The 139,929-nt window shown below is 56.8% G+C and overlaps 1 protein-coding gene across 5 annotated transcripts; it reads left to right on the forward strand.

Annotated features, from left to right (window-relative positions):
• Positions 1-20,950: 20,950 nt before the first annotated feature.
• Positions 20,951-95,825, forward strand: FBLN2 (fibulin 2). 5 transcript variants are annotated; one of them, XM_060161050.1, is made up of 18 exons: positions 20,951-21,062; positions 45,810-47,128; positions 72,843-72,954; positions 74,444-74,573; positions 76,798-76,978; positions 77,830-78,039; positions 78,630-78,743; positions 79,237-79,338; positions 81,196-81,336; positions 85,360-85,494; positions 87,318-87,455; positions 87,914-88,102; positions 88,213-88,341; positions 88,723-88,848; positions 90,962-91,078; positions 91,735-91,863; positions 92,934-93,057; positions 94,980-95,825. In XM_060161050.1, exons 2-18 carry the CDS (start codon positions 45,865-45,867, stop codon positions 95,335-95,337), a joined length of 3,699 nt encoding a protein of 1,232 aa, XP_060017033.1. In that variant the 5' UTR covers positions 20,951-21,062; positions 45,810-45,864; the 3' UTR covers positions 95,338-95,825. The 5 variants fall into 5 exon arrangements, with proteins under 5 accessions (XP_060017033.1, XP_060017034.1, XP_060017035.1 ...); XM_060161051.1 differs by having other exon boundaries at positions 87,959-88,102; XM_060161052.1 differs by lacking the exon at positions 81,196-81,336.
• Positions 95,826-139,929: the final 44,104 nt, after the last annotated feature.

Here is a 139,929-nt window from a genome sequence, read left to right on the forward strand (position 1 = left end):
TGAGACAGAGCGGCCCTCCCTCTGCGGCACCCCAGGGAGGAGCTCTCTGAGGAGTGTGCCCCCAGAGATGTGGGGAGATTTCCCTGACCCTTCTGGGCCTCTGTTTCCCCAACTCCAGCTCCAGCCAGGCTGTCCTTGGATGGATGGAGGGGATTACGAGGTCAGGGGCAGGGAAAGATGAGGCAGGGGACGGTGGCCAGCTGCCCAGGTGGGGACAGTGCTGGGGCCCCCTCAGGGAGGCCCCGCCCTCTGAGCATTCCATCCTGCCCAGACGGCTCCACAGGGAAGGTATCCACCCAGAGATAACGCTGCCTGAGCCCAGGCCAAAATCTTCAATTGGGGGAAGCTGGCAGTGTGACCAGGGACACCTGGGTGGCCACCAGTTGGACGATCCCCTAGCAGGCCCAGTGCCAGCACCCCTTCCTGACAGCCCCGCAGGACCCTGGGCTGTGGTGGTCTCGGGGTGAGGGCAGACTCGTCCTGGGGTCGGAAACTCAGGGAGCCTCGCGGTGGGCACCTGCCGTGGTCGTTATACCGTGCTGTGTACTTCTGCTGGAAATTTGAGGTAGTAAAAAGTCATGAAGCAAATCCTAAAGAATAGCAAAGTGCTTTGTCTATTGTGGTGTGAAATTTCTCACTTTGAATCCTCAGCCCCGGACTGTTTTATTTATGACCATGTGGGGAAGTGTTCTGCCTTCACGTGGGTGTAGATGGGCACTATGGTTTACAGTTTCGTGCAGATAAATGTGTGCCCCAAAGTGGAAGCAGCTCAAATGTCCATCCGTGGATGAACGTGTACAGTAAATGTGGTCTATCCACACAGCGGAATGTTATTGGGCCGTAACAAGGCCCAAAGGGCTGGCCCCTGTTACACTGTGGCCGGACCTGGAATGGCATATAGGAATACGTCAGTATTAAATAATGAAGTGTTTTGTATTGAAAATTGTAAAAAAAAAAAAAAATCATGGTTTTAGAGTCAGTGTGCCCGTAGCCCCAAGTGTGAGATGTCTTCTCTGAGCCTCGTTTCCTTGCCTATAAAATGTGGGTAATAATTGCGCTTTCTCACTGGGTGCTCGTGAAGTGATTGGGGCAGTGTGAGCCTGTTAGTGAGAGCTGCCCAGCCCCCCTGCAGCCCCACCCTGAGCTCTGGGCCCCGCTGGCTTGAGGCAGCAAGAGGGGGCTCTGCTCTGGGACCCCTGGGTCCCCTCCTGCCTCCTTCTTGTACAGCTGCGTGCCCTTGGGTGGTTGTGCCTCTGGAAGGTCAGTTTCCCTGTCTGTGAAATGGGAATGAAGCCAGCAAGGCTCTCCTCTTCTTCCTCATGTCACGTCCTCGGGGAGGCCGTCCCTAGCTTCTGTTTTAAAAACAGCAACCAGTCTGTCCTTGATGTATTTGTCCTTTGATGTATATGTCCCTGATGTATTTTTTTTTTACCTACCGCTTTCGGACATGTTACCTATTTATTTGTTCATTTATTCTTTTTTACTGTCTCTCTCCTCTCTCTGTGTCTGGCTCCATGAGGGTCTAGAACAGTGCCTGGCAGTCTACTTTGTAAATATCTCAGGGGTGTTGAATGAACCCGTGTACTGTTGGCTAATACAGGAAGCTGGCATATTCCCGCCTCAGGGCCTTTGCACGTGCATTCTTTCCCTGAATATGCACGCAGCTTACTCCATCATTTTATTTGGTTTTTTGCTTACATGTTACCTTCTCAGAGGAGCCTGACTGCCTGCTAAATATTCACCCTCCAGCAGGTGCCAGCTCTTCCTGCATTTCTCCTGCTGCCTGAGTCACCGTCGGACACACTGTCTTGTCCAGTGGTCTCTTCCACTAAGCCGTTAGGTCCATGAGAGCGGAGAATCTGACTTGTCGATTGCTGCGTCCCCAGTGCCTGGAGCAGTGACGGGCACAGAGTCAGTGCTCAGGAAGTATGTGTTGAATTAATATTACTTATTTCCTAGGGGTGTGTGTTATACATGTATGGAAACCCATAGAAAAATGTCTGAATGTCTATGCAGCAGAGTCGTGGCCATGGGTCCCTCTGGGCAGTGAGGAGAAGCCGTGATGGTCAATCCTGCGTCTTAAGGAGACATCAGCCTCCTCTGTGGTATGTTAGGGAGCACTGCCTAAGTGCCAGGCACCGGTGGAGGGGCTAAGAGTCCATGCTAACGCAGAGGTTCTCAAAGTGTGGTCCGCACAGCCCTGGCCATCCCCACGACTCTCTTAGAAGATCCGCAAGGTCAAAACTACCTTCCTAATAATCCTAAGATATTATTTGCCCTTTTCTCTTGCTGATACTTGCACTGATGATGCAAAAAATGGCGGGTCCAGCATGGATCAGGGCCACAGCACAGCTGCAGTAGTGGTCTTTGGACGCTTCACCACCATGCCCTTGCGCTATGTCCTTGCTAAAGCGAGGACGTAACTAACTGTATTGCTCTTGAGCACGCGTCTTTTTCCTCTTCTGTGTGAAGACATGGGAAGCACACAGAAAGCATCCCCAAGTATGATGGTTGTCTCAGGAAGAAGCACGTGTATGACTATTTGAGTTGCTAGCTCAACCCCTTGCCTTTTTACGGAAAGGAAAACTGAAAGAAAAGCACGGGTTATTCAGACTTGGGCATCTGACAGACATATTCTTGAAAGTGAAGAGAGCTGTCACTTCAAGGGGAGCAGCTGACAGTAATTGTTGCCAGTGATAAAATTTGAGCTAGAAACTTAGAATATGGGAAAACTTCCATGTGCACTAGAAGCCAAAACTTTAAGGCTTTTCTGATGAGATAGGCAGTGTTATCAACAAATGTGAAGTTTAGTAGCTAGTTAATGAAATATGTAAACATTAGGAAGACCAGGAAACCTGTATTTCTCAAATGACTAATGCAGGTTGTTATTAATACAAAATCTTGTGTAAATAAAAGATCCATTCAAAGTGCAAGGTAGACAAACGGATTTTTGTGTAACCAAGTATGAAAAGTTCATTCATATGTTTTCAGATTCCATGTAGCAACTGAAGTTTAAGAAATTACCATTTGTTGAGTTTTGGTGTGAAAGCAAAGACAATTATTCACAGCAATCTGAAAAGGCTATTAGAATACTCCTTCCTTTGCTTACTACATTATCTGTGTGAGGTCAGGTATTCCTCACGACGTCCAACCAGAATCACATGTCACAGTAAACTGAATGCAGAATCCAGCTATCTTCAATTAAGCCAAACATTAAAGAGATTTGCAAAAGTGCAAAACAATGCCACTTTTCTTATTAATTTCTTTTGTTTTGCAAAATGGAGCTCTTTTTTTTTTTGTGGTAGCACAGGCTCGGGAAGCGCAGGCTCAGCGGCCATGGCTCACAGGCCCAGCCACTCCTCGGCATGTGGGATCTTCCCGGACCGGGGCACGAACCCGTGTCCCCTGCGTCGGCAGGCGGACGCCCAACCACTGCACCACCAGGGAAGCCCGAAATGGAGCTCTTTTTCATAAAAATATGTTATTTCTTGTTTTTTAAAAATAAATATTTTAGCAATTTTTCCATTTTAGTTTCTAATACAGTAAATATCAATGTTTATAATCCCATAAACATAAGCTCTTTGAGGTTTTCAATAATTGTTAAGAGTGTAAAGGAGAGGGTTGCCAGATAAAATGCAAGTATGTCCAATATTTGAGACACACTTATACTAAAAAAATTGCTTGTCATTTATCTGAAATTCAAATTGAACTGGGCATTCTGTATTTTTATTTATGTACTAAACCTGGCAACCCTAGTAAAGGATCCAGAGAGGAAACTATTTGCGGCCCACTGGGTTATACACCTGTAGGTGTTACACCGGGTAAGAATGCAGAGAGAGAGGGAGAGCTTGCTTGCTCAGCGTGACCAGGGCCACGGTGACACCAGGGCCCAGACACAGGGCTCCACAGACGCCAGGGCCCGGGGTCCAGGCAGGCTGGGGGGTGGGGGACACAGCAAGGAGCAGGGGACACATGGGGACAACGGGGACTCCCACTGCCCTAAGATCTGCTTCGGGAGTTAGAACATCTCTTTGTCCAGGAAGTGGGGCTCAGACTTGTGTAGCTGGTGTTTGGCCATCAGGAGTGGCCCCCTTGGGTGTGACACCAAAGCCCACGTTTGACCTTTCTAGCATTTTTCGCAGCTGCAACACAAGGGCTGGCCTGCACAGGGTCTGGCGGTGGTAGATGCTAGGCAGGAAACCTCCTTCCTCCCTGGCCTCAGGGAAGGCTGAGATGGGGGGCCAGGGGCAAGGGCAGCAGAACAAAGGCCTTTTGTGCGTAGGAGGGATTCTGGCCGGCCCCTGTCTGCACGTGGGATGAGGGTCATCAGTCTGGCTGAGCAGGCATGGGTTGATCCAGGCTGCCTGCTGGGCACGGCATCCCTGCTGGTACGGGGCTTGGCTGCTGGGTCACGTCTCTGCAGCGGTGGGCTTGCGGCCATCTGGACTGGGAAAACGAGAGCCAGAGAGAGCCTGACAAGTATCTTTCTGGGGTAACAGGGCAGAGCCGGAAATGTCCGCATCCTCAGAGATTCCCCCCCGGGCCAGCCCTGCCACTACTCAGATCAGAGGCCTGCTGGTCACTCCAGGTGGGACACAGTCAGGGTGAAGACCCTGTTGATCTGATGCCCACCGGGTGGGCTCAGAAAACAAGACAAAGGCTCCAGCCGCAGGGCCCACGTGGTGGCCCCAGGGCAAGGCCTGGGGAGCAGGACCGTTTCTCACAGCTGGCGACTTCCCGGGGCTGTGTGGACCAGGGGGAACAGCCCCCCATGCCCCTGATAACGAACATGGGGGCCTTGCCTGTACATGACTTGAATCAATAATAAAGGCAGTCTGCTTTGTATCATCACCACGCGCCAAAACGTCTAAAAAGAGGTCAAGGATAAAATACTTCACTGTGCCCAACCATTGCTGTGGATACGGTTGTTTTAGTAACATAGATGCGTGCTTCAGATGTGCGAATTTTGATGACATATCTTTTCATGAGCATTATGTTGCATGTGGAATTTCATTGAAGTCCCCGTGATCCAGTCGCCCTGGCACCTGTGGATTCAGCTCTAGGCATGTGTTTGGGGGGTAAGTTGGTGACGGTTCAGAGTACTGAGGCCACTTACGGTGCATTTGGTGGCCCTACTGCCTGTGGTGCCAACTACTCGTGTTTAGGCAGTGATTGGAAATAATCGGTGACTGCGCAGTGATTATAAAGATGGAAAAGCAGAACTTGACTTACCTTTGTTCTTTCTATGTGACCACATAGAGCTTTTACTTGGGTTTAAAATCTAAAAACAATGGGGGAAAAAATGCAAACTCTGAGAGAAATGCTTTCACTTGGTGGGTGCATGTTTTTGTCCAGGCATAAAATATTTCCATTTCATGATTAAAAGTGGGGTCTTGGGCTTCCCTGGTGGCGCAGTGGTTGAGAGTCCGCCTGCCGATACAGGGGACACGGGTTCGTGCCCCGGTCCGGAAAGATCCCACGTGCCGCGGAGCGGCTGCGCCCGTGAGCCATGGCCGCTGAGCCTGCACGTCTGGAGCCTGTGCTCCGCAACGGGAGAGGCCACAGCAGTGAGAGGCCCACGTAGCGCTAAAAAAAAAAAAAAAAAGTGGGGTCTTGAACAGATATCTGCACATCCATGTTCACAGCAGTAGTCTTCACAATAGCCAAAGGTGGACTGGCTTGGACACCCCAGGGTTGATTCATTTATTCATATGAATGGATAAACAAAATGTGGTCTGTACATATAATGGAATATTATTTGGGCATAAAAGGAAGAAATTCTGACACCTGCTGCAACATGGATGAACCTTGAGGACATTGCTCAGTGAAATAAGCCAGACACAAAACGACAAATAGTGTGTGATTCCACTTACATGAGGCCCCTAGAGCAGTCAAATCCATAGAGACAGAAAGGAGGATGGGCGGGTGTATGTGTGTGGGGGCCAGGGATGGGGGAGGGGGAGTTAGTGTTTAATGGGGACAGGGTTTCAGTTTGGGAAGATGAGAAAGTTCTGGAGATGATGGTGGCGATGGCTGCACAACAATGTGAATGCATTTAAGGCCACTGAACTGTGCTCTTAACAACAGTTTAGACGGTAAATTCTACATTATGTGTATTTTACTACAATTATGCGCTATGTATAAATGACTACAATTTAAAGACGGTGGCCGTGATGTTCCCGTGGGGAGGGGAAAGGCAGGCCAGGGAGGCTGGCATGGTGGCGCCAGGGCCAGTGCTGCCTGCTCCCAAAGCCCCAGGGCAGCTAGCTCTGCCCCAAGGCAAGGGCTCTGCACGGCCCACGGGGTATTTAGTCCACCAGGTGGGGACCCAGTGCTGTTGTACGACGTCAGCAGAGCAATGGGTCCGGCCCGGGAGGTGCTGAGGGACGCTGTTGTCTGGAAGAGCCATCGGTGTTGAGATGAGACTGGACACTCGGCATGGGCTCGTCCAGCCCTGCCTTCAATCTTCTGCAGAAGTGGAACTGATATATTTACACACTTTATCAGGTTACTCGCCACCCCAGTCTGTGCGAAGACGTTGACTTCATTAAGCACTTTTCCCCGTGCCCATTGAGACGATGGAATGGCCTTTTGCGTCTCCAGTGACCCGGCCCACCCGCCCTGCAGGTGAGGCCAGGCTCCCGAAGGGGCCGTGCCTGCGCGTGATGCCTTCCCTCTGCAGAGGCGGTTGGATTTCGTCTGTTCATTTTTGTTCAGGATTTTTGCATCTGTGTCTCTGGATGAGACTGGCCTGTGCTTGTCCTTCCTTGTACTTGGGGGAGTCTTCTATTTCTCAGCTCCCCCTGCCCCGCTATGCTCTCACCAGCTCAGCCATCTAAGCTGGACGGGGCTCCAAGACCGAGGGCCAGGTCGTCATTGCGGGTGCAGCTTCCTGGGTCTGCGTAGACCTGAGCCCATCTGTACAGCCTGGGGGGCTCTGGGGAGGGGGTAGCTCCTGATGTGTGAGGCTGCTGGCCGCTGGCAAAGTCATCAAGCGGGCGGAGACCCCTTTAGTCTGCGTGGCAGGTGGGGGCCTGACTTGGTGGGTGGGGGGCTCCTGCAGCTGGGCCGCAGCCTGGTGCCCCGTGAAGCCCCCGTCTCTTCCTTCACAAGGCCCAGCTTCCTAATTCACTGCCACCGGTTCACTGAGCAGCCTGCATTCCTGGGGGGACAAAGCAGAAGGTTCTTTTCCTTCCGTCCGTGCTGCCCCCAGCTCTGCTGGCCGGCTGTTCCATGATCTCTACCTCCGGCAGATCTCAGAGGGCTCAGCTAGGGAAAGTCAGGTTCCGGCCACTGCAAATCTCCTCCCCTTTTTCCCCTCCCGGGTTGGATGTGGTCTGTGGCCCGGGACATGGTGGGAGGGTGCGGCCGGCCTTCGCCTGCTCCCCGCCCTCCTCTGCATGCAGCCTGCGGAGGTGGGGGATCGCAGGGAGGAGGCCGGCGTCCAAGTCTGCTGTCCTCTCTCTGCTGGTCTCTGCAGCCTCCTGGGCTGCACTGAGCGGCTGTCAGTGTCCCCAGTGTGGCCTCCATCGCAACCATCACATTCACGGCACATGTGATTCTTCCAAAAGCGGTTAGGGAGAGGCCCCCCTCTGCGGAGAGCCCTGACCTGGGGCACCTGGGCCCAGCTGGACTCTTTCCCATCTGCTCGGTTCCTGCCCCAGCAGGGCCCCCTGCTGCTGTAGTCCTCCCATTACCAGGCGTCCCTCTAGGGTGGGAAACAGACAAGACAGCCCACGCCAGGCCCCTTTATTGTGCTGACCATTGAGCACCAGCGGACAGTCCCTGCAGCCGCCCTCTGCCCCGCCCGCTCTCTCCTGCCCACACGGAGGCGCAGGATACAGAGCCACCGGGCCTCTGCAGGACGTGACATCCAAACTGAGAGTGAGGGGCCTGTGTCCTTGCAGACCCACCTGATCTCCCAGAGATTTGGCTTCTGGGGGAGGGGAAGTTCGGCTTATGTCCTGTAAGAACAGTGCACAGCCCTGACGGTTGTTGAATGCCCTCCCAGCGCCCCACATCCTCCGGTCGGCTACAGATTCAGATGCGTGTGTGGGGCGTGAGGGGTTCCTGGGGGGATGGCCGGAGCTGCAGGCTTCTGACTCTCTTTAGAACGTGGGCTTTGGGACTTCCCTGGGGGTCCAGTGGTTAGGACTCAGCGCTCTCGCTGCCGAGGGCCTGGGTGCAATCCCTGGTCAGGGAACGAAGATCCCACAAGCCGTGTGGTGCAGCGCCCTCCCAAAAAAGAAAATATGTAAGAAAACCATAATCTGAAACTCTCATAGAGTGTGGGCTTCGGGGGGCATCTTTGTCCTTAGGTTTGGGTCCTGGCCACTAGTTCCTGGAAAAGCAAAAGTCTCTCGCAACACCCTGGGCTACTGACAGACTCAGATAAGGCGGTGACTCAGCCCTGACCCCACAGGGTGTCCTGGTTAGATCTGAGGCTGCCTTCCCTCCTCTAGATCCCCAGATAGGGATAATCCCCCCATCACTCCCTGTTGCTCTGACATCTAAGGACACAAGGAACAAGGATTCGGGTACAAGTAGTGACCCCAGAAAGCACAGTGAGGGTGGAGGCAAGAGAAGGAGGAAAGTCACCAGCAGGGGGCGTGTTCATTAGTGAGTCACCACCGGGGCAACTGGAGCCCAAGCCAGTTGGGGACCCTGAAGGGCCTGTGCAGTACACCCCTCAGAACTGCCCTGGCGGGGGCCGAGAAAACCAGGTGTTTGCCCAGCCATCCTGGCCCTCACTGGCCGAGGTTAACTCCGTGTCACTCGGGTGGCCCTGCACACGTGGGCCAGGTGCACCCCTGCGACCAGAAGTCATGTGGGAGCAGGGCTGACCACGGGGGCTGCGGTGACCTCCCACATGGGCTGAAGGGCGGCGGGCAGGGCACGGACGTTGTCTGCCACTGGACCACTCTGATACCCTCTGGAGTCCTAATCAAAACACACATAAACAGACCTGGGGGGACATCGCAGCTCACCGCAGTCCTGTCTTTGGGTAACTTCTTACGCCCCTGGCATAAGTGTGTGCGTACTGGATTTTCACAAATCACACAGACTCATGCAACTGGCCCCCAGATCAAGAATCAGAACCTGAGCAGACCCCCGAAAGTCCCCCCTGTGCTCCCTCCCAGTCCAAGCACCCCGAGGGTACCCGCTCCCAAGTGACTTCTTGGGCTGAGCTAGTGAGCAATGTCCGTGTTGTCGCGCGTGACCGGGAATTGTTTGTTTTCACTGCGATACCATCTGCAGGTGTGTGGGCACACCCTGACTCGCTTGTCCGTCCCCTCTGTGGGGGGCACTCGAGTGACTTCCAGTTTGGGGAACCACGGGCAGTGCTGCTGGGGATCTTCTTGTCGGGCCGCTGGAGGACGCCCGCTCACCTCCTCTGGAGGAGAGTTTCCGGGTTATCCAAGTTCAAGTGTTCAGCTTTAGCCAATTCTACCAAACAGTTTTCTGAGATGATCGTACTGTGTGAAGCTCCCACCAGCGGCGGACAAGAAGCTGCTGTTCTTCCCTGCCCACACTGGAGACTTCCGTCCTCTTCCTTCTGCAAACCCAGTGGGCGTGGGGCTCGTTCGCACGCACCATGTCCTTCTGCTCCCCCACGAGCCTCTACCACACTTCACAGACGACAGAACAGAGGCCCGGAGAGGGAGCCCCTTGCCCCATGTCACACAGTGTGCGGGAGGCGGGATGGGACTTGAGCCAGGCTCTCTGCGGGAGGCGTTCTGCTGGCAGGCGGCGGGTGGAGGGGACGTGGGCGGATGCTCCACAGATTTCCTGACACCAAGTGGTGAGTGGGACTGAGATGCGCTCCTCCCTTGAAGCCGTGCAGCAGGCCGGGTGATGACAGCCGCCCCTGCCTGTCCTCTGATCTGCCGAGGGGAGGCTGTGCTGCACCCCATCTTCTCAGGGCAGGGTCAGGGGAGGTTGGGGGGAGGACACCCCTGCCCTGGCTGCTGAGAGCACTGGACGGCACCGTGCTGTGACCCCGGGCAGGGAGCCTCTGGGCAGTGCAGCGACTCTCGGTCCAGCCTCTGCCACTCCTGGCAGAGTCTGAGGGCCCGTGTCCATGACCTCCAAGCCTCTCAGGTTCCTCATCTGTTAAACGGGACTGGCGGCGACGCCTGCCTGGAGGGCTGGTGTGAGCCTTGCACGAGCCAGGGGAGGAACATGCTTTGACTGGTACTCGGGGGCGCGCGAGACTCAGATGGCAGGGCATGGAGGCTGAGGGATGCTGGGATGCTGCCTGCCCGCCGCCCCTTTCTCCCACATGGTGGCATGTGGCTTTGTTCAGCGGCAGCCAAGCTGTTGAAAGAGTCCAGAACACGCCCCTTGGTTCGGTCCCACATCTGCCCACTCCCTTGGCCTGAAATGGTGGGTCAGACCTCAGGCCAGCCACCCAGGGCATGATCTCTGATGGGAACAAGGCCAGGGCTCCCCTCTGTGAGACGGGCAAACAGAGAGGGCTTAGTCCGGCCGGACTAGAACCCACCAGCTCCCGGACTCCCAGTCCACTGCTCCCCCCCCTCCACCCTAATGTCGGTTCCTAGTGGTCCCTGGGTCCCTCCCAGGGTCTGTGTCGGGGCTGCCACTTTTCTTAAACAAGCCCATGCTGCCCCGTCCATCCCTGTCTTCCGCAGAGAGTTTTGTTGACCTGGCTCTGTGCAGCCACATTCCCACTTATGAGGAACATAAGTGTGAGCAAAACAGTCATGCTCTTGACCGTCAGGGAGTTTGCTGTCCAGTGGCAAAGGCTGATGAGGCTGCTGACAATTATGGCACGGGAGCAGTGCCCGGAGACACAGCACACAGGCACTGTGGCCCCACAGTCTGGGTTGGGGGGGCGAAGCCAGGAGGGCTCCCTGGAGGAAGTGATGTTTCAGCTGAGACCTGAAGGCTGAGAAAGAAGCAGGCAGGCAAGGATGTGGGGCCAGTGGGGAGAGGGAGGGTGTTTCTGGCAGGTGCCACAGCACGAGCAGGAGCTGGGAGGTCGCAGAGAGCAGGGTGTGGGCAAGCAAGTGGAAGAAGCCCCGTAGGCGTGGAGGGGAAGGGACACTGTGAGAGGAGAGTCAGAAACACTCTGCTCCTATGGAGGGTAGACGCAGATCAGAGCCCAACCACTGTAGGGCCTTGCCGGCCTGGCCTCCGGGCATGGGCTTTGCTCCACGGCCCCTGGGAAGCCACAGAAGGGCTTAAAGGCAGGGAGTCACATGGCCAGACTGTGCTTTAGAAATCAGTGATTGCCAAGAAGAAAACAATATCTTCGGGGGCAAAAGACACGAGCAGAAATTTCACTGAAGAGGAAATGCAGATGGCTGGCAAGGTGCTCATCCCCATTAGTAACAAGGGACATGTAAATTAAAACCACACTGAGATACCATTTCACACCTACTGCATGGGCTAACATTAACAGGGTTGGAGTGGAGGTACAGCGTCGGCAGCAGCTGGCGGGAGTGCAGGTTGGTTCAAACACTCGGAAACAGCAGTTTGGCTTGAGCTGGTGAACTTGAAAATGCATGCACCCGTGACCCAGCGCTGCCTCTCCTGGACCCTGGCCCTAGAGGACTAGTACAAATGTCACGGGAAGACTGGTGTGAGAGCCATCAGATTAGCATCACTTGTAATAGGGAAAATCAGACAGCAGCCTAAATGTCGATAGACAGGAGATTCACCCAGTGTGTTAGGGGCAGTGGAATATTACACAGCACTGAAAGGAAACGCAGACCAGCTGCAGACTGACATGGGTGCGCTCATCGATGCAAATAGGAACATTTACACGGTGGGTGTTTGTTTAGGTCAAGTTCAAATACAGCCCAAACGACAGAACAGTTTAGGGATGTACCCAGAGGTAGTCACCCTTTTCAGGAAAACTGGGGAGATGCTGCAACTGGGGAGGAGCCTGGGAGGGGATTTCTGGATCTGGAAGGCCCTGTCTTTCACAATCTCCCCTTCTGGCATTTTCACAAAATGGGAATCAGCCACTGGGCTCATGTCACATTCTCTCCAGCTGGCTTAACATTTCTGCAGTGGGTGTAACCTGCTTGTTTTATTATTAGTCACCAGCCACAGGCGACAGAATTCCTATCAGGCCCACGTTGCTTCCACGGTGGTGCCTGGCCTCTGGTACCCAGCCCAGCAGGAGTCAATGACTGTGTGAGATCCGGGAATCTCTGGGTTCTCATTGGCTGGACTGGCTCAGGGCTTCCTCGGCTGAGAGCCAATCACTGATGAGCTTGATGAAGTCCCCTTGTGTCTATTGGGGCTTTTACAGAGAACATACTTTAAGAATGTGTGCTATTAGCTGACAGTATCTGAGCTGAATGTAGAAAAAAATCAACTTCAAATCCAAGAATGCAAATTTATCCGCCCTGTCGGGGTCATTCATGGATTCCTCTCCAGCATCTGGCAACGGACCCCAGTTTCCAATTAGAGGTTCACCCCCCAGCCAGGCTTTTGGGAGAGCATATGACTTGGGCTGAGCCAATCAGCACAGCCCATTCCTCTGGCTGCAGTGATTGGTCCAGGCCTGAGCATCTGACTTAAACCCCCCCAACTGGAGAGAACCTTACTACCAGTGGAGTATTGCTTCATTTTGCCTGGACTTGAAGGCTTGTGGGCCAGAGCTGCTGGGAATTTTGGTCCCCAGGAGAGGTGCTTCTGGTGGAAAATGGAGGAGAGGGGAGGAGAGCTCAGCGACAAGCGGGGAGAAACTTGCTCCTGGAGACATTTGAGTACCTGGATCCAGCTATGCTTGAAGTCCTCCCTTTTTTGGCTTAAGCCTCTTTGAGTCAAGTGTTCTGTGACTTGCAGCAGGAAGTCCAGACCGGCACCCCTCCCCAGCTCATCAGTGACACCTCCTGAGCCAGAAACCCAGGAGTCACCCCTGCCCCTCTCCCTCCCCGGCTCCCAGCATCACACCAGCCTGTGTGGTCTCTCTCCTCAGTATCTCTCCAATCCTACCACGTCCTCATGTCACCACCCTCAATCTGAACTCCATCATCTCCCACCTGGACTCTAGTACCAGCCTCCTCAGCAGTTCCCACTAATCCTCCAGCAGCTCCCACAGCCCTCAGAATAAACACCGAATGCTTCCGAGAGCCCACCGGGCCTCGTCAAATCCTGTCCTTCCACAGCCCTTCCTTCAAAGGAGTCCTCAGGGCTTCCCTGGTGGCGCAGTGGTTGGGAGTCCGCCTGCCGATGCAGGGGACACGGGTTCGTTCCCCGGTCCGGGAAGATCCCACATGCCGCGGAGCGGCTGGGCCCGTGAGCCATGGCCGCTGAGCCTGCGCGTCCGGAGACTGTGCTCTGCAACGGGAGAGGCCACGGCGGTGAGAGGCCCGCGTACCGCAAAAAACGAAACAAACAAACAAAAAAACCCAAAGGAGTCCTCAGCTTTGTGTGCTCAGCCGGCAGCCGAGGGGCACTGCAGTCCGTGTGTATGGGCAGTTCAATAGTCACCGCAAATAACTACTTCCAGCCTGGGTCACATCGCCTGAGGTCTAAAGGTTGGAACGTGGAAGGTGAAACTTCTCTCTAGGCTGCACAGAGAGCCCTGGGGTCCTGAGCTCAGCCTCTGGCCCAACCTTGGGAGAGGGACAGGCTGCGCTGACCACAGGGTGCTGGGCTTTGTCGGTGTGGAGAACAGTCGCCCTGGGCCCTGACTGAGGAGGAGCAGGGAGCTCTGTGGTTACCGGAGGGCAGGGCCGGAGCCCAGGAAGGAGTCGCCTCTCTGTGCGAGGAAGACTTTTCTCTCCACACCTAATAGCCCAGTTTCTGGCTCCTTCTTCCAGGTTCACCTGGGGCAGAAGGTTCCAGGCTCCTCCACTCAGGGAAGGGTGTTCTGGGCCCTGTCCCCCGGCAACCCTATGGCCAAGTGGGGCCCAGGGGTCTCAGAGTTGGATCAGGAAACACAGAGCCTGCTGGGCCATGGCTCTGGACTGGGAGGCCTAGACTGAAGGGCTTGGGACTCTGGGGTGGGAGTGGGCACGGGGCTCACACAAGCTGCCTGGTGGGACAGAGAGAGCCTGGATTTGGACCCAAGCCCAGCTCTGAGTCTCAGCGGTGTGGTGGAGAGGGATGCAAGAGACATGGTCGTACCAGAGCTTCCTAAAGTGTATGACACCATGACTATTTTAGTTACTGTCTTTACTATTATTCCAAAAAGCTTCATCCAGGACGCGGGGGCCCTCAGCCACTTTTCTGCTGGGGGGATACTGGGTCTTGCTGGAGTGATCCTGCATTTGTAGCCACTGTGCTCCGTTGCTGGCTGGGGGGCAGCTCAGATGGAGGGGGTGGGCGGTTATCCGCTCTGCTTGGAGCAGGAGATCTGAGTGATGCGTTCCCATGGCCGCCACGAGCATCATTACCCTAAGCTCGTTGGCACCCAAGGACTGGTTGGGTGGAGCCCTGTCAGGTAACTGGAGGTCATTTGGAGCCTTGGAGGCCAAGGTTCATTATTTAGAGATGTGTTTCCCCTCCCCACATTCCTAGAAGGGGAGGCTTCCAGGAATTACCGGAAATTCCTGTCCCTCAACAAGGCATTGTGCTAAGGGTCCAGCCACCAGCTCTGTGGACCCGGGTAACCAGAGGACTTGGAGTTAGATTAAAGGGTAACAATGAATGAAGGATGGATGAATGAATGAACAAAAATAGTGCTGGAAGAAAACATAGGTAGCTTACTACGTCCCTCTTAGAATGGAGAAAGCCTTTCTAAGCACAAAGGAAAATACTGGAAAGTTTTTCTACATCAAACTTTACAAGTTCTACATGTAAAAAAATATATATATATACAGAAACAAAGTTAAAACAGAGGTGTCTGCTGTATGTACTTGGCGGACAAAGGGCCAGTACTACTACTATACAGAGAAGTCTTAAAAATTATTAAGATGAATGCCTCAAGAATGAAAGTGAATGAAGGACATGTACATGGAATTCTCAGAAGACACACAAATGGCTGGTAAACATTTACAAAGGCAATCGGCTTCAAACAACGGGACAACATCTTCCCCTGGCAGACATATCACAAGCATTTACAAATGTATATGCCCTTCGCCCTTGCAACTTCTGTGAGGTGGACAAATGTCCCAAAATACAGATTCAAGAATATTCTTCAAATCATTTTTCATGATAAAAAAATTGGAAATGATCAGTGGAGGATCAGATCAACTGTGGTTATAGCGGATAGTGGAATACTGGGCAGCTCTTGACAGTGATTGTGTAGATACATGTTTTGTTGTAGAAAATGGCCACAATAGATCACATAAAAATGTAGCAGAAAAAGTGTTCATTAGAATTTGATCGCGGGTATGCATACATACATTCATTCATGCAACAACTTATATGTATAAAACAAAAGGGCTTGGAAGAGGTTCTCTTGTGAAGGTGGATTTTTTGGTGTTGAATGTTTTTTTATGTGTGTTTCCTAACTTGTTTATTAAAAATCAGAGTCAGCCTCTCCCATTTCACAGATGGGAAAACCGAGGCTTGGAGTGAGCAAGAAACCTGCTGGGACCAGGCCTCCCGTCTCTGGGCTGCTCCAGTAGCGAAACGGCTCTGAGACCCTTCAGCCTAGTTCTCCAGCCCGCTAGGGAGGTCCCAGCCCCTGAACGGAGTGCCCCTGGCCTCCTTGCTCTCCCCCCTGCCAGGCGAGCTGGCCTGATTGCAAGGCTGGGCCATGTCTTGTCTAGGGTGGCCAGAACTTTTCAGAAGTGCCAGAAATTTCATCACACCAGGCGGAGGGATGGGCGGGGGTGAGTCACGAACGAGCTAGGCCACAGGAGGTAGGGGCTGACCATTCCCAGATGGGAGGCGTTAGGCTGGGCAGCTTTCCTGGAATAAGCAGACAGCTTGGGAAAGTGTGAGTGAGAGAAAAATTGTAACAGCTTCCCCCACCTCCTCTCCCTGCATACCCCACTCCACGTGCATCAGCCCCTCCAGCCACTCTGCCAAGGGGGCGCCTGGTCCCTGTGCATACCCTGGGGATGGGGAACCCACTGCCTGACTGCAGGGTGCTTCCCTCCTGCCTCGGGAAGGGCAGGGAGAGCGTATGAACTCGAGTCAGACTGCTCTGGGCTGGGGCCCTAGCTATGCCACCGAGCCTCAGTTTCTTTGTCTGTGAGATGGGGGTGATAATATCTAGTCCCACTAGGACTGTTTTGAGGATCGAATGAATTAATCAGTGTAGGGTGCCTATTAAAGTGTATGATGAACAGATACGAGTTTACTTTTCATTTATTTAAGGTAAAGCATCCTTGGGGATCATGAAAAACGGATCCCTGATGGCTCAGGGATCCAAAGGGATCCTGATGGCCAACGAACCCGGTGTCCAAAACGGGCCTGGGAAATGCCGGTAGGTAATGTCGCCACGGTGAAACTCGGGCTATTAGCCAAGGCTCTTGGGTGCAAGTGATAAAAGCCAAATTGAGATTGGCTGAAGCCCCAAAGGGAATTTAGTGGCCCCTGGAACTGAAAGGGGTGGGCTGGCTTCAGGCCTTACAGACTCACAGCTTACTGCATTTGAGAGCTCATTTCTCTCTTAGGTGAAGGTCTGGGCCAGGTACGGTGGCTCCATGATGCTCAGGTCTGCCTTCCACCCAAGTGTGACTTCCACCTGGTAGTCGAGGCGGTGCTGCAGCTCCGTGCCCACCCCAGGCCGCCGCCTCCAGCAGGAAGGAGAAAGGGAGGGAGGGGCCACACCACTTTTGCTCCCGTTCAGTGGCCTCAAATTTTCACTTTCCTACCTGGATGCTGGAGAGGCTGGGAATGTAGTCTTTAGTCAGGCAACCGTGGGTCTGTGTCAGGTTTCTATAGTTTTGTTTCTTACGTGGAGAGTGGGGGACGGCTGGTCACGTCTGCCCCGGGTGGCCCAGCTTCCACAGGGGATGGGAAGGCCAGGAGGTGGGGAGGTTTTCAGTGCACGATCAGCTTTCCATGGGGTTGAAGAGTAGGAGGCCGGGGCTACGGACAGGAGCACGCGTGGGGTGGGCGAAGGGGCTTGAGAGGTGGGTGGAGTCCAGACCAGAGAGGACCTGAATTGCGTTCCCGGGACTGCCTGTGTGCCCACAGATCTGAGCTCCATTCACGCCACCTGCCAGCCGCTGCCCTCGGCCACCCCTTGGGCCTGGGGGGTGTCTACCGCGGCCCACACCTGGGGGCAGGGCCAGCACAGACCCTGGGACTCAGGGCCGTCTGAGCAGGGGATGCCAGGGCCTGGCATGAGGCATCGTGGGCTCCAGGTGGGAGGGACACAGTTGGAAGAAGGGCAGGGGGAGGCTGTGCTTTCTACACTTGGCAGCATCTCCGGGCACCTGGGGCTTAAAAACTACAGATGCCCAGCTGCATCCTCCGGAGACTCAGCTCCACCCGTTCTGGGTGTAGACGCCCCCGGGTGATTCTAGAGGACGGATTTGTCCTACAACTGAGGTCTGGGTGGTGCTGCCCTGGGGCTTGTTGGGCAGAAGTCTGACAGGCAGTGCCACCCCTGGGTGAGGAGCACCTCTGTGCGAAAATCAGTGCCCATCCGCTCTGAATATGTATCCTGTAGTTACGGAATATTCTCGAGTCTGGCTGGGCCCAGACACTCACTTTCCGTGCTGCCCAGTCATGGTGGCTACATCGGATGCTGAATGTGAGGCCAGAGCGATGACGGAGCCGGCCCAGTGCAGAGCTCACCCCTGGACAAAGGGGGGTCCCTTGGCCCCCAGAAGCAGCAGCAGGCCAGGTCCTGGCAGGGGTGTCAGGCCCAGCATCCAAGGAGCCAGCTGCCCCCATGCTGCCGGCTCCCAGGTGTGCAGGGAGACGGGGGCGCCATGCTGGCTCAAGCTGGTCTAGGTCGTGTGCCGTTAGGAGCAGCAAGCATGTAACTGAGGGCTCATCACCTGCCAGACCTGCTCTAAGCATCTCCAAAGCAATCACAGGAGACAGGAAATATTTTGTAGACGAGGCCATTGAGGGCAGAGGGCTAAAGCCACCATGAACGTCACACAGGGGCAAGTGGCTTTAAACCAACCACGTGGCTACAGGGCCCACGCGTGTAAACCCTACGCTACTGTTGTGTGGGTTATTGTCACTCTCATTTCTCAGATGCCAGAAGAGGCACAGTAACCTCCTCCTGGCTACCCAGCGAGGATGCAGACCCAGGAAGCCCGGCGGGCCTCCTCCGCTCCACCCGGGCTGGCCGGGGGTGCAGGTGGGCCCCGCACCCGCCAGCCCTGGCGCCTCGATGCCCGGGAGGCTGCCGAGATGTCACCGATGTAACTCGGCTGCCCACTCTGAGCATTCTGTCTTGGCCTTATCGGCCTGGAACTCCCTCCAACCGTGTCTCGCCTGAGCCCCGGGCCCCAAATTCCTGGTGGGTGATGTGCACTCCGTCTGCGATAACAGCCCTGGCAGGGCTCCGAGGGGGCGGCTGCCTTAGTGCATCTCCAGCTCAGATAACAGGGAAGTATCTCACTTTCTCTCCTGGAAAGCCGGCCAGGCCTTGGGGGTGGGCTGAGGGGAGGCCAAACCTCCGCTCGGACACCTGGGGCAGGAAGGGAGCGCATCGGAGGGCAGAGAGTCGCCCAGGCTCACGCGAGGCAAGGCCTGGTGCCTTCCGCAAGTAATGACAGAAGGAAGGATTCAATCTACCACTCACTCAATCATCAGATGCTACTGAGCTCGCCCCTGGGGCCAAGCCCTGTTCAAAGTACTCTTGGATTTCAGTTCAGTTAATCTTCTCAACAATCCCACCAGATTGGCCCTGATATCATTCAGCTCATTTTACAGTTGAGGCAATCAAGACCCAGGGACGTCAAGCAACTTGCCCAAGGTCACACAGCTGGTGGGTGGTGGTGGAGTTTTTACCAGGCTATCTTACCTACAGTCACTTATAAATGAATTTTAAAAAGGCCGCTAGTGACAAGGACTCTGAGGTGTAGAGAGGGGAAAGAGTGACCGAGGGAGGGGCAGTTGCTATCTCTGCTGGGGTCTTAGGGAGGGCTCTCTGGGGTGGTGACATTGCACCTGTACCTAATCAAGGGTGAGCCAGCCATGGGGACCTGGGGGAAGGGCATTCCAGGCAGAGGGAACAGCAAGTGCAGAGGCCCCAAGGGAGAACAAGCTCCAGTGGGGAAAATGGCCCAGAGAGGAAGGGCCTGGCATGGTTACACAGAAAGCCGGGGTAGCCTGGCCCCAGGCTGTCAGTGCAGGCTTTGCCCCTCCGTCTCATTTGTGGCTCCTCCGCGGCCAGCCCTGTCTGAGCCCCTGGGCACTTTCTGGCTTTACCGCCTCCCAGCTGTGTGACCCCAGGCAGGTGGCTTCCCCTCTCGTTGCTTTTGCTCTTTGCTGCCTCACCCCAGTCCTGGGCTCCGGAGGCCCCCGGCATGGGGGTGGGGGCACACTCTGGGTCCACGGCTGCTGCTCTGATGTGAGGTGGCAGCCGCTGGGCCATCTGTCTCCTGGCAGGGATGGAAGGAGCTCCCAGAGGTCCTGGGCTAGGCCTCAGGTCCTGGAGAATGTGGCCCCAGGACTGCGAGAGACACAGAGACTAAGGACAGAGTCGGAGGGAAATGCAGAGACCAAGGACAGAGTAAGACAGAGAGACAGACTGCTGTCAAAACTGAGATGGAGACCCAGAGGGAGACCCAGAGCAGGAGAGACAGGGTGGGTGAAGAGTGAGACGATCCAGAGAGACACGGAGACATGGGCCATCTGAAGGGGACACGGAGAGCTGCAGAGAGACGTCGATTCACAGCAGCAAAGAGAGATCGAGACGGAGTGGCTAAGAGATAACAAGAGAAAAAGTTGTGAATGCTCTAAACGCCGCTGAATTGTACGCTTTCAAAGGTGAATTTTACACTATGTGAATTTTACTACATTAAGAAGAGAGAGACAGAAGGTGGTAGAGAGAGGCAGAGATGGAAGGACAGACTTCCGGGACCCCGACTCTCTCTGGGAAGGGACCAGGGTGTGGGTCCCAGTGCCAGAGTCCAGGCCTGCAGGGCCCAGTGGGTTTGGGGCCAGTCCCCCTTTCACCGGGTCTGCTCTGGTGCCAAATGTTTGCCCTGATCTGCCCGTGCCTGATTTTGCTTGCGTGGGTTTTGGGATGGAGTTGTGAGCCCTTGGCCTGCAGAAAGCATCTGGGAGGTAGCCTGTTCCCTGTAGGTCCTCTTACCAGGCACAGGCTCCAAGGCTGCCAAACCTGGTGAGTGGGGACCCGACGATGACCCATCCTGCCTCTGCTCTGTGGGGGAGAGTTACGGTACTTAACGTTTTGAGCTGAGAGCCTGGACTGTTCACTGCCTGTTGGGCCCTGTGCTGAGGGCACGACATGGGGTTCTCCATGGCTCCCCACCGGCAGCCCAGGGTTAATCTGCCCAAGAGATGAGGAGGCTGGGCTCAGAGAGGTCAAGGGCCTTGGTTGAGGTCACACAGTGGCCACAGGCAGATGTGGAGGTTAGGGAAAGGACAAACCTAGGCTGGAGGCTGGGACCCGGTGCCAGCAGGCCGGGGTGTGGGGGCGCCCAGGGCAGGCAGCAGGGGATGGGAGGCGGCCAAGCTGGGCCTCCCTCCAGCCAGTGTTACTTCTAAGCCTCGCAGGCCCTCCCAACTTGCCCGAGGTGGCCGGGCCCATCTTCCCGGCGGGGACACTGAGGCCCAGGCTGGCTGAGGTTCCGGGCCAAAGAACGCTGCGGGCAGCAGGGCGGGGGCTGGGACTCCGCGTTCAGACGCGGCGACGAGGGGGTGCGGCGAGGGAGGCGCGCCACGGGGGAACGGGGCTCGGGGCGCAAGCGCGGCGCGGCCAAGTCCGGCCCCGGGTGCGCGGCTGGGCGAGGAGCGTCGGCGCCGGCTCGGCCCCCTCCCCGGCCGCGGCGGAGACCCCGCCCCGGAGGTGGAGGGGGCAGGGCGGGCAGGGGGCCCGGCGCCGGCTCAGCCCGCCCCTCGACCCGCCCCGCCCCGCCTCGCGCCGCCCCGCGCCGCCGCCGGACTCCCGAGCTCTAGACGCGCCGACGGCGGGGCAGACGGACTACTGGACAGACGCGCCCGCCGCGGGACGAGCGGAGCGCAGCGCGGTGAGTGCACGCGGACCTCGGCACGCGCTGCGGGCTCCACGCCCCCGGGCCGGCCGTGGGGACGGCGCCCCGGCGGGCGGATGCGACACCCTGGCCGGCGCCCGGCGGCTCGCGAGGTGGCGGAGGGCCCCCACCCGCCCGGGTCCCGCCACCCCCTCCCTCTTCCGCGCTCCGCCACCCCGCCCCGCAAGTCCTGAACCCGGGTCATCGTCCCGGGAGGGAACTGGGCCCTCGGTCGGGCACCGCCGCCGCCGCGCGCTCTCCTCCCCCTCGCGTCCGCCCATCGCAGGCGGCAGAAGTTCCTCAGGCTCCGCGGGGCGGCCCCGCGTCTCCGTCCCGCATCCCCCCTCCAGACCCTTTCGCTCTCACGCACGCCCGGCCCCTCACACTCATCTGTCACACGTCGCTCTTGCGCACGCAGGCTTCACACACACGTGCCTGGCACACGGGCGTCTCCCAGACACGCACGCCTCTGTCAGCCCGCCGTCTGTGAAACGCGTGTGCCTCGTTAACACACGCGCGTGTCTGTCACACACACATATGTCTCACATGTGTCACACACGTGTCTCTCACATCCCTGGGGCGGCAGACAGACCCCCTCCCCCCCCACCGTGACTCTTGCACACACAGTCGTACACGCCAACAACTTAAGAGTCCAGCGGACCCCGGCCCTCTCCCCTGGGCGAGCACAGCCCTCCGTGCCGTCCTGAGCCGGATGGGCCCCGAGTCGGGCTGGGGGAAGCTCTGGGCTGAGGCTCCCTTAGGGTGTGGGGAGCACAGGCAGGGGGCTCAGTAGGCAGGGGTGGCCCCGACTCCGGGGACCTCCCCATTCCTCATCACCCCCTGCCCCCCTGCATCCTCTCCCCCTTCCCACTCTCCCTGCAGGGGTGCCCTCCCTCCCTTTGCGGTCACAAGGTCTCACCCCACCTCGGTTTGTGACCACCACTTGGGCGGGTCCAAGCCAGCAGGTGTCGCCGTGACGGGCCAGAAATGGAAGGAAAATTGGGGTGGTGTTCGTCATCCAGAGCCCCTTGAGTAAGGGTGCCGGTCCAGGGCGCTGCCTGAGCAAGCCCTGATGCCTGGTCCTGGCACGCGTTTGTGGCCAAATCACTGGGGCTCTGAGCCTCACCTTCCCCACGCGCAAATGGGGGCGACGATCCCCGCCAGGAGGAAGGGAGGGCCCGGGAACTACCGCCCCCACCCTCGCCTCTCGGCGTCCAGCGCCCGCCCGCCCGTGTTAAGAGGGTTGGGCCGGGGAGGGATGAAGTGAAAGGCTGTTACCTCCTGCAGGCGCAAACTTGCCAGCCCCTACCGCAGCTGGCTGTGCATGTTTTGTTTGGCTCTTACCCTGTTGTTATTATTTTTAAAAAGTTAATTAGCTGCCAGCATTTACAGATTGGCAGCTTTCACATAAAAGTCCGGATTTCCGTCTTCTGAAAAATCACAAGGTCTGCAGCTCAGGACCCACATCCCTGCGAGGTGCCCTTCGCTAGTGCTGCTTTTCTGCTGCCCCTGGGCTGGGGCAGGAGACCATCTGGCCACAGTTCCCACCCGGCCTGCGTAGACCTCTGTGTCGGCTGTGCCTGCTGTGTAAACTGGGCCGTTTTTGCAGCAGTGCCCACCCCGGAGTGGACCTAGGGTAGTCCCCTCGCCCATGGCTGGTGAGCCTCCGCGTATGGCCTTAGTGGTGGGAGCCATGAGGGGACCTGGAGCGCGGGGCCTCTTTGTGATGGTGGCCGGCACTGTCTGCGGGGCTCTGGGGGTGGGCGCTGGGGTCCCTGTGGGAGGGAGGGAGGGATCTCAGAGCCAGGCCCTGTCCTTCGCTTTTCTCCCCAGATCCCAGCCATGATCCTGCAAGGTCGCAGTCTTGCCCCTTTTGAAAGTTGGGGAGACTGAGGCCCAGGAAGGGTCTCTCAGCAAACAAAGGGCACAGCTGGGATTTCAGCCTAGGTTTTTCTGACTCTAAAACCAAGCTCTTTGCCAGCCTTTCAGTGAATCCACGAGGGGAGGGACTTGGTCTCATTGACCCTGGGCAAATTCCCCAAACCACGTTCACACCTGACAGGCAGTAGGTGCTTAATGAACGCTTGTGGAAGGACTGAGGGCAGTGAAGCTGCCTTCTCAGCAGGGTTCAGGGTGGAGCTCAATTCAGGGCCTAAGGTGACAGTCTCACATGACCTAGAGGACCACCACGGTTCCATTTGATTGGCCTGAAAGCCCAGCACACTTTCCTGCTCTGCTCTCGGGTGACTGTGACCCCAAGACCAGTGTGGTGAAGACCCCAAGTCCCTGCAGGGCCTCAGGGGGACCATGGTGTGTCCTGTTGGGCGTCAGAATTCTGTGTCTGCCTTGCACGTGGGGCTGTGGGTGGGAGCATTTTTTCCTTCACTCCCTGGCTGGCCTTGGTGGAGGAGGCGCTCTGCAGGGAGGGACGCGGGCCGAGGGACAGGCCCAGCTCCCGCGCGCGCGCTCCTTGGTGGCCTCTTGCTGGGTGGCGTGGGGTGGGGCAGCTGCTGAATTATTTTACGTCCTGGTTCCTGTGACTCTCTGCTGTCTCTGTTTACCACGTTATGCGGCTGAATTCATGGGATCTGAATGTCCCTGTGATGTGTGTCCTCCTGGAAGTTTGTTGACTGAGTGAACGAGGACCAGCCCTGTCGGCGGCACACGGGACTTGGGGATGGTGGGCAGCCCCTGGCCTCGTCCGTGTACCTCCTGGAGGTTTTCGTTCCTGCTGGGGAGGAAGGTGCTGGGCCTGGCCACACAGGTGGTGCAGGGGGTCTCTCCCTCCCGTCAGTGAGCCTCAGTCTTCCCTTCTGTAAAGTGGGTGCTGTCTGACCACTTTCTGGGGCTCACAGTACTGAAGTGGGTGTTGGGGATGGGAGCTGGGGGTCTGTTGCCTAGGAGGTAGGTGGTGTATCCCCTCTCTGGCTTCTTGAGCTCTGAGCACCCGCCTCCCCACCAGCTGAAGGCCCTGCCCTGGGATGGAGTTCTAGCTCGCAGTGGGCAACCCAGTCCGGGCGGGAGAGCGGGGCCCTCTGAGAAGGGGATCTCTGAGCTGAGATGGGAGGGTGTGGGCAGAGGGTACAGCTGGTGCAAAGAAAGGACTTTCGGTGGGGCCTGGCTTGGTGTGTGCGAGGGACAGGAAGGGAGGAGGCAGGAGCGGGTGGGCGAGGGGAGGGGGGAGGAGGAGAGCGGTGGGGCAGGACATTTGAAAGCTTCGGAGAAGTTTCTCTCCAGGGAGCAATGAGATGTGATTCCCATTTTAAGACACCCTCCCCAGCTGCAGGATCTAGAGGTTGTAGGCCTCCGTAGTGAGGATGTTGGCAGGAGTGCGGAGGCCCTGTCCCGGGCCCTGTGCCTGAGGGCAGGTCTCAGCCTTGAGAAGCCACAGGTAGGTGGGGAAGCAGGGCTGTGGACAGACACTTGAGATCCAGGGTGATATGTGCTGGTCAAATAGATGTTGGTGCAGCCATACAATGGGATATTATGCAGCTGTAAAAAATGAGGCGGCTCTGATCTTCAAGATCTGTTGAGAGGAAAACGAGGTGCTGAATGGTGTGTAAGATACGCTGCCTCTTGTGTCAAATAAGACGTAAATCCACGTTTGCTTATAGGCTCATAGGCAAACACTGAGAGGAAGCCCTGGGGGGTTGCAGTGGTTACCTGTGGTTACCTGCAGGGCGTGTGCAGGTGGGGGACAAGGGTGCCAGGTGAGGGGACACTCCCGTTGTGTGCCTTCTTATATTTTCTGGATTTTGAGCCGTACCACTGTATTGCCTGTTCCAATATTACATTAAATTCAAAAGCAGTTGGGCAGTTGGTGGGTGACTGTTCATTTGTGAGTTTTAAGTGCAGTGTTTAAGGATGGGTTTTAAGTTCCCTTTACTGACCTTGTTGTCGAACACACTGACTTCTTTCTGGCGTGGTATACAAAGGTTTCCACTGTGATTAAAATTAGATGGGAACAAAGTCACTCTTTTGCACAGTTTGGCAATCGGACAAAAGAAAAAATGCCCCCTTTTTGTCTTCCCCCTTTTCCTGTGGGTGTTTCCTTCTGCCGACTTGACTGCTGGCTTTTCCTGGGGTGGGCACCACAGCGGTTAGCGTCCCATCCTCAGCCTGTTTCCACAGCCCGCCTCCCAGCCGGACCGGAGCCTAGCGACAGGTCCAGTCCCCCGGGGGTCTGTGCAGGTGGCAGCTGGGCACAGGGAAGTCCCCGCTTTGGACACCTGCCAGGCTCAGATCCCACCTCTGCCACTCACAGGCCATGCTTCCTTCGGGCCAGTGACCTTCTCTGAGCCTCAGTTTCCTCATCTGTCAAATGGGTGTCATAACCCCTCTCTTAGGGTTGTTGGAAGGAGGAAGTAAGTGATACCTACCAGGGTGCTGGTCACTGTTCTTGGGATAAAGCAGTACCAATACGACCTCCACTGCCCCCACAGAGCTTGCTTTCTGTCAGAGCTGGCCGTGTGCGCCTGGGCTAAAAAGCAGACGGAGCTGGCTGAGACCAGGGTGGGGGTGGGGCTGCTTTAGGTAGGGCGTAGGAGGAGGCCCGTGGAGTACGGACACTCAGGCAGAGGGCACAGCACGTGCAAATGACCTGGAGCAGCTGGAGGACAGGACCCCTGTGAGCAAGGAGGGTGGTCAGGTCTGGGGGTGCAGGAGGGCTTTCAGTTTTATCTTGGGTGTGGTGAGGTTTCAGTTCGGGGAGGGGTGAGGTCTTCCTGGGATTTTCAGGCTCCCTCCACTCCCCGCCCCAGCTGCTGGGAGGGTAGCAGCCTGGAGGGTAGCAGCAGCCTGGGGCCTCCATCCGGGCCTTGTGGGGCAGTGGGAGTGGAGTTGCAGCCTCCCTCCTCAAGGGTGGGCAACCCTGGGCAGGGGTTGTGTGGGAGCAGCTGGGAGAGGCTGGCTGGACTCGGGGTTCCTTCCACATCAGGGGCCTTGGTCCCTCTCCTTGCACACAGCACTCACAATAGCCTCTGGTGTGGGCCGGCCCATGGTCCCTCCCTGGCCCTCCCGAGGGCCCCAGAGACCCATGTAGGCAATTCTGAAATGCTTCAGTCACGGCTGTCCTGGAGGAGAGCACAGAGGCTCTGGGAGCCTAGGCATGGTGAGGGAGGGCTCCCTGGAGGGGGTGATACTGGCGCTGTGATGTGAAGGTTGAGGGGTGGACAGTGGAAGGTGGGTTGGAGGAGGGGGGAAGGAAGGCTGGCCCCGTGCACTGGACCAGACATGGAGGACCTCATGTCCTGCCCTGAGGGTGGCAGGTGGGCAGCCTCGGGGTGTTTCTGAGCAGGGGAGGGGCATGGCCAGAGTGCTGGAGGGGCCCTCTGGCAGCTCAGGTGTGTGGGGGGGAGTGGAGGGGCAAGCTGGCAGGCAGGAGGCTTGAGCGGTGACGGCAGGGAAACAGGCTCGGAGGGGGTGGGCCTGACTGCAGCCGCACAGCAAGTGAGGAGGAGGGGCTGGGCGGGAGCTAGGTCTGTCCACCTCGAGGTCCTGCCCCGGGCTGGCCGCCCTGGCTTATGGGGTACTGTGGCACGTACGCACCACTAATTCCTCTCCTTTGGGCCGGTCCCTTCCTGGGGCCCCTCTGGGGTCAAGCCATGCGTCATTTTGCCCCATTGTCCTCAGTGTTGTTGGAATTTGGAAACGTTGCAAAAACACCTCTGTCTTCTCATATACGGAGATGATTGCAGAGAAAGTGCTGGTTTGGGGAAAGGTTATTTCCTTCCTCGAGGGTGGGGAGCCTGGCTTTTCGGTGTGTGGGGGCTATAATGTGGGCGGCCACGGCGACCCCGCCCGGGTCAGTGTTGGTGAAGAAGTGGTGCGCCTGCCTGCCTGTCTGCTGGGGGCGCGGGTGCGGCCGGGGGGTGGGGGGAGCGTCGAGAGCCTCCGCGAGGCCAAGAGGGTGGGGGCCGCGGGAACCCATGTGCCTGGGAGTGGATGGCCGCCTGCGGCCACTGGAGGCTTTTGTCTTCAAGCAGACCCTGCTGGCCTCAGGCCATCTCACCTCCCAGGGCCTCAGTTTCCTCATCTGCGCACTGGGGACAGCCCTCCTGGTTCTGCTGTCATTTGGTGCCCGGGAATGGCCTGAAGCGTGGGAAAAGGGTTCTGAGGGGCTGGGTGATGGTGGGGTGAGGACCTCGCCAGGCCAGGGAAGCGCCTGCCTGGGCCCAGATGACGGGGGCCTTGGCTTCTCCATCTGTAGCATGGGCCTGGTGGCGGTGCCCGCCTGGGAGGGTCCTGTGGAAAGCCCCCAGCGCGGGTCTTGGCACATATGCAGTGCTTAGGTAACACGTGTTAGCTCGGTTCTGTCGAGGGTCACGCCCCCCTTCTCCGTGATCACTGATATGCCATCGTCTGCATCAGGGCTGGCCCTGGGCCTTGTGCTCCGGGCTCACCCATTGTTGAGCCTCCCAGAGTTCATCCTGCCTCAGCCTGGGTCTCTCATCCAGCTGTGTCTGCGATCACCAAGTGAGCTTTCGGCGCTCCAGAAAATTCTGTTCTTAGAGTCTCCCCACAGTGGTCTTGACACACGTGCACAACCACACGGTACCCTCCTTGACCTGAAACACACACAGGCGCCTGTAAACACACACACGCACACACATGTTCTCTTTCAAGACCACCATGCTTCATCCTGGTTTCCACGTCAACTTTCCGAGGCCTCGGGAGCTGAGAGATTAGCCATCCTCCCGGGGGTTCAGTGCTGGCCGAGCGCCCTCATCTGACCCCCTGCATATCCTCAGAGCAGATGAATTCAAGTGTTGTCCGAACACGGGCACTGCATAGGGGGTCTTGTGCCCTTTCTTGGCAAAAAAAAAAAAAAAAAAAAAAAGAAGCCAGGGCATGTTGGCTTCTGCTTGTGCTCAAGCAACCATTAGCACAATGCCGTCACGTTTTGTGCTGGATCGCCCCCACCTCCTGTGCCTTTACATTATAGTTAATAGATTTTAAATAGTTCCTCCCCTGTTTTACTTACACTTATACTGAAAGGAGGCCGTTTTCCACAACTGTAGATAGAATCAGGATCACTCGCTCTAAATCAGCAATACCCGTGAGAACAAAGATGACAGCCCCAGTGCAGGACTGAATCCCAGCCCCTGCTGTTCCCAGCCTCTGCCGGCCTTACGCCCGGTGCGCCTACCTCCTCTGTGCCACGAAGGAAGGTTGGCAAGGGTCAGGGAGGTGTTCGCTCCACACAGAGTTCTCTGCTGTCCTGACTGCGTAAGAGGATAAAGGGGGATGATTACACATCGCGGGGCCGCTGGTACTGCTGCCTTCTCCCTGAGGTCTCACCTCACCCCGAGAGGTCATCTCTAGCCCGACTGGGAGAGGACCCTCTAGCTGGTCATTACACACCTTGCATCTTCTGGGGATCCCTTCCTGCTTTCTGGGCCCCCCCTTGGCACGTTTCCTCCTGGGCGGGGCCGTGAGAGGAGGCTGCTGTCCCTCCAACGGAGATGTCTTCTCTGAGACCAAGTTCCTGGTTCTCAGGTAGCGGCTGGTCCCCATTCCCACGTGGGGGCTATGGTGTCCCCTACACCCCAGCTCTGTGCCCTTCTGGCTGCCTGGGCAGAGCCCTGGAGGGTGAAGGCAGCTTAGCCTGGGCCGTCCTGTGGCCTGGGGTCCATGCTAGTGGGGGACAGGCTGGAGCTCAGGGCCAGGGCTCCAGTGCCGGGAAAAGGGGGCGATGGCGCCTGGCAAGGTGAGGCTGGGCCCGGTCCAGGGAGGAGGTGGGGAACTAGGCCTGGCCAGATGGGAGGGTGCCTTGTAAACTGTAAAGTTCTGCACCCAGCTGAGCAGTCATTAATGTTACTTCTTTTGGGTCACACCACTGACACCACAGTAACGGCCGGTCAGGCCCTACTTAGCCACGGGACCTGGCGTGGAGGAAAGTTTGCCCCAGTCCTTGTACCACCCCCCCACCTAACGTGTTTTCTTTTTTAAAATTCTATTTATTTATTTATTTATTTTTGGCTGTGTTGCGTGTTCGTTGCTGCACGCGAGCTTTCTCTAGCTGCGGCGAGCGGGGGCTGCTCTTCGTTGCGGTGCACAGGCTTCTCATTGCGGTGGCTTCTCTTGTTGTGGAGCACCGGCTCTAGGCGCACGGGCTCAGTAGTTGTGGCACACGGGCTCAGTAGTTGTGGCTCACGGTCTCTAGAGCGCAGGCTCAGTAGCTGTGGCACATGGGCTCAGTTGCTCTGCGGCAGGTGGGGACTTCCCGGACCAGGGCTCGAACGCGTGTCCCCTGCATTGGCAGGCGGACTCCCAACCACTGCACCACGAGTCCCCTAATGTGTTTTCTGAGTGCCTGACCTTACACTCTCAAAAGTGAGCGAGAATCGTTTAAGGGATTGCTGGGGATGGAAAGGTTGTGGTGACATCACGTGCCTGTCCCCAAGGAAGGACATGCCTGACCCAGATACACCCCCTCGATGTGGCTGTGGCTTCCCATGCGTGGGGTGGGAGGAGTGACCCTTCCTTGGCCTCAGACCCCGGGGGGTCCCACAGGGATGGTGGAGCCTGAGCACATGGCCAGGTAGCCCACCACGACCTGGGCTCAGACCCCCATAGTGCTCTCCCTGCTCCTGGCGTCAGGAGAGGCCTTCCCGTCGCTGTGGGAGAGGGTCTCCCTCATGTAGGCTTATCTGTGTCTGAGGGGGTCCCTGCATGGTCGGTGCAGGGCTGGGGACTCCATGCCACCAAGGCTGCCTCACGCCCCATCTTTTTTGTCTCTGCTTTTCTCTGTGAGTCTGGATGATTCTCTCAAAATGACTTAAATGTGCCCACCCTCAACTCACAGTTTCTTGCCACCAGAGTTGGTCTGTGTTTTCTTCTAGTTCCAGTTCAAAATCCTGGGGAAGAGCTCTGATTGGCCCAGTTTGGGGTGGGGGAGCTCTGATTGGCTGAGCTGAGGGTGAAGAACTCTGATGGGCCCAGTTTGTTGGGGGAGAGCTCTGATTGGCCCAGCTTGGGCAAACCTCCACTCTGGGCCAGTCAGTCGGCTGTGGCTAGGGGTGGGGTCACTTAGTCCTGACAGTGACTGCAGCTCCAGCTGGTCCCTAAGGATGAGCATTGAATGAAACCGGCTGCCACCCCAGGAGGTGTCCACTGCAGGAACAAAGTTCAGTAACTCCAGAGACTCAGATGTTCTAGGAATCTGGTCAGTGACACATACAGCACAGTTGCTACTCTTGCTTCCTCATCACAGCTGTCAGGAGTGATAGAAAGTACGACTTTAGCAAAAATGTCATGGGACTAAAATGTACAATGGCTGCCTTCAGGCTTGGCTGTATCTGTGGGCTCTAGAGATGCTGTGAGGGCTCTGTCTCCATCCTCCATGTTGGTTATTCTCAGGCGGGCTCTGCCATGTGGCAGTCGGGTGGCCCAGCAGCTCCAGGCTCCCTCCCTTCGGCCCAGGGGCTTCACCGTGGGCCCGCGCAACTGGGTTACAGGACCATCCCTCACCAGTCATTGTGAAGGAGGAAGGAGCCTCTGATTGGCCATTCTGTGGGCCACGTAGCCTGAAGAGTGGGAAAGTTGGGGTTCTCTTACCAGGAGGAGGGGGCAGAGAGCCGCACAGCATCGCCAGCCTGCTTTCCATAAACGGCCCCCACATTTCCTTCCCCGTCCCCATTTCACGTGGTGGACCCATCCCAAGGGAACGTGAGGATGTCCCAGTGTGAGTAGAGGCAGCTCTTCACCACCTGGGGTAGTTCCTGTTAGAATGGGGAATTGGAGGTTGGGGTTGGCACTGCGGGGTGTCCTGGTCTCCAGCCCAGCCATACTTAAGTCCAAGTGGTCGGGAACTCCATGTACAGAACGCAGGGAGGTCAAAAGAGGCAGCCATGAACTCTGAGGAAAGGTTTCCCCGAAGAGGGAGTACTGAGCTGGGTTTTTAGGGATGAACAGGAGTTTGCTCAGGGACAGAAGGGTGTGCCTGGCAGAGGGAACAAAGGAATGGGCAGACTTGAGGAGCTGTGAAAGATTTAGAGGACCTAGGGCAGGTCATTTATCTTTTATACTGACTGTGTATTGAATGCCTGTTGTTTGTCCGGTGAGGTGCTGGGGTCTTTACGTCCCCTCCTTGAGTCCTCCCCGTGTTGCTGGGAGGCCATTGTGATTGGGCCCATGAGCAGATGGGAGTGTGTCTGTTCCGGGGTCATGTGCTCTGAGCCGCCCGGCAGTCTGGGGGGAGCTGGGTTCACATTCGAACCCTGACCTCTGGGGCCCAGGGCTTGATCCCACTTGCTGCCCATCTCTGCTCCGGCTGGGGCGACTGATGGCGTTGGGGGCCCTACGGTCATGCCACAGCCTGGGCTAGACCCCGCGGTTGGCTGCGCACCAGCTGCCCTGCTGGCAGCCTTGAGAAATTCCTAAATTTCAGGGCCATGCGAACGAATAGGGGCGCTGGCCTGGCAAAGGCGCGAGAGAGTTGCAGAGCTTCCCTGGCTGAGCACTCTGTGAGGCTCAGAGGACACGTGAGATGGGGCTTCTGTCTGAAGGGTGGACAGCGGTGGTCACGCTGTGAGGCTCCCAGCTCAGCCCCTGACTTGCCAGGGGGCCTTAGGCAAGTTTTTCTCCGTCTTTGAAGGCCCTGTGGGGTTGAGTGTTGGTGACACTCACATTTATAACTCATCTCGTGTCCTGTGTCAGCCCTGTGCTGGGGCCGAACAAATTAATCAATCCACCCAGCCCCACCCTGCCACCCACCAAAAGCATCTGAGTGCCCATGTGGGCCAGACCCCGGGTCAGGGCTGAGCAGGAGAGCAGGGTCCCTGCCTCAGTCTCATCCATGTGAGATATCAGCTCCTAGCGGGGGAGGGAACCTGCCAGCCTCAGCCCCAGTGAGCATCCCGTCTGGTTAGAGAGGAGGTGGTGGCAGAGCGCGCCTCGCAGGGCACTGCGTGAGCCTCGCTGAGGGGGTGTTGGCAGGGCTGCCTGCTCTGAGGCTGGACAGGACCCGTGATGCCTTAGGCGCTGACGGGCTCCAGTGCAGCTGTGAACCCGGCGGCAGCAGGAAGCAAGTCCTGGGTTCTAGGAAGCAGCGTGATCTGGGCAGAAGGTCAAGGTCAGGGGCTTCGGGGACTAGGGACCCCCTGCCCCTGCTGGGGCTGGAGAAGGGACAGGACCCACCAGGTAAGGGCGGCCGAGCATGCACGTGCATGCACACGCAGGCTCACTCTCACACACACTCACACACACATACATGCCTAAACACACCTCACGTGCACACACCTGCCCACACTCACACAGACTTAGATTTCACATACACACAGATGCACTTACGCACCCAAACTCCCCCCCCGCCCCCGACCCCCGGTCCCCCGGTGCTCACACGGACCCGCATGTACACGCACCTCTCACGCAGGGACCCTTGGTCTTTCAGCTTCCCTTGAAAACACATCTTGCATCCAAAGGAGAAGGAAAAGAGAACGCAGGAGACGGTCTGCGTGAGCTCAGAGGTAGGGTGAGGACGGGGTCCGGGCCCCGCTCTGGGGACTCCCTCACCTCCTGGAGTGGTTTCTTAGTGTAGACGGAGCCCTGGACTCAAATCCAGGATCTGGAGAAGGAGTGAGAAGGGGCCGTGCCAGGGTTTGGGAGGCTCTGGAGGAGGGTTGGACCCCAAAGTTTATCTCCCACCTTTGTCTTCCTTTCAGGGGAAGAATTAAATCCCCCAAAGACCAGTTTATTCTGTGAGGGGGGTGATGGGTGAACCCATTCTCGGTGCCTGGTGCGGAGGAGGGGCCCCTCCCGTAGGGACCTGGTAGATGATCCCCTTCACCAGGAGAAGCTTGCTCTTCCCCGAGCTCTTAGTCACAGAACGTTGACGCTTGTTGACTAGCATCTGCTGAACTGACCACGTAGATTGGTCTTCTAGTGAATGGCATTGACTTGCTGGTATTGCACTACGTTTGCGTTCCTGAGGTAAACCCTGTTTGGACACAATGTGTTATATCCCTGTAATATGCTGCTGGGGTCGATTTCCTGCTATGTGACTTAGGGCTTGGCAGCTAGATTCCTAAGTGAGACTGGCCACTACCTTCCTCTTGGAGTACCACGTCTGCTTTTGGTATCAGGACTTTCCTAGTCGCATAAAATGGCAGGAGGACCCACCTTCCTTTTTCTAGATGTTGGAACAAGTTTTTTATAGGGTGGGAATTATCGTCTGCTCTGACTGTACCCTGTCTTGGGTTGGCCTCTGTAGATGCTTTTAAAGTTCATCCCACAGCACCCTGCGAGGGGAACGTGATGCTTCTCATTGAACAGATGGGCAAGGTGAGGCTCAGAGAGCCGGAGCCTCTGCTCCGTGGTCAGACAGCACGTGGCGGCTCCGCTGGGCTGTGAGCGCAGGCCAGTCTGACTCTCCCTGGGCCTGTGCTTTTCCCGCTGCTCACCGCGGTGCAAGGATCGTCTGAGATGCTGGCCTGCAGGAGAGCCGTTGCCCTTGCTCTGGGTTTTCCAGGGAGGCTGGGAAGAGCACTGATGGCGCATCAGGAGAGCTGGCCTCGCTCCGCTCACCATCCGCTGGCCCACCCGCCATCCGTGCATCCGCTTGTCCATTACCCGCCCAGTCGGCCAGCCGTCCTTCAGCCCTTTGTCCCCGTGCTGATGCACCCACCATTAACCCACCTTCCCATCCACGCCTCCTCCATCTCGTCACCCATCGTTCCACCCACCCACCTGCCCATCTATTAGACATTTATCCACAGGCTGGTTACTCATCCAGCCACTTTTCCACCTTCCCATCCATCTGTCCTCCATCTGCCATCCATTCACTCACCATTTATCCATGATGGGACCACCATCCATCTGACACCCAACCATCTCTTCATCAACGATCCATCCACCTACCAGTTCACTTCATCAACGATCAACGACCCATCCGCCTACCAGTTCACTTAACCATCCACTGGCACTTTCTCCTCCATCTGTCTTCCACGCGATATACCCACCCACTCATCTGTCCACGCATCCATGTACCCATCCATCCATCCATCCATCCATCCACCTGCCCTTGGGGCTTGGCCTTAAGGTAGGGGGTAGGGTTTGGGTGTGGAGAGATTCAGGAGGGAGGGCACCCTGGTTTGGGATAATGATACAAACCAAGATCAGGAGTTGGGAACCAGAGTCTTCGAGGTTAGCGGGAATTGGGTGTATGGAGGGCGACAGAGGGAAATGGAAAGAAAAGGTGGGAGGGAAAGATAGGTGGGAGCTAGATGGTGAAGGACTTAGAATGCCACCCTTAGGAGTTTTCACTTTATCCTTGGTCCAAGGGTATTCAACCCGGGGTCCATGAGTGAGTTCCAGGGCGTCTGTAAGACCCCTAAAATGATAGGCAACGATTTTTTTTTATATATAAGCCCATATATCTGTTAAGACTCTTGGTTGCAAGTTGCAAGTGACAGAAAACCTGTTCCAAGTTTGCTTGAGCAAAATGGTTGCTTGAGCAAAAAGTTGCTTGAGCAACTTTGTCATTGCAAAGTTCAGCTTTTCAGTTCGCTTCAGGTATGGCTGGATCTAGGTACTCAGCAGCTGTCACTGTGACTCTGTTATCTTGGCTTTTCCTTTTCCCTTTTTATTTTTTGAGTAGACTCCAGCCTCAGACGGTCTCTGGCTGACAACAGGATGGCTTCAGGGACCCTCAAGGTTAAATCATCTCTTGTCTGATACAGTGGGAACAAGAGGCCATTTGCCTGATGTCTCACTTGAATTGGGTCTCACGGGCTCAGGTCGGCCTCGTGTCCATCCCTGAGTTAGGCATTGTTGCGAGAGGAATGAGAAACACCGATTGGCCTGACAGTTGAGTGGTGTGGACCCCAGAATGAAATCCAGGGGCCCTTCTTGGAAGGAGGGTGAATGTGCGATGGGTGATGAGAAACCACCCCATGTCCACTACTAAGCTTTGTTCACACTTTCCTCTTTTGGTGGACGTGGGTGGATTACCCAAGGGCCAGAGGTGGTAGGGAACCATCAGGATTTCGAGCAGGGTGGGAGGACATCAGACGAGAAGTCGTCGGCAGGCAGGACCACGGGCAAGCTGGATGCCTTTCTGGGGCCGGCTGGAGGGTATTGGGGACGCAGGAGGGGAGAGCAGTGAGCTCAGCCTTGGCCACGGGCAGGGTGGTTTCTCATCACTCTGCCCAAAGAGTGTTTCTTCTCTCCAGAGTCATGACTTGTGGGGAAGGAAAATATCGCTCCCTCCTGTGCCAAAAGCAACATTTTCTTTTCTCAGAGGTTGATTATAAGTCACGGACATTCATCTGTGTAATTTTTCACCTGTTTATGTTGATAATGAGATTAGTGATTACATATGCAGGGTCACTTCTCACCCAGGGTTTAAGGAGCTTTTTATTCATTTTACTTATTTTTTCTTTATTAGCTAAGAGGGGGAAGGGAAGGGAACAAAACCTCGCTGTTGTACTGGAAGGACGATTTTCCCAGTGTTTTTATGCTCACCCATGGAGGGTCCCCAGGGGCCCATGAGCGTGAGGACACGGGCCGCCAGCACCCTCTGTGCATTCCACCTGGGCCTGACTGCTGTCAGCGCTTTGCACCCAGGGTTGGCCTGAGACCCGGTGTCCCTGTGCTCTGGACCCAGCCCCCCAGCCCTCCCTTGGGGGTCTCAGGCCAGCCCCCTGTGCCCTCAGCCTTGCCCGCTCTCCCCAGGCCAGACTTGTCGTTTTGCAAACAATCGCATCGATTATTGAGATTTTTGCCCATGAGGAAATGAAGGAAAGTAAGTATTTAACGGTGGAAGCCAGGCTCGATCACGTTTCTTGCGGTGATTTGTGATTGTTTTTCATATCCCTCCCCTCCTATCCATTTCTTCTGCCAAGAAGTCTCTGGCCTCTGCTCTGTTTCCTTTTTCTGGACTATTATAGTAGGCTCTTTTCTTTTAAAAGTCTCTGCTCTTGTGAAAAAATACATATAAAAACATACAAAAAGTACATGGAAGTCAGCGTACACCCGCCCCCCATTGCCCTAACCCCAGCACCCTCCCCCCTCCGCGGTCTTTTCCCCATCTCCCCCACCACCACCACCACCACCACCACCGCAGGTGCCGTACTCCCTCCGTGATGTTAAGGTGTTACCCAGCTCTGCGCTTCCTGGGGCTGGAATCTTCCTCCGCCTTCCTGAGGACTTCCCAGCGTGCTGTGGCCCATTGGTGCACTGCCCCCGCCCCGTTGGAACAGTGTCCACGCTGTCAAGACACTTTGCTACATTCTCTGGGGCCCTGGGCGTGGGTGACTGACTGACCGGTGTCCTCTTCTGACCTTGTCTCCTTCCTTAATTTTCATGCCCCGCGCCTCTTTCCCTCTTGCTGCCCACCTCACCTCCTCCCGCTCCCTTCTTTGTTCCTTGCAATGCCGGCCGCAGTGGGTCCGGCTGGTTCCTGCCTCAGGGCCTTTGCCCATGCTATTACCTCTGCCTGGGATGCCTTTCCCAGTTCCTTGCACGGCCACCGCATCTGCGCCAGGCAAGTCTCAGCCGAAGTGTCACCTCCTCAGTGAGGGCTTCTCTGCCCGCTCTTGCCAGGGGCGGGCCCCAGGCCCTGTCCCTCACAGCCTCCTTACTATCTTCTTACTTACTTGTTCTTTGTCTCTTCTCTTCACCAGGATGTTGGCCACACGGGGGGAGGGCCTCTATGGGTCTTGTTCACCGCCACATCGCAGTACCTGCTGTGGGGACTGGCAGGTAGCAGGTGTGTAATGAATATCGACAAACTGAAGGCCTCTGGCTGTGCTCCCCTGGCCGGGCAGACCTGGCTTCATGTCTGCGCACCACCTTTTACTGATGGTGTGACCGGGGGCAGGTCGTGTATCCTGTCTGGGCCTGAGTTTCCTTATCTGCAGAGCATGGTTAAATGAAATCAACATCCCTAGAAGCTCTCAGGCCAGCGCTTGGCATCATGTCGGTGCCGAGGAAGTGATAGTTAATATGAACCTGATCAACAGCTAAAATCCCTCCTAAGGTTCTGTGCCAAGAACACGTTTATTATTTTCCCCAGTGAATTAGATGACTTCCTCTTATCATACAAGGAGCACCAGGTCATCCTCTAATTTCCCTTTTGGCCTTGGGTGCCAGGAAGCTGACCACGATGGGGAGGTCTCAGGGGCAGCTCTTGTTTCCTGTTGGGTCTTCAGTGCAGCACTGTTTTTCCTTTCCGCTCTCTGCTCTTTGATTACTCACTCTTGGCTCCACAGTGCACGTTTTATTACTTTTTACTGTAGTAAAATACATACAAAACTGACCCTCTTAGCCATTTTTTAGAAATTTTAATTTATTTTTGACTGCGTTGGGTCTTTGTTGCTGTGCGCAGGCTTTCTCTAGTTGCGGCGAGCGGGGGCTACTCTTTGTTGCGGTGCGCGGGCTTCTCATTGCGGTGGCTTCTCTTGTTGCGGAGCACGGGCTCTAGGCGTGCGCGCTTCAGTAGTTGTGGCATACGGCCTCAGCAGTTGTGGCTCGCGGGCTCTGGAGCACAGGCTCAGTAGTTGTGGCGCACGGGCTTTGTTGCTCCACGGCATGTGGGATCTTCCTGGACCAGGGCTCGAACCCATGTCCCCTGCATTGGCAGGCGGATTCTTAACCACTGCACCACCAGGGAAGTCCCAGAACGTCCTTTTTAAGGCTGAGTAATATTCCATTGTGTAGAGAGACCACATTTTGTTTATCCACTCATCTGTTGATGGACACTTGGGTTACCTCTGCCTTTGGGCCACTGTGAATAATGCTGCTATGAACATCGGTGTGCAGATACTATTTTTAGTACATTACTTTCTTACCTTTCTGAGCCTGGGGTGATCTCAGCCCAGATTAGAAATTAAAGCTAGGTTTGGGGATCGTTTCTAGGAGCAGACTCTCTGACCTGCTGTTGCAGGGGTGTGTGTATGTGTGTGTGGCAGAGCCTGTGCCCCCGCTGGTGCCCGGGCTGGTTCCTCCTCCTGGTGCACTCGTCCCCCAGCTGCTGCTAGTGGCTTACACCTGCGCGCTTCTTCAGACGCCCTTGGCCAACAGGTGTTGGTTCCCCGCATGGGCCCAGGAGGTGATCCCCCCCGCTTCGTCCCACTGCCAGCCTTGGCCAATGACCCACTGATGTCCCTGAGTGGGATGAGCCCTGGGGTGCCAGTCACATTGCAGAACCCCCCCTCCCCAACCACGTTGCAGGCTGGTGTCGGACTTCAGCTGAGATGACATCTTTGCCATCCTGTTTCCCGTTCCCTTCTCCCAGGGGTTCTCCCAATAAACCACATGCTCAGAACCCCATCTCAGGCTCTGCTTCTGGGAGGTCCCGGCTTCAGACAGTGTGTAATTAACTCGAGCGTCCCTCCCGTGGTTGTGCGGCTGTGGGGATGCCGCTGGATTCTGATACGATTGACCTTTGAGCCCACCTGGGTAGGAGCGGGCTCCTTGGAGGGGGCACAATTCCCAGTGTCTGCCACTTACAGGAGAGACAGGTCCTAACCCAGGAAACCAGGCCGTTCAGGCAGTGGCTTTGGGCCAGGGGGAGCAGGAACTCCTACCTCCCCTGGGCCTCCCTCCTTTGTGTGTAGACAGGAGAGGCCCAGGAGGGTTCCAGAGGATAGAGGGGAACGGGGGAGCCCAGCGATGCCGATGGAGAGTGAGCGTGGACCAGTGATACCCCGCCATCAGGCCCAGCTTCTGATTTTCCTAGAGGAGTTGGGAATCCAACTTAGGTGTAAAATGTTCTGATTTTAAGTGTTATGACATTAAATCAATTATAAATTAATAACATCGCAATGTTTTAATAACAGCAACTAATTTCAAAAGTGCCGTGTGGGCCCCCAAACACACTCCATAGACAGACGGCCAGGCGGCTGGTTGGTGACCACCCTCTGGCTGGACTTGGGGGCAGCGGGCAGCTGTCTGGGCAGGCTTCTGGGAGAAGCTGGGAGCGGCACCGCCCTCAGAGGTGGTGGCCGGCGGGCCAGGTGGTCCTGATGACTCGCGTGCTTGTAACTGGTGTGTCTACAGGGTCCTGAGTGTCTGTATCCCTTCTGTCATCCCCAGCTGCTTGAGAATCTGTGTTTGGCTGTAGCTGCCCCTTGTTTAAAAGATAGATCCCCTGCAAACATTTTTAATGTTTTGAAACCACACCAGCACCGGCCTGAGACTTTGTTCTTTTCTGGGGCTGCCCAGTAAAGATGTAGGATGCCCAGTTAAATTGGAATTTCAGAGAAGTGGTGAATAAGTAGATATTGCACAGGACATACTTAATGCTGAATCATGATGCACTGTTTATCTGGAATTCCTCTGGAACTGCATGTCTTGTATTTTTATTTGCTAGCTCTGGCAAGCCTGTTCTTGTCAGAATCAGAAGGCTCAGAGAACCAGAGACAGGAAGAATTTCCTTCACCTTGTGATTCGGTGTCCTATGAGGCCAGACCCCGCTTTCGGTAGTGGTGGCAGTGGTGATCAGTCAGTGCCCCAGGGCCATGGGGGGGCACCAGGGTGGCCTTGCTTCTGGGGCCTTCTCTGGGTGGCCACTGAGGTTCATCATCAGGACGGGGTCACTTACTGTAGGGACGTGTATCTGTGTTTGCGGGTGGGAGCAGTGAGGGCGGCAGAGGTGCGGTCAGCTCTGATCGCCAGCTCCCCTTGCGCGGGCGCCCTGGGGTGGGGGAGGGAGGGAGGATACGGGACGGTGGGCGTGTCTCGCACAGAGCCCTCAGCCTCCTGTCTCCCTGGACACTCCCGGGAAGAGACCCTTGCTGAGTGTGCCCCTGCCCCGTCCCCCCACATCCTGGTTGTGAGACGCTGACCCCGGCCTACGTGAGAGGCCCGCTGCCCCCGCCCTAGCAGGGGTCTGGCCAGCCAGGGCCTCTGCACCTGCCCGCTCCTGCCTTGAGCCTGCTTCAGCTCCGCACAGCTGGCTGCACCTCGGTGTGGTGTTGGGGGCTCCCATCTTCCTTCCCGTCTAAGGCTTGCTGTCTCCGTCTCTTGGTTGTGGAGCGTGAAGCCCGGAGAGGATGCCCAGACGCCCGTCACCGGCTTTCACTGCTGGGCACAGTTGGCTGCGTGGCCTTTGTTTCGTGCTGAGTGTGTGAGGGCACATCGCAGGCTTGGTGGTACTCAGAGTGTCAGTCTTTCAGAAACACCACCGTCTGCAGCTGTCAGAGCTCACGGAATGATGCTGTCCCTTCACGTCCCCTGGCCCGTGGCCCACCTCGGAGCCCGGGGAGCCCGGTGTCTCTCAGCTGTCTGTTTGCTCCAGGTCCGAGCGGGAATCCCGCACGCGGTGGCTGTCACGTCTCAGGCCAGTGTGAACCCAGCACAGCATCTCCCCTGCCCACGTTTGCTGTGTGCCGAGGACTCGGGCCTTTGTCCTTTAGAAGGTCCCCCCTGGACTCTCTGCTGGGGCTGCTTACTTGGGTCCCAGTGCTTGCGGGTCCAGCTGCCACGTGACCAGCGGCCCGACACCTGGTGGTAGCGGTGTATTTGCTCAGGGGTTTAGGCAGGTGTGTCGTTGGGGACCCTGGTGGCATTTATACTAGTCTCCGGTCTGATGGGGGTGTCTGAAATGGCCTCATTCACTGCCAGTGTGTGACCAGCGGGAGTGCACACTGGGCTTGCAGGGTCTCCCGGGCAGGGTCCTCACCCATTTTCCTGGTGGCTCAGGACTCCAGAGACCAAGGTGGAAGCTTGCCAGCTCCTGTGGGGGGGGTGTCGGCGTCCCTCTGCGTCCCCTGTGGGAGTGGTCACCATTCTGAGTCTCACTGGTTCATGGTTACAGCCCCCTGCCACCAGTCGCAGCAAAGGGGGGATGGGCTTGTGGGTTGGCTGGATGTGTTCGTGCCCTCACCTGAGCCCTCCTGCAGGCTAGTGGGGCTCCACCGGGAGCTGGGGCCATGGGGGAGGGGGAGGAGGCATCACCAAACCCCTGCTCTGGAGGGAAGGAGCAAGGGAGGTGGGGAACCAATACCCCAACCCCTCTCCTGCCCTCTGATCCCCTGTCAGTGGTGGCCCCTGGGCACTGCGGGAGCCCGGGAACGCAGTCTGAGGAGGGCAGCGCCCTTGTCCCTGCCGGTGCAGAGCCAGGTGGAGAAGGGCAGGGCAGGGAGTGGGTCTGGGGGCCGGTCACCGGCCTAGTGGCCTGTACCCGTGTCCTGTGTCCCCTCCACCACTGGACAAATACCCAGTGGCCACATGGTGCAGAGTTCTCAGGGAAATGCACGGGGCAGGAGAGCTCGGCACTCACCCTGCACGCACGTGTGGCCTGCTCTGTACGTGCCCCTCTCCTGGTGTCCGCTCCAGGGCTCACGGGGGCCAGCTGGCTCTGTAACAATCGTAGTCTTGTTAACGTGTGTGCATTACCCAGCTTCGTTCATCTGTGGGTGTCAGGAGATCCTGGGGGGTCTTTCTCTGCGTCTGCCGGGTCCCCGATGAGCCCCTACCTCGGAGTGTGTGCCCCGTGACCCAGCCTCAGGCCCAGCCTCAGGGGTCTTTGTCACCACAGTCTGCCTGCCGGGGCTCCCCACTTCAGGGAGGTCAGGTCCCCTTTTTCAGCCCCTCCCGTCATGATTCCTCTTTTCATATTGGAGGGGGGCCGATTTGCAGGAGCCACACGTTCAGGGGGCCACTTCCTGCAGGGGCCGTGGGAAACAGCAGCTGGGGCCCCCGGGAGGGGCATGTTTGAATCTGAGAACCAGCAATGTAGAGATTGTGCCCTCCTACTTCTCACTCGTATGCGTGTTCCCAGCCCCGCTAGCTTATCTCCAGGGACGGGGAGCTCCCTCCGCACCTGCAGCCTGGTCTGACTCTGACCTGGAGAAAGCTTTCCCCACGTGGGGCTGAGGTCTCTTGCCCTCCATCCTCCGTACACACCTGAGGGGCCATAACCCGTCCTGAGCAGCTGGGGAGATGTGCCAGGCGCCCCTGAGGCTGCTCTTCCCCAGGGTAGCCACCCCAAGGGACCCAGCCCCTCGCCACTGGGCCACCTCCTGCAGACACATCCCAGCCGGACCCATCCCTCTCGAAGGTGGGCGCACCCCCTGCAGACTGACGGGGATTCTGAGCAGCGTGCAGGGACCCGGACTTCCATTTTCCCAGCTGGAGACCACAGTGGGAATGACCATGGGGCTCCCAGTTCAGAGGTGAGCCTGGGGGGACCCAGAGCTCAAGCACGTCCAGCCACGTGTGAATGAGCAGAGAGTCCATGGCGTAGGCTTCGTGGGGAACCGGGAGGCCACACGCTGTATGACACCTCAGGGTGGCTGGGGCTCAGGAATTTTCCAGAGAAGTAAGAAGCTGGAATTTTCACGTGAGCATTTCCAATCTGTAAGTGCTGGTTACTCATTGAAAAGTAAAAAGCTCACTGCGTGGGGGACTTCCCTGGTGGCGCAGTGGTTGAGAATCCGCCTGCCAATGCAGGGGACACGGGTTCGAGCCCTGGTCTGGGAAGATCCCACACGTCGCGGAGCAACTAAGCCCGTGCGCCACAACTACTGAGCCCGTGCGCCACAACTACTGAAGCCTGCGCGGCTAGAGCCCGTGCTCCGCAACAAGAGAAGCCACGGCAATGAGAAGCCCGCGTACCGCAACGAACAGTGGTCCCCGCTCACTGTGACTAGAGAAAGCCCGCTCACAGCAACAGAGACCCAGCGCAGCCAAAAATAAATAAATTAAAATAAATAAAAATTTTTAAAAAAGCTCACTGCGTGGGACACACAGTGCATTCGTGGGCTAGGTAGTGCCTGTGGGCCCCAACTATGACCTGAGGTGTGGTAGAGTCTCTCCACTGTGTACAGATGCAGAGCTGAGAGGCTCAGAGAGGGCAAGGGCCTTGCTCAGGGTTGCACAGCAAGTGAAAACACCAAGCGGGGGGCTGATGTTCTCTGTCTTTCCTCCGGGCCTGGATTCACGTGGTTGTGGGCCGTTTGTGACGGTAGGGGGTCCAAGGGCCAGGCCCCGCTGGGAGCCGTGTGTGGGCTGTGGCGGGAATACTGCCTCCTGGATGCAGGGTTCCTGTGAGTGTGTGATGAGGAGGAGTGGGGGGCACGGGGGGAGGAGGCTTCTTTCTTAAATGACACTGTTGAGGGCAGACTGGAGGGAGGGCCTTCGTCCCTCCCATTTCCGTGGTTTGTCATGGGGATCTTGGGCCTCTGTCCTACGGGGCCCTCTACCCTCCTGAGGCGGCCGTTCAGCTTGGGGGGACATGTGTGTCAGTTCTTGTCCAGAGACCCCCCCCCCCCGCCTCTTTCCGCGCCCAGCACAGGCTCTTGTCCCTGGAGGCGCCCTTACCATCCTCACCCGGACCATCTCTGGGCTTCTCAAACTCGACAAGGCCCAAACCAGGCTGCCCATCTCCCATGCAGGTCTGTGGCCCTCCTCCACGGCTTTCCCTGCCTCAAGAAGCCCCAGCTTTGTCCTTCCAGGTGTTCAGGCCCAAACTTCTGCTCATCCTGGACTCCCTTCCTCACCCCCACCCAGGCCGTCAGCACATCCCGCCACGTCCTCTCCCGCTGCCCATCTCTCGCCCACCTTCCCATTCTCAGCGCGGCAGCAGACGAACCCTTTAAGTAGAGCGTCCCATCAGGTCATTCCAGGCTCCAGGGCTTATCTGGGCATTACCACCCTGGCCCTTGCCCACTGGTTCCGCTGTAGTGGCCCCTGCTGCTCCCCACCTCCCTTGTGCAGTCCTGCCTCAGGCCCTTTTGCACTTGCTGTTCCTGCCACCTGACATGCTTTGCCTCCAGACACTCATGGGGCTGTGTTCACCAATTTGCTCAGGCCTCAGCTCAAATGCCACTTCCTTAGAGAAGCCTTGCTTGACCACCCTGGCCAAAATAGGCTCTCCTACACCCCGGCCTCTTCCTGTCCCGTTTCCTGGCTTTCATTCATTTATGTCTTCATTGTCCTCATGACTGGCTGGCGTTCAGTAGCCTCTGGAATTGCTCCGCGCACCAGAGTGCGAGCGCTGGCAGAATGTCCATGGGGCTGCCTCACTTGCTGGTAAGCCCCAGTTCTGGAGGGTGCCGGCTTGGAGGGCCTGTGCCCTCAATCCTGGCTGACTGGCCTCGGAGGCCGACCTCCTCTCCTGCTGCGTGGCCGCTGAGTTGCTCCGTCACTGCCCTGCCCGACAGGGTCCTTGCGCTGCCGTCACACTCTCCCCAGTTCAGCCAGGAGGCGGGCAGCACGATGGCTGCTTCTTTCTCCTCTCTGTTAAAGACTTTTTTTTTTTTTAACATCTTTATTGGGGTATAATTGCTTTACAATTCCTCTCTGTTAAAGACTTTTAAGAAGTTCCTCTTATTCTATTTTTTAGGTTTGAAATTTACAAACTTAAAATAGTAGAGATCTCACTTTATTGTCTATTTTTCTAAATCAGACAATCGTTGCAGTGACTGCAAATGATAGTGCAGCTTCGGGGCCGGGAATGGGTGGAGAGGGAGCCCTTGTCTGTGACTGAGAAGCATGCAGCCCAGGGGTGCAGGCCTGGCCCCGAGTCACGCGGGTCCCAGGGCTGTGGGACCGGCGACTTTTGCGAGGATGGAGGTGGGGGGAGGAGCGAGGACAGTGAGAAGGTGACATGAGTGGCTTGTAGAGGGTAACAAGGAGGGGCTGTGGGAGGGTCATGCCAGGGCCCCTGGAGGGAGGGTTAGGGTGGCTCGCACAGGGAACCCAGACTGTTGCTTCCTGGTTGGGAAGCCAGGAAGCCATGCACATTGGGGTCAGCTGCTTTCAGATCACAGCGGCTTTGCAGAGAAAGGGCAGGAGTGGATGGCAGGGAGGGAGGTGGCAGGCGTGTTCCAGGGCAGCTGGGGGTACAGCTCGAGCCAGGGCGAGGCTGCGGTGGTGGAGGGAAGTGGGCAGAGGGCAGAGAGCTGTTCACGCAGCTCAGTGGATGGGCGGGACTTGGTGTGTGTGTGTGTCTGTGTGTGTGTGAGTGTGCGCGCGCGTGCGCACGTGCGAGGGACAGCGGGTGTCCAGGATAATTCTGGGAACGGTGGTATTGTTTGCTGAGGCATCTGAGGAGGTTGGCAGGAGGCTCCCCTGCAGCATAACTTGCAGTGCAAGGGGATCTGTTAGGGGGTGTTCCTGGGCCCTGGGGTCCGAGGGCCACGGCAGGGGGCTTGGCTGTGTGCCGAGGCCTGGGAGGGCCTGGTTCCTGCCCAGTGTCCACTTGGCTATGCCCTCTGGCTGGCAGCCACGGGACTCTGGGTGCATGGCTGGGGATCAAGCTGGGTTTCGGGGGGAGATAAACTGTTCGGGTGCTGGTGACTGTGTGTGTGAGACCACTCGTGGTGTCCCGGCACATAGGTGAGGCTGTGGGTGAGACAGCGCATGTAACTGTGCCTGGAGGGCTGTAACCCGGCCTCTGCGTGCCTGCCACGGAGGGCGTGAGACCCCGATGCCCCAGGCGTGCCAGCCATGTGCCTGGAGAATGCATGTGACAGTGTGAGTGTGTGCGGGACCGTCGGCTGAGGGTCCTACCCGGGGACACGTGTCAGGTGGCAGGTGAGAGTGGGGGGCAGCGGCCCCGGGCAGGGCCACGCTGGCAACTCTGTCAACACCTGAGCGACGGCAGTGCCTGTCTGTGCATCTGAGCAGGTGCGAGTGGGAGCGTGTGCGTAGGGATGTGAGGACGAGTGCATGCGTGAGTGAAGGTGGGGAGGCTGCCCAGCCGTGCGCACGTGCCGGTGTGTGTGCCGGGTGTGCACACGTGTCCCCCTGTGGCCGCCACGTGGTGCTGATCCGTGTCCTTTCCGATTCCCCCAGGGCCTCGTGAGAGAGAACGGTTGATCTGGAGGCGACGCGTGGCCGGCTGCGGGGCATGGCATCACTCGCGGAGCCCGTGGGAGCCTGGCTGGCCGTGGCCGTGGCCCTGGCCCTGGGCCCAAGCCCCAGCACGGCGGTCCCGGGGCAGGACTGCACGGGCGTCGAGTGCCCCCCGCTGGAGAACTGCATCGAGGAGGCGCTGGAGCCGGGTGCCTGCTGCGCCTCGTGCATGCAGCAGGGCTGCGCCTGCGAGGGCTACCAGTACTACGACTGCCTGCAGGGTGGCTTCGTGCGCGGCCGCGTGCCCGCCGGCCAGTCCTACTTCGTGGACTTCGGCAGCACCGAGTGCTCCTGCCCGCCGGGCGGTGGCAAGATCAGCTGCCAGTTCATGCCCTGCCCGGAGCTGCCGCCCAACTGCATCGAGGCCTTGGTGGCGGCCGACAGCTGCCCGCAGTGCGGCCAGGTGGGCTGCGTCCACTCTGGCCGCAAGTACGCCGCCGGCCACACGGTCCACCTGTCGCCCTGCCGGGCCTGCCACTGTCCCGACGCCGGCGGTGAGCTCATCTGCTACCGGCTCCCCGATTGCCACGGAGACGCCGCCCCTGGAAACTTCTCTGACGCCGAGGAGGGTGACCCTGAGCGACACTATGAAGACCCCTACAGCTACGACCAGGAGGTGGCCGAGGCGGAGGCCGCAGCGGCCCTGGAGGGCGAGCTCCAGGCGGGCGCTGGGGGCCCGGCTGCTCTGGGAGCTGGGGGTCAGCCACCTTCAGCCATCCAGGCCACCCGCTGGCCGGCTGCCCTCCCCAGGCCCACGGCAGCTGCCGCCCTGGGTCCCCCAGCCCCCGTGCAGGCCAAGGCCAGGAGAGTGACGGAGGACAGACAGGAGGACAGAGAGGAATTGACAGTCAGGGAGCAGCCAGCAGCAGGTGGCCCCAGGGGCCTGGATGGACGGCCCACAGCAGGTCCAGCCCCTGGTCTCCCTGTCCAAGAGGAGGCGGCAGAGGCCAGGGCACGGCCCGAAGAGAACCTCATCCCGGACGCCCAGGCCACCCCCCGCAGCTCTGGGCAGGAGGGAGCTGGGCCCATTCCAGCGTCAAGCACGGCCAGTGTCCCCGCATCACAGGCCACGCAGAGCGCTCCCGAGGGCCCGGCAGAGCCCAGCACCCACGCCATCCTGACCACACCTCACCAGGAGGCGGCCCGCGTCCCACCCACCCAGGAAGTGCCCAAGCAGCCACCGGTTGTGCCCCGTTCTCGGCCAGAGGAGGACACAGACCCCAACTCTGTCCATTCTGTCCCCAGAGGTGACCCTGAAGGTAAGCCTGTTTCCTGGTTTCTCCAGGGACACTCATCCCAGGGAAGGGCAGCCTCGGGGCTCTGTAGCCTGGCCCAGGTCTGTGCACAGCTGCCTGGAGCAGGGGAAGCTGGGTCTGCGGGGCCAGGCCAGGGACAGCCAGCGCCATCCCCTGAGCTCCGGGCTGGAGGCTCTGAGATGGGGCTTCCTCCTGGCTCAGCTTCTGGGGGTAGCATGGTGGGTGGATGGGTGGGGTCCCTGTCACGGTAGGTGCTGGGCTACCTGATAGGGCTGTGGCCGAAGGCCTCTTACATGTACCTTATCAGGGCTGGGGGGCCCCTGCAGAGGGGTCCACAGGTGCCCTGGCAGGAAGTGGGAGCTCACAACCCTGATACAGCTGCCTGCTCACACCTCCCTGACAGTAGCCTCTGGTCATGGATGCTGGGCTCTTGGCCTCTGTGGTGGCAGCAGAATGGGTGCAGGCTCTTGTGGGGGCTCCTTACGAGAGCCCAGTACTGGGTCTGTCACCCCTTCCTGCCAGGGGTCCTGCTAACATACAAGTGGTTTCTGTCCCTCCTCTGCTCAGTACCTGCTGTGGCTCCCACCTACTCATGAAGTCCTCTCAGGGGCCTCAGGCCCTGCACAGCCTGACCCTGGGGCCTCCCGGGCCTTCTCTTCACCCTTTTCTTGTCCCTTTTGGCTGTTGTAACAAAAATACATAGACTGGGTGGCTGAACAGCAGACGTTTATTTCCCATAGCCCTGGAGTCGGGAAGTCTAAGGTCGGTTGTCTGATGAGAGCCTGCTTCCTGGTAGAGCAGATGAGGCCACATCTCATCTGGGTTACATCAGAGGTGGAGCAAGCTCTCCAGCATCTCTTCTTAGAAGGGCACTAATCCCATCATGAGGCTTCCACCCTCAAGACCTAGTTTTCTCCCCAAAGCTCCGTCTCCAGATACCATCCCACTGAGGATTAGGGTTTTAACGCATGAGTTTGGAGGTGGGAGCATAAACACTCAGTACCTAGCAACCCTCTCCCTCCGCTGTGCTTAGCTGCACGGGCCTCCTGGCCCCTTCCAGTACTTTCCAGCCCCAGGGCCTTTGCACTTGCCACTGCCTCTTCCTGAAGTGCTCTTCCAGGTGTCCATGAAGTTCGCTTCTTCCTGCCATTTGCTCTCTGTTCAAGGTACCTGCCTAGAGAGGCCTGCCCTGACCACCCCAGTCAAAGAGCACCCCACCTTCCTCTTACACCGCTTTAATTCCTCCCAGTAATACCTGGCATTGTAGCACATCGTTACTTGTTTAATTTTGTCTCCGCCGGTGGAATGTTAGAGCCATGAGTGGAGGGACCCCATCTGCCATCTTCTCTGCTGTGTACACAGTTGGTGCTCTGTAAACATCGGGTGAATTAATGAGGGAATGGGGGGGGCTCTCTGGCCACCCCTTTGCCAGTCATCCCCCCTCGTGCTAGTTCTCTGCCACCCCATGAGCACCCTACACTGTCATCCCCCTGTGTCCCACCCCTTTGCTCACACTCTTCCCAGTGAGCTCAGGCAGCACCGCTTCCAGGAATCCTTCACTGGGTCTTTGTGTCTTGTATGACCCTTCCTCCATCCCCACTCTGCAGCTCCCTGCCCCCACCTCTGAGGGAGCCCTAAGGAGTTGTCTGGGTGTCTAGATATCTCTCTCCACAGCTGCGAGTCCATGTCTTGTTCAGTCCTGTGTCATTCACTCTGTAGACCCTTATTAGGTAGCAACTGTGGACAGGCCCTAATGGGCCGCTGGGAGGCAGGAACTGGCCAGTGTGGTCCACAGGCTGTGAGTGGGGGCTGCCCGGGTGGCATCTGGGATGGTTTCCTGGGGGAGGGGGCCCGTGTGTCCAGAGCTATGGCCCTTGCTGGGCGACCGCTGTGTGCTAAGGCCGAGAATGCAGGCTCCCGCAGCCCCCAGGCCCCCGCCCTGGCGGCTCCTTCCATCCTGCTCTTGGTGGACGGGCACAGAACTCGCCCTTGCTGAGCACCTACTAGGTGCCCGGGCCCCGTCTGTGACTCGATCCGCCCACAAGCTGGGAGCTGGGCTCCTTCTCATTTTCAGCTGACCCGGTGAGAGGTGGCGGCGGGGACCAGGGCGGGGGGCTTCCGGGGGCTCCTCCCCGCCCAGCCCCCGAGCCTGCAGGGGGCGGGGCGGGGGGGGCGGGGCTGTAATGAAGTCCACGTGTGCCCGGGCGGGCTTGCAGGCCTGGCGCCGGGGATGGTGCGTGCAGCCTCCAGGGTTTCCAAAATAGACACGCCCCGGCCCCGGCCCCATCACCCGCCCCCTTGCTACCAGAGGCCTCTCTGTGGTGTGGGCCTTGGAACCCTGGAGAGATGCTTCGTTCTCAGGAGCCCCGGGTTCTTTCCTCTGCCCCAGGCTTTCTCAAATGGATTTTGGGGTGTGGCTGTTGGTGAAGGCCGCCTGGGGGTGGGGCCCCTGACTGAGTGCCTCTCATCCCATCAGAGGCCCCGCCCATGCAAAGCCCAGAGCAGGGCAGGGACAGGCTGTGCTTCTTGGAGCTCGGGGAAAGGGAGATGTAGGAAGTTGGGAGAGGTGGGCCGGCAGGGTGAATTTAAATGGGACCCAGGAGTTGGCCCAGGCCGTGTAAGCAGAGGCTGGCTGCCGTCCACCACCCCCGTCCATCTTCCCTGCTTCTGCTCACCCAGTGTCCACCTGACACCCACCAGCGCATGTGCTCTGTAATTCAGGCGAGCGGCTCTCCGCCTTGTGCCTCATTTTCTCCATCTGGAAGCGGCAGAGAAGGCCCTGCTTCCTGGGGGTGTTTTGAGGATTAAATGAGCTAACTCATTCAAACTCGGCATGGGGCCTAGCACTGCTGAGTAATTAGAAATGTTAGCCGTCACTATTCACCATCTGTTCCTCGATCCACCCACTTAGTTTCTGCAGCAGATAGGTGCAGAGCACCCTCTCTGCACCAGGGGCCGTCCAGTGAACCGGGTGGGCACAGCCTCTCCCCTTTGGGGTCTGATGGGGGTGGAGGGCGGTAATGGACGAGCCCACACAGATTGTCCGTGGTCACAGCCATGCACACGGAGTGGGGAGGGTGGCCAGGGGATGCCTGCTGGGTGGGGGTCAGGGACCCGACGAGCGTCCTTGGGGCAGTGAGGGCCTTAGAGCCTTCTGACTGCTGTTGTAGGGGGAGCCCTGGGGGTTCCCAAGGGATGAAGGGGCCCTCAGTGGGGAGGACTGGGGAGGTGGTAGCTTTGTCCTGCTTGCCCGTGGGGCCCGCTGAGAGGCGCGCCGTGGGGCGGAAATGACCCCCAGCCATGTTGCCATGGCAGCCCTGGGGCCTGGAGGAGGAGGTTTCCAGCCATTGCCCCAGGCCCGGCTGCAGCGGGGGTCCTGTCTTTGAGCCGGAGCTGTGCCAGGGATCCAGGCTGCCTCTGAGCATGTCCAGATGGAGCCTAATGGAAGCCACATGCCCGGCTCCCTGCCGGGGAGAAGGGCTCTGACGTCTGTCGTCCCTCAGGGGGCTTGTGAGGGCGCCTTCTACCACAGGGCTGGCACGATGGAGGGAGCTGGGGACCACCCCCGCCCTCCTGGGCCACAAGGGTGGGAACCTGGGTCAGGGTCGCCCTCAGAAGATGCAGGTTCCAGCCCCTCTCCTGGAAAAGGGCTCCAGCAAAACCTGCAGGCCCCAGGACCCCGTGGCAGGAAAGGAGCCCCTTCCTCGGGGCCTCACATCACCGGATCCCGTGGGGCAGCGGTACTTGAACGGTTTGACGTTCCAGTTAATAGAGAAGCTTTAAAATTCAAATAACTGTATATTAATTGCAGACACCATATTGGCTTATGACCTATGCCTGCACCATCGTAAGCCCTCTGAGATCACTGGCTCCTTTAATCATCACAGCCGCCCCCTTGGTGCACAGCAGAGGAATAGGGCCACTTGCCCACGGACACACATGCAGGAAGCGGTGGATCCAGGTGCCCCTGCCGTTTCTTCATGTCTTCACCCCTGATAGTCATGTCTGGTGCCCGGCGTGTGCAGGGGCTGTGACAGACGCCAGATGGACCGTGTTGCCCCTGCCCTCGGGACATTATGGTTTAGTGGGGAAGAAAACGTGGTAGTCATAGGACGAGGACCGAGGAATGGGGTGGTTGTGCTCTGTGAGCCTGTCTGGGGGATCGGACTCCCCTGGGGATCAGGGAAGTCTTCCGGGGAAGTGCTGTTTGAGCACAAGGAGCTGCTGACTGGGTGAGAGGTGGGGAGCAGAGAGAAGAGAGTGCGTCAGGCAGAGGGCATAGCACGTGCAAAGGCCCTGCAGCTGGAGGGAAGAAGTTGGATTGAAAGGAGGCTGTGTAGCTGGTGTGAGAAGAGGCTGGGGAGTGGTCAGGGGCCAGGCCCAGGGCGATGGTGTTTACCCTCAGGATGAAGATCTGGGCCCTTCCCCAAGGGCAGTGGGGAGCCACTGCAGGTGTTAGGCAGGAACTGGCAGGATCTTATTTGTGTCATGCGGCACTTCCTCTGGGTGAAGGGAGGAGAGCACAGGAGCAGGCTCTCCCCGCCTCACCCTGCAGCCCCAGGAGCCAGCCCTGGGCCTTCAGTGTCTGGGGGTCTCCAGGGTCCCCCAGAATCACTGGGTTGTGGCTCCAGGGGGCAGAGGGAGACCCGCCCAGCCTCGCCCTATTCCCCAGAGGATTCCTACAGACCCTCCCCTCTCCTCTCCAGGCTCAGCTGTGGGAGACTTAAGCTTGTGTGGGGTCTGAGTGGTCCCTGAGCACAGCCTTGGGGCCAGAGGGAGCCAGGCTGGGAGTCTGGACACCTGAGCTCATGTTCCATGTGGCAGAATCAGCCACAGGAGCTCCTGGCTCCCAAAGCGGCCTGGGGAGGGGGCGCCCTGCGAGGAGAGCTTGCAGGTGGGCCAGCCGGCCCTTCCCCTCCTCACCCCCAGCCCACGGGCCTTGACCTGGGATGTCTGACTCTTCCAGGGCAGCGTAGGCTCTGCCGAGGGCAGCAGGACCCGCAAACGAGGGGCCTGGGCTTCCCGCAGCCCCTGCTCACCCGTGGTGAGTCCCGGGCCGAAGCTCACACGCGCTCGTCGTGTGACCTGGGGCCTGGGCCGCGATGCCTCTGAGCCCCGGTTTCCTCACCGACCCCGCGTAGCCGGGGTTGGTCCCGCCTCTGCTGCTCTGCTAATGGTGCACGCCCCTGTCACCGGTCAGCTTCTTTCTGCAGAGCATCTTTGTAAGCACTAGAATTTTGTTGCAAACATTTAGACGCTGGAAGACTTCACATAAATTCCAGCTTTCTGGCTTTTGTTGAAAATCAGCAGCTGCGGGCACACCAGGCCCATGTACCCTGGGCCATGCACTGGGGGAGCTGAGAAGGGGCTGCCTGACTGTCAGACTTGCGGGGAGGTGGGGGGGCTCTAAAGGTGATAAAACCGAGGAGAGCTGGGTCTTCTGCTGGGGGCATCTGTCAGGCGCTGAGTTTCACCCTGTGGCGACCTTGAGAGAGTCTGTTTGGTCTGCTCTGTGGAAGACAAAATGGCACCCTGAGAGGGGAGGAGGCTTTTCTGGGGTCATAGTAGAGCCGGGCAGGGGGCCCTAGGCTCCCAGGGGAGGGGCTGGGCTCGTGGCTCCCACGGAGGGCGTGGGGCAGGAGGGGGTCTGAGTGGCTTGTAGCTGGGCCCCCTGGCTTTGGCTGCCCCAGAGCTTACGGCTGCATTTCACAGCCGCTCCCCATAGAGAGGGTCTGGGGCCAAGGCTCGGCCTGTGGTGGGGTTCTTTAATTTTTAAAAACTGTGTTTCCTTCCTTCCTTCCTAGACAGCTTTATTGAGTTATTGTTCATGTACCATAAAGCCCTCCCATTTAAAGTGTGCAGTTCAGTAGTTTTTGTCTGGGTCGTGAGAACATCGTCAGAATCTAATTCTAGGTCATTCTTGTCACCCGACTGCTATGCCGGTAGCAGCCACCTCCCACTCCCTCCTCCCAGCCCCCAGCAGCCTCCAGTCTACTCCCTGTCACTATGGATTTGCGTTTTCTGGACATTCCTGGACATGGAATCATACAATATGTGGCCTTTGTGGACGGTCCTCCGTCGCCAAGCATAACGCTTTCAAAGCCCCCTGCACGTTGCAGCACGAATAAGTGCTTCATTCCTTTCCGTGGCGGACGTTCCAGTGTGTGGATGGGCCCCATTTTGTTTATTCATTCACCAGGTGGTAGACACTGTGTTTGCACCTTTTAGCTATTGCGAGCACTGCTGCTGTTAATATTCATGACATACTTTTGTGTGGACGTATGTTTTCATTTCTTTTGGGAATGTACCCAGGAGCAGAATTGCTGGGTCATCTGGGAACTCTGTGTGTGACCATAAGATGAAACACCGAACTGTCATCCTCAGCGGCTGCACCATGTTACATCCCCAGCCACAGCGCACAAGGGCTCCAGCTTCCCTACGTCTTCACCAACGCTTGTCATCGTCTGTCGTTTTGAATGTAGCCGTCCTAGCGTGTGAAGTGTGAAGTGGTATCTCACTGAAGGTTTAATTTGCACTTCCCTGGCGGCTAATGATGTTGAGCATCTTTTCATGAGTTTACTTTAGAAAATTCTAGAAAACAGAATACACAAGTACGCATTCCATTGGCCATCAAAGTGATGACATCATTACTAAGTCACGTAGTGTGTGGAAGACTCCACTGTATGCTCATAGGAGAAGGGGTGTGAAGGAGGCAACCAGTGTTGCAGTGTTGTTCTGAAAATAATGTTGACCCCGTGGGTCCCCGATTAGGTCCCAGAGACCCTCAGGGCCTATAGGACCACACTTGGGAACCACAGGTCCTACGACGGCAAGCGTGCAGGTATGTGCACTGTTTTTCTCACGTATAGCATATTGTGCACACCTTTCTGTCCTGTGCTTTCCTCCGTGAACAGCCCCCCTTGGGACTCTCGCTGTCGGCACGTGGGGAGCTCGCTTTACCAGCCAGGGCTCCGCCGTGTGCACCTCCCAGCTGTTACTGACTGTCCTGGCAGACGGATGCTGCGTTGTGTCCATTGCTGGCAGTGAATGGCTTCCTGCTGCACCCGGTGTGGAATCTCTGGGTCTGTGTGCACATGCGTTCCTTTATTTTCTCTCTCTAAGCCATTTATCCAAGTGTAACCAGGAAAACCTATTAGATGCATGCAAATCAGTAATACATTTCACAAAGGAACACCCCGTGTGCTCGGCACTCAGATCATGAAACATCCCGAGACAACCCAGGTCCCCTCCTCCGTGCCCGTCCCGGGAACTGCTTCCCTGACTGTGACTGGCTCTCGGACTTTCGTAAATGGGGCCACGCAGTCTGCTCTCGTGTGTGGCTTCTTGCGCTCAGCACAGCATTTCTAGGTCCACATGCTCTGGGCTCCGTGGCTGAGAGCTGCCCCATGGTATGGTCAGACCATGGTATGGTCAGACCCCAGTTTGGTGGCTCCTTCTCCTGCCAAGGGCTGTGGGGTTGTTTCCAGCCTGGACCGTTAGCAAGAGCGTTGCCGTGCACCTGCCGTACCAGTCTTTTGATGGTCGTCTGCACACTTTTCTCTGGGGAGGTGCTGGCTGCCATGGGCTCCACTGCAGAGGCCACAGGATGCCTACTTAAAACGCGGTACTTGCCAGCTCACCTCCATTGATGGTGTACCAGATTTTGCTCACACCTGCCATGTATGGGAATGCCTGTTTCCCCAGGTTATTTATTCAACAAATATTTATTGAGTGCCTTCCGCACAGTTGTAGGTGCCAGGGATACAGCCGTGATCAAAATGGTTGAAGTTGGTACCCCTCACGAGGCTTGTGTTCCGTGGGATCGGGGCAGGGGCAGGGGCAGGGGGCACACAGTCATTCATTACGTAAAATCTGTGTTGCATGGTGAGAAGCGCTAGGGAGAAAACCGAGCAGGGGCAGCCAGATGTTCCCACCTTGGCTGGTGGGAGCTGTCTTGCAGGGGCGTTAGTTTGTGAGTGTGCCCTGCTCCCCCCCACGCCCCTGCCCCCACCTTGGCTGTGGGCTCCCCAGCAAGTCTGGCCACACCCCCGCCAGCAGCACGTGGGCGTGGGGGGTGGTCTTTCTGCCCTCTCGCCAAACCCGCTCCTGTCCTTCCTGCCGGGGACACACCTCGGTCATGGAACGAATAGTCTCTTGCCTCAGTAGTGCGAGTCGCAGGCGACTGCAGAACGTCTGGGGCGCACAGTAGGCGTTTCTTGTTGATCCCAAGTCCACTGGTCAGCCGGGCTTGCTGCCCCAGGCTGGGAGTGGCTGCTGGGAGTGGCTGGTCTGGGACAGCCTCTGCCAGGGCGGCTGCCTCTGCTCCACGAACACGTTCCCATCGCAGAAACAGGGCTCAGAGTGAAAGATGAGACGCGCACAGGAACTCTTGGGCCCAGGCTTGGAACTGGCTCAGCCACTGCTTTCTCCACGTTGGACTGCCTGCCTGTCAGGAGGCCAGCCCGGGGTCGAGGGCTCCTCTTTTTTTTTTTTTTTTGGTACGCGGGCCTCTCACTGTCGTGGCCCCTCCCATTGCGGAGCACAGGCTCCGGACGCGCAGGCTCAGCGGCCATGGCTCACGGGCGCAGCCGCTCTGCGGCATGTGGGATCTTCCCGGACTGGGGCACGAACCCGTGTCCCCTGCATCGGCAGGCGGACTGTCAACCACTGCGCCACCAGGGAAGCCCCGAGGGCTCCTCTTGATGGGCATCGCCGGGGACGTGGGAAAGGCAGGGAGGAGGATGGGGGGGTCAGACAGTGAAGCTACCCCCGGCCCCGGCCGGTGCCTCATCTCAGTCCCCACACGACCTTACCATGAGTCCCTTCCCCTTCCCAGGGGACATGGGCCCACAGGCCAGCAGCGAGTAAGTGGTGGGCCCAGCTCTGGATCCAGGTCCTTCGGTGCTTCAGGCGTCTCTGGCCTGGTCCAAGGCTCCCCCAGGGTGAGGCTGCTCTGCCCCTCACTCTCTGTGAGACTTTTAGGCAAATCACTTCACTGCCCCGGGCCTCAGTTTTCTCATCTGTAAAGTGGGCTTACCGAGGGCTCCCTCCTAGAGCGTGTTCTCACTGGGAGAAAGCTGGTGTCGGGCCTCAGATGCTGGGGTCTGCCGCGTAGCAGGGCTCCACTTACACTGGTGTCCTGGTCGCTGAGGTTTCAGCCCTGGGGGCTGTGCCAGGAGGGCGGCGGCCTCTGAGCTCCGGCTTGCTTCCCATTCACATGCCGAGCGGCTCTCCCGAGGCTGAGCCAAGTCGCCCCACCCCAGCCTCCTGCACCCTGAGCCTTCCGGAATCCCGGGTGCCTCCGTGAACTGGAGGTCAGAAGTCTGGGCTGTGACCTTCCCTGGGGGATGGTCAACGTCGTCTGCCTGACAGCACCTTGTCCGCGCCGGGCCAGGGGCTGTGTGGCCTCGGGGTCCCTTGTCCTGCAGCAAATGGAGCTTTTAGGAGGCACTTCCGTCTAGCCGAGGTCAGCTTTGCGTGGACTGGGGCTCTGCTGGGCCCTCCTTGTGTACTCCGGGGTCTCCGTACAGGGAAAGCGGGCTTGGGGCCGAGAAGTGCTGGGGGTGAACCAGCTTGGTCCTCAGAGGGTGAAGCCGTGGGTGTGAACTCTGCCTCTGCTGCCCTGGCTGTGTGACCTCAGGTGATGGACTCATGCTCTCTGAGCCTCAGTGTCTGCAAGATGGAAGAGTAATCTCTATCCCCCCAGGATTACTGACAGGGGTAGGGAGAGGACGTCAGCTGGCTCAGAGCAGCTGCTGTGACTGTGAGCCCCTTCCTTTCCCTGCCCGAGGGCCCTGCACTCTGGGTGGTGGGGCATGGATTTATTTTCGCTTAAGTGAACAGATGTGGGTCTTTTCTGGTGGCCAGGAGTTGTCCCGCTGTTGAAAAGGCAAAGGGGCCAGGTCTCGTGTGGTGGGGTTGAGGGTGTTCAACTGCTCACTGGCTGCTCCCACCCCGCCGGTCACTCCGTCTGCCTCCAGGTGTGCAGGGGGTGCTGCCCCTCCACTATTTCGTCCCTGCCCTGTGCCTTTGTTCCAGCGTCTGCCCACGGAGTCAGCCCCCTCCTGAGGTCTCGCCTTCAGCGGCACAGCCTAGCTGCGGGGCTGACGTCCCAGGAATGGGGAGGGTCTCCTCCTTCACCCTCGCAGGGGCAGCGTTTATCACGTGGCTGTGGGCATCCCGGACGTGAATCGATCGGTGCGTCAAAGCCTCGTGACACCCATGTGCGGGGGGACGGTCATTATGCCCATTTCAGAGCTGAGGTGACTGAGGCACAGGGAGGTAACTGAGGGCAGCGAAGCAGATGTTTGTCGACCACTGACTCTCGGCCTTTGCCCCAGCACCTCCCAGGGTTTGCCCAGCTGCCTGGCACGAGTAGGTATTTTCCTGTTGTCAGCAGATCGAGGCTCCAGGGCTGCCCTGTGTCCCCAGCCCAGGAGGGGCAAAACAGGGCCCAGGGCAGGGCTGGCAGGCCCCCAGCCCCAGAGTCTGAGATTCTGGGGTTCTCTGGGGTCCATGTGGTGGAGGGAAGGGGGAGCAGAACGAGCCAGTCTGGCTGGGGGGAGCCTGCCTGCCTGGGCCCAGTGCTCCCAGAAGCTGACGGGGTGGGCGGGGAGAGAAGGAGACAAGCTGTCTTGTCTCCCTTGCAGCCCCCCACTCCCTGCCCCCCTTGAGTTCTCGTTCATGACAGTTCATGGGCCCCGTGCTCTGGGCCAGACTGTATCGGGTGCTGGGGGTGCAGTGGGAACCAGGACGGTGGAGACCTCCCCGCCCAGCACACTCCTGCCCGGGGTGGGGGTGCCTGCTGTGACGCGCAGGCCTGGGACGGACGCGATGAGGGAGCAAAGCCAGGTGCCCCCGGTGAGGCAGTTGGTGGAGGGGAGCCGCTGGTCGTGGGGATGAGGATGCAGCTGCAGCTGCTCCCGGGCTCCAGTTGTCGCCCTGGAGTTGGGGGCCCAGCGTGGCCTATCACCTTAAGTTTTCTGAAAGAAGCCTAGGATCTGGAATTTTATACAAAATCTCCCCGTTTGTAAATGTTGGCAACTAATTCACGTATATCAAAGCCTCAGCAAAGCATGAAGTGGGCACCGGTTTGCTGCCAGTTTAGACTCACGGAGCGCCAGCTGCTTCTCGTTATACGTCTGGGTCGCAGAGGCCCAGAGGCAGGCAGGGGGTTGGCAGAGACTCACAGCGAGCTCCGAGGGTGGGGTCCCCGAAGTTCCGGCTCCCAGGCCAGTGTGCTCCCCCCCAGACCTCCCTGCCCAGCAGAGTCAAAGCCCAGGAAACAGGTGGCACAGGCTCAAAGCCCCTGGAGAGAGTCACAGAGGGGACTGCAGGGTGAGGGCACAGCAGCGGTGGGAGCTGTCACCCCAGGCCCAGAGGGGAGCTGTGGCCTTACACAGAGGTGGCCGTGCCTGAGTGGGGGCCAGGCTCCATCAGCAGTGGGCAGGGTGGAAGGTGAATCTGGGACGGCAGGTTTGGTGGCTGCGGAGGCACCGGGATCGACGGGACTCCACCTCCCAGGCCCAGGTGCGGCAGCGTGCTTCCTGAGATGGGCGACCCCAGGTCAGTGGGTGAGGGCGGCTTATGGTCAATCCCATCCTGGAAGTGTCGGAGCCACTCGCTGACCCCCGGGGAGGGGAGGTGCCTTAGGAAGAGGTCCGGGCCGGAGGCGGAAAATGATCGGCCAGGCTTCTGTTTTTCCCCCCCTGGGTTGGCCTCACTTGGCAGGTGGGCAGCGGGGGGGTGGTGGGTGATCACCTGGGAAGGTCTCGCTCTTCCTTGTCTGCCATTGCATGGCCCCTGAAGCCCGGATGCAGGAACAGAGAGGCCGAGATGGCTCAGCCAGTGGGAAGCAGAGCAGGGTTCTGGCTTCCTAGCTCTGCTTCCACCTACACCCGGTTTAGGGTCTTCAGTGTGGGGGGGTCTCCTGGGCCCCTTGATTGGGGCTCGTTGCTTCACTTTGAATATCCACCAGCCACTCTGGAGGCTGCAGGGGGAGTGGGACAAAGGATGGAGATATTTGGGGTGGGGAGGGGAAGAGGTCTGGTCAAGGTCTAGTTGGGGCTGTGGCCCAGGTATGTGGCTTAAGAGAAATGGAAAGTTGCTGGGTGGGGTCCCTGGGAATTTGGTCTAGAAGAGCCCCAACCTGGCCGCATGGCATCCCACTTGGGAACGCTAGGAGCCTGAGGTCACAGACTTGCCGCCCCCAGACCCCTGGCCAGTACAGCCCTCCCACCCAACCCCCCGCCTCATCTGATGCCTGACCCCAGTGTGCCCACTGCCTGTTCCCCAGGCAGGATTTCCATGTTGCCTCCGCCCGGCCCAATGATACCACCTGGGGCTTTGCAGGAAGCCACACTGGTGACCTGCTTCCTGTTTGCCTCTAAGAGGAGAAGAAAAACATGTCCAGTTTCTTTTTTTTTTTTTTGCGGTACGTGGGCCTCTCACTGTTGTGGCCTCTCCCGCTGCGGAGCACAGGTTCCGGACGCGCAGGCTCAGTGGCCATGGCTCACGGGCCCAGCCGCTCCGCGGCATGTGGGATCCTCCTGGACCGGGGCACGAACCCACGTCTCCTGCATTGGCAGGTAGACTCTCAACCACTGCGCCACCAGGGAAGCCCGATGTCCAGTTTTTTATGTGATATTTTCAACTTTTGTATTTTTTTAACCAATCACTTTCATTAAGGTGGGAAATAAGGTTATGTTTACATTTCTCTTATAGTAAATACTGGCCCGGGAAAACCAAAATTGCCTTAAAGTTAAACATCATCTCTTATTAAACTGTGTGCATGTACGATGCACTGGTAATTAAATTAAACTATCTGGAAAGAACAGTTAAATAGAATTAAGTCTTTACAAGATTCATGTATGAAACAAAGCGCTATCCCAAGAAGCGAAATGCCATCAGGCTCTGGTTTGAGCCATAGCATAGTCTGGGGTGGCCGCGGTTTCTTCAACTAATAATGAAAGAGAGGAAATTCGCAGTTCTTTTTGAGGACGAACAGAATGCGTCCCAAGTGTCTTGGTGAAGTTCTGGAAGTCCACACGTTTGGTTTGTGTGAAGTGTGAGTTACATTGGAAGGCTGTGCTGGGTGGGGCTGGGGGTCTGCGGAGGCCTCGGGGAGCACAGCAGGGGGCGGACATGGCTGGCGGCGGAGTGAGCCTGGCGGAGGGAGGGACAGCTCTCCTTTTAGGTGAAGGCCCGCCTGATGGGCATCCAGCCTCGGTCACACGCTCTGTGCTAGAAGGGTGCTTGCAATGGTGTGATTCTAGACTGATCTCCCGGTGATGCGTTCATTCTTAGGATGTGAGCTGTCCGCTCCTGTGTCCAAGTACTTGGATCTCTTTATTCTGTCCTTGTGCTGGGGAAGTTATTTTCTCAGAAAATGAGGCTGGTCCCATTCAGTTTTTCGGCATTTGCCTGCGGGTTCCATGTGGCCGGTGACTCTTTCTGGGGTGCATCCTCTAACCCAGATGCCAGGGCCGCATAGTCCTCTCGAACAGAGCTGAGCTTGTCGCAAGTCTTGGCGCTGCTCCGCATCAGGGCAGCCTGTTTGTGTACAAGCGGCTTTTCTCATTGATTGTGAAAGTACCAACAGACGTAGCCCATTAAAATGCCCATGACAGACGCACACCCCCTGCTCCCTGGGAGGCCATGGAGGGAGGGTAGGGCCTGTGCATGGGTGATCCAACCCTCACCACCCCACCTCCCAAAGCTTCCCGGGGACCAGCCTGAAGCCAAGCACCGTGGGGCCTCAGGGCCCCTCCACATGAGCAAAGCCCGCCGTCGAGTCCTCTCGTAACTGCAGCTTCACCAGCCGCAGCGCACCAGCATCCCAGAGTCCCACCTGGGACCCCAGCCGCCACCTGGCAGCTGGGACAGACCCTCTAAGGGCAGGGGGCTCAGGGAAGAAGTCTCAGCCCCGTAACGGTCCAGCGCTTGCTCTTCTTTCTCTGTGGTTTGAGATACACCGTGTGTGCGGGCATGTGCGCACGTGTGCGTGATGGAAACATTTCAGCCTTGACACGGTGTGTCGCAACGGAGAAATAAAGACATCTCCTGTATTACTACATACTGTGATCCTACACCTGCCACAGTTACCAGTTCCCTTGTGCCATGTTTGTATTCTCCAGTTGCCCCCAAAGTGTAACGTATAGCCCGTTTAGTAAAGTAATATTTTATCAGGGGTGGTGAGATCTTTTTTGGTTCATATTTGGTTGTTTTTTCTCTTGAATTTCCTTCTTTTGGAAAGTATTTATTAAAGTATACTATAGATACTCTTGAATATCTTTCAATCTAGATTAATATAACAGTCCTCCCTTAAATTTTTTTTTATATCTGATTATGTAGTTTTATAAAGTATTATGTGTGTAAAGCACACGCTTCTTCCTAAAATAGCTCAGTGGGTTCCAGGCAGCTCCACTCAAGTCAAGATACAAAACATCTCAAGCACTCCAGAATTTTCCTGGTGTCCCTTCTCAGCCAATTCTACTCTCCCTCCCCCCACTGCCCCCCACCCCTCACGGAAACCACGAGGCTGACTTTTATCACCATCAGTGACTCCTGCCTATTCTTGAATTTATTTTGTGTAGTGGGAACCATATGGTGTGATTTTGCTTGCGTTTAACTTCCTTAGCTCAAGACCCTGTGTTTGAGACTCATCCAGACTTTTGCGTGTAGCAGTAATTCACTTAAAAAAGTTGCTCTTCATTTTTCCATTGTAGGAATAAATCATGGTTTATTGATCTGTCCTAGTGTGGATGGAGGTTTGGTCTGTTTCCAGTGTGGGGCTGTGATTAATACAGTGGCTGTGGACATCCTGTGTGAATTTGTCGGGTATTTACCAGGAGTGGAATTGCTGTATTGGAGGGTTTGGCAGCTTTAGCTGACGCTGCCAGACAGTCTTCCGAAGCCTCACCAGTTTCCGTCCCCGCCAGCCATGAGTGGAAGTCTTTGCCGACACTGGATGTGGTCTCTTTTTCACTGTCGCCAACCTGATGGCTGTGCAGTGGGATCTCACTGTGGTTTTAATTTTCATTCCCTCATAACTTACTACGTTGAGCACGCTCTCATGTTACTGTTGGGATTCTGTCGTTCTTTGCCCGTTTCTAAATCAGGTTTCTCTGTCTTGCCGATTTCTAGGAGTTCTTGATAGATTCTGAGGATGCGTCTTTTGTTGGATCACAAGTGCCTTGTCTCGCTCTCTGACGTTTCTTTCCACTCTCGTGAGGACGTTTCCTGATGAGCACCTTGCACATGCTGTCTTCTGAGGAACGCAGATTCCGAGGTTTAAGGAAATACAATTTACTGATCTTTACTTTTCTGTTATTGTATTTTGTGTCCTTTTCAAGAAATCTTTGTCTACCCCAGAGTCATGAAGATATTTTCCTGTGTTACAGTCTAGACATTTTAACTTGTTTCACCTTTCGCATTAGATCACATTTAGATTTGTTTCTCTGGACGGTGTGAGTAGGAGTCAGAGCCCAGTCTTTTTTCAGGTGGATGTTCAATTGCCCCCATGCTGGGTGTGGTAAAGACCTTCTTCCCCCACTGCACTGTTACCTTAGTCAGGAACCGAGGGAGATGAGTAGGTCTTTTCTGGCCTCTCTGTTCTGTTCTGTTGTCAAGCTGTCTTTGCACACTGCCTCGATTTACTGGAGTCCTCCAGTCATTTTTGATATCTGGTCTTGTGGCTGCCCCTGGCTGGGGCATGTGATCTGGGCTGCTGCCTGCTCACCTGTAAAACCGTCGTGGGGATAGGACCCTCTTCCTAGAGCTGGAGGGAAGGTGCCGTGGCTGCAGGTTGGGGCCCGCCAGGCGGCTCGGCCAGGCCAGAGGTCCAGCTAGTCAGCCAGGGTGGCCCAGCGCCTCCCAGGCCGGGCTGGGGTGGTGAGCAGGTGGGCGGGGTGCTGACCTGGGCGGGGGGAGGGAGCCAGTCAACACCCCTACGAGGAAACTAGGCTGGGGGAGGTGCTGCAAAGGGCAGGGGGGGCTGGGGGCTGTCCTGCCCCGGGTGATGGATGAAGGCATCTCTAAGGGGCTAGGTTGGGTGGGCCCAGCAGGTGGGCTCAGCCCAGCAGCTCCTGCTGGCTCTCAGCCGTTGTGTCTGGGGTCCTGGGGCAGGAAGGCAACGCTCAGGATCCTTCTTGTTTGTCCGTCTTCTAGTCATTGTAAAAGGACTCCCGGCACCACCAGGGCCTGCGGGTGACAACCCTGCCGCCCCCCCCCCCCCGCAGTACAGAACATCAGAGCTGCAGCATTCCCTGGGGTGTTTGCTCAGGCCCCGCAAACATCCTGTCCAAACAGGGTGCTGGTGGAGGTGGCTGCTCATCACCCCCAGGTGTAGTGTTTTTTGCAGCATTTCCGAAGCCACCATTCTTTCGGGCTCTGATGTCCGGGAGAGGGGACTGTCTAGAGGGGTCATGACCTCCAGGTCGGATTGTTCTGGGTACCCACTGCCTGTGATCAAAGGAGGTTAGATTCCCTGGAATCTCAGGATCTTTTTATGACAGCATGTTTCTTGAATAGGTAATACCTGCCCACGGGAAGGAAAACACATAAAAGATACAAAAGAGGTAAAACAGTGGATGTCAGCTTGCTCCCTCCCTCCCCAGGGCCCAGTCCCTCCCTCAGACAGCCGCTGCTACCCGTTTCTGGGACCTCCTTCCAGAAATCCTCCGCGTGTGTCCACGTGTTACTTTAAAAAAGACCAACGGTGACTTATTATACATACTGTTCAGCATTGAGCCTGTCTTCTTCATTCTTTGTGATATATTTGGAAACTGTTCCACAGAAGTGAGTGAAGATCTAACACGTTCTTTTTAACACTTGCGTGAGATTGGGCGGATATAACACCAATCATTTCATCACTGCCCTGTCGATGGGGGTTGGTTGTTTCTGGATCTTCGCTGTCACAAATTCGGACGCAGCCAGGATCCGTGACTTACATGTTTGTGCCCACGGCACGTCTGTCAGCCATTAGATTTCTAGAAGGGGAAGCGCTGGGTCACTTTTTTGTGTTTACACTTCAATGCATTATTTTCTCTTTATTGTGGTAAAATACACATAACATAGATTTGGCCATTTTAACTAGTTTTAAGTGTACTGATCCGTGGCGTTAAGAACATTCACGCTGTTGTGCAGCCATCACCACCGTCATCTCCAGAACTTTCTCATCTTCCCAAAAGTGAAGCTCTGTCCCCTTTAAACACTAACTCCCCATCCCCCGTCCCTGGCCCTGGTAACCTCTATTTTGCTTTCTGTCTCTGTGAATTGGCCTGTTCTAGGGCCCTTGTATAAGTAGAATCATATAATAGTTGTCCTTTTGTGTCTGGCTTGTATCACTTTTTTTTTGTGTGTGCGGTACGCAAGGCTTCTCACTGTTGTGGCCTCTCCCGTTGCGGAGCACAGGCTCCGGACGCACAGGCTCAGCGGTCATGGCTCACAGGCCCAGCCGCTCCGCGGCATGTGGGATCTTCCCGGACCGGGGCACGAACCCGTGTCCCCTGCATCGGCAGGCGGACTCTCAACCACTGTGCCACCAGGGAAGCCCTGGGTCACATTTTTAAAAGGCTGTTTGCCTCTTTAGTCTTAGAATTTTCTAATCCTACTACATTTTCCGGTAATATTTTTGTCATGGAGTATTTGTGGCTAGAAGAGCGTAAGGCACTGTCTCAACAGTTAAGGAAGGGCACCCCCCAAGGCACCAGCCCTGGGGACAGAAGCCACGGCTGCCCTGACCTCCTCCCTGGTTACCGCCGTCCTGGCTTCCGTGAGCACGAGTTCTTACCACCTCAGCAGGTGTTTTGCTTTTCTCTGGGTTTGAACTTCCCATGAAAGGCAGTGCACAGTGTCCTTCTGTGACTGCTTCTCCCCTGGGGCCGTGTCCCCGTGATTCGCCGTGTGGTCACCGCGCGCCCATTTGCACGGCCTGGCCATGTCCTAGTATCCACCTTTTCCTGTCCTTGGGCGCTCCGGTTATTTCCAGTTTGGAGCTACTGCTTGTGGGTCCCCAGGTGGAGACCATGGGTGCCCGTTTCTCCTGGGTGTGGACCTGGGGGTGAAATCACCACGTCATTGGGTTTGCATGTCTCCGCTTTCCTGGATGATGGTAGATCATCTTCCAAAGTGGATTTATCCTCCCTCCGCTCCTCAGGGGTGTCAGAGGTGGGACTGCTGCCAGAGTCAAGGTCGTGCTGTCTGGCTGGTGGGGCCTGGTGCCCTGACTCTGAGGGGCAGCCCGTGGGGATGCATCTGGGAGCCAGGCTGACCCCGGCCCGGGTCACCCACGAGGCTGGTGAGAGCCTGCCAGCCAGCCTGCAGCTGTCACAGTGGGAGGTGGCCTTCGCCTCTCTGGCCACGGTGCTCGTGCCTAACCGGCAGGCAAGGAAGGCCATGCTCCCTCTGGCCGAGTGCAGGCAAAGTGAACAGAAATGCGGGAGTCCATGAAAACCCAGAGCAGAGCAGGGAGGGGTTGCTGGACGCTGCTCCTGCCTCTTCTGGAGGGATTACCGTCCTGTCCATCCTTTTATCAGCCTGTCCCTCTGTAATTAAGTAATTAACTGAAGAGTAGTCACCAAACACCTTTTTGTGCCAGGGGTGGGGAGGTACTGCCTACTGAGCTCCTGTCCTTTGCCAGACACTGGCTTCTCCCCTCCCCACTTTGTGAAATGCGGGCGGGAGGGGTGATTTGCCCATTTCACCGGCAAGGGCACAGAGGCTTGAGGGTCAGTGACTTGGCTACGTCCCCCAGGCAGGGAGGGGTGCCCTGGCTGAACACCAGTGCTCACGGTGATGGGTCAGACACGCCCAGGCTCACCTCTGAGACTCGGTAGAAACTGCTGTGTGGAGGTGATGTGTGTGCGTGTAAAGTTCTTCTCCCTCCTTTTCCTAAGTCTGTGCCATGGGGCTGTGTATCTTAAACCCTTAGATCGCTATTTATACATCTGGGAGATCAAGGTAATTGACCGATTTCACGTTGTCCATGTGAGCTTTGCATGAGATGGTATACACCACGGGCCTGGGGTGTGCTCCGCCCAGCCCCAGGGTTTATCAAGTACTAGGTCTGTGCCGGGCACTGGGGACCCTGAAATGACTGCGAACCGTTCTTGGCCCCTGAGACCCTGTCCCTCTGCTGTCTGAGGCTGGCATGTCCCTGGCAGTGACGTTGTATATGTACCAAGTGCTGCTGTGAATGAGGCTGGACGAGGAGCTGTTTGTTCTGCCCGGGACGGAGGTGGATGCTGGCGGGACCACAGAGGATGGAGAGGCAGGGAGTGCTGTGCAGGCTGGCTTGTTAAGGCTGGGTAGTTAGGCAGGGTAGAGGAAGGGCGTTCCCAGCTTGGCGCGGCATGTGCAAAGATACGGTGCACAGAGAAGCCTGCTAGCTGGTGGAATAAGTGCTGAGATGTGAGTCTGGGCTGTGCTGTGAGGGCCCCGATTGTCGCTCCAGGCAGGGGTGCTTTATCCTGCAGGGCAGTGGCCTTCCAGTGGGGTCCGTGGGCCACAGGGATCCCCGAGATGACTCTGAGCTGGCGAAGGCCAGGGCATTATGAGCAAAACTAAGTAGGGTGCTGCAACGAGGGTTGGGGTGCAGGTTAGTTTAGATTCAAAAGTCAGGGACATCCTGCCTGAGGAGATGAGAGCCCCAAACAAGGGTAGCCCTGTAGAGAGTGGGGGTCGGGCAGGGCTCAGGGAAAGGGCAGAGGATTCCAGGCAGAAAGTACAGTGCGTGCAAAGGCCCTGGGGCAGGAAGAGCCTGAGGGGTTCAAGTGGAGAGAGTGAGTGAGAAAGGAGACGCGGTGGGGAGGTCGCAGGGCCATACCAGGTAGGTCTTGGTAAAGAAAGGGGGGACTCTGGGGGGCTGTAGGCCGTGGAGAGACACAGTCTGATTCATACTTGTCAATGGTCATTCTGACGCCATCTGGAAGATGGACCAGAGGAGGACACAGGGGAGCAGGGTACCTCTCGGGCTCAAGAGATGGTGGCAGAGTGAGGGGTGAGGTGGTGACAGGGGTGACTTTGGAGGTGGCCCTGCAGGTGACGGATGGGAGGAGGGAGGTGAGGAGGAGGGAATGGGCCCAGGAGGGTCCTGAGGTTGGCACAGGGAAAACCAGGGGAGAGGTGGTCCGGGCAAAATCGGCTGCTGAACAGATTCAGGCTGTGGGATTGCCGGGGTTGCCCGGTGGTGGTCGCTTAGCCAGCTGTGTGTTTGCAGGAGACGGACATGAAGGAGGGCGGCCAGGTGAGGTCAGCCAGGCTGGGGCGTGGATGGGAGAAGAAGCCCTGGGGCTCAAACTCTGAGGGGTTAGAGAGAGACAGAGGCTGGGGCCTTGGAGGGGGTGGGCAGGGAGGGGGCCTTGGGGTGGGCCTCTGGACGAGCAGCAGGGGTACACACCTTGTGGGCTTTGCCCGGCCCCCTCTCGCACGCCTTGGACGGTACTGGGCAACGCCGCCCTTGGCCCCTGTGTTGATTCCCACTCCCGCTCCAAGTGGGTGGCCTCCCCAGCATAAGGGGTCACGCCCCTGAGTTCCTTTGTTTGGAAAGAGGGGAAACCAGGATGGGAAAGGCCAGGAGAGAATGGAGGGCAGGCCGCCAAGCGCAGGCTGAAACCTGCATCTGCTCGGGAGGGGCAGGAAGGGAGCCCCATTCAGTCCACAGGGAAGTAGAGCCTCCTCAGGCTGGTGCTTAGATCTCAGAGAGGGCTTCCAGGACCGGCTGCATCAAGCTGCCCGTGCACAGACAGGAAGCTGAGGCCGGAGAGGAGAAATTAAGGCTCGGGACTTCTAACTCCCCGCCTGGTCTAGAGCGAGCCTAGCAGCGGTACTCACCGTAATACCTGTGGGGATGAAAGTGCCTGGACTCACGCCTGGCTCGTGGCGAGCACCAGTGCATTCCAGCTGTTACTGTTCCCTTGACAGGACACCCATCTCGTGTCATCTAGCTGACACCTAGGGGCCTGTTGGAATCTCCTAATCTCTGTAAGGCAATCTTGGAGAAGGCTTAGGGAGAAAAAGTTCAGTCCAGTAAAAGAAAGGACGTTCTGAGCTGAGCTATGCAGAAAGGGACAGGCTGCCTGAATGGAGCGAGATCCCCACCACCAGAGGTATTCAAACAAGGTGAGACTCCCATGTGCACGGAGTGTGATGAGAGAGGATTAAGCCTGGAATGGTGGCGTCACTCTCAGGGGCCACAGAGACTCAAGTCGCAACTCTGACGTTGTAGGGGAAGAGACAGACAAATGAAAAAGTAAGCTCATAGATAAACACGAGGGTTTCACATAGTGATAAATGCTGTGTGGAGACTGGAAAGTGAGTGATGTGATCAGACTGGGGCTGTCTTTTGCCATACAGGTATTTTAGACTTTTATCCAGTCGGTTGTATTAAGGTTTTCCTTTTTGCTTGTGGATTTTATTTCTTTTTTCCCCCAGCTTTATTGCGATGTAATTGACCTATAGTATTGTGTAAGTTTAAGGTGTACAGTGTGATGCTTTGATATACACATGTGTAGTGACATGATTATTACAATAAAGTTAGTTCACACACCTGTCACCCCACACAGTTACCATTTTCTCTTGTTCTTGTTTGTGGCGAGAGCATTTAAGACCTACTCTCGTTGGAACTCTCAAGTTGTTAGCTATAAGCACTGTGCGGTGCATTGGATCCCGGATCTTACTCGTCTTGTGACTGGAAGTGTGTGCCCTTTGACCAACATCTGTCCGTTCCTCCAACCTGCTCTCCCCCAGTTCTTGGCAAACATTCTACTCTGTTTCTATGAGTTTGGCTTTTTTAGATTTCACATATAAGTGATATTACAGAATTTGTCTTTCTCTGTCTGAGTTATTTCACTTAGCATAATGACCTTAAGGTCCATCCATGTTGTTGCAAAAGGCAAAATTTCCTTCCTTTTTATGGCTGAATAACATTCCATTGTGTGTGTGTGTGTGTGTGTGTGTGTGTGTGTGTGTGTGTACACCACATTTTCCTTATCCGTTCATCCATGATGGATACTTAGGTTGTTTCCGTGTCTTGGCTATTGTGAATAATTTGATGAACATGGGGATGCAGATATCTTTTTAAGATAGTATTTTCATTTTCTTCAGATAAATACCCAGAAGTGGGATTGCTGGATCGTATGGTAGTTCTAGTTTTAATTTTTTTGAGGAGCCTCCGTAACGTTTTCTATAGTGGCTGCACCAATTTACATTCCCATCAACAGTGCACAAGGGTTCCCTTTTTCCTACATCTTCACCAACGCTTACTATCTCTTGTCTTTTTGATAGTAGCCATTCTAACAGGTGTGAGGTGATATCTCTTTGTGGTTTTGATTTACATTTCTCTGATGATTAGTGATGTTGAGCACCTTTTCACATACCTGTTGGCCATTTATGTCTTTGGGAAAATGTCTCTTTTGGTCCTTTGCCCATTTATATATATATATATATATATATATATATATATATACACATATATATATATTTTTTGCTATTGAGTTTTATGAGTTCCTTATATGTTTTGTATGTTAACCCCCTTATCAGATACATGGTTTGAAAATATTTTCTCCCATTCCGTAAATTGTCGTTTAATTTTATTGTTTCTTTTGCCGTACAGAAGCTTTTAAGTTTGATGTAGTCCCACCTGTTGATTTTTGCTTTCATTGCTTGTGTTTTTGGTATCATTACCAAAAATTTGTTGTGAAGACCAGTGTTAAGGATCTTTCCCCCTATGATTTCTTCTAGGAGTTGTATGGTTTCAGTAATTCATTTTGAGTTGATATTTGTATATGGTGTGAGACAAGAGTACAGTATCATTCTTTGGTGGATTTTATTTCTGAAGAAGTCTCTCTTTATCCTAAAATTATTTTCCTTGGTTTTCTTCTAGTATTGACTTCATAGATTTGGAATTTATTTTTGTGTGTGATGTGTGGTAGAGCCCATCATCAGATAGTCAATCCTTTCCCCATTGAGTGTGAATGCCACTCTCATTATATACTAAATTCCCATATGCACATCATCCTGTTTCTGAATTTTATTCTGTTCCGTTGATCTCCGTATCTTTTTAATTATTAAAACTTTAAAGGGTGCTCTTTTCTTTTCTTTTTGGAAATTTTCTCAGGTGTCTTTAGACATTTCCTAGTTGGGATGAATTTTAGAATCAACTTGACAAATTTCATGACTAATTATTTTGGGACTCTGGGATTCCACCTAAGCTGTAGGTTAAATAAAGGAAAATTGACATCTTTACGGTATTGAATCTTTCCATCTAGACACATGGTATATATTTCTAACAAAGTAAACTGTTACATATCTATGAGACATGTTTTTTTTTTTCTTCATGTAGATTTAGTGTGTTTACATAGATTGATTTCCAGGTTTATTTCTTTTTTCAGTGGGATTTACCTTTTCTATTTAATTGTTGCTGGTGTATAGGACAGCCACTAATTTGTGTATGTTGATTTTGTTTTTTGCCACCATATGATAATAATAATAATAAATTAGTATTCATTTAAGTACGGTGTTAATATTGATTCCTTTGGATTTTCTAGAAAGGTGAACTCGTAACATCTGCAAATAATGACTGTCGTCTCTTCTTTTCTAATACTCCTGCTGCTGCTTTTTTTCTTGCTTTATTGCATCTGCTAGACTCTCTAGGACACTGTTAAACAGTAGTGTCAGTAGGTACCTTTGTCATATTTCTGACTTCAGTGTGGTGTGTGTCTAATGTTTCACCACTGGCCGTGATGTTGCTACTTGTTTCTGGTAGACACTGGTTATCAAGAATTTTTTTTTTCCTCCTGGTGCCTCAGAACAGCCTTCAGGTTGATACTGAAGCTTATTTCCCCAGTTTTTAGAAGGAAAATTGAAACTCAGAAGAGCTCAATGACTTGAAACGCCCACTAAGCCGGTGAAGAGGATGATTCTTAGTGAGCTCTTTCTGTTCCTAGAATCTTGCAGGCAGCTGACACTTCTTGGTGCATTTCTTCCTCCGCCCTGCCAGCTTATGTGAACTGCTCAAGGACATTTAGAGATCCTTGTAGGCTTCAGCGGCTGTGCAGCTGTAGGTCCTCATAACAGAGCAGGACACTGAGTCTCTAGGGAGGAGAAATGGCTGTACCTGGTAGTACTAAGGTGTGGACCCAGGTTCAGAGTTATTCTGTGACACCCTGGTGTCCTCAGCACGTATGTAGGTGTCCGAGATGGGCGTCATCTTTGAATGTCGTTTATTTTCAGACCTCGGAGGCAAACGGCTGCATTAATTGCATTCCTTATTTCCTGGCTCCTTATCATCTTAGCAAGACTCTCTTTTTTTTAATTGATGTATTTATTCCCTTTTATCTCCTTTCCCCGTTGACATTTCTCCCTCCGCTTACCCTAGGCAACCGTTCTCTTCAATCCGTGTGGGTTTCTTTTTTTTTTTTTTGCTTTTATGTGTTTATGCAAATGTGTACTGTAATTCTGCACACAATCTTTTCAATTCATGTAATGGATCTCACTTGGCTTTTTCCTGTTTCCCCTCGGTGCTCTGTCCTTTGCTGCTCTGTATTGCTGTGTGTACGTGTGTCCAGCTTCATGATGTGGTGTGTCCTTCTCGTCTGCCATTTCTGACATCTGTGGAGTCCTCCGTGGAGGACGTCCCCATGTTCTATTCATACTCCTCCAGTGATGGACAATCCAGGCTCCCTCCCACCCACTTCCATAAATCACACTGAAGTGAGCTTGTACTGGTTACATATGGGTCCGGGTAACAACTTCCCTGCAATACACACCCCGGAGCAGAACGACTGGGTCCTGGATGATGCCTGTGTTTAATTGTGTAAGAGGTGCTGGGTCTCCCTCCAGACTGGCTGCTCTAGTCGCCACTCCCACACCTCAGGGCATGAGGGTTCGCACCTGTGCCTGGCATTTATCACTCTTTCTCATTTTTCCGGTTTCATAGGTATTTTACTTTGGGGTTGGTTTTTTTCATGTTAATTTTCAGAAGGCTACTGTATTTCTCAATAGCAATTCTTTGTCAGTTTTAGAACATTCCAAAAACATCTCTTAACCTGTCAGCAGTCTGTTATATTTCTCCACAGAGTTCTTTGTTATACAGAGAATTTTAATTTTGAGGTAGGAAAATTCATCTGTTTTTTAGCCTGTGGTCTGTGCCTTTGAGTTTTAAGACATTCTCCCAACCCCCGACTCCTGCCCTCCCCGGTCACAGATATTTTCCCCAGGAGCGTTCCTCGATGCTGTTGCTATTTCTTATGTCTTGTCCTGTCTTGGTGTCTTATCTGGTCCCTCGGAAGCAGAGCCTGAGCTGGGGGTTCTTGTGCACGTGGTTCATTTGGAGAAACTGCCCAGGGCGGGGGGGCAGGGAAGGAGCTGGTGATGGTCCTGGCCCCACGGAGAGCTCTGGAGCGGGCGTGGCCGCGCAGGGCTGTCTCCTTGGAGACGGGCTTGGCCCTTGAAGCCCCACTACTCAGTGATTGGCCATCCTCCTCCCGGCCCTCTCCCCCTGGGTGGACTTACCCTCCCAGGCAGCTCTGCAGAGAAGCCTGTGCTCGTGAGCTGCTGGTGGCAACAGGCCCAGGCAGCGGGTGAGTGAGTTCCCAGCCCAGTAATGCATGGGGATCTGGCCCAGCAGCAGCAGCACGTACTACACCCGCTGGGCCTAGACACCTGGGAACCGGGCACCTCCTCCAGCCGGTGACTCTGCCTGTGTTACCACCCACAGTGTCCACGAAGGACCTGATCGAGACGTGCTGTGCGGCAGGGCAGCAGTGGGCCATTGACAACGATGAGTGCCTGGACATCCCCGAGAGCGGTGCTGAGAGTGATGTGTGCAGGTAGGGTGGGCGCCGGCTCCATGTCCCTGTGTCCTCCTCCCCGCCCCGGGCCCCGCACTGCCAGGTGAGCACCACTCCACCTGCGTCCAGGTGCCCGCAGGTGGCTGGATGTGGCTGCCTGGCTGGCTGGCCGGTCTCTCTCCGGGTGTGGGGAGCCCGAGACTTGCCCCAAGAGTGAACTAACAGTGCAGACTTGTCGCCGGCCTGGTGAGCACGGTCGGAAGAGCACACGTTGGGACCGCTGTCACCTGGCGACGGCCAGGTGCTTCTCTTACCAGGTGCTGTGTTACTGCTGGGCGGTGCTCAGCCCACTGGAATTTCCTACCTCAGACTTGAGCCGGGCCCAGCCGCTCCGCGGCATGTGGGATCCTTCCGTATTGGGGCACGGACCCGTGTCCCCTGCATCGGCAGGCGGACTCTCAACCACTGCGCCACCAGGGAAGCCCGTCAGCCCTCTTTCTTTCCCCACTTTGCTACCCTGGGGTCTCAGGAAGGCTGGCCTCTCCCTGTGCTCTGCTGTGTGCGCTGACTGCTTCTTCTGATGACAGTGTTCTCAGCAAAGGAAGCAGTTATACCCACGCCCTCCTTGTGCCAGGCCCGGGTGACATCCTGCTCAGCCATTCACCCCTTCTTTATTCCAGGGATGCCATCTTGTCCAGCCTACTCCTCTTTCCAGATAAGGAAGATAAGGTTCAGAGAGGTGATGTGATTCACTCAAAGCCACACAGCTCGTTGGGAGCTTGGCCAGGATTAGACTCCATGTTTCCTATTGTCCCGCCCACAATGCCTCCGTTAGAAGCATTTAAATTCTAGCCTTGTCCCTTTCCTTTCCCTTTGGTCATCGCACCAGTTTGGGCTGCCTAGGAGTCAGAGCATGCAGCATTCAGGAGGCTTGAAGTAGTGCGTGCTTGTATCCCTCTTGTGGTGGGAGACTCACTGCTTCCTAGCCAGCCAGTTCCATCACCAGATGGCCCTTGCTGGGACACGCCCTTCCTCAGGTGAGGCCGAACCCCTTCCTCAGGTGGGACTGAAGCCCACCTTTTCATCTCCCTGTTTTGTGTGCTGGCCCATCAGCTGTCTCTGCCCGGGGCAGCCCTACAGTTATTGGAGGCCTGACCAGGGACCCTGGCGGTCCCAGGCGGACCGCCCAGCCCTTCCTGAGATTGGGTCTCCCTTTCCTTCTCAGCCCTGTTGGGGGGCTTGGAGTACTGACCCCCTCCCTCATCTGGTCAGGGACACAGAGCCCAGTGGGACCCAGGCCTGAGTCGTCTTAGTTAAGCTGAGAACAAAACCCATGTTACTTGGTGAGGATGTGCTGGCCTTGCCGATGCCCTGGCGCCAGCAGGGGCCCCACCCGCGCTGGGCCGTGGCGGGGTCTTCTCTTCCCTGAGCTGCAGGCTCCTGTGTGAAACAGGGCCTGCGGTCCCTCCTGGCGGGTTCCCTGGGAGGATGGGGCACTTGGTGGGGCTGAGGCGCACCTCTGTTGCAGGACGGCCCAGAAGCACTGCTGTGTGTCCTACTTGAAGGAGAAGAGCTGCATGGCCGGTGTCATGGGGGCCAAGGAGGGCGCGGCGTGCGGGGATGAGGACAGCGACACCTGCGGTGTCTCCCTGTACAAGGCAAGCCTGCCCTGGGGCGTGTGTGGCCTGAGCCTGAAGGTCCTTGAGGGCCGAGGGGGTGGGCCGCCCTGTGGGGCTCCTCTGAGGGGAGGATGCTCACGCCTAGGGGCAGGGGAGCTCTGCATCTGCATAGAAAACATCACCAGTTATCATACGGACCAATTCATTCGGGAAATACTGTTTGGACACCAGTCTGTGGTGGCCCCGTTTTAGGCATTAAGAATGCAGAAATGAATAACACAAAACTCCCTTCCCTCACGGGGCTTTCTTTTTCTTTGGTCTTTTTGTAACTGGCATTTCAACTGAGTGTAATGTCCCCAAGGTTCATCCATGTTGTTGCATGTGGCAGAACTTCCTTCCTTGTAAGGCTGAGTAATATTCTGTGTCTGGAGAGACCACATTTTGTTTATCCATCATCTGTCAATGGGCACGTGGCTTGATTCTTCCTCTTGGCTACTGTGAATATCGCTGCTGCGAACGTGGGTGTAAGAAAGCCCCTCTCTAGAGGACAGACGGTACGTCCACTTACATCACATTGGCTAGAACTTAGTCTGGCGGCTGCCTAGCTGCAAGGAAGGCTGGGAAATTCAGTCCTTATTCTGGAGAGGTCGTGTGCCCACTGCAAATGTGGAAGGAGGGAAAATGGACTTTGGGGGCTAACAGCTGGCTGTCTGTGCTGTAGAGGATGAGGGCAAACTTGGAACAGTTTCAGGAAGTATCACAGAAGGATGTTGTGTTTGGAGGAGAGAAGGGGACGGAGTTGAAGAAACCACAAGCCTGGATGACGGTTGAGGGACCTCTGGAGGAGGGCACCATCTGGCAGAGGCTTTTGACATCGAATTTTGTCTCATTGGGGTCAATTTTTCCTAAAAAATAACTGATATTAGCGAAAGGACCTTGGTGACTGGCGAGTTTAGAATTCCATTTGTGTTTATATGTTTGACCCTGGACCAGTCCTTTTTCCTCATCGTCAGCTGCTCCATCTATAAAATGGGGATAATAGTTCATGTCTTTCGGGGTGTTTGTGAGGATCAGAGGTAATGCACACTGTTTACCAAGTATGTGGATATGTTCACTAAGTGGATATGTTCACCACTGGGAGATGCAGTCTGGAGTATCAGTGAGCTACTGCTGTGTAACAGACCATCCCAAACCTAGTGGCTGATGACCGGCTCAGGTCATGAGTCAGGGTAGTTGTGCTGACCCGGGCCACGCCCAGCTGACCTTGGCTGCCACCAGCTAATGGTTCTGCTGGCACTAGATCTAGGATGGCTGTAGCTGGGATGACACTTCCCTGTTCCATGTGGTCTCAACCTCCAGCAGGCTAGCCTGGGCTTGTTTAGGTAGTGGCTGAGCAGGGTTCCGACATGGGGAATAGATGTGTGCAAGGCCTTTTGAGGCCTGGGCTCAGAAGAGGCGCACTGTCACTTCTGTCTCCTCCTGTTGGCCGAAGCAAGTCATGAGGCACAGTCAAGAGGTTGGGAAATGCACCCTGTCTTTCGACAGAACTGCAAAGACAGAGGACACAGTGAAGAGTGAACAACTGGGGCTGTTATGGTAATCAGTCTACCACAGTAGTTTAAACGAATCAAAGACTTTATTTTTGGAGGCATGCAGTCTGGGACAGGGGTGAATCTGTGTAATAGCTTCAAGCACCCAGGCTTCTATATTTCTGCTCGATCATCTTTAGCTTGTAGTTTCCATCTTTAAGGTCACCTCATGACCCAAAATAGCTGCTAGAGCTCCAGCCATCACATCTGTTCCAAAAAGGAGGAAGGGGGAGAGCAAAAAAGATGTACTTTCAAGTTGAGTCAGCCCCGGTTAAAAGCTCTCCTGAAAGCTTCACCCAGCGTCTCTTATCTGTAACTTTAAGGGAAGTGCTGCCTTTTAGGTGGCCTGAATAGATTTGCAGTCTGCTGGTAAATATGGGAGCAGTTAATTGGTGTGGCTGTGGGTTAACTTGTAGTTCTTTTCATAAGAGGCCATTTATGAATTATTGCAAAAAACTTGCACTAGCTGAGCCAGACACGGGAAATGGGGACAGATGACACCTTTGACCCCGGAGAGCACATCCCGGGCACAATGTGGAGACGAGGGTGAATTCACTCCCATTTGTCAGCCCCTCCCCAGAGCCTGGGGCTCCAGCGTGAGTCCCACAGGCTCACAGGCCATGCGGAAGGCCCTGAGCGGCCGGGCTGGGCAGTGACGGCTCTTCTCTCTCCAGCAATGCTGTGACTGCTGCGGCCTGGGGCTCCACGTGCGGGCCGAGGGCCAGTCGTGTGAGTCCAACCCCAACCTCGGCTACCCCTGCAACCACGTCATGCTCTCCTGCTGTGAGGGCGAAGACCCCCTCATCGTGCCCGAGGTCCGCCGGCCTCCGGAGCCTGAGGCTGTACCACGGAGAGGTGCGTGCTGCTCCCCAGGCCAGGCATATGGGCCAGCTGGCCGACGGGGGAGAACTGCTGGGGCTTCGAGGCAAGGCTGGGGGTCCTCTGGCCTTCTGTGGGGACCTTGGTCACCTTCATCTGTGGTTCAAGGCACAAGTTCCGCTCTGGACAGAGTTCTTCTGTGGCCTCCCATGATGGGCTCCTGTTATTTTCGAGACGGTGGTCTCATTCAGTTTTCTACTTACCATCCGCTCTGCCCAGCTAGTACCACCCATCTCCCTCCACTCTCCACCCACCCACCCTCCTGTTTCTTTGTTCACCTACACATGCATACTTCTTCCTCCCCATCCACCCATCCATTTCACACATCCCCCTCCCATCCTCTGGTCCATCACTGCACCACTCATTCCCCCATCCTCTCATCCATCTATTCACACATCCGTCCGCCCCTCCATCCACCTCCACACCCAACCCTCCATCCACCCCCCCACCCCTCCGTCCCGTCCATCCGTCCGCCTACCCACGCACGCCCCTCTATCCACCCCTCCGTCCACCCACCCCTCTATCCACCTCTCTATCCACCCTCCATCCATCCACCATCCACCCATCTATTCTTCCTTCCATCTACCCACCCATCCACTTACCCATCCATCCACCCATCCACCCACCCCTCCATTCATCCATCCTCCATCCTTCATACGTCCATCCATCCGCCCATCCACCCACCCATCCGTCCTTCATCGTGCTGTCTCAGCTGAGCACACGGAAGGTTCTGGTGAAGACCTGATCTGGCTTCCTGAGGGCCTGCGGCCCCAACCACTTGCTGGGGCCAGCCTGGGTCTCATCATGAGCATGGACCCCTGCCCCAGTTTCAGAGGCGGAGTTGGCGAGCCGGGAGGCCCTGTCGCTGGGCACGGAGGCTGAGCTGCCCAGCGGCCTGCCCGGTGGCGACCAGGATGAGTGCCTGCTCCTCCCGGGGGAGCTATGCCAGCACCTGTGCGTCAACACGGTGGGCTCCTACCGCTGTGCCTGCTTTCCCGGCTTCTCGCTGCAGGACGACGGCCGCACCTGCCGCCCAGGTGAGGGCCCGGACGGCCGGGCGGGTGCTGGGGCGGGGCTGAGCTTGACCGCAGAGCGTGGTGTTCCTCGGGTGGGGACCGTGGGGGACTTCGCCTCCCGCCACCCCACACTGTGGAACCCGCTGGCGCCGAGGGTCCCCGGCGACGGGTTTGTGAGGCCAGGCAGACGGGCTCCCTCCTGGGGCTCCATCTGCAGGGCAGCCCCAGCGGCCCACCCTGGATTCAAGTGCAGGGCCAGGACCTGGGCCACGGAGGCCCCCGCCTACCTAGCCGCGTCCGCAGTGCCGGGCCCGCGGCGGTCAGGCTCCGGCACCTGGTCTGGGAGGACTCTCTCCCTGCCAGCTTCCCGGGGTAGATTCATTTGGGGCCACAGACGGGTCCTCCTCCACCCTCCCTGCCCCGATTAGCTGTGAGACGGATCTGGCCTGAGGTGCGTCCCTCCCTGAACCTCAGTTTCCTCTCCCGTGGGGTGGATGGGGGTGGGTAAAATGAGCCGCCCCCCGACCTCGAGAGCCCGGCATGGGGCCTGTTAGGGCCCGAGGCTGCCTGAAGACGCGAGACCCCCCTCCTGTCTGCTCTGTCCGTGACAGACGGTGACCGCCCCAAGCCGGAGGCCGCCGAGGAGTCAGCGGTGAGGCCCGAATCCTCCCAAGTGGTCCCCAACACCATCGCGCTGCCCGTGCCGCAGCCCAACACCTGCAGAGGTAAGCTGGCCGTGGGCAGGCGGGGAGCCCTCGGGGCTGGGCGTGTGCGGGGTGGCCCCACCGGGGCGTGCTGCTTCTCGGGCACGGGGGGTCGGTTGGCCTCGCCGTCAGAGGTTGGGTGAGGAGCTGTGAGAGGTGAGAATGGGGGGCGCAGCCTGGGGCAGGCGTGGGTGACCCCAGCATGGCCCATCAGCCGCTTTCAGCCTCGCTTTCTGTAAAACAGAGAGTACCATCCTTGCTCGCCCAGGCATCACGGAGCCCGCGTTCAGATACGTGCGGGCGTTCTCTGCGACCTTCCCGTCCTCCCCTCCGTCCTCCTGCCTCCTCCTCACCCGCATCCCTGTTACTTGAGGGAGGGGTGTGTTGGGGCAGGTCCCAGACACCAGCCGGTGTGTGAGCGGGTTGAAGGGGTGACCTCGTGAAAGGGGCAGGAGTGGGGTGCCCTGTAGGCCGGAGCCGCGTGGTCTCTGACTTCCGTGCGGTTTCCTCGCAGACAACGGGCCCTGCAAGCAGGTGTGCAGCGTGGTCGGGGACACCGCCATGTGCTCCTGCTTCCCCGGCTATGCCATCATGGCGGACGGCGTGTCCTGTGAAGGTGAGTCCCCCCTGCCGTGGGCCCCGCACACCTGAGTGGGCCCGGAGCGGGGGAGGTGTTCCAGGGCCAAACCTCGCTGTGCTGGTGAGCGGGGAGCAGGTGTGGCTGCCATGACGACCAGCTGAAACAGCTGCGTCCGCCCACATCACGTGCCAGGTGTGCGTGCAGCCCCGGTGGGCACACGGGCTGGCCGCGGCCCCGCCACTCCCTGGAGCAGGCCTCCGCAAACTTCAGTGTGCAACACAGGATCCTGAGAAGTCCACACGGCCCCAGGGGTCTGACCTAGTAGGTCTTGGAGCCGGGGAGGCCCGAGACTCCTGGGTCACGCTCTGACTAGCTCTGTCCTCGAGGGTCACCCCATCTGAGTGGCCTGACTGGGTTTGTGACCGCCTTGCTCCCGTCCCAGCCACGGGTGGAACCGACAGAGGGCAGTGCCTGCCCTGTCGTCCTGCGGCAGGACATCGCTCCGGCTGGCCTCCATGGGGAGCAAGGCTGGGGAGAGGCAGCCCCAGCTGAGGGCACATTCTCAGTGCTGAAACCAAGGAGGGACGGTGGATGTTGGTGACTCTGCCTTCACAGAAGGGCCGAAGAGGGTTTAAAAGCACGGGCCTCCCTTGCTTACGAACCCGCTCAGTCTGGGTCTTGTCCCGATGGGGTCTCTGCGGGCTGGGACCTCCCCCTGTGAATTGGGGGGCATCGGATCCGACACCTGCTGGGGTGGTTCCCACAGTGAATGACACCTTGCGCACCTCCTCGTGTGTGGAGACAGGGCAGTCAGACAGCGTGCAGATGGTCTAGGAAATGCTTTAGTTTCAGGTTCAAGTTCAGGAGACATGAACCTGGTTTGGGTCCATGGGTAACAGGGTTAAGTCTGCCTGGGAAGAGACCCACATCCCTGTCAGAAGCCGAAACCCACCTCTAGCCGATTGCCCAGGACTGTTCTGGTGTGGATGAAAACCATCCTCATGCCCAGAGAGGACAGGACACTTGCCCAGAGCACACAGCATGGTGGTGACTGACAGGCCTTCCTCTCAGATGTTGGGGGCAGATCTGGCTTTGCTTCTCATCTCCCAGGGCCTGAAGACATGAGGACTGTATCTCTTCTGGGTTGGGACTCCTTCAGGCCATGGGCCCGTGTCCCTATCCCTCCAGGCCTCCCTTTCTCTCTGCAGCGCCCCCAGTGGTAGAGGCTGTGGGGTCCAGGCCAGAGGATGCAGAGGGCGTTTTGTGGGTGTCGCCTGCCCCGCAGGGGAGTCCTGCAGATGACATTTTATCATCTGTTTAAAATAATCAAACAAGTTACCAGCAGTGGCAGCTCAAGAATTTTTTTTTAATGTCCAAATTTCAGGATTTTCTTGAAACTTCGTAACATCTGTCCACAAGGAGCCCACAGCCTTGGTCTCCCTTTCGACAGAGCACAGGCTCCGCAGTGCCCTAGAGCCCCCTTGGCCCCTTCTCCTGTTTATGTCTCCAGCCTGGCCCCCTAAGCACTTAGGTTTGCAACTCCTGCCATTGTGTGGCTCCTGTGGCTGCCCGTGGAGGTAGAGGGTCTCCAGAGCATGGGTGGGAGATGGCCTCTGGTCCCGCCCGCTGTGTGACCCCGGACAGGCTGTCTGCCCTCTCTGAGCTTCACTTTGCCACCTGTCTCTGCTAGGGCCCCTGCTCTGACATCTTTCAACTGGACAAACTCAGACTTGGGCCCAAAGCCCAGAGGGACCACTGATGGGCTGGGAGGTCCTGGGCAGGTCCCTGCCCGTCTGGGTCTCAGTTTCCCCATCTGTCACTGGAGGCTCCATGTCACTGGGGGCCACGCTTCTCTAACGGCCCTTCTGTTTTTCCTCCCGCGGCCGTCACTAGACCAAGACGAGTGCCTGCTGGGCACTCACGATTGTAGCTGGCGACAGTTCTGTGTGAACACCCTGGGATCCTTCTACTGTGTCAACCACACAGTGCTCTGTGCGGAGGGCTTTATCCTCAATGCACACAGGAAGTGCGTGGGTAAGCCAGAGCCCCGCTTGCCGCCACCGTCACGGCTCCCTGCCCCGCTCCACGCCAAGCCCGCCACACTGCAGCCACATGCTAAAGGGCCTGCCCTTTGCATATGAGCTCTCAGCACGGCCCGCCACCCCATGCTCCATGTCGTGCCCCTTGTGTCCTGCTTCTCCACCGACGCCACCGGGAAGCTGCTTTCCCCAGGGACGTGCCTGAGTCAGAACTTTGTCTGAGGTGTGACCTGGCTGGTCACTGAAATGAGGTCATTGAGACATGTGGGCAGCAGGATAGGGAGGCCTGGGTTCGAAGCAGGACCCCCTAGTATCTCTGTGGGCTTGAACTTCCTCCCAAGCCTCCGTTTTATCATCTGAAAAGGGAGCACTGAGGGCACTGCTCCCCGTTTGGAGGTTATGTGACATGTGTATCGCGTAGCCAGAGCCCAGGGCATGGTGTGCTTGGGACCTCAGCTGCTGAGATTGTCCTTAGATGCGGCCAGAGCCCCTTCAGAGGCAAATACCCCAGGTAGGCGTCCATTTGCTGTGTGACCCGGAGCAGTAGTGCTTGCGTCTCTGAGCCTGTTTTCCTCACCTCTAACCTCGGGGCTCGGAGGCCTGGCATGGGCTGGTACCCAGGTCCCGGCCTGTCCACGGATGGGCTGGTGCTCAGTCTTGCGCCTGCCCTCCTGCCTCTCGGTGCCCTTGTGGGCCAGGGCTGGGGCTCTAGGCCTGCTCTGTGGGCAGCAAGGACTTGCTGTTCTCCCATGGCTGGGGGTCTGGTGTTTTCGTTTAGGAAACATCATGGACCTGAACAGAGATAGACCCAGGGTAGCAGGGGCTTGGGGCAGACTGGGAAATGCTGTGGCAGGGACACGAGAGGCCAAGGGAGAGGCCATTCCAGCTGGCAGCGTCTGGACACACTCCCTGGAGAAGGTGGCGTGTGCATGTGTCTCCAAAGACGATGGGGATTTGGGAGTTGGGAGGGGCGTGAGGGAGGAAGGAACGGCTGCAACAAACATGTGGAGTTGGGAACTGCACTGCACGTGCCCAGACCCCCGTGTGTCGTCCTTGTGCTTGGGGACCATGCCCATCTGGACATGTCCTCTTCCTCACCCTCCGCCGCCGGGCAGCGGAGTGGCCGCTGCAGACATGTGTGCCCCTGGCCTCCAGCCCCCGGCCCAACATGTGCCCTCTGGAGCCTGCTTGTCAGTGGCGGGGCAGCTCCTCCCGTCCGGCTCGTGTCTGTGTGTGTCTGGGAAAAGGCGGTCCACCCTGTGAGCACCCTCCCAGGACGCGGGTGTGCGGGGTTCCCTGGCGGCCTGGAGAGAAGACCTTGTCCTGAAAGGGGTCGCCGGGCAGCTGGAAAACGGGTTCTGGGATGAAAGAGCAGAGGTGCATTCCATTCAGCAAAGTTTATGGTCATTCTTTCAGCCTTTCCTTCCTTATCATCTGGCACGGACCCCAGTCTCCTCTTCGTCCTTGTGTTCCCACTTACGTGTTCATCTCACCTGTGAGCACTCGTTCTTTCCATCACTTGCTCATCCACAGACGTGTCTTCTGCGGTGCGTTTGTGAGCTCCAGGCATGTTCTGTTAACCCTGGCTGGTGACATGGGAGACGGGTGCCCGGGTTAAGAGTGTGGCCTCTGCAGCCAGACTGGCTGGGTTCAAATCCTGGCTCTGCCGCTTTCTAGTTGTAGGACCTGAGACCAGTCATTTGATCTCTCTGAACCTCAGTTTCCTCACCTGTGAAAAGAGAGGACTAATGTCTACCTCAGAGGGTCACTGTGGCGGTCACATGAATCCATGTAAAGAACTTGCTAGTGTTTGATGCCATAATTGTGATTCAACAAATGTGTTATACTGAGGCAGCCTACAGAGGTAGTGAGCCCCCCATCACTGGAGGTATGTAAGCTGAAGTGGGACAGTATTGGGCGGTGCCAAGTCCACAGTACTTCTAACAGACAGGTGACCTCTGTGGGGAATTCCCTGTGCTTTGCTGTTGGCCTTTTGTGCCCTGTCCTTTGAGGAACATCTTGGGCCCTGGGAATAGTGTTTCAGGTGGGCTTGGCTTTGAGACGATGGGAGCCCCGTCTCTGGGGCCCACTCTGCAGCAGTGGGGAAAGGGCTGGGCACTCTGGGTTCTGTTCTTGCTGTTGTCCCGTGCAGGCTGGGAGACTTCAGTCACATCCCCTCTGTGAGACCTAGTTCCTTATCTGTGAAGCAGTATCTCTGGGGGATCGAGGGCAGTTCCTGTAAGCCGCCCGATCCCTAAGTGAGCCATACAGTCAGTGGTGTCTGCTGTCACCTCTCACCATGATTCCTCCCAGGCTAGGGCGGGCTCCTGGCCCGTGATGTTTCTGGGCTCCTGAGAATGTGTCTCTCGCTGTCAATCCAGCTTATAAATCAGAAGTCTCTGTCTGGCCCAGCCAACCCTTCCTTGGAAACCACGGGCCAGAACTCTCCCTTTTCCTCCTCCTCTTCCCCACCCAACCAGCCTTGGCCAGGCCTGTACACCAGTTGGCTCACCTGTGAGTTTGGGACAGTCTCTTGCCCCACAGCCCTGTACCCCTCCTCTCCACGTGGTCCTTGTCGTCCTGGTAGGCTCAGCTCAGACATGACTGTCCCTGAGAGCAGCTCTGACAGCGCAGCGCCCACAGCGGGCAGTGCTCTGGCCTGAGCCCGGGGCTGTGCGGCTTACCTCCCCAGCGTCTCCGCCTGACCTGTCCTCTCTCCCTGCCTGCCGACTGGCAGTTCCTTGGGGGCAGAGCACTGAGTAAATAAGTACGTCTCAGAGCCCTTGGGACAACGCCTGACACACCTCTAGGCCACCTGGGCTTAGCACAGAATAGCTGCTCGTTAAGGTGTGTCCAGTGAATGAACGAATCCGCACGACTGCTGTACCTCCCCTGCCAGGTGGAGCGTGGCAGAGACACGGGGTGTCCTCTGCCCACCTGCAGGGACGTCTGACTTGGCCACCTCTCTGGGTCTCCTCTGCCCTCCCTGATGCTACTTCTTTCCCTCCTTTGCTGGCTTCTCCCCTCCCCCCCCCGCGCATCCCAGGCGTCAGTACTCGGCCCCCCGGGTGACCTCAGCAGTGACCACTCCCACGTCAATGTCTCGCCTCAGACCCCTTCCATGAGCTCCGAGGCAGGCCTCTGGCTGCCGCTTGATCCTCAAGCCCAGTGTGACGTCAAGGGCTCCCAGCCTTCCGCTGTGAGCCTGCTCCTCCCAGCTGGCCCCAGCCCGGGTGCGGGGCCCCCACCTGCAGAGCTGCTCGTCCAGAAAGCTTTGCCAAGACCAATGGGCTCCTCTTTTTCTCTCTCCTTCGTCGCATCCACCGTAGATCCTGTCGGTTTGACCTTCACAGCACTTCCAGGACCCGACTGCTTCTCCTCGCCTCCGTGGGCGGCAGCCTAAGCCCCATCATCTCCTAGTCTAACAGACCCTCACCCCTGGGGTATTTGCACTCAGCCAGGGGACCCTGTTACCAATAAGTCAGCCCACTTCCCTCCTCTGCTGGAGCCCTCGATGGCTCCCACCTCCCCCGCATCTCCTAACACTCTCCTCTCCCGCCCCAGTCACACCCCTCTGGGCCAGAGCCTGGGCCTGCCTGGCGGCCTGTCCCCTCTGCCTAAGATACGTGCTCGGCTCATCCTGGCACCTCCTCAAATGCTTTGCTCAAGTGTCCTCTGCCCTGAGCATCCTTCGTGCCTCCGCCCCCTGCACCTCCCACTCCTGGTCTCCACTCTCTCTTGCACAAGACTCAGGACCACCCTCCCTCTTAGGTTTGTCTGTCCGCTGGTCCCCCCGCTCTGAGTGTCCCGCGCCATGGCAGACTTTCTGTCTGTCTTGTTCACCATGTACCCCTGGGGCCATGGCACACGCTCCATAAATCTTTGTTGAACGGGTGGTTGCACAGACCGTGCTGCTCTCTGGGAAGTGAGTACCTTGAGGGCAGGGCCGGCTGGCCGGCAGCGCGTGCGCCGTACCGGGAGCGCCCCGCAGCCTCTGACGGCCTCACCCTCCCCGCAGACATCAACGAGTGCGTGACGGACCTGCACACGTGCAGCCGGGGCGAGCACTGCATGAACACAGTGGGCTCCTTCCGCTGCTACAAGGCTCTCACCTGTGAGTCCGGCTACATGCTCAAGGATGGCGAGTGCACAGGTGAGGCGAGCTGGCTGGAGGCCCCGCCCACCCCCGCCCCACCTTCTGATCCGCCCCCAGCCCGCCTGCAGCCCACCTGGCCCGCCCAGAGCCTTCTCCCTTCTGGCAAGTTCCCAGGCCTGGGGTTTCCTGCGATGGTTTAGGGGCAGAGGCTGGGGCGGGGGGTGGCCCCGAGGTAAGTGTGTCTGGGTCAGTTATTCCCCTCCCTATGCCTCAGTTCCCACAGAAGGGTCACTTCTGTCCTTTTTACCAGAAAATTCTAGCCGCCTCAGAAGAGAGAGAGGTTCCATTGAACCGTTTCAGCAGATGCTTCCCCAGCGTCGTTTGTGGGCCTGACACGGTTCTGGGTGGCAGGGGTACCGGTGGGGGTGTGTTCTTGTCTCTGGCCTCCTGATGGGGGGACTGGCGGGCCCACAGGCACGCGGGGCTGGGTGTTGCTTTAGGTGGGGTCCAAAGAGGCCAGCCCCTTGTGGCGGTGATGTCTGGGCACAGACCTGCAGGATGAGAGGCCCCTGGGAAGGGTGTTCCAGGCAGAGGGAGCAGCAGGTGTCATGCCCTTAGGGAGGGGAGGAGTCTTGGCACAAAGGGCAGAAAGGGCGTCTCGGGTGAGAGCACGCTGCCGGTGGGAGGAGGCTGCGGGGTTGGCAGGCCCAGATAGGCGAGCAGTTGGGAGTTTGTTTCACCCGTGACGGGAAGCGTTTTATTTTAACTGAAAACGTCTAGAAGAAAGTCACCCAGGAGGTGAGACCCAGAGCAGTGCTCCATTGTTGCAAGCCCGGAAAATGGCGGTGGGAAGCGGCTCTGAGGTTGGCGGGAGCTCAGGCAGGTGCTGAACGCACTCCATGCCGGGCCCTGAGCTGGGCGCGGAGCAGGGGTGGGGTGAGCTGGCAGGAGATGAGCCCAGGCCCCTCGGCGCACACCTGTGCACACCCACACATGCCCACGGGGCTCACACAGATCCACGGTGAGCCCCCTTTAGAGAACCCTGACACGTGGGGAGGGGGGCCGTCTCCCTGGACGCCCCAGCACCCCCGCCCCTCTCATCCCAGGGCCTCCTTCTTAGACCAGAGTGGCTGGGCAGGGGCTGTGTTCTCAGCCTCCCGGGGGTCCTTGGAGGGGGTTCTAGAACCCAGCACGGGGTTGCCTAGAGGCTGGGCTCCTTTGGGAAAGGGGTGGAAACCTTGGAAACTGGAGGGGGTGGATGGATGAACAACACACGGACAGACCCACAAGGTTGGTCAGGCCGTCGGGAGGCCGAGGCGGTCCCGGCTGTGCCACTAGCCCTCTGTGTCCCCTTTCTGCTCCGTGCCTCGGTTTCCTCGTCTGGAAAGAGCCCGACATGCCTGCTGTGCGGGAAGCACAGGGGAAGCATGGGGCCTGCACTTTGTAAACTGGGTGCTGCCCAGCGGGGAGGGGCACCTGTGACCTGCTGGTGCCGCACCGCAGGCGGGGACAGCGGTGCCGTCCAGGTCTGGCAGTTCCATCATTGGAAGCTCCAAGCCTGGCTGCCCAGAAGCAGTGCCCCAGCTGTGGAACCCTGCCTGTGCCTCAGGCTCCCCTGTGAAGGAGGGGGCTCGTCATAGCCTGCTTCTGGGTACATGTAAGCACTGAGTAAATAAGTACGTCTCAGAGCCCTTGGGACAACGCCTGGTAGCACGGCAGAGTTCAGCGAGGGGGTGACGTTGTTGTTACTGCTGGCATGGGCCACGGCAGCTCCCTGTGACGCAGAAGACCTTTGTAACCGTCAAGGTCACTGTGGGGATGTGCGGGCGGGGGCCTGCCAGCCCGCCGGCCCCTGACCCCCGGCCTGGTCTGTGTGGCAGACGTGGACGAGTGTGAGCTGGGCACACACAACTGCCAGGCGGGCTCCGTGTGCCATAACACCAAGGGCTCCTTCTACTGCCAGGCGCGGCAGCGCTGCATGGAGGGCTTCCTGCAGGACCCCGAGGGCAACTGCGTGGGTGAGTGGGGCCTGGAGGGGCTGTGTCTGCCTGGCCCTGGGGGTCTTTAGGAGAGGTCGCTGGGGGGCTAGGCTCTGAGGGCTTTACGGAAGAGGGAGGCCTGGCTCGCTGCACTTGCCCCCTCCCGGCCTCAGTGTCCCTCTGTGAGTGGATGTGTCGGTGCCTGGGCCCCGCGAGGCACTTGCAGAATGGAAGCTCTTATTGTCCTGAACTGTCTGCTCGCGGCTGAGTTACTTCTCTTGTGGCCCCAGTTTACCCATCTGTGGGATTGGACTGGATGAAGGTGTATCACGTTTTTCTAACCTACCCAACAGCGCTTGGGTTCTGGGAGGGAAAGCCCACGGGTCCTGGGACTCAGGGACTGGATAGTCTGACCTGCCAGCCCGACCTGGACTGGTCTGGGGCCCAGGACTGGCTGCCTCCCAGTGCAGCCCTGGACTCAGATGCTGGGGCTCCAGGAGGGGCTCCAGCAGGCTCCCTGTCACCCGCACCCCCCTCCGCAGACATCAATGAGTGCACGTCATTCTCCGAGCCGTGTCGGCCAGGCTTCAGCTGCGTCAACACGGTGGGCTCCTACACGTGCCAGAGGAACCCGGTGATCTGCGGGCGTGGCTACCACGCCAGCCAGGACGGGACCAAGTGTGTGGGTAGGGCCCGCCTCCCCCTAGCCTCTGGCTTCCCGGGTGCCCTGGGCCGGGGCGGCTGGTGCAGGGGGAGAGTCCGGGCCTCAGCGTGCCCTGCTCGCCTCCCCCTGCAGACGTGAACGAGTGTGAGGCGGGCGTGCACCGCTGCGGCGAGGGGCAGGTATGCCACAACCTCCCCGGCTCCTACCGCTGTGACTGCAAGCCTGGCTTCCAGCGGGACGCCTTCGGCCGCGCCTGCGTCGGTAGGTGGGACTGGTGGCCGGGACCCCGTGCGGCTGCCCTGAGACGTGCCCACCTGCCCCAGGCCCTCCCCCCGGCCAGCCTTGCCCTGACCACATGGCCGGCCCTCTCTGGGCTGGACAGCCTTCCTGCCGTCCTGTCCAGCTGTGGCTCTGCTCTCGGTCCCCGCGGCCGCGCTCTTTTCTTGCCCTTTGCTGTGCCGTCTGTCTCTCCATGTCTGCGTCTGGTCTCTGTCCAACACCTCCTCTGCCGTCCTCCCCTGCTCCCTCTTCCCCTGCATTCCTTCTGGGCTCCTGGGCCCCTCTCCTCCCGGGGCTGGAGGCGGCTGGCGCCCAGGCCCCCTCCGCGCTCCCTGAGGCCCTGCACCTGCGCCCGCCCCGCAGACGTGAACGAGTGCTGGAGCTCGCCCAGCCGCCTGTGTCAGCACGCGTGCGAGAACACGCTCGGCTCCTACCGCTGCTCCTGCGCCTCCGGCTTCCGGCTGGCGGCCGACGGCAAGCGCTGCGAAGGTACGGCCGCCCCGGCCTCTGACCCGTGGTGCCCCGTGCAGGGCCCCAGGCCTCAGCTGCACGCTGTTTCCTGCCAGGGCCCCCCACTGCCATCTCAGACCCAAGGGCTGGCTGTGTGTGTTGTGTGCACGCCTGGGCGGGAGCTCCCGGCAGGCAGGGGGGGCAGCCCAGCCTCTGCCCCTTGGTAGGTGCTGACCCTGGTCATGACCGCGGTGCCCCGGGCTTCAGGCGGGGGACAGAGTGAGTGAGATGAGAGGTAGGCCCGTGGCCACGCGGACGGCCCGGCAGCCACACAGCACCTGGCAGTGCCCTCCAGAGTCACCCCATCTTGGTTTTCCAGATCCCAGAAATCTAGATATTTATGCGAAGTCTGCTGGTTTATACATGTCGCTGGTGGATCTAAACTTAAACACACTGTGTGTTAAACCGAGCACGTGAACTCACCCGTGCGGGGTGCGCCTGGGGCTGGCGGAGGGGACGCGTGAGGGACCGTCACGCTGTTCCCACCTGTGTTCATGGTGTGGTTGGGCCAGGTCTGGGGGGGTTGGTGTGGAGGGGTGCAGGGGTCCCAGGCTGCTCAGTGAAGTGGGGAGGGGCCCCGTGAGTAAGGGGGCGTGGGGTCTCTGGCCTCATTTGCTGGTGCCGCCTTTCCCAGCACTCCCCTGGAGGCGCGTTCCTCATTTCGCTCCTGGGGAGGTGAGTCTGCTGAGACCCCTGGGAAGGCCATGCACCTCTCTCTGATTGCCTGGCCTGGCCAAAGAGCTGGCCTCTTGTGGGACGGGACCAGCCCAGGGACAGGGGAGCGACCCCAGGCCTGGCTGTGTCAGATGGCACTTGGATGGGCTCCCAAAACAGACCCTGTCACTCCCTTTCACTCACGGGGGTTACAGCCACCTGTGAGCCCTCCCCCCGGCCAGGCTGGGTGCAGACAGCCGTGGGGATGGGGCATCATTCCCACCCTAGTTGTCGTTCATTCGTTCACTTCTTGGCCCTTCTGCCTTCCCCCCCCACCCCGCCACCCCTACTTCAGGCCACTTCTCTCCAGCTCCATCTGTGGCTGGACGGTAGAGACTCAGAGATGGAACCAGCGTGGCCCCTGGCCCCCGGGAGCTCAGAGCCCGGTAGAGGAGAGAAGCCACTCATTCACTCATTCACGGCTTCCATCATTTTGTGTGAAAGCTGTGTATGTTGTGAGGTCCCGAGGATCATGCGTCAGACAGTGGCCTCAAGGGCTGACCCCGTCCCCCGCACTCTGCTCTGACCACACCGGCCTCCTCGCTCTTCTGTGCGTGCACAGGGCGCACCCTCACCTCGGGGCCTGTGCTCTCACCGTGCCTTCTGCCTGGAACGCTTCCCCAGATGCCCGCACGACTCTAACACTGCAGCCCTCCCAGACGCACCCCTGCCCCTTCTCTGCTCTCTTCCCATAGCACGCGCCACCTTCTGCCGTACTAGGTATTCCGCCCCTTTAATCCCCCCGCTTCTTCCCCAGCACACACGTGAACATGAGCTCTATGACGGGGGGTGGTTGTCCGTCTTGCTCGTGGCCCTGTCCCCACGCTCAGCACAGGCCTGGCGCTTGTCGGAGCCTGGCAGGTCTTGGTTGGATGAATGAGAGACAAGTCCCTGCCCACAAGGAACTCAGAGTCCAGCAGATGCCCCATCTCACCCGTCCTCCACTCACACAGCTCACCCGCTGCCTCGCAGGCCGGCTCTCACCCCTCCCCCACCCCCATGCAGGGCCGGCCCTGGGGGTCAAGGGCAGGTCCTTGTTAGCACCTAGGTGACATCTCCCGGAGCCATCTCTACCCAGTGCTGTGGACCCTCAGTAGGGCAGCATCTAGCTCCCCGTGTGGGGATCTGAGCCCCACCTGTGGCTGCTTTCTCTAGGCAGTAGGCCGGGACTGCACCAGCAAGCTATAATACATTACTGCCCCTGCCTCACTGCATGTCTCAGGCAGGCTCCTTGCCTTTTTCTGGGCCTCTGGTTCCCCATCGGCCCGAAGGGGAGGCTGGAACTGATGGTCTCTCAAGATAAGGCTCCGGGTGAGCCGGACCTTGGCCCTCTGGGCGGGAAGGACACCTCAGTGACCTCCGGCTGGTCTGTCTGCAGACGTGAATGAGTGTGAGGCCCAGCGCTGCAGCCAGGAGTGCGCCAACATCTATGGCTCCTACCAGTGCTACTGCCGCCAGGGCTACCAGCTGGCCGAGGACGGGCATACCTGCACAGGTACCTCTCCTCTGCCCAGGGCCCCCTTCCTGAGAGACACCACTTCCCGTGTGCCAGGCTCCTCGAGTCCCCACCGGGCCGGGGACACAGGGCACACGGAGGCCTTAGCGTCGTGTCAGAGTTTGAGTCCCAGCCGGGCGTTTCCTGGCTGTGCCACCTTGGACAAATGCTTCCCACATCTGACGTCAGTGGGATGAAGGATTAAGTTAATTACAGTTGATCCTTGAATGACACGGGGTTTAGGGCCTCCCCTCCCCGATAGTCAGAAATCCACATAGAACTTTACAGTCGGCCCTTTGTATCTGCGGTTCCGCCTCTGTGGTTGAACCGAGGACAGATGGCGTAGTACTGTAGTATTTATTGAAAAAAGTCTTCATGTAGGTGGACCTGTGCAGTTCAAACCTGTGTTGTTCAGGGGTCAGCTGTACCTTGTCCACACCCTGTCTGGTACCTGATTGGCCCTCAGCTGGCAGCAGCAAGTATGGGGCGGCCCCGGGAGGCAAGCCCTGGAATGCGGGTCCTGTGAGCTCTGTGGCCTCAGGCAGCTCTCTTCCTCTCTCAGCCCTGTCGTCCTCATCTGTAAAATGGGCCCCTAGGCTCCACTGCTGTGGCAGGATGACCCAGGGTTCACGAGGGGCTGAAACTCTCTCTGGCAGACATTGACGAGTGCGCTCAGGGCGCCGGCATCCTCTGCACCTTCCGCTGCGTCAACGTGCCAGGAAGCTACCAGTGCGTGTGCCCAGAGCGCGGCTACACCATGACGGCCAACGGGAGGTCCTGCAAAGGTGAGTGCGGGGTCCGCCCCACCGGGGCCTCAGGCAGCCTCCAAGCAGGCCCAGAAGCCTCACGCAGCTGGCTGTGCTCCCAGAGCTCTGACACCAAGTGCATAGGCAGAGAATGGCCGATGCCACTGGTGGCCGTGTTCACCGAGGTCTACGCCTGGGATGAGGCAGGTGGCAGTCTTTCTGCTGCTTGACCCAGCTTAGAGGCTTGGACTCTGCTCTGGGCCCTGCCCTGCGAGCGGGACGGGGGTCCTGTGGGATGGTTCTAAAGACAGGAGACCTACCCAGCCTATTCAAGAGAAGCCTCAGGGGTCCCAGAAGCTGGCCAAGCCTTCGTGGCTGCAGAGCTGTCTGCTTTTTAATTTAAAAAATAATCTGTCTGGGGCTTCCCTGGTGGCGCAGTGGTTGAGAGTCCGCCTGCCGATGCAGGGGACGCGGGTTTGTGCCCCGGCCCGGGAAGATCCCACATGCCGCGGAGCGGCTGGGCCCGTGAGCCATGGCCGCTGAGCCTGCGCGTCCGGAGCCTGTGCTCCGCAACGGGAGAGGCCACAACGGTGAGAGGCCCGCGTACCGCAAAAAAAAAAAAAAAAAAAAATCAGTCTGGACTCTGTAGAAGGTGAGGGTCTTACCTGCCGCAAACAGCTGTGCGGGAACGACGACTCTGTGCCTGGAGCGTGATTTCAGTTTTGAACCTGAGGCCCTGTCTGCTTGATGGTGGGAGCACAGCACGGGCTTCTTGGGCGGCTCAGACGCCGCCGTGATTCTGGCTCTTGAAGGCGCTTCAGGCCGGAAACCTGTTCGCGTTCAGGACATCTCCCCCGACCCCTCCTCCCTGGCCTTCCTGGCGCGGGGGCTGGGGAATGGCCTGTGCTGGCAGCACAGAGGCTCCCAGGCCCTTGGCTACGGTACAGAGTGGAAGAGACGGGAGTATGTGACGCTCGGGTGGCGTGTGAGCTGTGCGCCCACAGGCCGAGCTGCTCTGAGACCCAGGCCCCTGGGGCGGGCTGGGGTGGCTCGGACGAGGGTCTGCAGCTCTGGGCATCCCTCTCATCGCCCTCCTCTGCTCCCCCCAGACCTGGACGAGTGTGCACTGGGCACCCACAACTGCTCTGAGGCTGAGACCTGCCATAACATCCAGGGTGGCTTCCGCTGCCTGCGTTTCGAGTGTCCCCCAAACTACGTCCGGGTCTCTGAAACGTGAGTGCCCCCACCCGGCCTCGGCCAATCCACACTGCCCAGGGCGGAGGCCAGGTGACCGGCGCATGCCTTCACCACCTCCTGCTCTTCACAGGCCCCACTGCCAGGTCTGTGGTCTGATGACTGTAAATGGTACAAGAGAGCACCTTGCAGAAAGCTTGGAGCATAGAGCGTGAAAAGAGGAAAACTCACACACAAAAATCTTCTCTTCCAAACACACACACACACACACACACACACACACACGTTATCTTTTGCCGTGTAACGAGTTCTTTCCAGCGCTTCGCATCTTAACGTGACAAGTAGTTATCATCTCACACAGTCTTGGAGGGTCACGAGCCAAGGAGCTGCTTAGCTGGGTGGTCCTGGCTAAGGGTCGCGTAGGGCTGGGTCCTCTGAAGGCTTGACTGGGGCTGCAGGATCCCGCTGCCCACTCATGGCTCTGGGCAGGAGGCCTCAGCGCCTCACCATGTGGCCTCCCCATGGGGCCGGAGCTCCCCCAGCACGGGTCATGAAGAAGGCAAGTGAAGGTCCTAATCCTAAAGGTGACATATCATCACTTCTGCCCCTGGCCACACAGTCCAGCACTGCATGGGGTACCCTGGGAGGCAACATTCAAAGTGTGAGTGACGGGAGGGGACACACCGGGGCCATCTCGCAGGCTGGTGACCACACTCCCTAGGGATGCCTCTTGGTGTTTCGCCGTATTTCCTGTCCTTTCCTTACTAAACATGCATTTCCATAGAGGACTTGCTGGAGCGCCCATCTTGTTTTCTCTGCGCGGTGCTGTCATGTGGGTGTGCTCGGTTGTTCGAAGCGTGCTTTGTCTGCTTGGTCGCCGTCTTTTGCATCTGTGCGTGCAGCCCGCCTGGGGTGGCGCTTCTGAGCATGTATGCGCTCGTGATTTACTTGCCGGCTGTCCTGCTGACCCCGTGACATGCTTGCTAATACACACAGTGCTGGGGAGTGTCTACGTGCAGGTGTGTTGGGACGCTTGGGTGACTGTGTCTGGGTGACCCTGGGCAGGTGACCTCCCTTCCCTGGGTCTCAGCTGCTCCGCCTGCAACATGGGTGATGGTAGCGCCAGCCCCAGGGTGGGTGTCAGCACGGCATGAGTGAAAACACGTCATGAGTTTACAGAGTGTATGGCATGGCCTGGTGCTGCATTAGTGCCATGTGTTGGTGACGTCATATCCCAACCCTGCGTGGCTGGGCACCGTGGTCCCCCAGTTGGGGAGCTCTGCTCAGAACATCCACTAGACCTGCTGAGCCCTGGTGGCCATTTTGGAAGCACTGAGCTTTGAGACAGGGATTTGGTGATGGAGGTGACGGTGTCTCATCGCACCCAGAAGAGACCAGATTGTTGCTGAGCTCAGAAACCGAAGCCTTGGGCCCCGTGGGGTTTGGTGCAGGTTCTGTCATCGTGGTCCCGTAGCGTGGCCGAGTTCCCGGCGTCCTCTGGAGCAGGTGTGACTCAGAGCTCTCTGATCCTCGGAGAGGGGAAGGGGCAGGCCATCCCAAGTCAGAAGAGGAAATGGCTCCGCGGGAGAGTCAATCATGGAAGAAAAGGGAATCTGAGAAAAGATTACAACGGTAAAAACACCGAGGCCAGGGAATCCATGCACGTAGGCAGTGTGCGAGGGAAAGAACGCAGGCAGGGAGGTAAGAATGACGAGCTACCTGGCGTTGTGCTGAGAGCCTGCATGTTTATAACCTCACCTCTTCCCACCAGTGAAATCGCAAGGCCATTAACCCGTCCTAGACGAGGAAGCTGAGGTCCAGGGAGGTCAGGTGACCCGGCAGAGGCTGCGAGGCTGCCGAGGGCGGGGCTGGGCTGGGGGCCGGCGCCCGGTCGGTCGGGCTGGGTGAGTGTAGGGGTGGGAGCGAGCCCGCCGCTGACGCCCCCGCCGTGCGCCCCGCAGGAAGTGCGAGCGCGCGCTGTGCCACGACTTCATGGAGTGCCAGAACGCGCCGGCGCGCATCACGTACTACCGGCTCAACTTCCAGACCGGGCTGCTCGTGCCGGCGCACATCTTCCGCATCAGCCCGGTGCCCGCCTTCGCCGGCGACACCATCGCGCTGACCATCACCAAGGGCAACGAGGAGGGCTACTTCGGCACGCGCCGCCTCAACGCCTACACGGGCGTCGTCTTCCTGCAGCGGTCCGTGCGCGAGCCACGGGACTTCGCCCTGGACGTGGAGATGAAGCTATGGCGGCAGGGCTCCGTCACCACCTTCCTGGCCAAGATGCACATCTTCTTCACCACCTTTGCCCTGTGAGGCGCGGCCGCGGACGAGCGCGTGGAGCCCCCGGTTCTCCCTGGCCCGGCGCCCCGGCCGCACGCCTCTTTCCGTGCTCCCTGCCGGCCGCGTGGGGGGCGGGCGATGTGGCCAGTTTACTCTGACCCTGTAAATTAACTTAATTTCGCTGACCTGTTCCTCGCGTTTCGGCCTCTCCTGTGCCCCTGGAGGGAGCTTTGCGCAGGCCACTGCTGGTGCCCCGTGGATGGGGTCGGAGGATCCGAGGCTGGACATGACCAAGACTGGAATCAGCGACCACGTTGGAGATTTTGGACTCAACTGGGTGACCTGTTGCCAATGATGATATTCTGTTTCATGTTCCGCTGTGATTAGCTCTTCACTTTTTTTAAAAATCGTTTTTAAGTGTTTTTGTTTAATTATAAAGTAGTACATGTATATTGCAAATATATATATATATATTCAAATCGTACAAAAGGGTTATGAAGTAAAAAAGTGAAAACCGAAAACCCGCTTCCTTTTGTGCAGCGTTTGCGTGTGCCAGCGATGCCTGCGTGTCTTGGGCCCCCGCCTCGGGCCTCACCTTGGGTTGCTGAAAGGACGGCAGTGGGAGCGTGCTCGCTTCTGATCCTACTTCTCCTCCTCCGCCTGCGTCTCCCTCTTCCCTCCTCTCCTTCTCCACATGTGGGCCGCACCTGGCTTGTCACTTTGGACGCTGTCCAGAAGCTGGACATCTACGTTTAGTGTTACTTTTGTCACCTCCTGACCGACTGCTTTTCGCACCTGATGACGAACATGCGGGAGACTGTTGAGCGTAGAAACGAGCTAATGGTTAGCTAAATCCAGTTCTCTCTCGGGCCAGCCGTTCTCCATTGGTGTTCCATCCTGCGGAGGCTGTAACTCCGTGTCCCAGTGTATTTGGCCATTGTCGGTATTATAGCTTCACCAGTGGTGCCAGGGCTATGGGGACATATCACGGGAGGTAGGAGTAACCTGCAAAATGAGACTGGAGTGCCCTCCAGTCATTAGCAGTTCATCCAGCGAATCGTCTCTCATGTGACTACATGGCTTCCAGGACAAGGCTATTCAGGTTTGCAGCGTCCATTTCACTTTGTCAGGTTCCAAAGGAAGGAGTGAGCTCGGCTTCACCCTTTCAGCCATCTGGTATAATGGAGCTGAGAGATGGTGTTGCCTGTTTCTCTAAGCCTCATGAGATACTAATGTCCTGGACAAACGTAGTTGTTGCGTAACCCATTCATCCTTTCCCCTGTGTGATTCCGATTCTCTCCATTCCGATTCTCTCCATTTGTACCCCAGTTCTTCCACGTTGGGAATGGACGTTAGGTTTGGCCATCGTGCTGGTCTAGATGAAAGGCAGCAATGCCCGTCCAGCAAGCACCTCCCCCCCCGTACCCCGGCGCACTCCGTTCCTATAGGTAGAGTTAACCAGGGGGCCATCTCAACCAGCGGGCGACACACAGCTGCAACCCTGAGTTTGCCAGATGGGGTGAAGGCATCGTCCACCCCATCAGGCCCTTAGGAATTCTGACACCAAGGTTTAAAACTCTAGTTATGGTTTCTTGCTTAGGAATCAGCCCTGCTTCCTGCGTGCACAGTGGCAGCCCTGCTCCCGGGACAGCTGCGTCAGATACAAAAAAAGAAAGTTGAGATGGTGTCATGCCAGCATCCTCCCCCTGTGTGAAGAATTGTGCGGTCACAACAGAATTCTACCCCACCCCCTGTCCCAGATCACCTAAAAAGCAGAGGAATCTTTCTAGTGGGGACCTGCCTTGGCTCCCTGGTGTTGAGGGTGAACGTATACTCAGGAAGGCTTGAAAGCCAGCCCTTCGCCTCTTTATCTTCCCTGCCCCATGTCAGACGACTGGGGTCTCAGATGGCGTTCTAACTCTGCCTAAACATCATTCCAAGGAGGAGGTCTCTCTGCCTGCTGTTGACACTGTGGGGTGTCACGTGTGATCCTTGGTTTGAAGAAATGTGATTTGGTGGTCCCAGCTGGCGCACTGCCTCTCGTGCCCACACTCTTACAGTATCTGTAAGGGTCCAGGAGGCGTCCTAACACAGTTTCTGGTTATGCCCTCCCCATGGAGTCCCAGGTGGCATAACCTCCTCCCAGCCTTCACGTATGAGCATTGCCCACCAGGGAAGCTCCCCTGAGCCTTTGGCGTCCAGAGTTTTTATTGGAGCTGGTTGGTAGCTGGGGCACACCTATTCCCTGACACAAGGGAGCAGTACAATTGCCAATGCTCTTACCAGTGGTGACCTGGGGGCATGTCCTGGTGGAGGGGATGCTGCAACAGATGCGACGGTGCAAGCATTTGAAAAATACAACAGCAGAATTGGCTGGTTGCCGCCAAGCTGTATTGCCCTGCAGAGGGACAGTGAGAAAGTTGGAGCTGTTAACGAACAGGTATTGGCTAAGGGTGAGAGGCAGGGGCCCTCGGTGGCAGCTCCCAAAGAGGCGCCTGGCTCCTGCAGTGGAAGGGCAGACCGAGCCGTGTGGCAGGCTGAAGACCTGCGTGTGAGAGTCACAGAGATCCAGGGGCGTTTGACTGCTCGGCCAAGGTCTGCTGTGGGACGTTAAGGGCTGGTGTGGAAACCTGGGGTCCTCAAGATGGAGGAGACCCTCTGGAGGTGCAGAGGAGACTGGCCCTTTCAGTAAGAGCCAGCGCTGTTGTGCCTGAAGAGACTGCTGTCAGCCACCTTCCCTCACCACCACCAGGCAGCAGGTGCCCCCGCAGGAGCTGCCCTCGCCTCCTCTACTGGCTGCCAGGCTGATAACAGATTCAGTCTGTTTGGGAATTTTCCCTCCTGCACAGTGGAGTTCGTGTGTGATGGGCCTGAGCCGATGACACCCGTGTTTCCCGACACTGATTGGTTCCACGATGGGCCTCAGATGTACCCGAGGTCTTTGCGGGGGTACTAAGATGGAGGTGGTTTTCTTGACCCCTGCCCTTGAACCTAAGGGGCTGTCGGGCCTGGAGCGGCCACCGCCACGTGACAGCAGGTGAAAGCCGAGACTGAAGTCTGGGTGGAGCCCCTGAGGGGGCAGCACAACCGCAGAGCCTGAGCTCTGAAACCTACCAGGCCTGAGGCCACCGGACCTTTGAATTTTCTGCCTTTATCTTCTCTTTCATGTAAGCTAGTTGATTGTTTTCTGTCAAATGCAACAGGCAAAGTCCAACAGAATGCAGTAACAAGTGAGGAAGGGTGTGCTGGGCAAAGGGAATGGCATGTGCAAAGCTTCTGAGCTGGGGAAGAAGGCTGGTGTGCTGGAGACTTGAGGAGTGAGGGGCGTGGTTAGAGGGTGGGGGGCGGGTGGCCGGAGTCACAGCAGACCGCAGATGTGACCCTAATTAGTTCTCAGGGCAGTGGGGGTCTGTTGAAGCACTGGGGGCCACCTTTGCAGTTTACAACCGTCCCTCTGGCTGCAGTGTGGAGGGTAGATAGTAGGCATGAGGGCAAGCCCTGTAGGGGGCTTTTTTTTTTTTTTGGTAGTATTTTTCGGTCTGTAATGGTCTTGTTTTAGGTGTCATTCAGTCTCTTAATTGCTTTGCACCGCTTTAAACTTGTATCGTTGTCACTGTGGGTCTGGTCTGTTGCTGCAGAGCCCACCTTGGGATGCCCCCCTACAGTAAACCCTGTGATGCCTCCCGGGCTGCCTTCCAGAAAGGCAGCACTGGCCAGCCTCCTGTGCCCTGTGTCCCATGGGTGGTCTCACTTGCTGACACGTGCCAAGAGGAGGAGCGGGCAGGGCCGTTGGCCTGTGTGCGGGGAGGGGGTAGTGGTGGTTCTGAGCATTGTACGTGGGTGCCCAGGCCTGCTTCATCCAAGTCACTGAGCTCCCCCAACATCAGGGTCCCTCCCGGAGAGCTGAGGGCCCGTGGGCTCCATTGCATGGCTGGCACAGTGTTTAGAAAAGTCTTGAGCCAACATGTAAGCATGGAGAATTTTCACCCAAACGTGTAGGTTTTCAGCTTTTCTGGTGGAAACCCCAGGCCTCTTCCTTCCTGTGGTTTCCCAAGGTAAAGCTATTCTTTTAGAATGTGTCGATTCGGTAGCCCCCGTGGCCCCTTAGAACCTCATGGCCCCTGCGAAACAGACCATATGGCAAAGCGGTGACAGCCTGGCTGGAGATGGTGAGCGTCCCGTCACGGGAGGTGTGCAAGTTGGGCCCAGAAGGTCCGCTGGACGTGGGATGGGGCCCTGGAGTTTCTGTCTTGTCCACGTTCCATGATTTTGTGAGGCAGGCGTTGTCCCCTCCTGCTTTTCTGCAAGCCAGTGGGGTGGAGGAGGTTCTTTCCAACAGGCTGGACGTTCCAGGCACATGAGCCGGGCAACGGTGCCCCCTCGTGGCTGCAGCCCAGCCCAGGAGCTCTACCAATGACCAATGGAGAGGGATGGATTTGGACAAGTGGGATGGGGGAAGGTGTTTCTGGTGGCAGGGAGGGCCGTGGTACCTCATGGCGGCGCACGAGAGACCCTGACCATGGCCCAGTGTGGCTGGAGGGAAGGCTGTAGTGGGAGCAGAGGCTGGAGGTCTGGGGGAGGCCAGATGGGGAGGGCACCAGGTGCGGAGCGAGGAGTGGTCCTCGAGGGGACATGGGCCTGAGTGGCGCCCTGACTTTGGCAGCGTGATCACCCCTCCCTTGAACAGCAGGTGTGTCCGTGGCCCCGGTGCTGAGGTCTCCCAGGCTCTGCTCCTCTGCCCTATCTGTGGGACCAAGAATTCCCACCCATGAGAATCTTCCTGGCAAGTGAATTTACTGACCTGGCCTGGCCTGCCCTGCCATGGATGGGACCACCATTGACGGCCAGGTGCTTTAATGGTGGAACTGGGGGTAAATGGTGCCACGCAGAGAACTGACATGCCTGGGCTCCGCCAGCATCTACCGGGAGACACCACAGGGGTTCAGCCGCTGTGCTTGGGGCTCTGCATCGCTAAGATTGCTTTTCATCCTGCTGTGACCTGTGAGGGAGGGCTTCTGTTCCCATTCTACAGAAGTGGAAACTGAGGCTCAGAGAGAGCCTTGCCCAAGGCAATGTGACTTGCCCAAGGTCATACAGAGACTCAAACCCAGATCTGCCTGACTGCAAAAGCTCATGGCTCAAGGGGATGGGAGGACAAGGGACAAAACACTTGCAAAAGACACAGATGACAAAGGGCAGTTATCTAAAAAACACAAAGAACTCAAAATTCAACAATAAGAAAATGAATAACCTAATTTTAAAATGGGCAAAAGATCTGAACACACACTTCACCAGAGAAGATCTACAGATGGCAAACAAGCAGGTGCAGAGATGCTCCACATCATATGTCATTAGGGAACTATAGATTAAAACAAGGAAGTATCACCGCACACCGATTAGAATGGCCAAAATCTTGAATGCTGACAACACCAAATTCTGGTGAGGATGTGCATCAGCAGGCCCTCTCTCTCACTGCTGGTGAGAACACAAAACTGTACGGCTACTCTGGAAGATACTTGGCGTCTCTTACAAAATTAAAAATACTCTTTAACATACAGTTCAGCAGTTGCCATCGTCGGTATTTACCCAAATGAGCTGAAAACTTATGTGCACCCAAAAGCGAGAACATGGATGTTTATAGCAGCTTTATTCATGTTCGCCCAAACTAGGAAGCAACCAAGATGTCCTTCAGTAGGTGAATGGATGAATAAACTGTGGTACCTCCAGACAATGGGATATTATTCGGCACTAAGAAGAAATGAGCTAACAAGTCATGAAAATACAGGAGGAACCATAAATGCCTATTACTAAGTGAAAGAAGCCAATCTGAAAACGCTGAAAACTGTACGATTCCAACTTTTATGACATTCTAGAAAAGCCAGAACTATGGAGACAGTAAAAAGATGAGTAGTCGCCAGGAGTGTGGGGGGAGGGAGGGATGAATAGGTGGAGACCAGAGGCTGTTTAAGGGAGTGAAACTATTCTTTATGGTATTACAATGGGGGACAGATGTCATTATACGTTTTCTGAACCCATAAGATGTGAACCACCAAGAGTGAACCCTCATATAAATGATGGACTTTTGTTACTAACAGTGCATCACTAACAGTGATGAGGGGCTCGTCAGTTGTAACAAATGCAGCACTGTGATGGGGAATGCCGATGGTTAGGCAGACTGTACGTGTGTGCAAGTAGGGGGTGTGTGGGAACTCTGCACTTCCCACACAATATTGCTGTGAACCTAAGACTGCTCAGAAAAAGAAAAAGTCACTGAGTTGCCCTAACCAGCCTCTGGAAACTCACAGTCTGGTGGGGTTTGGACAGAAACAGGTACAACCATTTGGACAGTCACTGCAATGATGAGGAAGCCACGGGGGCTGTGGACACTCAGAGGAGCTATTACACTGGCATCAGGGAAGGCTCCCTGGAGGAAGTGTTGTCTCCAGTGGGCTTTCACGGCCCAGGTCTGGAGTAGCAGGGCAGGCATTACAGGCAGAGGAACCAGCACGAAGAAGGGCATGGAGGTGTGAGGCTCTGGGGGAACAGCGGAAGTTCGAGGTGCAGAGTGGGGTTTCGAGGGCAGAGATGAGTCGCAGGAGGTGGGCTAGGCTGGAGGCGAGGTCTGGGTTTGCGCGGGCTCCTCTGGGCGCGAAGGTGGAGGTGGTGGTGGTGGTGGGTGGGGTCCGCGGCGACACCTGGCGGTAGCGCGCGGAACTGCGGACGGCCGCGCAGGCGCAGACCAGGGAGAAGCTGTGCTCGCCTGGGCGGGCTGGGCTGGGCAGAGTGCTGGCCCTGTCCTGGAGCAGAAATCAGGGGGTTCGTGAATATAGATGCGCAAAATATGACATCTTTTGTTTGTCACTAACCTCTAATGGAAATGAAGCTTTTCCTTTCATTATGCGCACAGGCAACAAACCGCAGTAGCATTAGCTGTGTTGCCATCACATCTCAGGAGTCTCAAAACAGCGGCTCGTCAGTACTTTGAAATTACCACCTGCCGCTGGATCGCGTTAGGAAGCATGGTGTTAGGAAGCAGGCCCACATTGTGCCGTAGTATAGACTTCTTTTTAGTATTTTGATAACTATAATTTCAATCTAATTGGCAGTTAAAAACCTACAGTGTCCTCCAGACTGTCAAAGGTGCCTCTGGCCCACACACGTGCACACAAATATGCACACACAAACACACATGCACACGCAGACATGCACAAGCACACACACAGTGTTTGCGACCCCCTCCCAGGAGGAATGATGACACCAGCGAGTGCCCCCTGTAAGGTGCTGACCATACAATTTATCGTCTGCATCTGCACGCTTGGGTGCAGAAGGGGCAGCAGGTGTGCACAGACTCTCCCTCGCATCGGGGGCCTGTGGGGCGTCAGTGGTTGTGTCTGTGGGTGGGTGAACTTGAGTGTGGAGGAACCAGTGGAGTGCATCTGATGTGGGGGGTGCCGTGTGCGCGCGTGCGTGCGTGTGTGTGTGTAGGGGGTCTGTCTCTGGTGTTTGGGTTCTGGCAGTGGCCTGACCTACAGCCCCGTGTTCAGCCTGGTCATTCTGGCCCTCACAGGGGATTTTGCTCAGGTGTTTCCAGGGGTGGCAGGTGGTATTGGTGGGGGGGTCTGCCCTGCCTCGTCTGAGGGAGACAGGTGGGCTCCATGTCGCCTTCTTGTGTCACCAAACTCATCCTCCCTCCCGTGATCACCCCCGTTTTACAGATGCAGAAACTGAGGCCCAGAGAGGTTGAGTGTTCTGCCCAGGCCACACAGGGAGTGCAGCCATGAATGATGAGGGGCAGGATTCCTGGTGTTTCTGAACCTCGGTGTCCTTGCCTTTCATTTCAGGAGAGGAAGATGCCTGAGGCCGAGACAGAAGGGGGGTCTCAGCGTTGGCCCCTCTCCTGTGCAATTCCCATCCCGAACTCCTTATCCTTCCCAGCTTCAAGTCCAAGTTCCACGGCCTGGTATCACTCCCAATCCATCCCGGTGCTCCAGCCACCCCAGCACTAGCCCTTCCCGGCTCCCTTGAGCGCCTTCACACCTCCTGGCCTCCGCCCATTCTGTTCCCTGTGCTGGGAGTGCCTGGCAGATTCACTCATCCTGCAGACCTCTGCTCTGACCCCTCCACATAGAGTTGGTACGTCCCGCTGTGCTCACCACTGACTTCACACAGCCCTGGGGGCAGCCCTTCTCAGGATTTACCCAGATAAACATGATCTCTGTTTCCCCAGCTCTTAGCACCAGGCCCAGCATAAAGTAGGCACTAATAAATGTTTATTGAATGAATAAACACACATGTTTGCACACCCCCACACCCACCCATGAGCTGCTCCAGAGAAAGGCTGGGTCCTCTCCGGCTACTCAGGTGGTAATCAGAGTTGGTTCAACTGTCTAGGTTGGGCCCAGAGCTGCAGTAGGAGCAGGGCTGGCTGGTGGTGGCGGCAGTGTTGGACGGGGTCCCAGGCTGGGGTCTGGGAGCTGCACACCCGCCGCGTGCTCCTTGGGGGGGTCCCCCCCAGGGTCCCCCATGGGCTCAGCCCTCTGTGGTTCTTTCAGTCTCGGCCCTAAAAGGTCAGTGCTGGGCCACACCTTATCCTCTCCTCTGTCCATTTATCAGGTCGGAAGCTCAAGGCTGGTCCGGCCCAGCTGGGGCCAAGGTTTATGTGCTTGTCCTCCCTACCCCAGCCACTCTGACCCTGTGAAACACGCCAGGAAGGGCGGGGACAGGAAGGGGACAGTGGGTCTCTGCGCCTGCCCCGGGACACTGTCAGCCACGTCAGGATTTATGCTTCGCTGCCCCCACCCTGAGAGCTGGTCACCGGGCTGACGCCCTTGGGCTGACCGCTGGGCCATCCCTGCAGGGGGCCTGGCCAGGCCTGCGGGCCGGGAGCTTGCCAGGAGGTGGCAAGAGGGGCAGAGGCATTCTGAGATCCCGGCTGCCCTCACAGATTGGGCCCAGAGTGAACACAGGTCCCCCATCACTGATGCGGGATGGGAACTCCCGTGGTGGGGGGTAGCATCTGAGCGAGGGGGCCTGAGCTGAGCCCAGCCTGGTCCCGCTGAGACACTGGCTAGGACATTGGTCAGGGCTTCAGTTTCCTCAACTGTCAATGGGCTTAATTCTTAGCAGCCACCCCTCGGGCCCCTCGGACAGTGTACGTCCACATTGGTTAACATGGGGACACCGGCTGTTTGTGTCTGTCTGGGGGGCTCTTCCCTACTTGTTGGACCGGCCACCCAACCCCATGTTCTTTTGGGGAGCTCCCCTCCCCCATCCACGTGGTCTTCGCCGAACGCCTTCCCGTCGATCTGTCCAGGCATCGGGGTTGAAGAGGGAGCCTCCTCAGCAGGGGTCCTCAGGCACTGGCCGTGGCTCAGAGGTTCAAGGAGTCAAGGGAGAGGTGGTGTTAGGGGGCTTGCTGGCTGCAAACTGAGTTCCAGAAATCACAGTGGACAGGGTTGCGGGGAAGGGGCAGGTGAGCCAGAGTTGGATCAGGGGGTGCACGGCGGTGGCGTCTCAGGTCACCCAGTTCCTCAGTTAGAAATCTGGAGTGGCTGGACTCCTGTCAGTCCCCACATGCAAACCGTCAGTGAGCCCTGCCCGCTGGACCCTCAGAACATTCCAGAACGCGACCTCTTCCCTGGCCTCTCCGCCTCCCCTAACCCTCAGAGCACTTCAGAACCCAGCCAGCTCCTCTTCCTGTCCCGTCAGCAGCCCGGCTCCAGCCGCCAGCATCTCTCACCTGGGTCCTGGCAGTGGCTTCATCCTCATCCCTGAGCCACAGCCCTCCCGTCTGCACAACCCTTTCTCCTCACTGCCTGAGCAGTTATGTTAAGTAACTGGCCTCTTCTCAGTCCCTCCCCGCCCCATGGCTTGCCATCACACCCAGGATAAATGTCAGTTCCTTACTGTAGCCTGTTGGGACCGTCCTAGTTCCGCCTCCTGCGCACCCTGCGACCTGACCTCACATCCTTCGCTCCCTTCCACGTCCATCGGCACCTCCTCGCTGTTCCTCGTCCCGCCTAGTGCATCACGGCCTTTGCACTGCTCTTTCCTCTGACTGGAACGCTTGGTTCCCGGGTACTCCTAAGACTCCTGTCCTCCCTTCGTGCGGGTCTTTCCTCAATTGTCACCTCCCCACAGAGGTCTTCCCTGACCCCACATGTACAATAACCCCCCGACCCACTGCCTAGCATTCCCTGTCTTCTTAGCCTTTTTTATTTACCTTTAAAGCACATGCACTGATAATATTTTGTACATTTAGTTGTGTGATTACCGTCTGGGGTCCCTGCTAGACCGACCCAGTGGTGTGATGAGTGCTACGATGGGGGCGACTCGGGGCTCTGGGGGTGGTCTCGGAGCATGGCGCTGCCCCTCTCTCGGCCTCAGTTTCTCCTCTGTACCCTAAGGCCTGGGCCCTCCCTCTGGTACTGCCTGCTAATGTGATGTGGGTAATTCTGAGTCTTCGCTTTGTCCTGGAAGAGAGGTTGCCATGGAAACAGAGGCTGAGGCTCCAGAGGAGGGAGCATCCACCTCCCTTTGTTAGATCCAGGGAAGGCTGCCTTCTGGGGGCCCCGCTGCCTGGTTTCGGGGCAGAATGCTGCCTGAGGTCTGTGCTTGTTGAGGGGCAGGGCCGGCCATCCTCCTCACCCTCCAGCCTGCCATTCACTCCATCAGTTTGTGAGACACTTGATGGAAGGGCAGAAGTCACCGGACAGGGTGGAGGATCAGGGGCCCAGGGAACCAAGGCATCTGGACCCAACCCTGTGTTTAGGCAAGTCCCCCGCTCTTCTCTGCACCCCCAGCCCTGGCATTTCCATCAACTCACAGCTCTGCTTTGACAGGATCGATGCGTAGCCCCCTCCCAGTGCCCAGGCCTACGGGGCAGTATGCAGTTATGCTGGGGGGTGGGGGTCCCCGCTAGGTTCCACCAAAGACGCGTCCTGAGAGGTCAGGGCGCCGGCGCGGCGGGAAGCCCTGCTCTGCCTCCCGGCCAATCGCGGCCGGAAGGTTCCTGACCCCGGGCTGGGGTGTGGCCGCTCTCTTCCCCGTCCTGTTGCTGCCCGGTCTGGAGGGGTAGGAAGCCCGGGCCCCCTGGAAGGGCCGCCCTTCGCACAGGTGGCAGGGCCCGGCCGTGCGGAGTCGCTCCCTCCCGCCGCCCGGCGCCCCATCCCCGCTCCCCTGCCACCTGGCGCCCCGTTGGGCTCCCAGCTGGGCTCCCCGCTGGGCTCCCCGGGTACCGCAGGAAGGTGGGAGCCGCACCGCCAGACGCCGCCAGGAGGCGCTGCGGCGCTGCGGGTCTCCCGGCTGCTCCCCAGGCCCAGGCGATGGACCGCCCGCCTCACCCCTTGGTCTGGCTGCTTATCGCTGCCCGGGGAGGCGGGCCGGCGGCTCCGACCCCGACACCGCCGCGGCTCCCGCTTGAGCGCCCACCGACAGGTGCCCGTGGTGGAAGCCACTCCTTCAAGGCATCCTGGGCCACTTCTCCGAAGGGCACGGGTGCGCAGAGATCTCTGGGCACCGATGTTTTTCCTGGAGAGCTGAAGGCTGAGTTCTCGAAGACGTTCCATGAAGGAAATTGCAGTCCCTTCGGTGTCTGTAATACTGCGTTTTCCAAATCCCAGCACCAGATTTCTGGGCTCCATGCGCTCTAAATTTTAGCACAGAGCCTGAAGCCGGATGTCTTGACTTCAAATCCCCACTCTGCCACTAAGCAGCTAGTGCCGGTGGGCAAGCCCTTAACTTCTCTGTGCCTTGTTTTCTCAGCTGAGAGATGGCTACACATCACCATCTCTGTGAAGTGGGGATTATTATCGCTCATCACAGCGTGTTTGACTCATGGGCTCAGAAACCCAGAGACACAGTTGGAGGTGCAGAGTCAGGAAGCTGAGAGACGCAGTTTGTGTGAACCCTGATGGCTGGGGGCGTCCACGAGACATTTGGCCCAGACTTTTCTGTTGCTGGGAAGAAAAGGACCAGAGGCCCTAGGAGGTTGAGCCGTAGAAGGTGAAGTCTGTGTGGGGTCCAGACCGTGGCCTGGGAGACGCCGGCCAGCTGGGGGCTGTGTGCACGTTGTGGGGTGCTCCAAACCTGTCTCCCCCCACCCCCCGTAAACGGGATGCGGATGCCTCTCATGTAGGGCTGAGGAGGCGCATCCAGGATGCCTCGTGGCACACAGTAGGTGCTTAATAAACGTGGGTGGCTGCCTCTTCTAGTTCCGTCACACAGCAGGAGAGGGGCTTGTATGGGGGGCCTGGGACAGGCCAGCCCATTCACCCGGAAGAGGGCAATGGAAGCTGCTGTCGGGCCATCTTGGAAGGGTGCTGGGCAGGTGGATGGCAGTCCTCACTTCCACTGGCTGTCCGCCTCGCCTGGGCACAGCCCCCTACTGAGGCTGCCATCCCCTGAGCAGCAGGGCACCATGGGCAGTCACTGCAGGACCAGGAAAGCACACCAGGGGCAGGTTCTTGTGAAAGGCACAGATTCAGCATGGGGACAGGATCATTGGCAATGACATGGGGGCTGCCTGGGTCCTAGGGAACTTCGTGACCATCTCACTAGCCCCACACTGTACCTAAGAGGAGCTAAAGCCAGCGAGGATAAAGGACTTGCCCAGGGTCACGTGGCTAGATGGAGGAGGGTGGGACGAAGCGGGGCTGAGCCCGTATGCCTCTCCTGCAAACAATATCCAGGCCAGGTTCACTTCTGCAGACCTTTCGGCATGAAGATTTGCTTGTTGAGTGAATGACTGTGTCTGTCAGGCCACATTACCAAAGGTCTATGCTTGTAATGAGGGAGGGGAGGTCCAGTTAGGCTTTGCTCTTCTCTGAGCTTCTTGGTTCCTGTGCTCAGCTCCAGATCCTTCAGTGGACTCTGAGATGGAGAGCAGCTCCTGGAGACTCCTTCCTGTGAACAGATGGAGTGGCTCAGCCAGGAGAAGCACAGCCTCAGGGGTTCCAGCTGCTGTCCCTGATTCTCTGCAGGGTTGTCCTGGGGCAGGAGGGCCTGGGAGGCCTCTGGGCTGGGACCCTTGGGAAGATAGGGCCCAAAGCTGTGAGGAAGTGCCGCCATTTTGCTCATAGCCGCCCCATAATGGGGGTTCGCAGGTTGGGATGGCCATTTGACAGGAATGCTCATGCAGCTGTTTGTCCAGAAGTCATTATTGAGCACCTACTGTATGCCAGACACTGGAGCTGACATTATTTTGCTGGAGAAATGGACAGTGAACAAATTAAATTAGAATGTGATGGCAGGTGGTGAAAAGTATGAAGAGGGACAACAGAGCAGAGTCTGGGGCACATAGAACACGGGGGCCCGGGTTGGAGAGCAGAAGTGTCACAGGACCACACACCTGGATGATGGGAAGGTGGCTGCCATGTGAAAGGCCGGAAGGGTCCCAGGCAGAGGGATCTGCAAGGGCAAAAGCCGGGAAGTAAGAATGCGCCGGTATGGCTGGAGTGGGGTGGGTGAGACTCCAAAGAAGGGCTGTGCCCCCTGCCCCAGGGCCCCCTTGCCTCCTGCCCAGTCACTCCTTCCTCACTCAAGCTGGCTCCAAGACCCCAAAGCCATCTCTAAGGGGCTGTGTCGATTCCTGTGGCCACACGGGGGCAACAGAGAACACCACAGGGAAGGACTGGGAAGGCTTGGCAGGATCTGAGCGCCTTGCGGGCTCGCGGGACCCCCGTCGGGAACCAGGGCTGAATACTGGACCCCTCCCTCTCCGCTTCTCTGCACGCATCCTGCCACTGTCTTCTCAAGCTCCTCCCTTCTAACGAGCAGGGACACAGGCTACAGTCCTGGCTCCGGCTCTTGAGGTAAGGTGGGTCCCCCTGGAGACTGGGATCTGCATCTGTGAGGTGGGAACAGAGTTCCATCTTGAGGATTGCGAAGGTCCCAGTAACAGTGTCTGTCTGCCATCGTGTGTGCCTCAGCCAGTTAGCTATGTGGCCTGGGGCCACCTGCTACACTCTTTGAGCCTCAGTCTCCCAACTGTAAAATGGGAATGATGGCAGAACAGTGGCGGGGAATCTTGTGCAAGAAAACGGACAAAATGCATCATGCCCACCAGGGACCCAGCACAGAGCCTGGCTCTCAGTAAAGGCTCCGTGGTGATACTGTCACGACAAGCGCATTCATGACTGGGGGGCGCAGAGCCGAGAGAGACCTGCAGTTCAGACGAGAAGCTGAAGCTTATGAAAAGGGAGGGTGGTTTGCCCCACTTTACTCGCCAGGAACGAGGCGGAGAGCCCTTCCAAGTCTGGCCACGGCCATCCTGCAGCTGACACAGGACTGGAATCCAGGACGCCCTCTTTGTGGCCACAGCTTATCCTGCCCTTCCAGAGAGCCTCCGCCTTCAAGGCCCCTGTCCCCAGCCTATCACCCAGCTCTGGACACTCCTCCCCATGGTGGCTGTCCGGGCCCTGCTTGCACACGCCCAGGGAGGTCGCCTCTCTCCCTGACAAGCCGGTGCTGGGCCTCTGTAGAACTCCAGGAAGGAGCTTGCGAGGGTAGCACTTTTCAGGCCATGGCGCCTGGGTTCCTTTTTCTCCCCAGCTTCCCCTGTGCCAGACTGTGGAGGACTAGAGACCTGGAAATCTTGGAACACCACATTCTTGGAAACCTCGTCCCTTCCCGCCTTTGAATTCTTAGAGCTTCCTCTTGGAGCTGGGGCCCCTCATTTCCGGTGGAACCTGTGGAAGCGCCCCTTGATTTTGATGTCCTTTGGGGTGAAGGAGGTGTTTCTGGAGGGTGGGCCGTCGGTGGGGGGGGCAGCTGGCGGTGATGGCGGGGGCGGGAGTTGGGACAAGAGAAGGAGGGGGTTTGGGGGAGTGGCGTGTGGACCCCCATGGGGTGAACTCTTCTCCCAGTGGGTGCACCTCTCCCTGTGGTGTTTTGTGGGCAGTCTTCCGAGCCCCTTTTTCTCCACATCCTTGTGAAACACCACAGCCTTCTTGGAGTAATTCCTCCGAAACCTCGAATACCTCCAGCGTCTCCCAGGGTATTTTTCTTGTGGTTAAGATGGTATTTACAGTGAAAACAGCTATTGAAGCGAATCGCGAAAATAATGTCAGTGTTTCCACTTTTGACAAAAATGGGAAGGCAGGTGGTTTCTTGTCTGCGATAAGCGCATCTGCTCCTACAATAATTACTATTTGAGATAATTATGAAAAAGAATTTAAATACTTAAGGCATGCACAGGGGCCAGGACAACTTTCTTTCGCCTTATTCATAATTTCTCCTGCAAGTCGGAGTCTTGTCCCGACGTGGGCCGGGGGAGGGGCCCTGGGAGGCCGTGGGCCAGCGCCCAGACCCCACCGCTGAGTCTGGGTCAGGACGAGTGTGGGTCTTGGAATAGGATCCACCTGGGTTGCATCTGGATTTGTCAGGGCAGTGACTGTGGACAGTTTCCTCCGCGCCTCAGTTTCCTTATCTGTGAAATGGGGTTAATCCTTGAGTGTGCCTTAGAGGATTGTGATGAAGCGGCGCTCTGTACGGTGCACAGCAGGGCTCAGCATGGGCTGGGTCCCGTCCCATGCTGTGCGAGGCCTGGGCCAACTCCTGCAGCTCCCTTGCCCACAGAGATAGAAACCCAGTCCTCGAGAAGCCCAATGAGTTTGCGTTCCCTCCCTCCAATCTCCTGCAGGACATCTCCCTGGAGTGCAGACTTCAGAAGTGGCAGGTCAGCAAATACCCATGAGCTTGGAGAGGAGCCGCCTCAGGGAACCCTGGTCCCCGTCCCCAGGTGAGCCCAGAGAGTGCCTCAGGTGTCCCCGTCAGAGCTCAGCAGGGCAGGGCCGAGCTAGGATGTTGGGGAAGAAGTGTTCTTTCTGTCACCTGAGGTGTCTCAGCCGGACCTGAGTGACCATGTGCCAGGGATGCCAGGGGAGGGACAGGGTTTGGGTGAGAGGACTCCTGAGGGCCTCTGGTCTTAAGATTTAAGGGCAAATCAGAACCCAGGAATCCTGGGTCCTGGGGGGAGGCTAGGGAAAACAGATGTGGCCCAGAGAGGGGAAGGGCCTTGCCCGGGCTCATGGAGATGCCCTGGCAGAGCCCAGGCCTCCAGTGCCTCCACACAGGGCTGCCTCTAGGGACCTTGGGATCACCGTGGGTGAGAATGAGGCAGCGGGCTGGCCTGGGTGACCTTGGGCGAAGAAGGTCCTGTGACCCACTGGAGCAGAAATCAGGGGAGCTGGCCCAAGCCTCACAACAAGACAAGACAGGTGTCTCAGTTGCGTGCTGGCTCTGCCCTGACTCATCATCTGGCCTTGCACAGGTCCGTGCGTAACTCCATTCCACTTGCCCCGTCTAGGCAGTAAGAGGGTTGGACTGTAAATGAAAATGCCAAAGAGCAGTGGCTTAAACAAGAGAGAAATTTCTCTCTCTTTCATATCTAAACCTAGGGGTATGTGATACAGGTCGTGTGAGGACCAGCCTCCCTCTAGCTCCTGGCCCTACCAAACAGAGGTGGAGATCTGGTCCTTGGGGTCCAAGATGGCTGCCAGAGTTCCAGCTATCACATCTGACTTCTAAGCAGCAGAAAGGAGAAAGGAAGAAAAGGGGGCAAAATGTGGGTATCAGTTGTCTTTTAAGAAAGGCTCGTGGAAGTTGATGCTGGACGCTCTTTCTTACATCCCGCTGGTCAGAGCTGAGTCATATGACCAGTCCTAGATGTGCAGAGGCTGGGAATGAGGTCTTCATACTGGGAGCCCAGCTGAAAATCAGAGAAAGAAGGGGAGGGTGGTGCTGGGGGCCACCAGCTGACTCTGCCGTAGGGTGGTCTCGTGGGGCCTTTCCGCTTTGACTCTTGAGGGGTCTGAGGGTCTGGAATTGTGCAATCTGCCATGTCCAGACTTCCAAGAAAACAACGTGGGCTAAATTGAAATAAGCTTTCAAAATTCTGAGATTCTAGCATTTCCAAATGGAGTGCCTGTGTGTGTGCGTGCCCAGGTGCTGAGGAGCAGGGCTCAGGTAGCAGATTCGGGGAGCTTGGGGACGGGGGCTGGTGGTGCCCCACGGCGGGCTGCTCCCTCGGCTCCTGGAATCCCCTCGTGCCGGCCTGTCTGCACATGTGCCTCGTGCACCGGAGGCCCGGGGCAGGGGCGGCAGGAGGGGGCCGCCCAGGAATGCCTGCTCTTTTTAAGGCAGAGTTGTCCGTGCAGACTCCGGAGGTCTGGCGCCATGGCCGGCTCGGGCGCTGGGGGGCGCCCGAGAGCAGGCTCCAGGCACTGGGTTGGGTGGGGGTGGGGTCAGAGCCAGAGCTTCTACCTGGGGGCCTCCTGGTTTTGATTCAGGTATGTTTTGCAGCTATTCCGAGTAAGAGTCTGTTCTAGGCACTGGGCACTCAGCAGAGAAGCTCCCGGCCCCCGGGGAGCTGCCGTCAGTTAACAAAAGATACAAGTGAATAAACGCGAGCAAAACCAAGCAGGAAAGGGGGTTGGGGTGATGGCAGGGATTGCAGTTTTAGATCTGGGTGGTCAAGGAAGGACTTGCTGGGAGGGTGACACTTGGGCAAAAAGACTTGAGATAGAGGAGGGAGTGAGCCAAGTAAGCATCTGCAGAAGGTGTGCTGAGCACAGGGCACAGCCCAAGCAAAGGCCCTGAGGCAGGTGTGTGCCTGGTGCATTTGAGTTACAGAGCAGGGCCAGGGTGGAGTGGGCTGGGCAGAGGGGAAGGCGGCAGGAGGCAAGGTCAGGGAGGTCACAGAGCCAGGTCATGTGGGGCTTGCAACCATCGTACTGGGCGTGAGGCGGCAGCCGGCGGTCTGAGCAGTGGAGGGTCACACTCTGACCTAGGTCTTCGTGGGGTGCCCCTTGCTGCTGTGGGCAGAATGTAGCTGAGACGCTGGCGGCTGTTTTCCTGCAGGCTGTCCCCCTGCCCCAGCAGCATGGAGCTCCAGCTTCCCATCCCGTCTTCTGACTCTTCCTCCTTCTGGCCCCTATGCCTTCTCCACAGCCACTATTCCAGCTCAGGCCTCAGCTTCTCTCACTGTGATTCTCTTGCTCCTGCTGCCTCTGGTTTTTCACCCCCTCAGGACGGCAAAGTGGCTGCAGAGGTTCCAGGCCTCACATGTGGGATTTTTAGCAGAGCCAGCAGAGGCTCTGGCCTTTGCAGGGATTAGGTCATTTCTCTGCCAGTTCCTGGGGCAGGAGGATGCCGTGCTCTGGTTCCGGGTTATCTGGAGCAATTGTTGAGGCAAGTGCCCGTGACTCTGACCTGTCTCTCTTTTCTGCCTTTTAAGGACCCTTGTGGTTATGTGGGGCCTACTTGGATAGCCTGGGTCGTCTCCCCATCTCAACATCCTTAACTTAACCCCATCTGCCACGTCTCTTTTGCTGTGTGTGGTAACACATTCGGGGTCCCAGGGTCGGGACGTGGACATCTCGGGGTGGGGGGCGTGATCTGCCTCTCGTGGCAGCCACGCCCTCTCAAGGCCAACATGCGGCCCCTGCCCACCGCCAGGTGTGGCCCTCGGGGGGAGTCTGGGCTAGTGGGAGTGAGGTGTGTGGTGAGGGGTGTGCCCTGACCAGAATGCACAGGACCGGACCTGGGACTTGCTCTGTGACCTTCGGCGCTCCCTTGACCTTGCTGGGCCTTGGTTGGTTTTCCCACCTGTGAACGAGGAGGGGGCTGGTGACGTGTTCTTTCAGAGGCTTTCCAGCCCGGGCACTTAAATGCAACCTTGAGCTGCAGTTTGAAGTCAGAAAGTGCTGGATTCCAAACCTGTTTCCATATGTCCCTCCCTGACCCTCCACTTTCCCATCTGTAAAGTGGAGTCCTTTGTCCCCACCCTGCCTCCTTCTCATGGTTGCTGCCAAGAGTGATAATGGCCCTGAACACGCTTTATTAAGCTCCAGGCTGAAGGGAGCATTTATTGAGCACCTGCTGTTTGCCAGGCACTGTAAGCCACTCTGTAAGCTGGATTCACCACCGGCTTTCACGTATGAAGAAACTGAGCCCCAAGGCGGCCGTGTGAGCTGCCTGATGGGGCGGCAAGTGTGGGAGGGATCTGGATTTGAACAGACAGTGCAGCCTGGGGGAGCTGCTGGGCAGGAGGATGAGTTGGAACCCCTTGAAGATCTCCGGGTCACCTCCAACCTGCGGTGAGCGGTGGCAGCTCCGACCTGACTCCCTGCCTGGGAGCAGGAGGTGGGCGGAAGGCTGATGTGCTTCTGGGTAGGGCCGCCCGGGAGAGGCCGGCAGGAAGACAAGGGGGCCTCGGGCCCTGCCAAGGGGTATTGATTCCAGGCACCAGGCGCTGTGCTGGGGCCCAGCCAAGAGATGAGGTCATGAAGGACGGGGACGGAGACTCCGGGGGCCGGCGTCCCGGCCAATGACGTGATCGCCAGACGTGAGGAATCTCTCTCTGCCTGGAAGACGCAGCTCCTCTCCTTCCTTCTCCTTGACAACCCCCTTACTCCAGCCTGTGGTGCCCGGGGAGGGGGCCCACCTTGCTGTTGTGCTTTGTGACCTTGGGCAAGTCACTGCCCGCTCTGGGCTTCCTCCTGGCACCCCATGGCTCTGAGAGCACCTCCAATGGATACTTCGATCAGTTCCCACTCAAGATCCTCAGGCTCTGGAGGGTCAGGCAGGGAGGCTGGCATGCCCCAGAAGGGGGTCATCAGCAGCTCCCAAGACCCACCCACAACTGCCTCAGTTTCCCCACCGAGTCCTTAGGGACAGGAGGTGGCTGTCTTGCCAGCTCCCTCTGGCCTGTTCCCATTGTGGAAGCCGAAGTGTGCAGTGGGGGTTGGAGCCCCAGGTTCTGCCACTTACAGGCTGTGTGGCCTCTGGTAAGTTGCTTAACCTCTCTGTGCCCGTCTCCCATCGTGAGGCTGTGGCAGTAGCTGAGAGATGTTGAATGGGCAGGTGGACACCGGCTGTAGGTTGACCCTCTCATCCAATCACACGTCCTCACAGCTTGAGTTTGGGTCCTGGCTTTGGTGCTGCTGGGCTGTGAGACCCAGGGTACTTCGGTGCCTTTCTCTGAACCTCAGTTTCCCCATCTGTAAAGTGGGGACCACAGTATCCCCCAGATTGGGTTGCTGGGGTCGTGAAGGAAGGCTGTGTGGGGCCAGCTGTGACACAGGGCTGGGCACCCAAGGCCACCGCCCCACGGATGCTGACCACTGGTGTCCTGCCTGCCCGGCAGGCCCAGCCCTGCCGCCCCACCTCCCCTCCCCTTGTGCTGGCCCAGGGTCATGTAGGCCCCCCCGGGTCCCCCAAGAATGTCCTGTTTGAGAACTCAGCTGGGGGTCAGCACATCACCAGCCAGGGCTGAGGATGGCAGACTTACCCATGGAGGTGGCAACCATATGTGTCACATCTCCCAGAGCCACGGCCCAGCACCCACCAGCTATAGAACCACAAAGCCATGCAGCTCTTTGAAGTTCCCATTTTAACTCAGGGGAATTGAAGTAACTTTTGAGGGAAAACCCCCAGATAAACAAAAGGAAAACAAGAAAACTTGCCTGCAGTTTCCCCCCCCAGAGATGGCCGTTGGCATTTCCAGTCTCTTCTGCTATGCCTGTGTGTATCTGTATTTAGATAAAAGGGACCACGCCATTTTTCCTTTTAATGGAACATAGTGCACGTCTTTCTGTGCTGGGAATCATTACTCCGCAGCATCATTTCACATGGCCACCACGTAACACTGAGGCCTTGATACAGTGTAATGATCCACCCAGCCTAACCCTCCATTGACACAGCGTTGACTAGATTCCATACCCTTCCCCCGCCACCACCTCGTGCCCGCTGTAATTAAATGCGTCTGATCACTCTTGCGGCTAAAATTGCCTGGTCAAAGGATGTGCATTTTTTTAAAAACAAATAAATGTTTAAAAAAATTATTGGGCTGCACCGGGTCTCAGTTGTGGCACGCGGGAGCTTCGTTGCTGCACGTGGGATCTTTAGTTGCGGCATGTGAACTATTAGTTGTGGCATGTGGACTCCTAGTTGCAGCACGCATGCGGGATCTAGTTCCCTGAGCAGGGATCGAACCCAGGCCGCCTGCATTGGGAGCGTAGAGTCTGACCCACTGGACCACCAGGGAAGTCCCAGGATGTGCATTTTTAATGTTTGATTGTTGATACCCGTTCATATTCCCAGCAGCTGTGTGTTAGTTTTTATGCAAAATGTCCTGGGATGAAAAGTGATTGTGTCTTGTTTGTTTCCTCCTTCAAACACGATCTCCCCTGCTCTGGGAGAATTGATACCTCCTGAGAGGCAGACTTCATTCCTTCGTGTCAGCCTCACACTGTCTGCCTCTTCTAGTTCATTCTAGCTGGGCTGGCCACCTCACTGTTCTTCCAACTTGCCAAACACGTGCCTGCCTCGGGGCCTTTGCACCTGCTGTTTCCTCTTTCTGGAATCCTTCCCTCAGACAGCCAATTTGAGTTGTTTCCTCAACAATTCAAATTGTATTTACTGAGAGGCCTTTCTTGGCTGTCCTAGCTAATAAATACCTGCCCACCCTCATCTCTTTATTCTTCTGTTTATTCTCATCATAGCACTTTCACTTTTGGAATTTGTCTTTTTTAGGTATTTGCTTACTTGCATAAGGGGTACCGGGGGCACCAAAGGAAGGCAGTGGATTGGCTGAAGGTCAGCCCAGGTCTCTGCACGACAGACGAAGCAGGGCCTCCCCTGTGCCCTTCCCTGCAGTCTCCCGAGAGCCCAGTGCCTGGAAATGAGAATGAGAATGACCATGAGCTGGGGGGCAGGTGGGCAGTGACCTGAGAGTGGACACTCTGGCCTCTTGTTCAACAGAATACATGGGGCAGTTTGAGGGGCAGGGAGGGCAGCAGGCCTGGTTCTTTCTCCGAATCTCAGTTTCCTCAGCTGTAAAATGGGAATAATGCTTTCTAACTAGCATGTGCGTTGTGAGGAAGAAAGGTGATGTTGTATGTCAGGTGCCCAGTGCCATGTCTGGTACCCAGTAGTGGAAATATGCAGAGTTTCATCTTGGCCGTTTCCATGTCTGGGGCTCTGTTCTTTGCACCTGCATAGGGTACCTCATTTAATCCTCATAGCACCTGGGCGGTATGTGGTAAATCCTATAATACAGCGGCGGTCCCCAGCCTTTTTGGCATCAGGGACCGGTTTCACTGAAGACCATTTTTCTGCGGACAGAGGAGGGGGACGGTTCAGGCGGTAACGTGAGCGGTGGAGAGCTGCAGATGAAGCTTCGCTTGCTCACCCACCGCTCACCTCCTGCTGTGCGGCCCCATTCCTAACAGAATAAACATCCCTAGTTTACAACCAGGTGGACTGAGTCCAGAGAGGTCATTGGCCAAGGTCATGGAGGCTGGAGCTAGGATTCCGCTGCAGAAACTCACCCCCTTGTATAACCACTGTGTGACCCTGCCTGTTTTGTTTGTTTGTTATTTTTAGTTTAATTTTTTAATTTTAATTCAGTATTTTACTTTTATTTTTATTTATTTAAACAATTTTTATTGAAGTATAGTTGATTTCCAATGTTGTGTCAACTTCTCCTGTACAGCAAAGAGATTCAGTTATACATATGTATACATTCTTTTTTTAATATTCTTTTTCATTATGTTTTATCATAGGATATTGGATGTAGTTCCCTGTGCTGTACAGTAGGACCCTGTTGTTTATCTGTTCTATATATAATAGCTTTCATCTGCTCACCCCAAGCTCCCACTCCGTCCCTCCTCCAACCTCCTCCCCCTTGGCAACCACCAGTCTGTTCTCTGTGTCCGTGATTCTGTTTCCATTTCATAAATAGGTTCATTTGTGTCATATTTTAGATTCCACATATAAGTGATACCATATGGTATTGGTCTTTCTCCTTCTGACTTTATTCACTTAGTATGATAATCTCTAGTTGCATCCACATTGCTGCAAATGGCATTATTTTGTTCTTTTTTACGACCGAGTAGTATTCCACCGTACATATGTACCACATCTTCATCCATTCATCTGTTGGTGGACCTCTAGGTTGTTTCCATATCTTGGCTATTGTAAATAGTGCTGCTGTGAACATAGGGGTGCATGGTTCTTTTTGGATTATAGTTTTGTCTCGATATATGCCCAGGAGTGGGATTGCTAGATCATATGGTAGTTCTATTTTTGGTTTTTTGAGGAACCTCCATACTGTTCTCCATAATGGCTGCACCAATCTGCATTCCCACCAGCAGTGTAGGAGGGTTCCCTTTTCTCCAGCATTTATTTGTAGACTTTTAAATGAAGGCCATTCTGACCGGTGTGAGGTGGTACCTCATTGTAGTTTGATTTGCATTTCTCTAATAATTAGCGATGCTGAGCATCTTTTCATGTGCCTGTTGGCCATCTGCATTTCTTCTTTGGAGAAATGTCTATTTAGGTCCTTTGCCTATTTTTTTTAATTGCGTTGTCTGTTTTTTTGCTGTTGAGTTGTATGAACCGTTTGTATATTTTGGAAATTAAGCCCTGTTGGTCGCATCATTTGCAAATATTTTCTCCCATTCTGTAGGTTGTGTTTTTGTTTTGTTTGTGGTTTCCTTTGCTGTACAAAAGCTTGTAAGTTTGATTAGGTGCCGTTCGTTTATCTTTGTTTTCATTTCTACAGCCCTGTCTGTTAAGTGGTGGGGATGCCTTAGCAGAGGTGGGATCTGGTCTGGCTCCCAGAGCTCTGGGAGACCTTGGGCAAGGTGCATCATCTCCAAAGACCTCAGTTTCCCTATCGGCCCACATTTGTCAGTGATTCTCGAGGGGGAAGTAGGGTTGAGTCTTTGGGAAGCTTCTGGCAGATGGGGCACTGCAGCCGCAAGGGATAAAGGAAAAGCAGAGGAGGGAAAAGGAAACACTTAGGGGAAGGTCGAGGATCAGGGTCCAACTCCTGCACTCGCCACGAGGACACTGCCCTGCCCTCCCCACTCTCCAGCTCCCTGTCAGCTATGGTCCCTCCAGGGAAAATGCCATCATGTCCTGCCTGTGGCTGGGCCACAGGTGGAGATGGCCCAGAGCCATGGACAGGCCACACACGGATTCAGGAGTTGGAATGGTTTTGTCACGTTGGCAGGAATGATGCAAAGTGAATTTAATTAGCAATAAATGTCAGTTCCAGCACTGGGGTCCCCAAAGCAAGTGGCATGTGGCCAGAGTCAGAGGCTATGGCTTAGCGCTGTCCCTGGTGGTCAGGAGCTCAGTCCCTGTGTGGTATAGACAAGCAGATGTGTCCCAGGCCATATTACTTAGGGCATAGAGCCTGGAAGGTGGAAGGTGGTTACTGCCTTCACCCTTGTACTCTTCAGAATCCCTTAAATGCTACAGCTGAGATCCTTGGGACAAGGACAGGTGTAGGCTGGGGGTGTCTGGTGGGGCAGCCAGGCAACAGAGACATCACTTCACAGGGAACGGTTGGAGGAGGTGGGCCACTCAGCTTAGAGAGGCGAACCCAGGGTCCCAGTCACTGCCTGCTCTGGTGTCTGTAGGGACTTTCCTGAAATGAGGGGGGTGGGGGGCTGGGGGGCTGGGGAGCAGGCAAGTCTGTGGGTCAGAGCGCAGGGTCAGGGCCCTCCACTGAGGGAGGCTGGTAGCTCTGTCTGAGAAGTGCTTTTTCCCAGTCCCAATTTCTGGGGAAGAGATGGGCTATCTTCAGAGATATGTTTTCCTTTCATCCATCTGTCCGTCCGTCCATCCATCCATCCATCTGTCCTTCTGTCTATCTGACCATCCATCTGTCCAGCCACCACCCATCCATCTGTCCATCCATCCATCCATCCATCCATCTATCCATCCACCCATCCATCCATCCATCTATCCATCCATCCATCTGTCCTTCTGTCTATCTGACCATCCATCTGTCCAGCCACCACCCATCCATCCATCCATCCATCCATCTGTCCATCCACCCATCCATCCGATATTTATCGATCTTCCTTGCATTAGGCTGGTCACAGCAGTGGAAACAGGCTCCACTTCTGCCCTTGCAAAGCTCACAGTCTGGAGTGAAGACTAAACAGGCAACAACACCTAGAGGGGTGAGAGTCAGGAGAGAGAGTGGGTGCTCTGACCCTGGAGGTGGGAAGGAGGGTGGAGAGACCATTTGCTGGGGAGGGATTTAGCTGTCACATGAGAGGTGGGGTAGGATGACCTTGGGGTCTGTCAGCGGGGAGGCGCAGGTTGGCGCGGTTGCCCTGATCTCGGGCTATTGTTGGCGGTACAGACCGCGAGTCCTAGCCCCCGAGGCCATGGAAGCATCTCTTCTAGGGAGATGGATGGGTCTTTGAACATCCCTGCTGGGATGCACGGAGGAGGGGAAGGCAGCGTGTGAGCAGGTCTTGGACCACCCAGTTCCTTCCACCAAAGCGACCTGAGCTTTCTCGTGCGTTGGGTGTTGAGGTCAGGGTTTCGTGCTTACACGAGCTGGACCCCACGTCTCTCTAGGGTCCTCTGTGGATGTCGTCTTCTGAAGACGTGAGCTATGACTCACACCTGGCCATTCAGAGAAGAGCATGTCCTGACCACACTGAATGTGGCTCAGGGATAGTCACATGACATGAGACACATGAGGTCACATGACAGGCCAGTCAGCGCCGGTGCTGAGGTTGACTCCCTCGGGGGGCCACCTTCTAGGGACTTGGGGCTGCTGGCCGGCATCTTACCACCGCAGGAGAGATCCTGCCTGAGGACGAGCCACACAGATCAAAACAGTGCTGAAATAGGCAAAGAGGTAGTCCTGGGGACACCTTTTGCCAGATGTCCAGCCTTGCCTGAGTCCTGATCCACCACTAAGCGTCTCATCGCCGTATGCCAGTATTCCCTACTTCTCCGTTTCTCATGTTCCATGTAGTTTTCCAGCTTCATTGAGGTATAATTGGCAAATACAATTGTAAGATACTTGAAGTGTCCGTCATGATTATTTGCTGTACGTGTACATGGTGCCTCCCATCTGGTTGATTTACACATGGTCACCTCACACGTGTATGTTTGTGTTCTGCGTGTGTGTGGTGAGAACATTTAAATTCTACCGTCTTAGCAAATTTCAATTATACAACACAGGCTGTCGGCATAGGCACTATGTTATACTTTAGGTCCTTATTGATCTTATCGCCAAAGGTTTGTACCCTTTAACCAAGCTCTCCCTAATCCCCCCGTGCCCAGCCCCAGGCAACCACTTGTCTACTCTGTGATGCTATGAGTTTGACGTCTTTTTTTAAAGATTCCCCGTATAAGTGAGATCATACAATATTTGTCTTTCTCTGTGTGGCCTATTTCACTTAACATAATGCCTTTAAGGTCCATCCATGGTGTTGCAAATGGTAGGATTTCCTTCATTATAATGACTGAGTAATATTCCATTGTATGTATGTAAACCGCATCTTCTTTATCCGTTCATCCCTCGGTGGACACTTACCTTGTTTCTATATATTGGCTGTTGTAAATAATGCTGCTGTGAACATGGAGTGAAGCTATCCCTTTGAGATCCTGTTTTCATGTCCTTTGGATAAATACCCAAGAGTGGGATTGCTGGGTTATATGGTAGCTCTAATTCTAATTTTCGGAGGGACTTCCTTACTGTTTTCCATAGTGGCTGCACCAGTTTACATTCCCACCAACAGTACACAAGGGTTCCTTTTTCTCCATTTTTTTAAAAGCCGGTTTGCATTGGCTGCCCTTTGCACCTGAAGCTCCCCCTTTGCACCTTTGCATCCTGCCCAGTATACCCTCTGGCATTGTACTTGTAGAGAAACCAGGGAGGGGGACCCAGAGAGGGAGACCTTGCCTAAAGTCACCCAGTGAGCTGGTAACTGACATGGGAGCTGACCCAAGGCCCTGCCTCTCCGAGCCTCTTTGCCCTGCTTAGAATGGCCTCTGGGAGGGTGAGCTGGTAGGGGGCTGGGAGCCCCCAGAATCAGGCAAGTTGGGTAGGCCAGTTCTTTTGCCTCCCAGCAGGGGCCCATCTCTGTGCTGGGGGCCCTGGGGCAGGACATGAAGCTAGAGCTGGGGACGGTTGCTGTGCTATTGCCGAGGACCAGTGCAGGAGGAATTCAGCTCAGGGGCAGAGGAACAGCTTCCCACACACAGAACCAGGTTCCACATGGGAAGAGCCTCAGTCTCGACTCATGCCTGAAGCTCTAACAAGCTTCTGTGTGGCCCAGAGTTTCTGGGGTCCCTCGGCCTTCATGGTTGACGGGCCAGGAGGAAAATGACAGCATTTTTCATCCTTTTTTTGTTGTTGTTTTATGTTTTGGGGATTCTTTAATGGTTTCAGTTGAAAAATAAATAGGAATTCAACCACTAAAAAAGTTTGGAAGACGCTGAATTCATGTCCACAGCCATTTTACAGATGGAAAAACAGGCTCCAAGCAGAGTCAGAACTTTGCCAGGGCCCTTCAGGGGGGAGGCACTGGCCTGAGACTCTGGTTTTCTGCCACCCCAGCCCAACCTTGGGCCACAGGCTTGCTGTGTGACGTCTGCCAGGCTCCATGCCCTCTCTGAGGCTCCGTGGGATCAGGTGGTCTCTGGGAGCTCTCCAGCCTCGTGCTTTGCATCCCTAGCCACCTCCTGGGCTCTCAGGTCCTCACAGCCACCTTCAGTGAAACAAAAAGTCATTTCTGTCTTTACAGAAAGGACGGATGAATCACAGGGTTGGTCAGTGAGGGGACTAATGCAGCGCCCCAGCCAACTTCGTCACTCCTGTGTGCCTTGAATGAAATTCCTCTTCCGTATGTGCCTTTCAGAAAAAGAAAAGAATAGAAGAACACAGGGTGAAGAATTCAGAGAGATGAATTGACCCTGATAATATCAAAGAGTTAATTTCTGAGGTCATTCCTGAGCTGTCAGGGGTCTGGAAGACTTTCTGTAAGCCATAAATAACGCATTTTAATAACGGGGACTTTGATTCCTCTCTGGGGGCTGAAACTGTATTGTGATTCGGGTGGCAGCTTGTTAGGGCGCCGGCACAGGGTTTCTCCAGCGCTTCTTAAGGGATTACATATTTTGGGTACGTTCAGGTCTTCATGGTCTACTGGAAACCCATCCTGCTGAAATGCTTTTGACCCAAGGAAATGGACTTGTAGTGGAAAACATTTTTTTCCAACTCTCAAGTTCATTGTTTAGCAGTTTCACCCTGCATTTGGTTGAAAGTTTTGATTAATTATTTTCCCCATTCCCCTGACCTTACAGCAGCTGCAGGACTCAAAGGCGACTCTGGTCTCCCACCTCACTGAGACCCATGTGTAAGGCTACTGTGGATAGTGGAATTTCAGCATCTCAGGGAGTAAGAAACCCTGCCTTGGACAACCTTCAGGGCTGAGATCTGTCCAGACCAGGTTCAATCTGAAATGTATCTTCAAAGATCTGGGCTCTAGTCTTTGCCGTGGTTGTGCTGTGTGATCCTGAGCAAGTCACTTAATGTCTCTGGGCCACATCTCCTCCTCTGTGGAATAGTAACTTTAAGCCCAGTGATTCTGTGGTTCGATGTTCTTTGAGTTCTGGAGAAGAGCTGTTTCCTCTCCTATGAAGGGATAGTGACACCTCCATGCAAGAGGAACTTGGTTTCTTTTCATGGAGCTGAAGACAGAGCTACAGACACAGAGCTTATAGCTGCCCTAAAAACTGTAGGGCTTTAATGCTCCATTCCAACCTTTGTATATATTTTAATTCTGTAAAGAAAGAAAGAGAAAAATATAGATTAGCATGATAGATACTGCCATTTACCTAACCAATAACCATATCCCCCTTTTCTCAATAATAGGAATGTGATTTTGTTCAGAGCAGCACTATGCCAAGGCAAAGAGCTACTTTTCTTGCTTCCCTTGCAGCTAGGAGTGGTCATGGGAAACAGTCCTAGCCAGTGGGTTCTAAGCAGGTGCTGTTGGGAGGGACTTCTGGGAAACTCATTTGGCTGCTCATCCTCTGGCAATTCTTTTCCTTTCTGCTTGGGATTTGGATGTAATGGCTGGAACTCTACAGCTATTTTGTGAGCATGAGGACAAGGGGCATACCTGAAGGAAGGTAGAGGATAGTGTGGAGTAGCTGCCTAGGCCTGGTCTATATACCTCCTGGTTTTTAGTTATAAGAGAGAAAAACAAATCAGCATCATGTTTTAAGCCACAGGTATTTAGATTTTCTATCAAGTGCAGCCCCACAAACAAAAGCAATGACAACCAAGAACTTCCAACAAGGCAAAATGAAAACCTTTCTAGAGATCAAGTCTGGGAAGAAAGTAAGAATGCAGCTATACGGGCCACAGAATTCTACACAGCTTTAGAAGCTGACCTTAAAATTTGGCTTGAGCTTCCTAGTAGCCAAGTAAAGGAGGAAACACTGCCACTGACATGATTCTCATTATTCTCTGGCAGCCTCTGTGAGTTACCCCCTCTCCTGTGTCTTGAAGCCCTCTTTCTCTGCTGGCTCACTTCCTTCCCTGGCAGGCTGTTTCTTTTCTCCCTTTCTCCACACTTCCTGAATGAGTCCTCTACACCCCGGTCTCTGTTCCCCATCTTCTACTTTCTGGATTCATGGCCAAAAAAGACTGTTGCAGACCTCTCACACTTGACCCTCATTCATTCATTCATTCTACAGATTTTCACTGACCACTTACTGTAGCCCAGGGGTAACCGCGGTGAAGAGAATCTCAGACCCTAATCCCCGCCCCTGCTTCGAGCTGATGGACACAGCGGCGTTTAAAGTCCGTGCACATGTCTGGTGTCCTGCACGTGCCCGCGGAGGAGGAGGACAGCACAGGGTGAGGGTGGAGAGCACGGCGGGAGGGAACAGATCGTCTAAATATAAGGTAGCCAGGGAAGACCTCGCCCAAGGAGGGGAGGGAATGATCTCCAGGAAATGTGTTCTGTTAGTGAGCACAGCAAGTGCAAAGGCCCGGAGGCAGAGGTACGTTTGGCTTGTTTGAGGACCAGCACAGAGGCAGAGTGGCTGAAGCTCAAGAGGGAGAGAGTAGTTGAAGATGAGGTTGGGGGGGGGTGGGTGTCTCTGGAACACCCCAGGTGGCTGTGAGCCAAGGGAGGGTGTGGAGCGGGGAGGGCGGTGACCTGGCTTAGGCTTTGGTTTGGCAGGCACCCAGCCTCCTCCTGGAAACCCTCTTTGCATTTTCCTCCTGCCTTTCCTCTGACCCCTCTCTGTTCCCTTTGGGCTGGTTTCCTTCCTCTCTCAGGTGTAGAGGTTTCAAGGGCTCTGTCCTCGGTTCTCCTCTGCCTCTGACTCCTTCCCCTGCATCACCTCAAGACTGCCTGCTTCTCCGTTCCTCCCTCGCCATCGTCTCACCTCCCGTCCCCCTGTCCCTCCTCCTGTCACTCGCCGGCTCTCACACTCTCAGCTCTCAGTCAGCCTCCTCCCTGGCCTCCCTGCCTCCAGTCTCTCCCTGCCAGCCTGTCCATACCCACAGTTCACCCTGTAACTCAAAACCAACTGTTCCTTTAAAAACGCTGCAATGTTCCGCCTCCCCTGCCCCCCACGACCTTCCTGCAGGTGGAGACCAAACTCCAGCACTTGTCCCTGGGTGCGAACCGGACCCTCGACCCTTGTCAGCTCCAGTATCAGCTATAGCCCCCCACCCCCCGGGAGATTCTCTCACTTCCCTGCAGGGGGCATCCCCTCCCACACCTCTGCACCCTCACACACCTCGTCCCCTCTGCTCAGAATGTACCTGTGCATCTTGCTGACATGAAAACTCTGACTCACTCTTGAATGAGAGTCAGTCAGGATGATTCTGACTGCATGAAAGCTATCCATCAAGGACATTTATTTTTACCTTACAGAGAGTCTGGAGGTGAGGGAGGCAGTGCCTATGTTCAGGGGTTCAACACAGACACCAGGGCCCTAGTTCTTGCCATCCTTCCAAGTGGACTCCTCTGCATGGTCACTTTCCCTTCAGGGTTGTGCCTCATGGTCCCAAAACGGCTGCCAAGACGCCAGCCAGGCACCGTAGACCCGAAGCAGGAAGTGAGAGAGCAGGGTACCCAGGGACTTTCTCCTCATGTGCTAGTCCCTTATCAGGGAGGAAACATTTTCCCAGAAGCCTCCAGCGGACTTCTCCTGGTGTCACATGGTCACCCCTTGGCCAGTCACAGGCAAATGATGATAAGAATGTCATGATTAGCATGCAGCAATCATCCTTTGTTCTCTGGGTCGATGTGTTTTAGCCCCACTGAGAAATGAGGGCCTTGTTACTAAACAGAGAGGAGGAATGACTCTTGTGTGGACCCCCAGCCAAATCTGCCTTGTGAAGTCTGCTCCGATGCCCCTCCCCTGTCACATTTCTTCCCCCAAGCCCCCAACCTTGGAGTTGGAGAGAGCCTAAACTCCGGACCATATTCCAGTGACTACTGGACCTGGATTCAGTATTTCCTAGCCCTTATCTCATGCATCTATTTCTGTAAGCTCTATTTCTATAAGCCCTGTTACCCCCATTTTACAGAGAAGGAAGCTGAGGCTCGGAGCTGGGAAGGGCAGGTAGGCATTGAAGGTCAGAGGAGAGGAGGGACTGGCCTGAGGTCTCCCATCGAATCTCTACTGGAGATAGGCTGGACAGTGGAGCCTTCGGCAGTGATGGAGCTGTTACATGTCTGCACTGTCCAATATGGTAGCCACTAGCCACGTGGCTGCAGAGAGCTTGAATTAGGGCTAGTGCGACAGAAGACAGAATTTTTTATTGGAACAGACATGTGGCTAGCGACTGCTCCACGGGATGGTGCGGTGCTGGAACCAGGCCTGGAACTTCAGTGCAGCTGCAGACAGGAGGTAGGCGGGCCACAGACAGACAGGTGGCCTCAAAACGTGTGAACTGGAGTTCACCACATCCCGGCCCTCGCGGGGGCTCCGGTTGAGAATGTGTCACTAGAAATGCAATTATAGTCTTGGAAAGGGCTTGGCAGGGTGAGGAAATCATTCACCCACCCTAATAAGCTCTGGAAATCATTTACCCTGAGGAGAATGAGAAGCAAGGCCCTGAACTGGTTCTGCTCAGAGCATTTGCTTGTGGAGTCCAGTCCACCCCACGAGTGGCAGGCAGTGGGCTCCAGTCTCCCACCTAAGATGCAGACTAGTTCATCAGGACCCGAGTGCCAGGAGTTGGGGTGGGGTGGAGGTCTAGAGACGCCATGCAGGCGGCCCCTCTTATCATTGCAAGGGAGACTGAGGCCCAGACAGGGGTATGCTCTTAATGGAGCTGGTGGTACCTTACCCATCTGTCATAGGACTGGACACTTGCCAAGGTCCTCATTGCGGCCACCTTAGCATCCACCCTTCCCTCCTTCCCACTAAGCAGTGGTCATGAGGTGTGGGAGGTCACTGTCTCCACCTCAGCACTACCATGGACACTCCAAGCCAGTAGGCACAATCCCATCTCTTTTACCATAGTGATGGACCACTAATGGGTGCCTAAACCAACCAGTGCACTGGGACAAGTCACCCCGAGGGCAAAGCCAGCATCCAAAGGACTGTGGAGAAGAAAGAGTCAGAGAAACAAAGACAGAGCCTTGATCAAACCATGCTCAAAGTCATCTGTTTTTGGAATTTTCCATTATGTGATCTAGTAAACCCGCCTTATAGGTTAGGTGAGTTAAAATTGGGTTTTCAGTTACTTGCCACCAAAAGCATCCTTCCTGCCACAACACGTGACATCCGTTCTGCCATCACTCCACAGATTCTCCTGAAGTAGTAGTGAGTGATCCCAAACTATAGGCGAAGAGGTCTGGAAAGCGACAGGTGCTTGTCCCAGGTTACTCAGTCCGTGGGGTAGTGGACCTGAAAGACAGCAACTGTGTGCTGTCCTGTTCTTTCATTTAATTCTCACAACATGTCGGTGCATTAGGGATTAGTGCCCTATTTTACAGACAGGAATATTGAGACTCAGATGCAGAACGGGACTTGCCTGCTTCTCATGACGACATGATGATGCCGGAGGAGAGCTGGGACAACATGTCAGTTATTCCGAGCCCCGGTTTAGAGATGTTACGTGAAGCGCTCTAACGGCACTTTTTTTTTGCACGAGAATGCCCTAACTGTCTTCGCGTGGCTACTTTGGTATCGTGTGTTCCTTCCCTCCATCTTGGAGAACTTGTATCTGAGGAGCTGGACGGATGCTTCTTAGTTGGGAGCTGCACTGAGGTGGCCCTCTGGATCAGTGATTGACGTGTAACAAACCACCCCCAAGTTAGCAACTTAACTCTGCACCCATTTATTCTTGCTCTCAAGTCTGTGGTCAGCTGGTTGGTTCTCATCTAGACCAGGCTCCACTCTGGGTGACCTGAGAGAAGGGAGTTTACTGAAGGGCCAGTGAAGCTCACAGAATCACTGGAGTCAGGAGGACCTAGTTTGGAATGTGGGCCAGAATATCTGCGAAAGTTGATGATGCTCAAACTCTGCTCCCTAACCGACACCACCTCTGAGGGAATTTCTCGGAGTTGCCCAGATTAGTGGACACCGTGAGACACATAGGACTGGATTCTGCTCTGCTGCCCATGGTGGTGAAATCCAAAGGCACCTGCGCCGGTATCAGTCAGCTGTTGCAGTGTAACAAAACGACCCCAAACTCAGCTTCTTCAAACATAAGCTTGTGCTATTGCTCTCGAGTCTCTGGTTCAGCTGGGCAGTTCTGACACACTCACATTCTGGAATAATCATATAGCTGTTAAAATGAATGAACTTGAACGACAAATGTCAACATGGCTAAGTATAACGTTGAGCCAGAGAAGCAAGTACAGAAAGGATACTTACAATGATACATTTGTATAAAATGCAAGAGCAGTGTTTATAAAAAGGGAGGTACCTGGAGGGCTCTCTGGAGAGCTGGCAGAGACCGTGTTGTCACCTGACCGCTGGCCTGCCAGCTCCTCCTTGTTCAGAGTTCGTCAGCCTGTGGGGCTGCCCTGGGCAGGAGAGGGGGAAGCTGGTGCTGAGAGGTGGGCATCCCCTTCTGCCTAAGGGGACCTCCAGAATGGGGAAGGGGGGCTCTGAAGGACATCTGGGAGCATTAGGGGAGAGCCTGGACACTGCCCCAAATGACAGCCCTGCCCTCCCTGACACCCAGATCCCCTCCTCGTGTCGCCCCTCTCCTCCCAAAGCCTTCTCCGCCTGCCTTGCTGTCTGATTCAGTACCTCCCTCTTCTGGGCTATTCTAGAGCTCTTTGTCCTCTCTTCCTCTCTTAGGGTCCCCAGAACTTTGCTGTGTTCTGTGTGTGTCAAATCTACTGTAAGCAGGATCTGGAAGGATGGAGGGGCTGGGAGATGGTCTGGAAAGAGAGGTCGGATGGAAGGAGGGAAGGAAGGAGGGAGGGGAAGGAGGGAGAGAGGAGGGATGGAAGGGAGGGAAGGGCTAAAGGGCTGAAACCTCCTGGCCACATGCATTCCCTGCAGCATCCCAGCCCAGGGGAGGCTTGCCTAATCTTGGTGACTAGTTGGCTGTGGGATTTCTTAGGGAAAATGGTGATGATGACGGTCCCCCAAGTTTTCTCCATGTTGACACCAAATGTCCTTTGACTTGATGTCTTCTGACACTGTGGAGAGTGAAGGACACTCCTCCCTGGGGGCGCCCCCCACCCACGCTCCCAGCAGCTTCCTTCTCTGTCACCCATCTCCTTCCTCTTGGCTCAGATGTGCTCAGACCGTTGTTGTCCGTGGCCAGCAGGTCCCTCTGCCCTTGTCTCCACCTGCGTTCCTGCTGTCAGTCTCCCTGCTCCCTGCAGGCAGAGCCTGAGGCGAGGATTGGGTGCCTGGGGTTTCTTGAGAGAGCTCTCAGGGGAACCTGGGAGGGAGAGGAGCAGGGTCAGACGGGGAAAGAGACAGCAAGGATGTGTCTCAGGAGAGGTGTGGCCTTAGCCTGACCCATGGAGAGCTCTGCAGAGGAGAGGTGCTGTGGAGCTGCCCCCGTGGGGGGACTGGACCTCGTAAGGTCCATCACTGGTCAGTCACCGCTCCTGAGGGCGTGTGTGGGATGGACAGAAATCTCCCTGCTATTTATTTCCAGATTCTTAGGGTACTTTCTCAGTAAAGGCATGGCTACGAGCTGTTAGTAGCTGGGGCATGGGTGCCGCCCGCTCAGGGGATTTGGGGACCAGCAGCACCCACGACCTCACCAGCCTGGCTGCACCTGCTCCCTGGGGCCCGGGCTGTGCAGCAGGTGGAGGGCTGCCTCGACTTCTGCCTCCTCGGGGCACTGCTGGGCCACTACTTCTGCGGAGCCCCCAGCAGAAGGAGCGTCTTGGTCTAGATGAGAGGCTCTCAGTGTGAGCCCATTGAGGGGATTTTAACAATTGGGAAATGTCACACACTGCCCTGGATTTCTGGCCTCTCTTGGAATCAGGGAGATCCAGGCCCTTGGGTCCACACTCCTGCAGGGCCGTAGGGCAGCTGGTGCCGGGCACGGAGCCACCGTATCTGGGTCACTGGCTCCCCGCCCTGCACAGCCCCCGGCCCACTCCCCTCATTTATGGTGGCTGCTGGGCCCCTGTGGGCCTCTGAGGTTTGCACTCATGGCCTAAGTGACCCCGCTGGCCTCTGAGCTCAGACATTCTGCGTCTCTGTGTTTTCAGTGACGTTCTCCTTACTGAGAGCCTACGGTGTGTGGCATTGCAGCTACTTCACGTCCAAAGGTGACAAGCAATTCTCAGTCTCTTACCAAAAAAAAAAGAAAAAGAAAAAGATAAAGCTTTCACTCTGCTGGGGACGAGCATAGGACTAGATGGGGAGGGACACAGAACCTGGCTTGAGCAGCGCCACAGTGAGGCTGGCTTGGGAAGGGGTATGTGAGTGCCTGTTGGAGGCCTGGTGGGCACACGTGTCTGTGGGGGTGTGTTTGTCAGCGGGCAGGAGCCCAGGAAGGAGGATGCTGTGTTGTCCAGGTGGGAGGTGATGGCGGCTTTAACTCCAGTGGTTGCCATGGCAACTGAGAGCTGGGACTGCATCACAGAGAGACCAAGAGGGCTTGGCGGTGGTTGGATGGGGGGCCGGAGGAGGTGGGCAGGACAGGATGGCTTCCAGGTGTTGGCCGGTGTACCAGGCTGACTAACAGATAAGCAGGTGAGGGTTCTAGAAGGAGCAGGCCTCGTCCCAACTGCCCTCTTGGCCGGCTGGCCATGTCCAGCCCGGCAGGGAGAGAGCTCGCTGACCCAGACCAGGCAGCCCAGCGGCGAGCCCTTGAAGTGCCGGACGGGGTGCGAACAGCCCACTTCTGGGGCGCAGAGGTGCTGAGGCCTGTCTGGGCTCAGAGCCTGAGCCCCACTACTACCCTCTGTGCCGTCTCCCCCGGCCCAGAAGCCCCGGGATCCTGGGGAGTCAGGAGCCAGGTCCTTCCCTCTGCCCTCGAGGCCCTGGTGGTCCCGGGCTGAGATACATGTGCGCCCTCCCCGCAGCCCGGCCGTCACCCTCCCGAGCCGGCTTCTCGGATCCTCCAGGAGATGAGCTCAGTGACGTCACCTGGCCCGGGGCTGTCCCCTGGGGCTGGGGACCACAGCCCTCAGACACCCCCTAGCTGCTCCCCATCACACTCCCACACCTGTGCTTTCCCCCCTTGACACACCCTGTACTCACTGTCCTGCCCCCCTGGCCACAGAGCACGCACTCCCCAGTCTCACACACACACACCCCCGACACGCATTCCCACGCGCGCACGTGCCCTGCTGCACACTCTCCTTCAGGTCCGTGTTCTCACGTGCCAAGGGCCACGCTGCTGTCACACACACTACGCTCGCTTCTACCCCTCCCCTGCCCCCAACGTGCACTCTCTCCATCCCTGATCCGCAAGCCCACCCATGAGGCCACGGCCCCGAGTGCAAATCTCCACGTGCATCCTCGTCCCCAAGTTCACACCTTCAAACCTGGAGGTTCCCCGTGACCACCCCCAGTACCTCTGAGACAACGAGAGCCACCCAAGGGGGCCCTGTTGTCTGCCATCTCCGCAGGGAGGAGGAGGCATGTGACCCAGAGCATGGGGCCAGCCCACAGGAGCAGAGATGGGGAAGCCAACCCCAAGCCTGTGGAAGGGATAGCTTTCTCTGGGTCGAAGCTGGCTAAGTGTGGGAGTGAGTGCCCCATCACAGGAGGTGTGCAAACATGGGCTAAACTCCTGATGGAGAAGGGGTGGAAGGGCCTCAACCCAGAGACCCTGGGAGGCGGAGGGGATGGAGGAGCTGGGTCGGGCGGCGGGCTCTGGGGTGATGAAGGGGCCGGCCAGGGCAGGAAGGGGGCAGGGGGGGTGCTGGAGGGGCAGGTAAGGGTGGGGCCGGCTGGCCCAGAGGGTGAGGGCTGTCTCGCCATGGCCACCATAACTCAGCTGGGGTGGACAGTTTCCTTTCTCCTGCCTGATTTACTGCCTGCTTCGGAGGGGCGAGGCCCATTCTTTGAACTTCAAAGGGAGCAGTGAGGGAAGCCGGGGCAGTGGTGACAGCCCGCTGAGCCCGGGGGGCCTGTCCGCAATCGGCCAGGAGGCTCCCGGGCCTGAGTCTGCCGGCCACTCACCAAGGCTTGCTAAGCCGCAGCCTCTCGGCCTGTGAATGTGGTCCCGGAGAGGAGGAAGAAAGGTCTAGTCCTGCACGTGTTTTCAGTGTCGAGGGCTGTGACACCGGGGTCACAGCGGTCCGTTCCACAGGGGTCCATTCCAGCGTCTCAGGCCTGGAAGGTCTGTCCAGGACCGGGAGGGGACCTGCCCCTTCTTCGGTTTTTAGCACGCTGCTCTGTTGTCATCTTCACAAAGACAGAAACGAGGAGAGACGTTCTTAGGTTTGCCTTTCTGCATTTTCAGGTGGGTAAATCAAGGCCCAGAGACATTAGGTCTGCCTTCCAGCCACACAGGAAGGCCTCTGGCCCCAGTCCCTGGTCTCTCCCATACACTGCCCCACGGCTTGTGCCCCTGGGTCCGGAGTCAGGCAGCATTTGTCTGTTGGGTTTTTCATCCGTTTTGCTGAAGGCCAGCCATGGCTGGCCTGGGCTCTGCCGCGGTGCCTGTGTAACCGCAGGCTGCCGTTTCCATCTCTGGGCCTCAGTTTCCTCCTGAGGATCCCAAGCTCCGTGGCAGGGGCCTTAGTGCTTGATCAGAGCAGCGTTTTCTTTGTTGCGCCCTGTGTTACATCGAGCATTCAGAGCAGGTGTGGGTCAATGTTCAAAATAGGAGGCTTCCCATAAAAATCTTGGTTTCCACCTTCTCTTAAAGAATCAGAAACTTTGGTCTTGTTGATGTTCCCATCTGCTGGTCACAGGCCGGCCAGAGCTGGAAGTGGTTCCCCATTAGGTGGAGGGCACGTTCTCCAGCCCCCGCATCCCCTTCCACACAGGGCCCTTGTTGATGTACTCCGCTGGCCCCTGGGACGCCTGAGTTCGAGACCCCCTAACTTGCCTAAATGGACCTGCTTTGGAATTCCTGCCTCCTTTCTTATCTGCTGTGTGACCTTGGGAAAGTCACTTAGCCTCTCTGATCCTCAGAATGGACTGAAGCATGCAGCACCTGGAGAGGTTCTCAGCACAGGCCCTCTCGGCATTTCGTCTGTGCTTTGGGAACGTCTTGGTCTTGGCTGACGGCAGCTGGGCTGCTGGGGCCTGTAGGAGAGCTCAGTGCTTCCCCCTCACAGTGCGCACAGGAGGTGAGCGGCAATGCAGGAAACGTCAGAGGGAGGCAGTGGGCATGGGAACAGCTTGGCAGAGGGACCTGGATTTGAGTCCTGCTTCCAGCACTTTCTAGCTAAGTGACCTTGGGAAAGTTACTTAACCTCTCAGGCCCCTGCTTCTGTGGGCTTCTCTTCCCTGGAGGCGTGTGGTTGTGGGGAGGTCGGGGGTTAGTGCGGGAAAGGGCCTGGTATGTAGCTGGTGCTTCATGATCCAGGGCAGTCAGGGCCCCAGGAGGCACCACTGAGGGGGTGCCAGGCATCGAGAGGACCTCCTGGAAGACCAGGGAGTTGAGGGTCTGGACAGGAGGTCTAAAGATGGGGGGAGGGGAGTCTGGGAAAGAGCGAGGGGCACCTGGGAAGACTGCAGCTGGTCTGGGAAGGGCCATAGGGGTGACTGGGGGCTGGCAAAGGGCTGAGGAAGTGAGCTCAGGTGCCCAGACCACACCGTGGCGTGTGGGGAGCCATGCGGGGTCTTGAGCAAGGGGGCACCTGTCTCTCTGTGACGTCAGCTGTGACATAAAAGGATGCACTTACCCTCGTGCCCCTCCTATTGAGGTGGATACACACACTGTCCTCAAAGTTCCTACCCTGGGGCCGTGGAGACAGCAGGGCCACTGCAGCCTGGGTCTGGGTCTTTGGACTCAAATCCCTGCCTGCTACCCGGCCTCACCGTGGGTGTCAGGCACTTCCTGAAGACCTGCTGGGGTGAAATGAGCCAGGCCTTTGGGTTCAAGTGAGCAGGGCCCAGACCCCAGCTCCACCCTGTGTGGCCAGGGCAGGATTCCTCGACACCTTGAGCCTGGGTTTCCTTATCTATGCAACTCAGGGATGAAGCTTCTAGAAGTTTAGAAGTTCCCTTTCAGTGTAGGCATGTTCGAAGGCAAAAGCGTTTTTTGTAAGGGAGGGGGATGGCGCAGGTCCCTCCTCCCCTGCGGGTGAGCATGCGTCTTGAGCTGGGATCCCACGCATGGCAGGTAGGGACGGGAGAAGGGGACCCTCCCGCCCTGTCCTCTGGTGCTGCCCCTGGACAGACACACAGGAAGACAGATGTTTGTCGAGTGCTTACTGTGTGCAGGGGCCTCCCCGGGGCCCCACCGGACAGACACTTCAGGCAGAAATGTGTCACTGGCACCCAGAACGCAGCTGCGTGGAGAGAGAGGTTGGTCGCGCAGAGGAAAACCCTCAGCTGGGAATGCGCACTGTCTTTCAGGAATGATTTGGGGGCCATAAATTTTCGGTAGCACGGCAATCTGCAGAGTTTTCATAACGCTGAAGAGTTTGGACTTGTCTCGAGGGGTAACAATTTCACCAGCAATGCACCAGCTCCAACCGTTTGTTATTGCAAAGGTAGATTTTTTCCCCCTTAAGGTGGATCCTCCTCAGATTTCATGCTCTGCTTTAACATGTTCCCTTTCACCCGAAACATGAATTAAAATAGCCCATGAGACGTACAGATGGAGGAGGAAAGAAACAGGGCAGACAGAGTGTGTGCTGAGCGTGTGTTCTGCGTCGGCGCCTGGCAGAGCACACACTTCGGCCGGGCCCCCGGCCTTGACCGTCCCCCCCCCCGCCTTGGCAGCCCCTCTTGCGCTGGGTGGGGCAGGACGGACCCCCCGCTTTCTGGCTCCGTGGTCCTCACGACAGCTGCCTTAGATGCAGCCATGTGACATACCAGGAAAGGGAGCCTCGGGCATCCAGCAGGCTGCCCAGAGTCTCACAGGTGGGCCTTGGGGAGCGAGATTCACACTCAGGGCTGTGTGGCTTGAAAGTGTGTTTTGGGGGAGCAGAAATCTCTTTGGGGGCAAATCTCGTGAATCCCTGCTTATCTCCAGTGGCCAAGAGAGTGCTCTCTCCGGCTGGAGTGCCTCCTTCGAGTGTGGAAGAGATTGCAGGGAGGGGATGTTTTACATAGTTGATTCCGGGGTGATTTGATGGCTCCTCAAGCACCCTAGAAGCCCCGTTTCCATGGTGACTGTTGCTGTGCCGCTCTCGGGCATTTTGATCCACTCAGTAAAGCGGGCCCTGAAAGGATGCCAAAGAGGACACTTTCTGCTTAGAAGCGGGTCATTTGCATGGCATTTGCATATTTGGGGGGTGTTCTTCCCAAACTGGGGCCAGCTGACACAGGGAGTGTGTTGTCTGCAGAGCCTGACTTGACAGAATAAAAAGGGTCAGAATTCTGCTCTGTGTTGACAGAGGGGCTGAGGCTGAGCTGGAGAAGGGCAGCCTCGGGGCCCCATTGTGGAGCCCAGGTCCCTGCAGGCTGTCCCATCCTGCAGGGCTGGGTCCACTGGTGGGAGGTTGAGGGGGCACCCCAGGAAGGCAAAGTCCCATTCAGCCAGCTAGAAGGTTCTCTGGGCAGGGCTGTCGAGATGAAGCCCTTTGCTTTTGCCTTTATTAGAACACTGGGTGCTTTATATGCGTTAGCTCTGTTCTCTAGTGAGTAGGGAGCGTTTATGCTGTTCTCCAGGTGCAGAAAGGGGCCGCCACTTGCTCCATGACAGGTAAGAGGACCAAGTAGAGATGGGTATGTGAACTCTGGGGGAAGGCAGGATCTGGTGAGCTCAGGAGGCACGCAGAGGGTGTTCCAGGATGGGGACAAAGCCGTGGAGGTGGGTGTATCGGTCAGCTTGGGCTGCGTGACAAATACCACATTCTGGGCAGTCTCAATAACAGACACTTATTTTCTCACAGTTCCAGAGGCAGGGAGTCTGGGATAAGGTATCCGCAGAGCCGGCTCCTCCTGAGGCCTCCCTTCTTGGCATGTAGACGGCCGACTTCTCCCTGTGTCCTCACGTGCTCATCCCCCTGGGCTGTCAGTGTCTTCCTCTCTTGTAATAAGGACACCAGTCAGATTGGAGTAGGGCCCACCCACATGACCCCATTTTAACTTCATTACCTCTTAAAGAGCCCCATCTCCAAATACAGTCCCATTCTGAGGTCCTGGGGGGTCAGGACTTCAGCATGTGAATTTGGGGGGACACAGCTCACCCACAAACGGTGGAGGTTGTTATGGGGGTGTCCGTGGGCACACTGAGAAGGGAACGAAGAAGTAAGAGGGTGGGTGGGTGAGAGCTTGGCTTGGGGAGCTTTGAATGCCTGGCTGAGGTCTGTGTGAGGGACACATGCCACAGTCCTCAGAGCAGGGAGCTTCAGGTCGCAGTGGACATCTGGAGCCAGCTGGGCTGGTGCGGCTGGGTTGGACTGGGTTGGAGGGCCTGGGGGAATGACATCCCTTCCAGCACACAGCTCAAGTGTGAGGTCCTCCTGTGCAGGCCAGCTTTCTGGGGGCTGATGGGCCTTCCAGTGCAGGGAGAGTCACCTGGTCTTTTAGCCTGGCTTTCCCCCCAAAGGGTGAGCCTCAAGCCAGGGTTTAGGACCTGGTAGTTTATTTTGGGGTGGGATCCCAGGGACCAGGAGTAGAAGACTGGGGTGAGAGATGCAGGGAAGGGGACAGGCCGTCCAAGGGGTGTGCTCAGCTGCTCTGGGCACCAGGGGCCCATCCTGCTGGGGCCCCTTGGGATTGTGCCCAAGGGTGAAGGGGGCTCCCGCCACTCGTGCTCAAGTCCGCCGTGGTGGGGGGCAGTGGTCCCTGCCCCCCAGGTTTGCCCTGCGCCAGCGTGGCTGGGCTGGCCGTGCCCCACATGGTAGCTTCAGGAAAGCCCATGAGAGTGAAGCCGGACAGCCTGGGAGGGGCTCCGGGTACCCCTTTACAGAGCCGGTGGTCATGCCGCGGCTCGAGTGAACGTGTGACCAGAGCATGAGGTGGGGGCCCGGGGGTCCGAGGCACCGTCCAAACTGGCGAGAAGTCTAAGCGATGGAACCACCTGCTTCGGGGAGCCAGAGTCCCCGCCAATGTTCATGTTTTGGACAGAGGCTGACGAGCGCGTCTCCCGGGCCAGGCTCCGTGCTGTGCCATGCTGGGCACCATGCAATGACAGGTGCCGTGCCATGGGAGGCCACCCAGAGGACCCTGCTCCCCGCAGTGAGGAGCGGGCAGAAGCAATGCCCGCCGGAAAAGGCATCCTCCTCCACGCGGTTCATCTCCACTCACTGGCTGCATGACGCCAGGGCAGCCACCACGCTGCACAGGTGCTGGTGCCCAAGATGGGGCCCCAAGCGAGTGCGTGAAGCTGAGCTCCTGGCCAATGACAAGGGTGAGAAAAGGCCTTTGTCATGATGAGCCGCTGAAACTCCGGGGCTGTTTGTTACAGCTGTCAGTCTTCCCTGACTGACACAGAGACTGCTTATCGGAAGTGCAGTGTCGCTATAATGACCTCAAGGATGCGGCACTGGCTTGGCTGTTGAATGACCGACCGTGTGGAAACTGATCAGAGTCTTTGAAATCTGGCATCCGTGTGACGAAGTGGTGAACCCTTCGGGAGCACTGCCGCCCGGGAGAACTTGGAAGGCCGAGCACGTGGGCGCTGAGCCTATAGCTCTGGGGGAAGTGATTGAAAAGAATTAACGGATTAGTGTGTCTTGGCCACTATTGGCTGCACTTGGCAAGATGTTACAGGAAAGAGAGGAGCTCAGGATAGCAACAGCTGGTTTGAAGCAGAAACAAAAGGGAATAGAGAGGAGGTTTTCAGTGCTGGAAAAGCCAGCGGCTTCTGGATCTGAAACACTAGGAAATCAGGTTGAGAAACACTTCAGGCTGCCTGAAGATTAGCTGAAGGATGTGATATTTCCACTCAATTACATGGCCTTGGGATTGTCATGAGGAAGGGGAGAGGGAGAGACAGGAAGACAAGGAAGCAGGAGAGAAATGACCAGGGCTTGACAGTTACGTCTAGGAGAGAACTTGGGCCTGGTTGTGGGCACATAGAATTGACTGGAGGCAGATGGATCAGAAACCTAGGTTTGGAGGGAATTGTATTGCTAAAGAAACATTGATCCTGGACTAAAAAGAGTTTTGACTGAAGCTTAAAACAACCCTCGTGCCCCCCACTCTCTGGAAACTCATGGAGGAAAATGGATGAGTTCTGCAGGAGAGCAGAGCCGGGGTGTGGGCAGGGGCTGTCCTGCGTGACCCCTGCCCCACGAGCTCCCACTATACTGTCTTCTTTCCTTCCCTCTGCCCAGTCAGAGCTTTCACTGTTATCTTGTAGGGGGGCAGCAAACATGTTTCCTCTCTAGTTCAGAGGCCACAAGGCCACACAGTGACTGGACGGGACGCTGGGTACGGAGACATCTCTGTTACTTCCTGTCCCCCTGGGTGCTCCAAGAGGCCATATTCCCTTGCAGTTAGCCAGGGTCGTGTGACTGAGTTATGGCCAAAGGAATGTGGGCAGAGGGGTGCACACCACCTCCAGGCCTGGCCCCCAGACCCTGCATCATCTTCTGGATCCAGGCCCAAGCTGGATGAGGCCAAGGTGACCTTGGGGACCACATGTTGAAGGGGGAGGTGCCTGGGTTCCTGGGTGTCCACGTGGAGCTGAGCCCTGGGCCCCCTGCGTGAGCTGACGTGATGGACAAGGATGTGACCTGGGGGCTCTTTGTTACAGGGTGACTCATCCTGACTAATGTACGCACTATCTTGCCCGTCTCCAAACCTGGCTGGACTGCAAAAGCCACACTCTCCTCCTACGGAAGCCTCGGGGATAGCTCCGTTGCTCACAGGGCCATCACGTCCCCTCACCACAGCCGCCGGGGCCCGCACGCCGGCCCTCTCCTGTCTTTCTGAGCCTTTGTCCCCTCTCGCTGCCCTTGCTTTCTCTTCGGGTCACATTTTCTCTTCTTCAAATATCCCATGCTGTCTCCTCCCTCAGGCCTTCCTCCGGTGCCTTCTGCCTGGAAACCTCCAGCACTGCTTTATCGTGTTCACCCCGCGACCCGTCAGATCGTACCTCGGATGTCGCGCCCTCAGGGGAGGGTTCCTGGCACTCACAGACTGGATTAGGTCCCCCTCCCCGCCCATATGTCAGTTGTGGATCTGAGTTACAATCTCCCAGAAGCCACCCTGGCTCGGGCAGAAGAGGAATGTTCTGGAAGTTGTGCTAATTAGATGCTGCTAATTGTCTCCCCCGTCGTTCCCCTCCTCCCGCCCTACAACGGAGCCCCA

Source organism: Lagenorhynchus albirostris, chromosome 10, assembly GCF_949774975.1.
Source record: "Lagenorhynchus albirostris chromosome 10, mLagAlb1.1, whole genome shotgun sequence".
Classification (NCBI taxonomy): domain Eukaryota; kingdom Metazoa; phylum Chordata; class Mammalia; order Artiodactyla; family Delphinidae; genus Lagenorhynchus; species Lagenorhynchus albirostris.

Bases quoted from the DNA above. Each gene is read 5' to 3' on its own strand.
- FBLN2 (XM_060161050.1), top strand. From the start codon at position 45,865: ATGGCATCACTCGCGGAGCCCGTGGGAGCCTGGCTGGCCGTGGCCGTG. The intron at 88,103-88,212 runs GTAGGGCCCGCC...CTCCCCCTGCAG, and splicing joins GGACGGGACCAAGTGTGTGG to ACGTGAACGAGTGTGAGGCG. The intron at 88,342-88,722 runs GTAGGTGGGACT...CCCGCCCCGCAG, and splicing joins CTTCGGCCGCGCCTGCGTCG to ACGTGAACGAGTGCTGGAGC.